Here is a 144,179-nt window from a genome sequence, read left to right as displayed (position 1 = left end):
CTTTTATCACAGGAAGTGGCATGTTAACCATATTAACTGTAAACTATTAACAATAGTATTACTACTAATACAGTAACGTTAATCCAAATTAGGATAATATTATCTCAAAAATTGGAAGAAAGAGTTATACTGGCATCTGAATCCAATTGTATATTCGGTAGAATATGACATGCCCCTGTTCTTCCTTATCTTTTTTCTGACCCTAAATATGGGCCTGTGGTCTATGTCTCTGCGGAGAAAATTTCCACTCCGATTTAAAGAGAAAGTAGACTAATTATATCTTTTTTTCCACTTTAGACAGAAATAATCATGATAACATTCTTGCAGAAAGCTCATACATTTCATTTTAGGCCTTTATTGAGAGTTTTCTTTTGTGCGTGTCATTCAGAATTTTGAGACGTTATGATTATATTCTCTTGTAACTGATAATTGAAATACTTAATTGTATCTGTCAAAAGCAATGAGGTAATGGAGAAAGGAACTTGTGTTATTTTTAATGGAAATAATGTGTTTGTTTTACTTCATCAAATTACATGCAGGATAATATTACAGGATGATTAATTAACCAGGACACAAAATAATAGCTTAATAACTCTGAATTCCATGGGTTTTTCTACAGCCAAGAAAAAATGAAAATGATTTTATTTTTTAAAGGCTCATACAAGTTGTGAAATCAGTTAAATATATTATATTTCAGGTAGAGTTTATCTGATATGTTTAGTTAATTTTCACCTACATTGGAAATTTGCAATGCAGGATGTCTAAAACAGACTCCCAGTAGCAAATGCTCTGGTTAAACTCCAATGTTATGTTGGTCAGGTGAACACGCAGAACTAGATGAAGGAAAATTGATTTCCTAGCCAAGAGGCAAATTGATCAGAGTAGACAAGTAGGATAATACAACCTACTGCCTCCCAAAGAAGTAGAAATTCATTTTTGCACTCCTAATTGCAAAAGGAAGATTTTAAACTTGGCCAAACTAGGAAAAGTCATGCAGAACATTTAATCAATTAGTAAAGTAGCTGAGTTTTCATTCATGGCCATAACTGTGTTTCTTTGGAGAAGATTAACCCATATAAAGGTGTTGTTGATTTCAATAAACAATTTATCTTTAAAAGATTGCATACATACAGATATAATAGTTTTAACCAATGAATAAAGATAAGAATTGTCACAGCGTGACTTCACATGACTGCTCTTTTAAAAGTGTTTTTAAAAGTTTTATAAAATCTTTCATTAGAAATAGTAATTAATTATATATGCCAGAATTCCCCAGAACCCCAGGAAATATATCAAGACTTTCTTTTTTTGTCTAAGTATGCTCCAAGGCAAATTTACATTCAATAAGTACTGAATGTATCACCGATTTATTTGCTACTTACTGTAGAAAACAAAACGCTTGAGGATTCTCATTCTTTCTAAGTATACTTATTGAGCATCTTTTATGTTTTGATACTCTGCTGGTTGTTGGGGACACAGTGGTTGAACAAGATGGTTATAATTGCTGTGCTTATTGAACTCAGGCTAATGGTGATAGCAGATATTGCAAAATTAAAGATAACACCACAAAGTGTTACTAAAGAGAACAGTAGTGTGCTGTTGTTCAAGGAACATATGCATTCCTCGCTTTCTAGTATGTTTCCAGAAAGAAATGACATTTAGATTAAGACCTGAGGAACAAGTAGAAGTATTTAAAGCAGTGCATGTGGTGGCATTGTGATGTTCTCCCCAGATCCCCTTTCATGAATGAAGGACTTACATCTTTAGCTGGCAAAAATGAAGTTGGCTGACAGCATCAAGCTGTCAGGCCTCTCCAGAAATTAAAAAAATCTTGGGACAAAGAGAGTTGCTTTATCCACATTTTTCAATTTGGATGCCTTTACTTTTGTTGTTTGCCTGGTTGCTCTGGCTAGGACTTTCAGTACTATGTTGAATAGGAGTGGTGAGAGTGGGCATTCTTGTCTTTTTCTAGTTCTTACCGGGAATGCTGTCAACTTTTCCCTATTAAGTATGACGATAGCTGTGGGTTTGCCATATATGACTTTTATTATTTTGAGATATGTTACTTCAATGCCTAGTTTGTTGAAGGTTTTTATCATTAAGGAATGTTGGATTTTATCAAAAGCTTTTTCTGCATCTCTTCTGGTGATCATACGGATTTTGTTTCTAACTCTGCTTGTGTGGTGAATCACATTTATTGATTTGTGAATGTTGGACCATTATTGCATCCCTTGAATAAAACCTGCTTTATGTGATAAATTATCTTTTTGATGTACTGTTGAAATAGATTTGCTGATATTTTGTTGAGGATTTTTGTATCTATGTTCATCAGAGATTGTGACCTGTAGTTTTCTTTTTTTGTTGGTGTCCTTGCCTGTTACCAGAGTTACACTTATTTTATATAATTAATTAGGGAGGAATTCCTCCTCCTTGATTTGTGGAATAATTTCAGTAAGATTGGTACCAGTTCTTCTTTGTATGTATAGTAAAACTCAGCTGTGAATGGAAGATATTTTATTACTGATTCAATTTCATTACTTATTGGTATGTTTAGGAATTTTTTTCTTCCTGGTTCAATGTCAGGAGATTGTATGTTTCCAGAAATTTATCCCCCTTTTCTAGGTATAAAGTGTTAATAAAGTCTACAGTAGTATGCTGTAGTAATATCCCAGACCTTCACATTCACTTACAACTCACTCACTGATTCACCCAGAGCAACTTCTAGTCTTACAGGCTCCATTCATTACAAGCACTTTATACAGGTATAACATTTTTATCTTTCATGCCATATTTTACTGTGCCTTGCCTATGTTTAAATGTGTTTACATACACAAATACTTATCTTTGTGCTACAATTGTTTACACTATTCAGTTCAGTAACATAATATACAGTTTTGTAGGCTGGGAGCAATAGGTCATATCATATAGCCTAGCTGTGTAACAGGCCATACCATTTAGTTTTGTGTAAGTACACTCTATGATGTTTATACAATGATGAGGTTGCCTAATAATGCATTTCTCTGAATGTATCCCCATTGTTAAGTGATGCATGGCTATATGAATTTCAAACAAAATGAAGTATTAGATGATCTGGGACTATAAAAGACAATAATTAAAGTACAAAGAGAAATCCTGTTTATTGCCTAAGGAGTACACCTCTAACTGTCTGGGGCTATAAGACAGATACATTAAAAGTAGAGAAATAAGTCCTTGTTTTAGATATAATGAAGTACATTCATTCAACCCTGTTCTCTAACTAAATGCAACAAAAAGTACCAAATTGATGAAATAGCTATTGAAATACTCTGAAAAGTAATTGTAGCAAGCAGGTTCACTTAGAAAACCAGAACTCAAAGTAATGCTGATTCAGTGATGAGTTTCCTATATTTGCTTTTTTTTTCTATTATGCCCAGGCCTGGAATCAAATATAACGCAAACCCCGGAACTGAGCACCATTTGTGAACAGAAAAGAGTCAAGAGATTTCTTATTTATCTTACTTGAGAAGTGTACAAGAGTCTCACTAAAGGTCAGAGCTAGTAAGGAAAAATATCAGTTTTATTTTACTTTTTTCTCCAATCTTTTCTACCCAGGCAGGCAATCTCAAGGCAGCAAAAGACGTGGCAATGATAAAATTAGGGGCACAGAATAGGCCCTAAATTCCACAGGAAGGGAAACTCTATCTCTGACCAGGGGAAATGTAATACAAAAGAGCCTCTTCATGGTTTTTTCCTGTCTCTGTCATCTCCTTCCTTGGCAACAGAGATAGATAAAACCATTAGAAGAACATAACCAAGCTCCAGTTTTTAGTGAGACATCCACAGAAGAGGGACATTGGGATCTGGCACGTATTAAGGAGAAGAGCACAAGGAAAAATCGCAACAAAACTATAACATGAGACCGAGTGTGAACTCAAGCACTCACTAACAAACTGCTCATGTGTCAATCTGATAATAAATATCATATCAAAAGCTTTGCAAATTGAACTAGGAGATAGACCACCAGCCAGGCTGTAGACTGTCCACCAGTTGTCACATAAAATGAAAGAACACTGCAAACACATTAAAAACAAACTGAAATTAGAATGATCAGTACACAGAAGACAGGTTAGAAATTTCAGTCTTTTTTTTTTTTCACTGTAAGCTCTGCCTCCCGAGTTCACACCATTCTCCTGCCTCAGTCCCCCGCATAGCTGGGACTACAAGCGCCCGCTACCAGGCCTGGCTAATTTTTTGTATTTTTTGCTAGAGATGGGGTTTCACCATGTTAGCCAGGATGGTCTCGATCTCCCGACCTCGTGATCCGCCTGCCTGGGCCTCCCCAAATACTGGGATTACAGGCTTGAGCCACTGTGCCTGGCCCCCAGTCTGCTCTTAAAATGAGATGATTGTCTGCTGAAACAGAAAAGACAACAACAACAAACATTTTCTTTAGGAATAAAACGAAATATAACATAGTATTCAAAATACTGAGGATAAAATTCAAAATCATTTGACATACAAAGAAATACAAAAACTTCAAAAACTTTCAAGGGAAAAGATAACTAAAAGAAGCCAGTACTGAGATGAAACTGATCTCACCAAAGGCTTTAAAGTAACTACTCTAACTGTATTATAAGAAGTTAGATAACTCACTCTTGAAATGAATGTAAAGGCAGCACATATCAATATGCAAATAGAAATAAAACAAAATAACTGAAATACAAATTCACTTGAGGGCCGGGCGTGGTGGCTCACGCCTGTAATCCCAGCACTTTGGGAGGCCAAGGCAGGTGGATCATGAGGTCAGGAGATCGAGACCATCCTGGCTAACATGGCCAAACCCTGTCTCTACTAAAAATACAAAAAATTAGCCTGGTGAGGTGGTGGGTGCCTGTAGTCTCAGCTACTCAGGAGCATTTGAGGCCAGCAGTTAGAGACCAGCCTGGCCAACACGGTGAAACCCCATCTCTACTAAAAATACAAAAATTAGCAGGGCGTGGTGTCTGGCACCTGTAATCCCAGCTACTTGGGAGACTAAGGCAGGAGAATTGCTTGAACCCTGGAAGCAGAAGTTACAGTTAGCCAAGATTGAGCCATTGCACTCCAGCCTGGGTGACAAGAACTGAACTCTGTCTCAAAAAAAAAGTAGCCCTAAATAATCAATAAAAAATAAGGGTATATATAAACTGAAAAGATTAGCAAAGACTTGTACACTGAAAACTAGAAAATATCACGGAAATAAATTAAGGCACAAATAAATGAAAACACATTCTGTTATCATAGATTGGAAGATTTAATTTTCTTATGATGAAAATGCCACACAAAGGAATCTACAGATTCAATGTAACCCTTATCAAAATCCTAATAATGTTCTTGCAAAAATAGAAAACCCATCCTAAAATTCAGGTAGAATCATAAGGGACCCCAAATAACCAAAGCATTCTTGAAAAAGAAGAATGAAATTGAAGGATTCACTTTTCCTGATTTTAAAATACTATTCCAAGTTTATTATTACACAAACATATATCAAAACATCACACTATACCACCATAAATATGTAAAACTATTTCATGTCAGTTAAAAACAAAATAAAACTTTAAAAAATTAATTACAAAATTACATTAATCAAAACAGAGTGGTATTGGCATAAAGAAAGTCATATAGATCAATGGAATAGAATAAAGAGCCAGCCTAGAAATAAACCCTAAAATGTCAAATGATTTTCGATAAAGGTGCCAACACCATAAGATAAAGAAAATGCAGTCTTCTTATAGATGATTTTGGAAAAACTAGATATCCACATGCAAAGGAGTAAAGTTAAATTCTTACTTTATATCATAACAAAAATTAACTCAAAATAGATCAAAGACATAAATATAAGACATAAAACTGTAAAACTCTCAGAAGGAAACTTTCATGACAATGAATTTGGTAATGATTTCTTGGATATGACACCAAAAGCGCAGACAACATAAAAAAAAAAAAGAGTAATTTGGATGTCTCAAAATTTTAAAATTTGTAATTCAAAGCACACTAACAAGAGAGTAAAAATCTCCAAATACCTTAGAAAATAAATAACACAACTGTATATAATCCACTCATCAAACAAAAGTTGCCAAAATAAATATCTGTCGCCCAGGTTGGAGTGCAGTGGTACGATCTTGGCTCACTGCAACCTCTGCCGCCTGGATTCAAGCAATTCTCCTGCCTCTGCCTCCCGAGTAGCTGGGATTACAGGCGCCTGCCACCCACCCGGCTAATTTTTTGCATTTTTAGTAGAGACAGGGTTTCACCATCTTGGCCAGGCTGCTCTTGAACTCCTGACCTCGTGATCCACCCACCTCGGCCTCCCAAAGTGCTGGGATTACAGGCGTGAGCCACCGCGCCTGGCCCCATGAATCCTAATTTATTATTTAAATAAATGTAAATAGATTAAAAACTCTAAAAGTTGGAGATTGGCGAAATTGATTTTTTCCTTCCTTTTTTTTTAAAAACTTTCATCTTAAGTTCAGGGGTACATGTGCAGGTTTGTTACATAGGTCAATGTGTGTCACAGAGGTTTGTTGTGCAGATTAATTCATCACCCAGGTATAAAGGCCAGTACCCTCTCCCTCCTCCCAGACTCCACCCTCCATTAGGCCCCATTGTGTGTGGTTCCCCTCTATGTGTCCATATGTTCTCATCATTGGGCTCCTAGTTATAAGTGAGAACATGCAGTATTTCATTTTCTGTTCCAGTGTTAGTTTGCTAAGGATAATGGCCTGTATCTCCATCCATGTCCCTGCAAAGGACATGATCTCATTTTTTTCTATGGCTGCATAGTATTCCATGATGAATATGTACCATATTTTCTTTATCCAGTCTATCATTAATAGGCATTTAGATTGATTCCATGTCTTTGCTATTGTAAATAGTGCTGCAGTGAACATATGCATACATGTGTCCTTATAATAGAATGATTTATATTCCTTTGGGTATATACCCAGTAATGGGCATGATGAGTTGAGTGGTATTTCTGTCTTTAGGTCTTTGGGGAATTGCCACACTGGCTTCCACAATGACTGAACTAATATACAGTCCCAACAACAGTGTATAAGCATTCCTTTTCTCCACAACCTTGTCAGCATCTGTTATTTTTTGACTTTTTAATGATAGCCATTCTGACTGGTGGGAGACAGTATCTCATTGTGGTTCTACCATAACGACACATGCATGTATACATTCGTTGCAGCACTATTCACAATAGCAACGATGTCAAATCAACCTAAATGCCCATCAATGGTAGCCTGGACAAAGAAAATGTGGTAATATACACCATGGAATACCATGCAGCCATAAAAAGAATGTGATCGTGTCTTTGCAGGATCACGAATGGAACTGGATGCCATTATTCCTAGCAAACTAATGCAGGAACACAAAACCATATACTATATGTTCTCATAAGTGGGAGCTGAAAGTTGAGAACACATGAACACATAGAGGGGAAGAACACACACTGGGGCCTATTGGTAAGTGGAAGGTGCCAAGTGGGAGGAGAGAGAGCATGAGAAAAAATAACTGATGGGTACTAGGCTTAATACCTGGGTGGCAAAATAATCTGTACAGCAAACCCCCATGACACAAGTTCACCTATAACAAACCTGCACCTGTATCCCTGAAGTTAAAAGTTAAATTATTTTTAAAAAGTAAATTTATGACAATCAAGTAGACTCTACTCCTGGGATGCAAGGTTGGTTCAATATAAACAAATAAATACATATGATTCACTACATAAACAGAGTTAAAAACAAAAACCATGTGATCCTCTCAATAGATGGAGAAAAAGCTTTTAATAAAATACAGCATAGCTTCATGGTAAAAACCTTCAACAAACTAGGAATTGAAGGAACATATCTCAAAATAATAAGAGCATCTATGACAAACCTACAGCCAACATCATATGGAATGGGCAAAAGCTGGAAGCACGCCCCTTGAGAACAGGAAGAAAAGGATACCCACTTTGACTAGTCCTATTCAATATAGTGCTGGATGTACTAGCCAGAGCAGCCAGGTAAAAGAAAAAAAATAAAAGGCATCCAAATAAGAAGAGAAAAGGTCAAACTATCTCTCTTCACAGATGATATGATATTCTACCTAGAAAACCCCATAGCCTCTGCCCAAAGGCTCCTAGAACTGATTTAAAAAAAAAAAAAAAAACCTTCAGTAAAGTTTCAGAATGCAAAATAAATGTATAAAAATCAGTAGCATATCTATACACCAACATTTTCCAAGCCAGGGGTCAAATAAAGAGTGTAATCCCATTCATAATAACCACACACAAAAAAATGAAATACCTAGGAGTACAGCTAACCAAAAAGATGACAAATATCTACAAGGAAAGCTACAAAACACTGCTGAAAGAAGTCAGCGACGACACAAAGAAATGGGCAAACATTCCATGTTCGTATTTAGGAAGAATCGATATCATTAAAATAGTCATCTGCCCTAAGCAGTCTACAAATGTAAGACTATTCTTATCAAACAACCAATGTCATTTTTCACAGAATTAGAAAACTATTGTATAATCTTTGAAGTTCCTGATCTTTTGATGGGGAGTTTTATTTTCGTATTCTTTGATGCCTTTGTGGGTTTAATTGTGGAATAGGTTAGGTTTAGTAGATTGGCTTTGTTTCTGGATTCTTTCAGGGGACCAAGGCTGAGCTCGGCGCTCCTGGGCTGCACGCTCTAACCCTAGGGGCTTAAAGCAGCTCCACGACTTTGTTCTCCCGCCACTCAAAGTCAAGCACCTACTGTGCTGGAGGGGCTGAGGTGTTTCCAGTTTCTGGTAATGACACTGTGACGGGGACTGCCTGAAAAAGTGCTCTGGCAGGGCAGCCGAGTGTCCACGGGAGGGTGCACTGTGGCAGGGTGGCCATGGACAAGTGCATACAAGCAAGATGGCAGGGGGTAGGGGGTGGCCACAGGTGGCAGGGGTTGTGGGCAGGGAAGCTGCAGGTAAGTGCACATCTGCAGGGCAGCAGAGAAGCCACGGGCAAGTATGCAGAGGTTGGGCACCGTGAGCACATGCATGCCAATGGGGCAGCATTGGGTCCCAATGGCCGTATGCACCTACGAAATGCTGGGGAGAGGCTGCAGATGGGTGCATATTGTGGTGGTGGTTACAGGAATTTGTAACTGTTTTAAAACTCAGAAATCCACCACAAACAGTAAGTAAATAAACACATGCATGCATGCATACATACATACATTTAAAAAGTCCATTTTACTTCTATTAAATTAAAAATAAACAGCTTTTTGATTTGCATAAGTGATATACAAGTCTAAGGCATGAGAGCAATCTCTGGCATTGAACTGGTCAGATAACATTGTGCTGGTATTATAAAATAGGATGGGACCCTTGAAAAAGAGAATTTAAATAGGTAAAGAGGTGGCAAGAAGGGCATTTTAGGAGCCTAAAGAAAATAAAGACAGCTGCAAAGGATGGATGTGCAACACAGGCTCTGGAAATAGTGACTCTTTTCATAAGACTGACGCAGAGGATTTGTTTTAGACAGAAAACCTGGATAGTCTGAGGGGACTAGGACTGTGTTCAGCATGTATAATTGACTTGCTACTCTTTGTATGCAGCTGGAAAACACTGAATAATTGTAATAAAATAAGTGATGTGTTTATAACAACATATTAGGGATATTAGCTTTAATGCACTCTATAAGGTGGATTGAAAGTAAGAGAGACTAATGGGGAGGTGATTATGTTAACTCAAACATGAGAAGAAAAGCGTCCTAGCTAAAACGACAGCAGTGTGATTGAAATATATAAAAAAGTAGAGTCGCAAATTATTTCAATATTGGATATAATTTCTAAAACATAATTTCTCATGACCTATTTTCAACTGTTCTTTCCTAATATTTCAAGGCAAATAAAATGTTTCCAGCATGTTTTCTGAGGACCACATTGATTATTGATGAAACCAGTTGAAAATATTTTCCTAAACCTGAAAAACTCCTTTGAATGCATTAAAGGAATTTAGATTTAAAATAAGAATCTAATGACTTGCAATATTTCTGATGTGATTAATTTGCCAGAAATGGTTTCATGACATTACTAAAACATTCGAGATGGCCTGTACTATCAAAGGTGAAAGTTTCAAGTATAATAGGAAATCATATATTTCATTGCTTGTTAATTTTAATGTAAGCTCATAGAATGCATTTATACGTACCCAGTGCCTTTATAAAGTTCATTTCTATGTAAATACAGGAATATCATAAGTTATCATGAAGCACAGACAGGCAAATCATGCCAAAACCATTCTTATGGCAGCTATCAAATGAAGAAAACCAATAAAGCTAAGTGCTACCCTCTCAAATCTTTACTTCTCTCATCTTGTCCAGCATTAGTGTGTGGGATGTATTAAATCTAACCTGGAGATATCCACCCACCTTATTTGTCCACCCATCAAAGTTTAGCAGTTTGTGTTGAATGGACACAATTAACCCTCTTTGCGGAACAATCTGGCCTATTCGAACAAAAATATATCCTTCCTCCTAGCCCATGGTGAAGAAAATTAAAGTAATCAATACTAATCCCTAGTCAGCATTTCAAATAAAATAACAGGCAGCATTTATATTCAACCAAAGTGTATTTAAAATATACCTGTGCATACAAGAGAGGCTTGAGGTAGTATTACCATGTATCATATGGTATTGCAAACATGATAAAGAGAGTTGTGGCAGAGGAGCAGGAAAATAACATAGAAAATGGAATAAATGTATTATCCATCCATCTCTGCTTAAAGCATTTCACACTCTAGAACCTTTAAATCTTACTGAAAATTTTCAACGTACATTAAAGAGTAAAATGCACTGGGGATGTCCATTGAAAACTAATAGAAAGATTCTTCTACACAATCAATATATAGTTATTTCCTTTGTCTCCCACTTTTTTTGATTTTCAATTTGCAGTCACTATATTATCTTTATTTTGATGAGTATAGTAAATATCTAAAGTCTGAGCATAGAAGCAATGCTGCACTGGCTTAAGCAGCAAAAGATGACCTAATAGGATATTCCATCTTAAATTTTGTGTCACAGTTGAGCATGAATTGCATTCTGAAAACTGGGCTACATAATTTGGTTGATTTATTACATTTACTGATGTGTCAGCCTAAAATCAATAATAGAGGACTTGAAGAAGTACAGTCTTTTTCTGAGACGGAGTCTCGCTCTGTCGCCCAGGATGGAATGCAGTGGTGCGATCTCGGCTCACTGCAAGCTCCACCTCCCGGGTTCATGCCATTCTCCTGCCTCAGCCTCCCAAGCAGCTGGGACTACAGGAGCCCGCCACCACGCCCGGCTAATTTCTTTGTATTTTTAGTAGAGACGGGGTTTCACCGTGTTGGCCAGGATGGTCTCGATCTCCTGACCTCGTGATCCGCCTGCCTCGGCCTCCCAAAGTGCTGGGATTACAGTCATGAGCCAACGCAAGAAGCCCAGTCTATGTCAGTGACACCACCTGCTTTAAACTCAGTGGAGACCAACATCATAGGAAACTTTCAGATCCTATCTATGATGCACTCTATTATAAGTGTGACTTGAGACACTGAGCAAAATAAGAAATGTGTAAAAACATGCTCTTCAGAAAAACAAAGAGAACAATAGCATTTTAAATCAATATCCAACATGAAAATGTAAATCTTGTGGTTTTGACATAGCCACTGTAGCTTTCAATTCTTTTAAAAAATGCAGAGGCATTTTTTAAATAATTTGTATGTTACATTTTATATTGTTATTTTTCTTTTGGGGTAATCATTTTGCAGGACATCTTGTCTAGTTTCTATTTGTTTACTAAGAACTGGAAGCTTGTATCTAATGAACCCTGCCACTTTACTATAATAGGTAGACAGCATTTTATAAAGAATTTGAAGAATGATTTGGAAAATAAGCCCAGCGTTACTATAAAAGGTATGATTCTTGGGGGTTTGGTGTTCAGTATGGCTCACTGTGAAATAGTCTTTTTAACTGTTTCATTTTTTCACATAGAAAATGTATGTTTTTGTGAACACCTGCAAAGCCTCAAAACATTGCTGGAGGAACTTCTATTTTTTAAAATTAGATTATAATCATCAATGACCACAGACACACTATTAACATCACTCTAATCTGCTAAAAGTGCCAAAAGTATAGCCCGGTATACAAGATAGCAGAACATTTTTTTAGGTCAAAAGGGTAAATTCGGTGGTTATGGAAGAGGGAAAAAAGAAATATACTTTGTTGTTACCAGCAGCTGAGCTGACAGCTTCCTGCAACACCTTTTTAGAGACAACATTTTTTCTAAGTTTACGTTTCTTTGTGGGCATTCACACACACAGCACTGACACACCAAGCCCCGGAAATGGACAGTAATCTGTAATAACAAAGCTGTATGGATTCAAGGGGAAGCTGCAACAACCTGTTTGGGCTCATATGCAAACAACAGTGTCTTCTCCTGATCTGTTATGGACAATTACCCCAAGAAGAACTCTCACCTCGGTATCGGTTTGGGTTTTGTGACTTTGTATGTGGGATCTAAAAGTCCAACTTCTGGAGACAGAGCATAGAAAAGTGGTTGCCAGGGGCTGGGAGTAGAGGAAATGGGAATAGGTTGGTTAAAGGGGACAAACTTTCAATTATAAGATAAACATGTTCTGGGAATCTAACTTACAGCATGGGTGGTGATGGATGTGTTGATTTCAGTGTGATAATAGTAACGGTGTATACATATATGAGATCATCATACCATACACCTTGAATGGGTACAATCTTCATTTGTGCATTAAATATTTAAACATTTTTAAAAAATGTTCAGGTGCTGGCTCAGCTTATCCAGGTATTTAAGTTCTACCAAGATGCAAGATGTCTCGTTACATCTTTTTTCTTTTTTTTTGAGATGGTGTCTCGTTGTGTCACCCAGGCTGGAGTGTAGTGGTGCAATCTCGGCTCACTGTAAGCTCCGCCTCCTGGGTTCACACCGTTCTCCTGCCTCTGCCTTCCGAGTAGCTGTGCACACCACCACACCCGGCTAATTTTTTGTATTTTTAACAGAGACAGGGTTTCACTGTGTTAGCCAGGATAGTCTCGATTTCCTGACCTCATGATCCACCCGTCTCGGCCTCCCAAAGTGCTGCAATTAGAGGCGTGAGTCACCTCCCTTGGCCCTCATCACATGTTTTAAGCCATTAAAGGCTTACGCCTTCACAATAACATTTTGTGGTCTTTGTGGTTTCTGAGTTTCTGTGGGTAAAATGCGAATCACATAGTCTGTGAGGAACTAGAATTTGAAGCTAGATACATCTGGATGGAATAGATTTGCCACTTTCTATATCTATGCACGCTTGGACAAGTTGCATAATTCCTCAAAGTCTCTGTTGACACGTTATTTATATCACAGATTTACTATAAGATTATATCACAGATTTACTATAATGTCCTATAACATGTGTAAAGGACATTATACAATGTTTGACACACAGCAATTCTCTAGATATGTTAGGTTGCTTTCTTTTTGATGTATGTTCTAGTACACAAAAGCAAAATAAGCCAAATTTTAAGTAAATGAAATACCTAATTTCTGAAATATATAAGCAATATAATTTGTGTATCAGTGAATCAAGTTATGAGTTTCGCATCAATCCCAGGTTACATTAATCATAACATTATTCATTATTATTGTTATTAATCATAAGCAATCATTACATTACTTGTTAATTATAACAAGAGTAACATTTTTGTTATGATTAGGATGGCTTTGGCAAGTAAATGCTTTCCTTAGCTTGATTTCTCTTTCTTTCTTTCTTTCTTTTCTTTCTTTCTTTCTCTTTCTTTCTTTTTCTTTCTTTCTTTTTTCTTTTTTTTTCTTTTTCTTTCTTCCTTCCTTCCTTCTTTCTCTTTCTTTCTTTCTTTTTCTTTCTCTTCTTCCTTCCTTTTTTCCCCACCCACCCTCCCTCCCTCCCTTCCTCCCTTCCTTCCTTCCTTCCTTCTCCAGTGTCTTAAAATTGAGGTGGGTTTTACATCCACTGAAAGGAAATTTTTCATGCTACTTCCCAATCACTCCACCCATGACATGACTTTTCTTCTTACATATAATTCCATGGGTTACTTTGGCCTGATCTAGAACTTTATTTAAATGTAATCATATAGTATGTATTATTTTGTGCCTATATTTTCACTCAGCACAAAATGAGATTCACCCATATTGATTTACATATCACTAGTTTATTTATTTTTATTGGAGAGTGGTACACAATTGTACAAATATATCAGAGTGTCTTTATCCATTCTCTTCCATTTGTTGTTGTTGTTGTTGTTGACATTTTTGAGACAGAGTCTCACTCTGTCACCCAGGCTGGACTGCAGTGGCGCCATCTTGGCTCACTGCAACCTCCGCCTCCCGGGTTCAAGCGATTCTCCTACTTTAGCCTTCCGAGTAGCTGGGATTACAGGCGCCTGCCACCAAGCCCAGCTAATTTTTGTGTTTTTACTAGAGACGGGGTTTCACCATTTTGGCCGGGCTGGTCTTGAATTCCTGACCTTGTGATCCACCCGCCTTGGCTTCCCAAAGTGCTAGGATTACAAAAGTGAGCCACTGCTTCTGGCCATTCCCTTCCATTTTTGCACTTATTTTTTGTTTGTGTTTTAGTTTAGAAATTACTATAGATCACTGTTGAGCAGATAAAAAGTTTCAGGTAAAGTTAAGATAATTAGTAATTCAGAATATCCCCCAAGATAAATGATACGTATTATTTCTCAAACTTTTTAAAATTTATAGAGTAATGGTCAGAAAACTACAGGCTATGAGTCAAATCTGGCACTTCACATGTTTTTGTAAGTAAAATTTCATAGAAACACAACCATGCCTATTCATCTATAAATAATTTAAGCCTTCTTTCACATTACCATGGCAGAGCTGAGTAGTTATGAAAAAAAAGCATGACTCTAAAAAATGTCTATTTGATTCTTTACAGAAAAAGTTTTCCAACCCCTGTCCTAGAATAATTATCAGACTGATTAATGCTATATGACCTCTACAAGCGCATCAAAATATCTTCAGTGAGTTTGTTACAGCCAGTTAGACAGGCATGAGTGGGATGGGAGAGGGCTCTCCTCCCACCCCCCACCCACTAGGAATACAGGAGATCATCAGGTGATGGTTCAGCAGCTATCACATTGCTTCTCTAAAAACGATAATTTGGCAGCCAGTGCCAGGGAGAGATAATAGAGGTCACACTAAAGTGTTATTTGAAAGCAGGCTCCAGAAAGAGGCAACTTCCCAAACAGATAAAAAACACTTGAGATTGGTAATCGGCTTCCAATAAAATCTCAGGTATTGGGCTAGTGGGACCGGGTATGTGCATTAAGAGACAAAATGGCAGAGTGTGACCTTCCGCAGGTATTCCACTGGTAAAGGGAAGAAAGCCTCAGATGCGCATGTGAACAACTTCCTAAACACACTTCCCAAGCCTAAGGAGAGTGCTGTGCATGACGGCAGCCCACCCAAAGGGATGAAACATGGGAAAGGGGTGCAAGACGCCAGGTGTGGGCCAGCATACAAAGTACTAGAATTTGTCCTTCAAGTTGCCTGCTTGGGTCTCCTCTAAGTGTACTTTCCTTTGCTTTCTGTTCTAAAGCTTTTTAATAAACTTCCACTCCTGCTCTGAAACTTGCTTTGGTCTCTTTTTTTGCCCTATGCCCCTTGGTCGAATTCTTTGTTCTGAGGAGGCAAGAATTGAGGTTGATGCAGACCTGTAGGGATTTGCTGCTGGTAACTCGGATACCTTCTACCCTAACAAGTTAAGATACAACAGTAGGCAATGGGGATGATATTGCTCTATTTTTTATTTAAAAATAAGCACATCACTTTAGAGCTTTGGAAGTTATTGGGCAGTACAATGCATCCCAAAATGCTTAAAATTGAAAAAAAATTTATCTAGAATGTATCAAAAGGATACATTTGTTTTGAAGTCATGGCACATTTTCTTTTACCAAACCTTGAGAACATCCAATGCATAGTATTTTTCTGCATTGTCAGTCAAGAAGAATCAAATATAAATATGCCAAGCTTTTGTTAAAATTATTTTTTTATTTTTTCATAATTTTGAACTATTACTTTTACATTTGCATGTGTTATTTAAGTGTTTCTCTTCCAGTGAACCAAATCAAATGCATTTGAAACAAGGAATGGCAGAAGTGAATATGTCAATATATGCATAACATAGAAATGTTAAAATACATCAGAATATGACCACCCAACGGGTGCCCACTGCCTAGACAGAGCCGATTAATCAAGACAGGGGAATTGCAATGGAGAAAGAGTAATTCACACACAGCCGGCTGTGTGGGAGACCAGAATTTTATTATTACTCAAATCAGTCTCCTCGAAAACTTGGGGATCAGAGTTTTTAAGGATAATCTGGTGGGTAGGGGCTTGGGAAGTGGGGAGTGCTGATTAGTCAGGTTGGAGATGAATTCGTAGGGGGACGGAGTTCTTCTTTCTGACTTCTCCTCCTGCGTAGGATTGCAGAACTGGTTGAGCCAGATTACCAGTCTTGGTGGTGTCAACTGTTGCATTGGAACTCAGGGTCTGCGAAATATCTCAAGCACTGACCTTAGGTTTTACAACAGTGATGTTATTCCCAGGAGCAATTTGGGAGGGTTCAGACTCTTGCAGCCAGAGACTTCATGGCTAATTTGTTAGTCCTACAAAGGCCAAAGGGTCCCCAGGAAAGATGGGGGTTTTTACAGGAAATAGCTATTATCAATTTTGTTTCAGAATTTACACTATAAACTAAATTCCTGCCCAAGGCTAGTTTGGCCTACACCCAGGAATAAACAACCAAACTTAGAAGTTAGAAGATGAGGTCGGTTAGGTTTGATCTTTTTCACTGTCATAATTTCTTCAGTTATCATATTTGCAAAGACGGTTTCAATCACATCACACAAAACTCAGAAAATTATGAATTTCATGCACACAGATAGCCTTAATTCATCTCAATATACTTGCCAAGAAGATTGAAGTCCACAAAAATTTGAATGAGTATAAATTTGCACTGGCTTTGTGTATATTCACCAATATTATCTCCTTTCCTTCTAGTTATTGTTGGTATTTTATATGATTAAATTAACAAAATAAAAGACTAAATGTAAACAACAGAATATTATGAAGACCAAAGAAAAGATTAAATGGGACAATGTTAATGCTTATAATTGTTCTCCTTAAAGTTTGATTTCTTACTGCTCTGTAATGGTTACCTAGGCATCATTTAGTAATTGTGCACAAATATCCATGGCCATCTAAAATGCAATCATAATCACATTTGTGGATATTTAATAGTCAATTTATAGTCATAATTGAAAGCACAAAGAACAAGTTTTTGCTTAATTACTATGTGACAGACTGTATTTTGTACTTTCGTGTATATTTGATACTGTAGTGCTTTTGACCAGTATGCTGCATTAAAATACAAATAAAAATTTATTTCAGATGTTACTTATTATATAGTGTCTGCAACTGCTAAGTGTCATTTGGCCAAAAAGCAAATATAGAGTGACTGGATGAAACCTCCCTGAGGAAAAACATTAAAAGATTGCTATTCTCAAAGATTCAAATATGAGACACCTACATCCTACAAAGTGATATAAAATGTTTTGGTATTGAGTGGTATGAGGGTAATGTATGCAGCTACAATAAAGAAAATAATTAGATATATTTATCCTTTTGCACTGTATCTGATAGTACCATCAAGCAATATCACTTTTTTTACAGCACAACCTGAGGCTACTACTTTTTAAGGATCTACAAAATAATCTCTCTCTCTCTCTTTCTGTCATTATACTGTAGTATTTTGGGGGATAACAGAGTTGCTTAAAGACATCTTAACTTCTAACCTTTTGGGATATTTCTTTTTCTGAACAGACCATATCCCATAACATAATAGCTAGAAACAATCTAGTCTAAAATATTTACTACAGCAGTATCAAAGAAGTAATCGAATTCTAATACAGAAAGAGACAAAAGAAAAAATTATTTACTTTAAAAGTGTAATTTTGTTTTCAATAAAGACGGGGGAACCTCAGATTTACCTCAATGTTTCCTTTGGTGCAAATACCATATTGAAGACTAATATTATTTCAGCCGTGGCATAAAAATGTATTAACCACAAGTTTAAAACCACAGAGGACTTCAAGTTAGACTTCATAACTTCACACTGAAATTTAATTTCATTTTGTAGTTTACATTTTTATGAATTTGGAGGGAAATTAAGCTAAAATATATAATAATTAAACATCAATTATATGTTCGACTTTAAGTATGCATGGGAATTGAGAAGAAGGGAGAGGATGAATCTTACTTAGCTTTTTATTTATAATATCTAGCACAGTTCCTTGTATATAGTAGTAATCAATATAGTTTTGCTGAAAGATAAATGAAAGAATGATCATTGTATTAGTTATCTATCATTGTGTAACTAATGATCCAAAAACTTAATGTCTGAAATGTTTATTATCTCATGCTTTCTGTGGATGACGAATACTAGAATGGCTTATCTGAGAGTCCTCTGGTTTAGGGTCTCTCACAAGCTTGAAATCAAGTTGTTGGTATAGGATGAGGGTCTCCTCTGAAGGCTCAGCTGGAAAAGGATCCACTTGCAAATTTACTTGGTTGTCAGAAAAATTCAGTTTCTTAGGGCCTAGATTCCTAACTGGCTTTAGCTGGAACCACCATCACTTCTTTGCCACGTGAGTCTCTATGACTTGGCAGCTTGATTTATAAAAGTGTGAGATTTGGGAAGGCAATAAAGAGAGTTTGCTAGCAAGATAGAAAGTCACAGTCCTTTGTAACTTAACTACAGAAGTGACATCCCTTCACCATAGCCATATTGTATTGTGAAAAGCATGCCAGTAGCTCCAGTACACATTAAGGGAAAGGATTTAAACAGGCTGTGAGTACTGTAAGGTCCTCTGAACGGGCCTACACCATGGTTGAGCCATTGTGACCCCTGTGACCCACACATACAGGCCTCCTGGAGTCACAAAGCCTGGAGCAACAGGAGAACCACTAAAGAAGAAGAGATAGCTAGTTCCTGCCTTAACTGATTAACCAACCCTGCAACAGTCCACCATTGTGATATGCTCCTACCCTACCCTAACTAACCAATCAACCTTATGATATCTTGCGTTGTGACATCCCCCCACCTCATGACTATGCACCTTGTGACATTCTTCTTCTGTCTGAAAAAACTGCTCCTGACTGTAACTTTCCACTACCTACCCCAAACCTATAAAACCAGTTCCACTCCCACCACCCTTTGCTGACTCCTTTCTCAGACTCAGCCCACTTGCACCCAAGTGAATAAACAGCCTTGTTGCTCACACTAAGCCTGCTCAGGTGGTCTCTTATACAGATGTGCCTAACAAATGACAGTAGTTAGAAATCATTGGGGACCATATCTATTTAATATATATTAAACACAGAAGAAAATTCTTACCATGCAGAAATCCTTCCAATTCAAAATAATGAGTCAAAAAATTTAAAATAGAAATTAACAAATATTTACTATAAAGTACAAATTATGTGATAAGTGAGGACTAATCTCTGATTTTTTTGTTGTTGTTGAGACAGAGTTTTGCTCCTGTTACCCAAGCTGGAGTGTGATGGCACAATCTCCACTCACGACAACCTCCACCTCCTGGGTTCAAGTGATTCTCCTGCCTCAGCCTCCTGAGTAGCTGCAATTACAGGCATGGGCCACCATGCTCAGACAATATTTTGTATTTTTAGTAGAAATGGGGTTTCACCATGTTAGCCAGGCTGGTCTCAAACTCCTGACCTCAAATGATCCGCCCGCCTCGGCCTCCCAAAGTGCTGGGATTACAGGTGTGAGCCATAGTGCCTGGTCCTGATTTCATTTTTATCTTGCCCACATTCCTACCTAAGGGGGCCGGGGAGTCATGTCCCATAAACCATAAATTCTCATCAGATGGGTTTTATTTAACCCTGTATATCATGACTTATTTTCCAATCTGACTCTGGCATAACAAGGAAGAAAAAATATTTTGCCACATAACATGTTTCTCTGCCATATCTTGAAATGGCCCTGCAAATCTATCCCTTGTGGGAAAAATCCACATTCTATAGAGAACACTCTTTTCCTTTTGTTTTCCTTTTTTCCTTTCCAGATCCAGGAGATAATCAACTGAGAGCCAGGCACTCTTTTAGGTCCAATAAGAAACATTTTACAAGCTGCTCTCTCTGAAGCCTGCTCTCTGAGAGCTTCCTCTCCGCAATAAAACTTGGTCTCCACAATCTTTTATCTTAATTGAACATTTCCTTTCTATTGATCTCAGGTCTTCAGATAAACAACCAATTGTCAACCAGAAAATGTTTAAATTTACCTATAGCCTGGAAGCCCCCCTGCTTTGAGTTGTCCCACGTTTCCGAACCAAACCAATGTATTTCTTAAATGTATTTGATTCGGCTGGGCACAGTGGCTCATGCCTACAATCTCAGCAATTTGGGAGGCCAAGGCAGGTGGATCACCTGAGGTCAGGAGTTCAAGACCAGCCTGGCCAACATGAGGAAACCCAGTCTCTACCAAAAATACAAAAAAATTAGCCAGGCGTGGTGGCAGGCGCCTGTAATCCCAGCTACTCAGGAGGCTGAGGCAGGAGAATCACTTGAACCCGGGAGGCAGAGGTTGCAGTAAGCTGAGATGGTGCCATTGCACTCTAGCCTGGGGGACAAGAGAGATACTTCATTTCCAAAAAAAAAAAAAAATGTATTTGATTGATGTATCATGCCTCCCTAAAATATATAAAACCAAGCTGTACCCCGACCACCTGGGGCACACGTTCTCAGGACTCCTGAGGACTGTGTCATGGGCCATGGTCACTCATATTTGGCTCAGAATAAATCTCTTAAAATATTTTACAGAGTTTGACTCTTTTCATCAACATAAGTGATCTATAAAATAAATGTATTAAAATTCAGAGACAATTTATAAAGAAATTTAAATTTTGATTTTAATTAAGCTTAAACAATATTGAAATACATGATATTTAACTTAATTAGGCAAAAATTAATTGCATACTGGCAAAAAAGGTCGCTCAGATTCTATTCTTTCAGTTCAGAACCAGCACCCATCCTTCTCTAAGAAATTCTAATAGAAACCAGACTTGCTATTAGAAATAGTTAATTCTAATTTCTGCTACAGAACTCTGAAAAGTAGCTTAGCTGTAACAAGCTCATAATGATTATTCACCCCACCTAATTAATGTAAAATGCAAGAGGTTGACACATACCCTCTTTATTCCCTACAAATTAAAAACAAATCTCTAATCTCATTTATTGATGGTTTACATCCTGTTGACAAAGTTAGCAGTTGCTGTGCCTACTAACCTGCATTCTTTTTGTAGCAAAAGCAAAGTTTCTACTTTATAATGTGTCTCTTTGTTATGGGAGAATTTGGATGCGTTCCACAGGAAGCCCTAATTGTTACAGGTAAATCTACACTTAGAAACTTTAGAGTGTTTCATAAGATAGAAAATTTCCATTTATTTCTAATAACATATAGTTTTTATGTTTTTTGTTTTTTGTTTTGAGACAGAGTTTCACTCTGTCACCCAGGCTGGAGTGCAGTGGCGCAAGCTCGACTCACTGCAAGCTCTGCCTCCCGGGTTCACACCATTCTCCTGCCTCAGCCTCCTGAGTAGCTGGGACTACAGGGGCTCGCCACCACGTCTGGCTAATTTCTTTGTATTTTTAGTAGAGACGGGGTTTCACCGTGTTAGCCAGGATGGTCTCCATCTCCTGACCTCGTGACCCGCCCGCCTCGGCCTCCCAAAATGCTGGAATTACAGGCGTGAGCCCCCGCGCCCGACCCTATTCACAATTTTTAAGAATGCTAAATTTTACTTCTGAATTGGCTTTTGTGATGAATAAACATTTGGTAGGTTGAGACTGCGTAGATATAAACATGCTAATTAATTAAAATATTTCTCAGAGTTTATAAAACCATATGATTGTTTCAGAGGGCCCCTGAGGTTTTTACAACAGTTGTTCTCATACCTGACTGACTACCACAAATAATGGGGGAGCATTTAAAAATTACCTGTGCTGGCCAGGCGTAGTGGCTCATGCCTGTAATCCCAGCACTTTGGGAGGCCGAGGCGGACGGATCATGAGGTCAAGAGATCGACATCATCCTGACCAAGATGGTGAAACCGCGTCTCTACTAAAAATGCAAAAATTAACTGGGCGTGGTGAGGCGCGCCTGTAGTCCCAGCTAGTCAGTAGGCTGAGGCGGGAGAATGGCTTGAACCCAGCAAGCGGAGGTTGCAGTGAGCCGAGATCCCCCACTGCACTCCAGTCTAATTTCTAATACTCGAAATTTTAAAAAACATAAGGAAATGATACAAGTTTTTTTGGTGCCACTTTGCCAGCTGGAGACCTCCTTGGCTGGTGATGCCCCTGCCCAGGGCCTCACTGGGCTCCAGGCTCACCACAGGAGGTACCCTGCCTGCTCAGCCTAACGGCCTGTGCTTTGCTTGCACTCCTGCCTGAATCCTGTGCTTGCGATGGGATCTGCCCAGCCTGTGGCTGGGCCAGAGTTGCTGCTACCTTCTTCTGTCTTGGGCGCCAGTGTCTGGACAAGGGGAACATGGTGGTGCCCGACAAACTTGGAAACACCAGCAACCTTGAAGGCCCAAAGTGGATGTTATTCCTGCTGTCCGCAGCTTGGCGGACGAGGGAGTGTTAACAGCTCTTTAAGCCCCATTGCCCCACTCCGGCCCACAGCTCCTGAGGTGGCCTGGCCCACTGCTGCTTCCCATTGTGTGGGGCGGTGGCCCTGCACCAGTGGAGGGTGAAGGGCTACAGTGTTACAGCGTTTTTTTGTACCCGCATTTGGCAGGTCCTAAGTTCCTGTCCTGTATCCAAGAAGAATGGGGTTAGGGTGACAACCAGGGGTTGAGCGGAGCAGAGAGTTTCATTGTGCGACAGAACAGTTTTCAGCGGAGAGGGGAACTGAGGGGGCAGCCCCCTACCTGAAGCTAGGTAGCTCCCCCATCAAGTGTGGCTGAGTCCAGGGCTTTTATAGACCCAGAATTGGGGTGGTGTGGTCCATAAGTAACACTGCAAAAGGCAACCTTCAATTGTTTAAACTGAATTTAAACCCTTATTCAGAAAGAACCAATGAGGAAAGAGGAGGCAAATAGGAATAGAAATTTTCACTCTGGGTCACAGGCTTCACCTGGTACCAGCAACCCAGTTTTCAGGCATCAAGCTGTTTTTGGTTTGAAGGTGGGGTTTCACTGGGGACCCGATTCTGTCTGCCTAAGATTCGTCTTTCACCTGCCTCTATCATAAAGATGTGTTCTGGGTTTTCCTAAGATAACGGTGGTTAGCTAAATCTTAGTCTCTCTGCAAATCCTGTGAAAAGTCATATAGATCAATAAAGATAACAAATATAACCACAAATAACCCACACGTTCATCCGAACAAGAAGGAGGAGAATACTACGTGTTTTATATTACCTGGAAGTACATAAACAAACAACAAATTCCAGCAGAGCTCATTTTAGAGCTCTTGAAATAAGCCTGATGAAGCAGGAGGAGGTTAAAGGGAAGGTAGACAGTTTTAGGTCTGAAGAGACTGAAAAAAAGAGAAGAGAGCAGGGAGCCTTAGAGAATAATAATTTAAAAAAATTGAAACAAGTTGAAAACAAAGCAGCATTGAGACATTTTCCCTCACCTATGAGAAAGACAAAAATTCAAAGTTTGATCACTCTCCTTTCTGTGATGCTATGAAACATTAAGTAGTATCCTATATTGCTAGTGGCAGAGCAAAGTTGTGCATTTTATGGAAGGAAATCTGGCAATATTTACCAAAACTGTCAATTGATCCAGCAATCATACTTCTGAAAACATACCCCATAAATACACCTGCATGTGCACAAATTGACAAGGTTTTAGCTAGATCAGTGATTCTCCACGGAGTGAGAAGGAGTCATCTTGCCTTCCTTCATGAGATATTTGGCAATGATTGGTGACATTTTGGTTGTCATAATCTGGGGAGAGGGTGTTACTGGCATGTACTGGGTAGCTGCCAAGGATGCTTCTGTATATCCTGCAATACACAGTGCGGGTCACCACAGCAAAGAATTACATGGTCCCATATATTGACAATTCTGAATTTGAGAAAATTTGATACAGATCAATCATTTTATTTATATGATAAACTATGTTAGTTTCTGTAATTCATATCTTCTGTTTTCCTTTTCAACTTTCGGAACATTTTTGCAGCTCTAGTCAGCATTTATGGTTTAGGTTTGTTTTTCTTTAATATCTATGTGATGGCAATGAATTTAGATGCTTACAAATATCTAGCGAGTTAAATATTTGAATTTTTACAAGATTTCAAGGAGAAAAACATGCCCAAGTGCCAAAGCAAAAGCAACTGCAATCATACTTTGGCTGTCCTTTACTTAGCTTTTCGTAAATCTGCCCTGAAAATCTAATTTAGAGCTTTGAAAGCAGCAAAATGTAATTACATTTTTATTAGATACACAAACTGTAATTATAGTTTTCTTCTGTGAATATTCTAAAATGTGCTTGTAGAGCGTTCTTTAACACAAATGCTGCCTAAAGTGACAACTGCTTGAGGCAAGGAGGTTATGAACCACCACTGTAACATTGTGAGAGCTGCAAGACTTATGCATGTGATCACTGTTCATGAAGCTCAAAATTTTTTCAAGTGTTTATTAAAAACAGCCAATCAACACATAAAACTTCAGAAAAGGGCCAGGCGCGGTGGCACTTTTGGAGGCCGAGGCTGGCAGATCATCTGAGGTCAGGAGTTCGAGACCAGCCTGGCCAACATGGTGAAACCCCATCTCTACAAAAGTACAAACGTTACCTGGGTATGACGGTGGGTGACTGTAATCCCAGCTACTCGGGAGGCTGAGGCGGAAGGATCACTCGAACCTGGGAGGAGGAGCTTGCGGTGAACCGAGATCGCACCACTGCAACCGTGCACTCCAGCATGGGCGAGAGAACAAGACTCGATCTAAAAAAAAAAAAAAAAAAAAAATCATGAAAGGACAAGCTTATGCAACAACTGTAGTGTGGTAACTATCACATAAAGTCTACATTTACTTCTCAATAACGTACATACATGTCATGTTTGAAAAAAAATTTAAGATTCTTTCTATTTCTCCCAAAATGGATTGTACAAATGCTTATTTTTAGGAGACAATTTTCCCCTTCCAGCTCCATATAAAAGTGATTTGAAATAGAGAAAACCTCTTTTTTTCTTTTCTTTTTTTTTTTTTTTGAGACAGGATCTCTGTCGCCTAGACTGGAGTGCAGTGGTGCAGTCTTGGCTCACTGCAATCTCTGCCTTCCAGGCTCAAGCAATTCTCCTGCCTCAGCCTCCTGAGTAGCTGGGATTACAGGCATGTGCCACCATGTCCGGCTAATTTTTGTATTTTTAGTGGGGACGGGGTTTCACCATGTTGGCCAGGCTGGTCTCGAACTCCTGAGCTCAAATGATCCACCCGCCTTGGCCTCCCAAAGTGCTAGGATTACAAGCATGAGCCACCTCTCCCGGCTGAGAAAAAGGTCCATTTTAAAAAGTCAAACATTCCCTCCTTTTCTTCCTTCTCCTCTTTCTCAATTTTTCCATTCCCCTGTAGCCTAACATCCTCATCATATACACTAATCTATACTCAGAGATGCAAATACCATATGTAGTTGAGATATGCATGTATTTCTACTTAATTATCAAAGCCTTTATGGGAATGGCAGTGTTCAAATAAAGCTTAAAAAATGAGAAACTAATTTTAGTTTTAGAATCTTTGAACCTTCTGTAGGGATCTTCTAGTATGGCTATAATACTTTTGATTATAAGAATATCCATTGGTAAAACATAAAGATGTAATTAGCAGTTGGGTAGAAGATATTGGGACAAATAGGAATTATGTGAATATATTTTATGTACTGTATGTATCCCCCTTGTGTGGCACTCAAATATATTGAATATGAGAACCTAAGTGAGAGGGACATAATCTGCTTTGAGAAAAATCATGATAAACTTATTTGTTTGTTTGTTTGGTTGGTTTTTTTTGTTTTTTGTGTTTTTTGAGACTGACCCTAGCTCTGTCACCCAGGCTGGTGTGCAGTGACACAATCTTGGCTCACTGCAACCTTCGCCTCCTGGGTTCAAGCGATTATACTGCCTCAGCCTCCCGAGTAACTGGGATTACAAGTGCCTGCCACAACCCCAAGCTAATTTTTGTATTTTTAGTAGATACGGGGTTTCACTGTGTTGGCCAGGCTGGTCTCGAACTCCTGACCTTGTGATCTGCCCACCTTAGCCTCCCAAAGTGCTGGGATTACAAACATGAGCCACCGCGCCCAGTCTCTACATTGTGTTTTAAAGCTGACCTGTGAGAGTCTTGATATTTTATTTGGAAAATTATATTCCCAAGTAAGAAATATGCTTTTTGTTATGTTCCTGATTTGGAGATAATCTAGACTAGTCTTTTTAAGTAAATGGATTCATAAGAGCTAAGTCAGACAATTATCTACTTGTTTGGTAAATCTTTTACAATAAATATAGCTGAAAGCTTTAGGAGCATGAACGCAGGTTTCTAAGATAAGTATTTAAATAAATATAGTCTCTAATAATATACATTTTAATTTCAAAGCTATAAGTCAACAGCTCTTAGTAATACTGTAACAAACCTTTTATTATTGAAGAAAAATTCTGTTCTTTTTTAGCAAATCCTTAGAAAAACACTCGACTTTATGAAATCAATATATATTTGGCCGAGTGCGGTGGCTCACGCCTGTAATCCCAGCACTTTGGGAGGCCGAGGCGGGTGGATCACGAGGTCAGGAGATTGAGACCATCCTGGTTAACATGGTGAAACCCCATCTCTACTAAAAAACACAAAAAAATTAGCTGGGCGTGGTGGCAGGTGCCTGTAGTAACAGCTACTCGGGAGGCTGAGGCAGGAGAATGGCATGAACCTGGGAGGCGGAGCTCGCAGTGAGCCAAGATTGCGCCACTACACTCCAGCCTGGGTGACAGAGGAAGACTCCCCCTGAAAAAAATAATAATCATAATAAATAAATATATATTTAATTTTAGTTGTATTTGAACAGGTATGTAAATATTTATTAATCTGTTTTGTTTTTTCTTCTTACAGTATATAATAGTTAGCACTGATTTGCCTTCTCAAAAACACCTCCCATTTTCAATTGTCTCTCTTTCTCTGATGATTTCCATGAACCCCTGAGACCTGTGGATTCCACCTCAGTTGAACTTTCTAGCTGTGGTGAAACTGATAAATATGGAATACACATTTTTGTTGCCATGACCAACATCTAAAAATAAGAACATAACATTTTTCTTATCATTTATATTTGAATGTTCATTTCTTTATTCATTCAGCAAATATTGAGGGCTTTCATTGAAATGAAAGGTCCAGTTCTTGTCCGCACAGAGTTTTTAATCGGGAGGAACCAATTGACAATAAACTGCCAATACCACAATAGTTTTAAAAGTTTCACTGTGCTAACTTCCACCTTGGAGAACTATAGGAGGCCATGAGAGCATAGGTCCTGGGAATCTGACTGCTAAGGATTCCAGAGGAAGAGACCAACACACGCAACTGAAGGGTGAGCAAAGTTTAGCTGAATGTAGAGAAGGAGAAAGCTTTTTCTGCTCACCAGAGCAGCCTGTGGAAATGGTTCATGGTAAAAACTAAGTGGGCCCATTTGAGGAAGAATTTATGTGGGTGGAGTGGAGGGAGTGGGAAGAGCTTGTCAATAAACAAAATGGGCAAAATAGGCAAGGGTGAGGCCATTCAAGATATGGTGAGGATTTGGGACTTATAATAATCAGAGACAACTCAATGTTTTATGAATGAAAGTCATGTTCTTTTTTAATGGTAAATTTATTGAAAGGGGATTAGAAAAGAAGTTAATGAAACTTCTGCAGTAGTTCAGGCCAAGTGATGGCTTGCCTAAGGGTGAGGGAAAGATGTAGATTAAGATCAAGAAATGTCTTGCTAGTGTAAATTGAAAGCTGTATGAAGTCATGAATGGCAACTAGAATCACTGAGCTTATCACTTCAGTGTTGAATACATACCCTTAACAAATATACATAATGTTTTAATCAATTTTCAGAAATCGCAGAGGGGTTTTTTGGTCTAAAATGAGAAAGATTGAAAGAATCACAGTGAAAAAATGTCACAAAACAATAATGATAAAGATCATTTGGATGTGGCAGTGAAGTGATGATATTGAACAAAAAGAGTATGTCATTCACTGAAAGTTTATCCTTGCATACTTACTATTCAACTTAATCTCAGGATCACAGGGCCTACAAGTCATGCAATGAAAGCTATGTTGACCAAGAATTCCTGTTACTTTGGTAAATTTCCTCAGGACAATGATAGAGTTGTAATTAACATATCAGAATATCAGTAATTTTTGAAAACAGAATGTTTAATAAAATATGGTAAATAATTAAAAACCATTAAATTATAAAAAATTATTTACAAAATTACTATACATTTTTACATGTAATAAATACATTTCATAGCAAACTCAAGAAAAGTGTCTCAATGATAAAGAAATGAATTTCAAAGTGTAATGAAAATTGTTTTCCATGTTCTTTCTCTAAATTACTGCAGTTTTCTCTGCTTTAATAAAACGTATATCCATTTGATTGACAGGAGAACATAATAAATACAAGAAATTAATGGAGTCACTGAAGACAAATTTTAACTATAATAAAGTTGGCAAGGTATTCAAGAAAAATAGAGGATGATACATAAACTACCAGAAGCTATTATCTTGAAACATCTAATTTTAAAAATGCCATCTGTGCACTCATTATTTTTATAAATGGCATGTTTTTGAAGGGGTATTTCATTTACATGTTTTTACTTCACTTTCATAAGATTATTTAATAGATCAACATTTTGATTAGCTTAAAATAACTTTATTTTACTCTTATATAACGGCAAGAACAGTAAGCAACAAAGTGAAAATAGAGGGAGGAAAACAAGTATACATCTAGCACTCTTCTTATCTGCTTTCTTTTAAACAAAATACCAGAGATTTTTTTTAAAAGTTACTTCCTGAAACATAAATATTTTATCTGAGCTTTCAGCAATTAGCATTCAGTTTCAGACAAATCTGAAATTTAGGTACTATATTTTTGCAACCATTTTTTTTTCTTTTTTGTAATTCTGAGAAAACCCACTGAAGGACATTGAGAGAATTATAAACATCAATTGTCAGTGACTGAACATGAAAAATGGGCCCTGTAGTATATTACTATCACATAATATCCAACTGGAGCTTCAAATTATCATAATAGTAATATCTAACACTTACAGAACACTCACTGAGAAACGGGGACTTCCTAAGGATTACACATTCATTTACACATTTAATCCTCAATAATATCCTATAAAATGAATACTATTATCATGTCAACATCACAGTTGAAAAAACTGAGTTTACAGTGAGGTAAAGTAATTTTAAGGTCCTACAGAGACTGAATGAAAGAACCCAAGCTGACTGGGCACGGTGGCTCACTCCTGTAATCCCAGCACTTTGGGAGGCCGAGGTGGGTGGATCACCTGAGGTCAGGAGTTTGAGACCAACATGGAGAAACCCTGTCTCAACTGAAAATACAAAATTAGCTAGGTGTGCTGGTGCATGCTTGTAATCCCAGCTACTCGGGAGGCTAAGGTAGGAGAATCGCTTGAACCAAGGAGGCGGAGGTTGTGGTGAGCCCAGATCGCGCCATTGCACTCCAGCCCGGGCAACAAGAGCGAAACTTCGTCTTAAAAAAAAGAAAGAACCCAAGTTTTCTGACTTCAAACTTTATATTCCAGGATATCAGGCCTGTCATATGGTATAAGGAGATACAATTAGCATCATGGTCTGAAAGTATGCAGTACATTACCTGTGAATAGGAATGTGGTGGCCCCTAGGGTCAGAGGTAAGATGAAGAGGAGCCAGTGGTGGAGACAGAGAAGGAACAGCCGGTGAGATAGTAAATTAATAAGGCTAGTCATGAAAATCAAGAGCGGAAAGTGCTTCAACTTGGTCAAGTGGTAAATGTTGCTGATGGGTTGAGTAAGCTTAGAATACAAATCTTGCTACTGTATCATGCCTACTGGACAAACTTGGCAGTCATGTCAAGGAAAGTCTTACTAGAGTGAGAACAGAAGCCTTGATGGAGTGAGTTGACTAGAGAAACCAAAGTGAGAAGAACAGAGCAAAGGGTCAAGGATAGAAGGCCGATGTGGAGTCACAGAAGGACCAATGACAGTTTCCCCAGTAACTATTTGTGGTGACAGATCAAAGCCAACATGAGAGTTTATATAAAACATGCAAACAAAATACGGCAAGATGACTGGCCTAGGGTGAAACGAGATCAGTATGACACATAAATCAACAAATCAGGCACAAAAAAGACAACAGGTTAATCAAAGAACAATGGCCTCTAGCTACAAAGCACTTGAAAAAGAAGAGCAATGAATCTGATGTGATCTTAAAAAATAAACTACTCCTATGGAGAAAGTCCCATAGAGAAAGTCACTGAACTAATTTCCAGAGAGGCACAAGGCATAGCTGGACCAGGAGTTACTTAGGAAGAAGAAATGCAAGTATAGAGAAAATTCTGACTAGAGAGAATGATTTGTAATGTTGTACAAGCAACAAGGCAAAACGGAATCTCAATATACAAAGAAAATAATATTTTAATAGGGAGATATTAACAGGTTTAAATAGTACAAAGGCATAAATAAAACATTTTGGAGAGATGTCCTTTGAACAGCTTAAACAGAGTCTGTGTTTTGTTAATTCCAGCATCTCTGGGACTGAGCATATCTGGCAGCAAAAGTGTACACTAGATTACTGTTGAATGATAAAGATATTAAAGTGATCAATCCTTGTTAACTCAGGGGTGTATAAGATGAGTGAGTGTGAAGAGAGAGCACAGGAGTCTTGATATTTGTATTTAACAAGGACTGATAGTTTTTTTGGACTGAGGGAAAGAAGATAATGGCAATAAATGGAGGCCGATGGGAAGAGAATGGTGGAGATTCTTATCTCCTCCTTATCAGGTTTATGTAGAGGAGTCTGTTTATTCACAAGAAGGAAAAAGTATGAAAGGAAAATAAAAAACCAGTTTCGATCTGCCTCCTCACTCTCCTCACTCATGATTTGCCAGAGGAAGAAAACCAACATAACTGACAGTGAATTTGGGTGAAGAGCTAGAAGAGGAGCAGACGAGCAGACTCTTTTCTTTCTTTCTCAAAGTCTTGAATCCAGGATTCACACTTTCGCTTCCTCCTGCACATGTAAGTTGTCTGTCCCTGCAGGAAATTTACAACTTGCCAGTTTGGGTGAATGCATTCAATATTTGTGAAAAATTTGCATTCAATAAGCTCATTTTGTCCAGAGGTCTAGGCCACTGTCCAATTCATCTTTAGAAATAATTAACATGACATTTTTATTTCCATCTGCCTTATTTCTATGTCTACTTCTCAGTTGATTTTAAATTCAGATGAAGTATGATTAATTATCACTCCTTAATCCCTGTCAGAGTCCAAGCCACAGAGTGCAAGGCTTCAATTTCCACCACAAGGGATTTAGGAGACAACGGGAAGTACAAAATGGCATGAACAACACAAGTCATTTGGGCACTCTTTAATGTGCTGAGTGAACTATAATTGAATTACATACAAAGGGAAAGCAGCTGGTTGCCTTTGCATATAGTAAAGAATAAAATTGTACTTGGGGTTGTGATTAGACTTGACCCTTCATAAAAACATAGGTGAGAAGCAGGGAGACTTAGCATAGAGTGCAGGCGAGTCAGTAACACCCTTGGAGTAAGGGCAAGGAAAGGAACCAAGTTATCATCAAATGCCTTTAAGACCAGAAAAGGGAGAGGACAGCTGAATCAATCAAATATTCAGGTACCATACAGACAGAAAAATGTTGAAGTCGAGAGAGAGTTGATAAAATCAACTTCTGCATGGCAGCGAAAACTTGAGAAGAACACAAAATAACATTTACGAATTGAAGTGTCTTTAGCCAAAAAATAGATGAGCTTGTTGAATTTGGTAGCACTAAGCAGAGAAACAAAGTATTTTGGTGGGAATGATGGGTGATAAGCCTGCAAGCCTTCCACTTAGTTATTTTCAACATTAGATATTATTCATGATAAAAGTTAATGAAACAGTAAAATTAAAGTCATTTCAAGAAGTATATTTTCAAGAAATACTTGAGAGATTGTTTTTCTAATATGCCTTTCAAATTTCTCAAAATAATATTGGCAGCTTTCATGTAGATCTTGGTCATCCAGGGGAAAGTGATTTTTTTTCAGGTAGTACCTTTAATCAAGTCCTAGTATAACATTTCTAATTCCTTTAGTTTAAAACCTGACAAGAGAGTCAAGTAGTAAAGTAGTGAGAACATATTAAAACGTTTCCCATATACAATATTTAATTATACCTTCCTTTGTACATAGAATCATTTTCGTTCAAGATGGACTTCAAATAGAAATAAATTTTGAACACAATCTTGGTTAAGTTTTTACATTAAAACTTAACCATTAAACTTTGATGACATGTAGCAAGATTACACAAAACAATCTTTTCACATCTGAATGAGACTGGACATTTCCAGTGTACCATCAATATCATTTGTTTGCTCTTTAACATTTTGTTTCATTATGAAATACTTAAGAAATTTACTTTAGTCCTGCAATTTGGCAGCTAAGTGTTACACATTTGAATTCTGAGGTTAGTCCACTCTATTATCTTTGTCACTGATTTGCCTATTAATCAGTTTTTGCTGTAAGTGGAAGAATGGGTTACAGGGTTAAATTTAATAAACATTTTATTTAAAAATTTTTTTCTATTAGTTTTACTAAAGCAAATTATGTACCTAGGTTATAATAACAGTTCCAAGAGAAATGGAATTGGTTTCCATCTGTTCAATTTTATGTTGAACAAATAATTTAATAATTTAAACAGTAATTGAGGGAGTTGGCAATAAAATAGTCTACTCTTTCCATGTGAATATATTTCAATTTTATTTATAAACTTAAGCCTTGTAATTAATTTTACCTTGTTTGCAATTAAAAATTAAAATTTACTTAGACAAAGGAAATAGCAACTATTAAAATAGCATAATTAAAAATTAATTGTATTTCCTAGTAATAATAATAATTCTTATCTTGCAAAATTATTACTAACTAGCTGATGAATAAAAGGAATGTAATTTGTGTGAGATCGCAAACATTTTTGTGTAATTCCTAAAAACCTATGGGATGTAGTTGAATGCATATGACCAATAGTTATTTCGTAATTCTCCACATTTAAAAAAATAATAATTACTTTTATCTCATCTAGTGAAGGTGAAAGGGAAATTATTCTGGCAATTATTTTTATTCATTTACTTAAGAAATATTTAATAGTTCCTGAATCTCTACCACATGTACTGTTAAGACTATTCTTTGCAAGCAACAGCACTCCACTTTGAACAACATTGGAAGAGAGTGTGCATTTTATGAAGTGAATGAAAGGGTTGAGTAATTGTGACTGTGCCAGACCTATAACTTGATGAGTAGTCAGATAAAGCCAGCCTGTAAGGGGAAAAAAATGAAGAAAACATGCAGAAAAGTGATTAAGAGATCCCCTAGCTTTACATTTTACAACTTCAGTCTCTGTATTCTGACTACAAAAGCTGTGAGGGAAAGGACTCATAGACCAACCCTGATCAGGTACCCACTTGGAAAAATTAGCAGTGAGCAAGGAGACAGATAATTGAAGGAATATTATAAGAACGTGTGGCTGATGGTAGTAGTGTCCAGAAGAATAGAATGGGGGTGGAGGGTACAAAGTAGTCTAGACAGTCTATCCCACTGATATCTGCTATATTGGAAAAGCAAGTGATAAATGTGTAGAAGTAGCCAGTTGTCCCAATTCATTAAATTATAGGTTGGAGACCTAGGATATAAGTTAAACCACACATAATCAACAATAGTTGACCATGTTTGACTTGTAAACTGGCTACTTAAAATGTGTTACAACCTAATACTTCATTCAGTAAGTAATGGAAAAAAGAAAAAGTGACAAGTTTCAAACCGAGTAGAATATCCAAAAAGGCAAAAGTGAAGTGGAAGCAACTTGGGCTAACTGATTGGCCACTCTATGACAGACATTATACCTTAAACAGGAGTCCTTTTACAACTACTTTGGTTTTAACGTTTTGCATTTTATTTGGATCTTACAATATTTAAAAGACAAAGCAACTGGACAGGTGTTAGGTCTGGTTACAATATGAAAAACTCAGCTGCCACACTCTCACACCTATGCTGTTTCTACGTTTATTCTACCTGATAGCCCACCCAAAGGCATCTGTATTTGCCATGATTACCTGCATATTCTTGGAAGGATGGGTTGAGAAGCTTAGCAGTTACAAAGACATTGCAGTGTCCCATGCAAGAGATGAAGGATAGTTAAAGGTTAAAAACATGATCCTTGCTAAAAGATGAGCCTGGCCCAATAACCAATCTTTTCCACTTTCAAGCTATTTTATCTGAGCAAGGTCATCTTTACCAATAACCTTCCTTATGTGCAAAATCTGAATACACCACTTGTCACGAAGGCTTTCTGAGATGATTAAATGAGATAATGGTCTAATTATTACAAAACATAAATCTCTTACAACAATTCCTGGAACGTAGTACGCATTCAGTAAATTGGCATAGATATCAGTAGGTTCTAATCTGGGGGAAAGAGCATGGTAGAGCTTCAGTTGCAGCAGTGTGGGTCATGTGACTGAGTTCTGATCAATAGGATGCAAGTAGAAATTATGTGTGCAACTTCAGGTCGTGGCTTTAAAAGGAACTAGCTTGCTCTCCACTGCAGGTATGACTGTAGAATTGAACATTCATAGGAAGGCAACTTAGGGGATGGTGTGGCAGCGAAAAGTAAAGAACCTGGGTCCTCGGATAATATAAAGGGACAAAGGCACTACACTTCTTGAACTACCTACAAGTACAGGTTTTCACGTGAAAGAAAAATGAGCCAGTCTTGTTTGTCGTTGTTACTTGGTCATTGTTAAAACAGCTGAAGTGCGTTCCTTACTAATATGTACAAGTAATGTAGATGGCTTTCTCTTTAAAAATTACTTCCACCACTCAAATATGAGTGGAAGCATGGAACTTCATATGCCTAATTGATTAAGATGTAGTACCATCTCAGTGGTAATGGATTGTGCTGGGAGAGGAAGAACTATCCATATTACTTCAATAATTTCTTGAATTGTTAAAAATGTGCATTTTTGGCCGGGCGCGGTGGCTCAAGCCTGTAATCCCAGCACTTTGGGAGGCCGAGGCGGGTGGATCACGAGGTCAGGAGATCGAGACCATCCTGGCTAACCCGGTGAAACCCCGTCTCTACTAAAAAACACTAAAAACTAGCCGGGCGAGGTGGCGGGCGCCTGTAGTCCCAGCTACTCGGGAGGCGGTGGCAGGAGAATGGTGTAAACCCGGGAGGCGGAGCTTGCAGTGAGCCGAGATCCGGCCACTGCACTCCAGCCCAGGTGACAAAACAAGACTCCATCTCAAAAAAAAAAAAAAAAAAAGATTTTACTGTACTCTGTTGTAACTCCCTCAGTTATATCTCATTTATATTCTTTTATCACTGAAATAATTAGATCAGAGACAAAGTTAATAAAATTGGGATTAAAGTTAAATAGAAACATAGATATGGATGAAGCAAACTGGGGAAGATATTTTGTTTCTGCAAAAAATTGAATGCATAAGTTTGTCATCAACTTGCTCTTTAAATAATAGGTAAACATAAATTGTTTTCCCCTTACATTGAATGAAATACGGCCATAGCAATTTCCCGTTCAACGTGTATTAGCTTCATTCCACGTTAGTTCATCTGGAAGTCAGTTGAGAAACAAAGTCTGCATGATTGGGGTTTCATTTTGCCAGACCATCATATTAACTTTTTGAGAAATTGTAAGGCTCTAAATGTCAGAGGAATTATGAGGGCCCAAGTGCACTGTCTGAAATTCAAATCAAGATGGTTTTGTCTTTCTGTACTCATGGGATATTTCAGTCCTTAGCAAATTCATCTTCTGACAAATTTGGTCCAAAAATTTGAATCCTAAAGCTGAAGCTGTTTAAGTCAAATCTTTTTCATTATTATTAGCATCTCTCTGTAGCTAAAAAACAAATATTGCTTGCTGAAAACTGTACAGATCTCAGAAAAATCATTTCACATAAAAGAGGGAGAGAAATTACCTTGCCGTTATGTTAGCATTTTAACTTTTATTAACATTGTAGTTGGTAGTGTGCAAAACACAGGAATTGTGATATTAAACCTGACTTTCTATTAGGCATCAAATACATCTAAAAATAATGACTGACACAAACATCAATAATTCTTTTACTACTAGGGTCAAAACATGTATTTACCAAAATGCTTGCCTAACAAGATAAAATGCCTCAAATCAGTACTTCGATATATATTCAAAAGCACAAAACAGATGTGAGCAATCCATGGATTGTTCAAAATGTGCTTCCTTTTTGCTGGTGACATATTTATTTCTAGTAAAACACTGATGTGGTGTTATGATACACACACACACACACACAGACACACTAAGCCATGCACACAGGGTTAAGAATAATTCTGGACAGAAATATAGTTATAATTAAGCATTAATCAGACTGCACTTATACCCATTTCTTTGTAATCGCCAGCCACATAGCACTTTCGCATGCCTATTGTTCCTACAAACAGGATATCTGACATTAGAATGATAAGGCTTTTAAGAATTGCTTAAGATGTTTTACAGATTTCAAATTCCAGCAAAACAGCTGATGCCAACCGCTTTGAAGACACCCACAGAGGAACAAAATCAGCATGAGAATACAGTTTCTTCATCTCCCTGTTCCAAGACTTCGCCCTGCATACTTCAACCAATCAATGATCTGCACACTTCAGCCCACTCCAAAATCCTTAAAACTCTAGCCCCAAATTCATTGAGGAGACAGTTTTGAAGTTTCCTCCTGTCTCATCAATCAGTGGCCCTATTTTTAAACATCTTTCTTTGCCGTCACCCAGTGTCTCAGTGTATTGACTTGCCCTATGCATCAGGGAATGGACCTATTACAGATAGATAGATAGATAGATAGATAGATGATAGATAGATAGATAGATAGAGATCTTTGTCTGTGGTTCTTGGCTTGTAAGTTCCATAGTCCTTGTTACAGTCTTTTGCTATACTGTTGGGTTTGTTAGGCCTGAAGGGGAATGCCTTGGGAAACAATTTTCTTGACCTTCTCCTGCCCTCCTTTCACCTGCCCCAAGGCATGACTCTCATCTCCCCCTTGCCTCTCTGACTGTGGCTCCTAAGACCCTCATTCCATAGAGTGCTTCACCCCATTTCCTTCCTGGAGGAAGGAAAGCTGATGAAACTTCCAAAAAAAACTGGATTCAGAAAGCTTCTGGATAGCTGAACATGTGAAGGTTCCTTGGGGGGGTGGCATGCCTGGGGAGGACATGGAAGCTCGGCGCACCTTTCCCACATACCTTACCCTACACATCTCTTCTTTTCTATCCTTTGTAATGTTCTTCATGATAAACTGATAAGTGTGTTTCCCTAAGTTGTGTGAGCCCCTGTAGCAAATTAATTGAACCCAAAGAGGAGGTTATGGGAACCCCAACTTGAAGCTAATGGGTTAGAAGTTCCAGAGGCATGAACTTGCTACTGGTGTCTGAAGTGAGGAGAGCAGTTTTGGGGACTGAGCCCCCAACCTGTGGAATCTGACACTATCTTCAGGTAGATAGCGTCAGTACTGAATTGGAGGACACCCAGTTGATGTCCATTGCAATTGATTTCTTGCTTGCTGGTGGGGAAAAAATCTCCATGTATTTGGGGGTGACAGAAGTCTTTTGTGTTGATGATTGCTGCCATTTTGATATGAGAGCAGAGAAAAAAATATGATTTAAGTATTTTTTCAAACAACTGGCTATTTGAAAAATAAAATAAAATATTTTAAATTATTTTGGATTCAAAATTAGCTGCCAAATTTACGAGTAAAACCCTGTAATTTATATACAATGTATTCTTTATGCTTGATTACAAAAAATATTTGGACATTTTATCTAATACATTTCAAATTTTCTATTTATTTAAATAAAAAGCATTTTATCTAAGGTTCTGTTTCTAAAATTAAGGCTGCAACACATGGTCTCAATCATTGCTTAAACTAAAAAAGCAACCACAAAAAGACAGTAAGGAAGAAATTAAAGTCAGCTGGTAGTGGAAATTGTTGTTATAATAGGTTTTTCTCTTTTCACTGTTGACAGAATCACAATTTATGTCTCATAAATCCATAAATAACTTTAATTACTGTCATTCGGGAGTGTGCAACGATTAAAGACAACAAATGTAAGAGCTGAGCACTTGATGAGAACTACTCAAATAATATGTTGAATAAAAAAAGGTCAATCAGCACTTTGCAACTCAAGAAAACTAAGTTTTTAACATTTTAAAAAAGTATTCATGACTGTGGTTCTCTTACCCCTTAACATCTTTATTACAATTATTTGAACCCCTTTTTAGACATACTGCACAATCTGTCAGTCATGAGACAGGACACCAAAAAAATTTACTAGTCCATGTGACATCTACTTTATTTCTACCTAATTACTGGAGAGAAATACTTCCAGTTACTTTGACGGTTAGTGTATATGATCTTACTATATCTGAAAATAAACCGTCATGAAATATGAAATTTCCTTGGTATACAATATCCTGTCATTCACTCTGGTGTTTATAAATAACTAAATGATCAAACAAATATTTTAAAATAAATGTATGAGTATATACAAATATATAAACACACACACACACACATACACACATTCTGTCAAAAGAGTGATTGCTAACACTAGCAAATAATACACAAAACGACACTACTACAGAGAATACAACGGAAAGATATGGACTACATTTAAAAAGACTAAATCGGTACAAAGGAAATCTGCTCCACAAATATAATTGTATGGCATTCAACTGGTGACTGTGGGCATGTGAATTTGCTCACTGTGGCCATAAAAACTCTGTAAGAATTTCGCAAAAATCAATGTGACATTGTAACAAATATTTTCTATATTTTTGTGTTTTACATCATTTTTTCTGTTGAAATAATTCTTAAACTATTTACTCAAATGCACCTTAACAATGTGTATATAAACATATTTAGTAAAATATTTTAAAATTATAGTTTTTGAATTGTTTTTCCAATTACAAAATAGACTACTTTTTTATTTGAGAAATAACTATAATTAAAATTAATTATCTCAAAGTATGTTTAAATATGAGATTGGATAGTTCTGTAGCATATGCATAGTTTTCTATATAGGATAAATGAGAAATTCCTAGTGATCTTATGGGAAAAAATATAATTTATCTGTACAGAGAGTAATTATACAAAGACATGATATCAATATCTTTCCTGGGCCTAGCTTTAGGGTATTCTGGGGCCATGTTAACTAAGAGAAATAATAGGAATATTATATCTCTCAAATATGTTAAATGTTATAATTTTTTTTGTTTTTTAAGACAAGGTCTCACTTTGTTGCCCAGACTGGAGTGCAGTGGTTCCATCACGTGGCTCACTGCAGTCTTGACCTTCCAGGCTCAAGCGATCCTCCCACCTCAGCCTCCCTAGTAGTTGGGACCAGAGATGTGCACCACCACGCTTGGCTAATTTTTTATTTTTCATTTTTGTAGAAACAGGGTCTCCCTATGTAGTCTAAGTTGGTCCCTAACCCCGGCCTCAAGGTCTCTACCTCAGCCTCCCAAAGTTCTGGGATTACAGGCATGAGTTGTAGTGTCTGGCCATGTTATACTTTTATTAAGTCAGATGCATAGAAAATATAAATTGAATTTAAGGAAAAAGAGGAATGATAATACAGATAGCAGCTTTTGGAATTTTGTATGCTGTTTTTGTGAAATGAATATTAATATATTCACCTAAACTGAAAAAATGATTATCATCCTCAGATGTAGGTATATTTGCAATATGTAGTGCATTTATAGTATAATACAATATTAAAAATAAATAAATTTATTTATTTATTTTTTTGAGACAGAGTCTTGCTCTGTGGCCAGGCTGGAGTGCAGTGGCTGGATCTTGGCTCACTGCAACCTCTGCCTCCCAGGTTCAAGCGATTCTCCTGCCTTAGCCTCCCGAGTAGCTAGGACTACAGGCACGCACCACCACGCCCAGCTAATTTTTGTATTTTTAGTACAGATGGGGTTTCACCACGTTGGCCAGGCTGGTCTCGATCTCTTGACCTTGTGATCCACCCGCCTCAGCCTCCCAAAGTGCTGAGATTACAGATGTGAGCCTCTGTGCCCAGTCAATAAATTTATTTTTTAATTCCAAAATTTACAGATGGATATTAAACACTCTAGGCTTAGAATAAATATGTGAAATATACAATACAGACAGAGAGATGTAAATTAAGATATTTACGATGACTGGGAAAGCATACAAGCTATTCTGATTATAATTACCTTCATTGTCTTAAAGCATTACATTGCATCATGTCACTCATCTTGTTCTATAAGCCCTTAAGAAATTTGCATCCTGGCAATGCAAGGATCATTCAATCACAATGGATTCACATTTGATCGTATTTTCACTGTCACAGGTAGCGAAGTCCTTTTCTAATTATCTGACTCAGTGGGTAAGAGCAGATAAGAATGTACAAAAGGAAAAGATGGTTCACAGAATAACAACAACAAAAAGTAGTATTTGGGGTTTGACTACAGCCTGTGTGACAGATACAGAAAATGAAAATATATAAAGTAAAATATCAATAGGTGATCCAATGGAAAAGGCAAAGCATATAATCTCCTGTGAACTACTAAGCAAATAATGGAGACTGACCAAACAGAAATTTATATATATCAGAGTATATAATAAATATACAGTATATATAGAATATGTACACTATATATACACACACAGAGCACTTATATAATACATATCTATACAATTACATAAATTTGGTTCTTAACGGCATTTGTACATAAAAATTAGTAATACATACTTGTGCTCTTTGGTAAAATGATACAATACCTAGAACATGATCTATTTCACAATATTAACATTATTGTTTGTTTTTGTTAGTGTAATCCAACATACACTAGATAGAAAACTCATATTTAATGATCAAGCAATATCCAAGCCAAGAAAATAAAAGGAACACGTCTATATCACTTATATCTTTCTGGACCTTATGCAGAAATCTGGTAAAACAGATATGCAAAAAATTTATGTTTTTATCTTTTCATGTACTTTATTTTAGACTGAAAATTTCTGCTTTTTTATTTTCAATTTCAGAAAAAGAACACTGTAGACAATTCAAGCAACGTTACTGTTGGAATTACAACAGAGCAATAGCTTTATTACATAGCTCTGATCAGATGATTGTGTATTATAAATTTTAAACTCTTCATCTCTATTGAAAATACACAATAAATTAGCTTTAAAAAAAAACACACTCTGACATTGTTACGGGCAGTGAATCCATATGGGTCTACAGCAACCTCAATTCTTGCCGCTCCAGAAGAAAGAATTCGACTGAAGGGCGTAAGGCAGACGGAGAGACTCAGGCAAGTTTTAGAGCAAAAGTGAAAGTTTATTTAAAAGCTTTAAAGCAGGAATGATAGGAAGTAAAGTACACTTGGAAAGGGGCCAGCAGGCAACTTGTGAGATCACAGCGTGGTTTTACCTTTGACTTAGGGGTTTTCTATATGGGCATGCTTCCTGGGTCTACATCTCTTCTCCCCTGATTCTTCCCTTGGGGTGGGCTGTCTGCTGCTCAGTGGCCTGTCAGTGCTTGAGAGGGGCCACATGTGCACTGTGTTTACTGGAATTTTATGCATGCTCACTTGAGGCGTTCTTCCTTTACCAACCAAATGTCCCTAGAAGGTCATATACCAGTTAAGCTCCACCATTTTGCCTCTTAATGTGCATGCTTGAGCCCACTCGCCCAGCTCCTGAGATTGTATCAGAAAGCTGCTACTCACCAGCTTCAGCTTTTTTCCACCTGTTGGTAGACTGCCTTTCTCTGGCACTGGCTATGACCAATTATTATTTAAGAGTGGCAGTTTAACAACCTCCTGACCATCACCTGATGGTCGCCTGACATTCCTAGTGGGTGTAGGTGCTGAGGGATGGACCCCTGTTATGCCCTGTTCATGTTTGACTAGCTACCTACTGTAACAACATATAGTAGCTATCAAATATTTTCACATGTTATATATTTGTAACTGAACAGTAAGAGTTCTGCTCAGTTAAATTTTTAACAGTAAGTTTAAGAAGTGACAGCAAATATGCCACTGGAGTTATGCATTTTTACTCCAATTGTTAAAGTTAATACTATATAAATAATGGTTTCGGCTTCCAATCTGGGTTTTAGAGAGTTGAAAAGAGTGTTGCTTCCACTTTTACAACAGCAAAAGAAAGGTAGGTTAAACAGATTGATAAGTTCTAGATATCTGCTATACAACATTGTACCTGTAGCCCATACTAATTTGTTAAGAGCGTAGATCTTGTGTTAAGTATTCTTGCTAAAATAAAACAAAATAAAATTCTAGACCAATTTCAAAATTAGCCTTTTTCTTGACCCACCAGAGAGCTGAGGTTGCTGGTTTCAAATCCAAGGACAGCTCATGACTTTAAGGAGAGATGAGCGATAAACAAGCATTCACCTAGAGTGGACACAATCAGATAGTGATAATAACAGCTTAGCTAAAATGGATGACAAATTAATGAAGGCCAAGTATGACCTAGTGAGACAATGTGAAATCTCTGACGGCATCAGACATTGTGGGAGTTCATACACTCTTGCATATTCTTTTTCTGCAAACTTCACTAGAGGCTCACAGAAAAAATTAGAAAAAAAAAAAACCTAAGAAATATTCATTGTTGCACAGGCCTGTAGGAGGAAAGCAACAGCTATAGGAGATGGGCAAGAAACTTGTTAAAATTCTTCCCCTCTAGCCCCAATACAGGACAAAAGCCTACATCTTTGTGGGGAGAAGGACAATGAATACTGTTGGTGTTACGGAATTGATGAACAATAATTCCATTTAAGATAGTGGAATGAAGAAGGGGCATGATTACTCGTTGAGCCTGTGTAAAACCTGGAAAGAGGCAAGATAACTAAGAAGGCATCTAACTGATGCTCTTCATTACAACGCTACCATATCTAATGCCAGGGAAAATTGGCTAACCAAGAAAAGAAGCAATAAGCATGAAGATATGTGAGTAGAAATTATCCAAACTGAGACCCCCCCCAAAAAAAAGATTTAAAAATTTAAACCAGAACGTCCAAGATCTTTTGGACAATATCAAATGTTCTAATTTAAACATAATTTGAAATACTGAAAGACAGGATAAAGAGGATGGAGCAGGAGAAATATTTAAGGAAATGATGGCTGGAAATTTTTTACCAAAATTAATGAAGGACACATATCTGAAGAGAAAAAAAAATACAAAAACCAAGCAAACAAAAATTATCAATATCATATTCACACTGCTTATAGGAAAAGTCAAAAAAATCTTTAAGGTAGCTAAAGAAAAAAGAAACATTACACGCACAGAAAGAAGATAAAATCATTGCACACTTTTGTCAGTAACCATGCAAGCAAAAAGACAATGGAATACTATGTGCTGATGAAAACACACACACACACAAACACACACAAACATACATACACACACACTGACTCATAATTCTATATCCACCAAATTTATCTCTTCAGAATGGAAAAGAGATAAAGTCTTTCTCAGCAAACAAGCATGGAAAGAATTAATTGCCAGCAGACCTATAAAAGTGTAGCTTAGGAGGACTTTTAGGGTCATGGAACTGTTGTCTACGGAAATGTGGTGATGGACATAAAGCTATATAAATTTGCCAAAATGCAAAGGAATGTAGATCAGAAAATGTAAATTTTACTAAAAGTACATTTAAAAAAAATCAACTAGCATGTGCAGTGAAACATGGAATGCAGACTGGACAAATTAAATGCCTTACAAATTCATCACATAATTACACTGAAGGGCACAGGAAGAAAAGTACTTCTGAAAAACTGTATTGTCTGGGTACTGTAAGAATAAAGATGAACAACCGTATACAGACAATATCTTCTAGTTGTTAAATTTATTTTCTGCCAGTGTATGGTTTAGCATTTACTAAACTATTTGTATACTAAGGTTGATCATTGTAGATAATGAGATCTAGGTTTTTCCTTGTCAGAGAAAGAAGTTAAAAGTTAGGATGGGTAAATCTGTAATTAACCATGTGTTGCTGGATTGGAACTGGATATGACAATATAAGTTTACTTTAAAATTTTATGTGGAGAAAAATGGATGCAGAAATAAATTCAGATCTGCGTGCACATGCATTTCTTAGATTTATTTCTTAGATCCCAGATTTCTTTCTTAGATACATATCTTAGATCTATTCATTCAGAAGAGTGAGATGCAGTGATACCCCCATAGCAATGAGCTACTCCTAGCACTCAGATCTGAATTTCAAATTCTCTAATCATGCTCTAATAGGAAGAACCAGTGCACCTTGAAGAGCTGACTGATTCCAGAGTTGGGGCAACAACAACAACAACAAAATGAAAGATGAGTCCGGAGTATCTGGTGAGGTATGAAGTTAAGAAAGTTCATAAAGAGAGAGTTGGGAATTGAGGCACATTAAATACTGAAAGGGCACAGAAGCCAGCCTGAAAGTTCCCAATAGCCATAGACTAAAGCAACAAAATAAATGACTATTAAATCGGATTATAACTCAAAGGTCAAAGTAGTTATCCATGATATCGATACACAGATGGATAGATAGTTTAGTCAGACAGATATAGACAGATAAATAGATAGGTAGGTAGATAGATAGATAGATAGATAGATAGATAGATAGATATAATTAGTGAAAAGGCAACTAGTCTTTCTCAGAAGAATTTCAATTTTACAACGAGAGAAATAGAAAATTACAGTTGGAATAACATAATAATAATTGTTGCAGGTATTATCCAGTGATAGACTCTAAAGTAGGTGGGTCAGAGTTTAGCACAGATAGGATATTTGCATAGTCTCAAATTTCAGTCAATTCTCATTATTCATAGTAATAATATCATAGTCCTGTAATATCACCAGCAACACTGAATTAGCAAATACTAAACCATTGTTCTCAAAGAGAAAAACAGGGTCAAATTCCTGTAAGATCCTGGTCACATTGTGCCAATGAATCAATACAGAACCTTGTTTGATGTATTTCTGTTTAAAGATGTTTTACCTAATATATATTGTTGATTTGTTAGCATTGAGCTCAAAAACAACATATAACTCACAACTAAATGAAGTTTATCTAACATATGGTTTTCTCCATAAAGCACATCACAATCTTCTTGAATTTAGGAGCACTAGATAGCGCATTACCAACTTGTGGGTGATTTTAAACAGTGAAATCGCCAACGAAAACACAATATTTAAAACATAGCATTAGACAGACTGAAAATAACGACACTTGTTTATAGTATGAGACTTAAGACAAGAAGACAGATCATCAGCTTGTTTGATCTCAGTTGGGAATGTGAATGATAGGTTACAAATATTTGGCTGTTCTGTGTATGTCCATAAATGACTGCAAAATTGACATAATTATTGATATTAGGCTTACAAATAAATTTTAGTGAGTAGGCAAATTCTCTAATGTGAAATCTGTAAATGACGAGAATCAATTACATATTTTCCCCAAAACTATTTAGAAAATACAAAGGAAAAGCCAGGCGCAGTGGCTCATGCCTGTAATCCCAGCATTTTGGGAGGCCGAGGCTGGTGTATCACGAGGTCAGGAGATCGAGACCATCCTGGCTAACACGGGGAAACCCCGTCTCTACTAAAAAATACAAAAAAAAAAAAAAAAAATTAGCCGGGCGTGGTGGCGGGCGCCTGTAGTCCCAGCTACTCGGGAGGCTGAGGCAGGAGAATGGCATGAACCCAGGAGGCGGAGCTTGCAGTGAGCCGAGATCGCGCCACCGCACTCCACCCTGGGCGACAGAGCGAGACTCTCTCTGTCTCAAAAAAAGGAAAAGAAAATACAAAGGAAAAATAGTAACTTTCTAGTGGAGTGTCCTGGCAGACACCACGTTAGGCAAGTGATCAAGGTTAACATCACCAGTTATGAATATGGACATTGTGCACCTCTGATATGAAGCACTTAGAAGGGCCCATCATCTCTATAGTATCCTACCTCAATAACTGCATAACCCCAATATAATTATTAGAACACATCAGACAAACCAAAATTGAAGGACATTCTAGAAAATAACTGACTGGTACTCTCCAAAAGTATCATGATCATGAAAAACAAGGAAAAAATGGAGAACCGTCACATATTGGAGTAGGTTACAGAATCATAACAAATAAATGCATTGTGGATCCTGCACTAGATCATGGATCAGAATTGTTTAAAAAAATTAATGGAAGACTGGTGAAATTCAAATAAGTTCTGTAAATTAGTTGATAATATTATACCAAGATACATTTATTGGTTTTGAACATTATACCATCGTTACCTAAGATGTTAACAGAGAAAGCTAGGTGAACACTATTATTTTCAAAACTCTTCTATTATTATAAAATTATCAAAAAAATCTGTTTTTAAAAAGGCCCATGAATAAGACTTTATGGGACAAACTTTGCTCTAGATCAACCATGCCCCTCTCATCTCCTAGAAATTACTGATCTTTTTACTGTTTCCATAGTTTTCCCTTTATCAGAATGTCGTATAGCTGGAATTATACAGTATGGAATCTTTTCACACTGACTCTTCTGACTTAGTAATATGCATTTAAGCTCCCTCTACATCTTTTATGTCTTTTCATGACTTAATAGCTCATTCCTTTTTAGCAGGGAATAATGTTTCATTGTCTAGATATAACATACTTTATCCATTCACCTACTGAAGGACATCTTGATTGCTTCCAAGTTCTGGCCATTATGAATAAAGCTGCTATAAACATTTGTGTCCAAGTTTTCTGTGGATATAAGTTTTAAACTTTCTTGCATAACTGCCAAGGAACTTAACTGCTGGATAGTATGGTAAGAAAGTATGGTAAGATTATATTTAGTTTTGTAAGGAACACCCAAACTGTCTTTCAAAACAGCTGTATAATTTTGCATTCTTACTAGCAGTGATTGGGGGTTCCTGTTGCTCCACATTATCACCAGCATTTGGTGTTGTCAGTGTTTCAGATTTTGCCCATTCTAATATGTGTGTAGTTGTATCCCATTGTTGTTTAAACATTTAACTGATAACCTGATGTACAGCATATTTTCTTGTGCTTATTTGTCTTTTTTTTCTTTTTTTTTTTTTTTTTTTTTTGGAGACAGAGTCTTGCTGTGTCACCCAGGCTGGAGTGCGGTGGTACAGTCTCGACTCACTGCAGCCTCTGACTCCCAGGTTCAAGCAATTCTCCTGCCTCAACCTTCCGAGTAGCTGGGATTACAGGCACCCACCACTACACTCGGCTGATTTTTGTATATTTATTAGAGATGGGGTTTCACCATATTGGCCAGGCTGGTCTCAAACTCCTGACCTCAAGTGATCTGCCTTCTTGTTTTAGGTCTCATACTATAAACCAGTGTCGTTATTTTCAGTCTGTCTAATGCTATGTGGGATAGAAGCAGCCTATAGTTAATTTTATTTCAACGTTGCTGATTTCTAGCTTTCACCAACAAGAAGGCAATAGGAAATGGAGTGGTTTTGTGCAAAAATCTTTGGACCGGTTGAGAGACCAGGTTTCAGTCCTAGCACTCCCACCAACAGGGCTGCTCACTTCACTACTTAAGTTCTTCGCACCTCAATTTTATTATTTGTGCAAAGAAGATATTTGACTAGAGGGCCTCTCAGGTCCTTTAAAATTCTGATGTTCTCTGACTCTAAAATAAACCTACCTTGACGACTTCTAGGAGGTGGCACTTCCGGGAATTCAAGAATAGGATATATCTAGTATATTGTTGATTTTTTCCACTTTGTATTCTCATAGTTTTAATTAGAAACTAAACATTTTGAAGTTCACAAAAACTAGAAACAGTTTTAATGTTAGTATAAAAGAGGTTAGTCTTTATTCACCTAATGGTATTTTGATAATTCGCGTATTTTAACAGTGTCACAGAGAAACTGAGTATGCAATAGTAATCACTTCCTGCAAATATTGATTTTATAAATATTTTAAAGCAAATCCTGGGAATTTATCAAAATGAGAAAATGTAATACAACTATAATGGGATTAAATTAAGATTAAAGCACCTTATTCATACATGTAAAAGTTTATATTATTATTTGTACACATATCAAAACTGTCATCAATTAGAGATATTACAGAACCCATGGGTTATATTCTAAATTGGATTGGTAAAGGATGAAACACAAAAAGGACCATTCAGTACAGGACTTCAGAAACTGATGAGGAACTTACTTCTGAGAGATATCAGTTAAAAGAAAGTATTTGCCCAAATGTTCTGAACTCACCATATACCATCAAGAGAACATCACTCTTATAAAATGCTTTTTGTCATTGCTGAAGATAGAATTTTTTTCAGTGAAATATGATACTGCAGGAATGGTAGAAAGCATTATAGATACCAAAGGATCAAAAAAATGTGTGGAAGAAATACATACATGTAATACAGATTTATAATTTTCATTTAACTAAACATAAGAGCAAATATTTATTTTTGTACCATCATTGGAGTTTGATTAAATTTCAGTAAACAAAGAGGGTAACAGTAATCTACATTCTGGCAATAAGATAATATCTCCTAGTCGTGGCAGTGTTTTATCAGAGTGTCCATCACTTCATGAATTCTAGCAACTGTCATCAGTTGGCTAATACTAGCTTAAAAAATCCTACACTTTGCCCAGACAGACTTGTTTAAGGTTGTACTCTGGATGTTAATTTTATATTATCCTAGTAGTCACCAATTTTCCGGTCAAAAAATAAATCTCTTTGCTTGTCTCCAACTATGATTTATTGTTAATGATGCTTATAATTGCATTTGTTAATCGCTTTAAGGTTCAAATCAACAGTGGTACATACTGAATCCATATAACACATAGATTTTCCTCCTGAGTATATAAATTGGTTTTAGTCAAAACAAAATAATATCCTTTCAATATTCTTATTTAAAGTTTGCCTTTTCATCTCTGTATTTAATTCATCAATATTGTCAATTCATCATTTGCTCTTATCATCTGAATAATAATTTTAGCTTACTCCTGGAAGGAATACGATATACGTGAAACATAAAAATTAATTTAATGTTGTAAATATTTGTGAAATACAAATTTAGCAGCATTACTAAAAAGCAGAATCCTTTAGTAATTATCGATTTATCAAAATCACTTTAAAAAATTACAATATGATAAATTGCAATTGTACTACCACCATTTTACCTCAAGAAATATCAATCAACTCTATTTAAAAAATTGTCTACCCTTATTTCTCTGTGAAATTTCAAAAGGGACAGCCGAGGTTTTGTATATAGATGAGAAACCACAAATTTCATAGGTCTATCAAATTTTACAGAATGGCAAATTACATAAAATCCCATTAGTTTAGTTTTTTTTAAAAAAAAAACCTTTGATGTCTGGTGTATTATTTCCACCCTGTAACAGGTACGAGTCTCCATTTGAAGCCTCAAAATTGCTATCAGTGATCGCTTTTCATTTCCTTGACTGATTCAAGATGGGTATCAAAGATTATTCGTAAAAGAAAGGGGAAATGTTTCACTCTTGTAAAAGCCAGAATTCATAATTATTGATTGCATTTTCTCATGTAATAATGTATTAGAATTTCTCAAACTTTACTGTGTATAAAAATCACCTATCGAACTTCTTAGAAAGAGAGATAATAGAGCCTGCCTCCTAAAATTCTGATTCATTCACTCTGGCTGGGAACCAGAAAACTTCCTTTTTAAACCAGGAGCTTTAATTAAAAGCTAAGGGATTCAGAATCAGATTATTATGGGGTCATACGTTGAAAAACAACATATTTGTGGCAGGTATTTAAAAGTTGCAGAAGATACGAGTTTTAACTTTCTGTTATGACTGGGTTTTCAAAAAACAATGACACTTTTCTATATACTATATAGTACTCAATGACATCTTGCCAAAAATGAGACATGTTCCTAAACCATCAATGAGTTCAAAAAAGGGGAGATAAATTTTCACCATCTGCAGTACATCTTACTTAAGAGTCTTATTGTTTTCCAAAATAGTCACTATAAAAAGGGTTTGTAGGAGTAGGTTTGCTTTCTGTTGTTCTTCTGCCTTCTGCCATGTGAGGAAGCAGCAAGAATGCCTTTACCAGTACTGATAGCTTGATCTTAGACTTCCAAGCCTCCAGAAATGTGAGAAATAAATGTCCGTTTTTTATAAATCATCCAGTCTATGATATCCTGTTATAGCAGCACAAAAGAGACTAAGACAGAATCCTTAGCAACAGAAATTAAGCTAGCAACAAAATTACATTTTGACTGTTCAACACGTAATCTATCTACAGTAATATTGTATGCAAGGCTTTCTACTTACAAGTATGGAAATCGGATTTCAGGGAATTGAAGAAATACTATTTGGTAGGAAAGTTGTCTGTATGCCTCTTTCAAACTGTGGAAATGGAAATGAAGAAATTAAAAGAAAGAGATGAAATGAACCGATTAAAGTGAAAATCATCAGATGGAATTTAAAATGTTACATACTGTTTACAATAGACACATCTAAAGCATATGGCTACAGAAGAGTCCAAAGTAAATAAATGTATAAGTAAAAAAGCATTATTTGCAAATATAAAGCAAAAGAGAGTTTGTATAGTTAAATTCATACAAAACAAATTAGACTTTAAGGAAATATGATTACTGAAAGTAAAAGAAAACATTCTGTAATTATGAAAGTTTGAATTCACTGGAAGAATTTGTGTGTGTGTTTTTTGTTAAAAAAGCTATTAAAAATTTGATAGAAATTTTATTGAATTACATATTGCACTGGGTAGCATAGGCATTTTAACAATATTAATTTTTATAATCCATGAGCATGGAATATATTTTCACTTATTTGTATTTTCTTCAATTTCTTTCATCAGTGTCTTATAGTTTTTAGTGTACAGATATTTCACTACTTTGATTAAATGTGTTCCTAAATATTGCATTCTTTTTGGTGCTATTCTAAATGAAATTGTTTTCTTCAGTCCATTTTTTGAATAGTTCATTGTTAGTGTACAGAAACACAATTGATTTTTACATATTGATACTGTATCCTGCAACCTTACTCAAATAATTTACTAGTTCTAACAGCTTTATGGTGAACTATTTAGAGTTTTGTTTTTTTTTTTTTTGAGACAGAGTTTCACTCTTGTTGCCCAGGCTGGAGTACAATGGTGTGATCTCAGTTCGCTGCAACCTCTGCCTTCTGGGTTCAAGCAATTTTCCTGCCTCAGCCTCCCGAGTAGCTGGGATTACAGGCGTGTGCCACCACTCCCAGCTAATTTTTGTATTTTCAGTAGAGACAGGGTTTCTCCTTGTTGATAAGGCTGGTCTGGAACTCCCAACCTCAGGTGATCTGCCGCCTCGGCCTCCCAAAGTACTAGGATTAGAGTCGTGAGTCGCCGCACCTGGCCAGGGTTTTCTTTCTATAAAAACATGTCACCTGTGACTAGAAAGAGGTTTCATTCTTTGTTTCCAATGTGTATGCCTTTTATTTCTTTCTCTTATCTAATCACTTTGGCTAGAACTTCCAGTATAAAGTTTAATAAATGTGTCAAAGTAGGCATATTCTTTTTCTTGATCTTAGCAAAAAAGTATTCTGACTTTCACTATTAAATATTACATTAGCTGTAGATTTATTGTTTATCATGTTGAGAAAGTTTCTTTCTATTCCAAGATCGTGGATTGTGTGATGATGAGTATTATTGTTGTTGGGTTTTTGGTTATTTGCTTGTTGACCTTCATTCCACTAATGTGGCACATTACATTGATTGATTTTTAATAGTTAAACCAATTTACATTGTTGAGATAAATTTCTGTTTGTCATGGTGTTTAATCCTTTTAATGAGTTGGTGAACTCAGTTGGCTAGTATTTTTCCCAGAACTTTTGCATCTATATTCATTGGAAGTGTTGGTCTGTGGTTTTATTTCTTTGGTCTTTAAATGTTAGGGAAAATTCTCTGTGAACATATCCTATCCTGGGCTTTTATTCGTTAGAAGATTTTTATGTACTGATTTCATCTCTATGCTTGTCATAGGACTAAGATTTTACTTTTCCTCTTGAGTCAGTTTTGGTGATTTGTGTATTTCTAGAAGTTTGCCTATTTCTTCTAAATTATCTAATTTGTTGACATACAAGTATTCATAATGTTCTCATAGATTTTTTTTCTATAAGTCAGTAGTAGTATCTCCACTTTCATTTCTGATTTTAGTAAATCAAATCTTATCCTTTTTGTTCTCAATTTAACTTATGGTTTGTTGATTTTATCTTCAAAGAATCAACATCTACTTTTGTTTATTCTACTGATTACTTATTTTATATTTTGTTTATCCCTATTCTAACCATTATTATTTCTTTCTTTCCATGAGATTTCTATTTAGCCTATTCTTCTTTTTCTACTTCCTTAAGGCTTAAAGTTAAGTTATTATAGGACTTTATATATAGCCATAATTTTTTCTCTGAGCACTGTCTCACTAAATTCCATAGATTTTGGTGTGGTATGTTTCTATTTTCATTCACTAAAAGTATTTTTTTTCTCTTTTGTGATTTCTTTGCCAACCCATATGTTGGTTAAGAATGCACTGTTTTGTGGTGCAGCAGCCCACCTGAGAGCCACATGGGGCAGAGGAGCCCCCACCCCCCAGTCAAGGGAAGGAGTGAGTGAGCCTGCTACTCAGCCAGGGAAACCATGTTTTTTCCACAGAATTGTGCAACCCACAGATCAGAAGATCCCACTCCTGGCCGGGCGCGGTGGCTCAAGCCTGTAATCCCAGCACTTTGGGAGGCCGAGGCGGGTGGATCACGAGGTCAGGAGATCAAGACCATCCTGGCTAACATGATGAAACCCCGTCTCTACTAAAAATACAAAAAACTAGCCGGGCGAGGTGGCGGGCGCCTGTAGTCCCAGCTACTCGGAGGCTGAGGCAGGAGAATGGCGTGAACCCGGGAGGTGGAGCTTGCAGTGAGCTGAGATCGCGCCACCGCAATCCAGCCTGGGCGACACAGCGAGACTCCGTCTCAAAAAAAAAAAAAAAAAAAGAAGATCCCACTCCTGAACCCATGCCACCAGGGCCTAGGGTCCCAACCCAGGAGCCATGCAGATTCTCAACAGCCTCTCAGCTAGAATCTGCTTAAACCTGCCAAGTGTCCAGGGGGAGGGGTGACCAGCACCACAGCTGCAGCTACCTGCTGTCTAAGCCACATGAACTCCTTCAGGGAGGGGCAGCAGCCAGCACTGGGTCTCATAATTGCCTAACATGCTAATTTCTCTGGGTTGGGGAAGGGCGGCATCCATCTCTATAGCTCTAGGTCATGCTTTTCCCTCGCTAGAGCCAGGGAGGCTGGACGGCTTCATTCCAAGATGTGTCCCCCACATCCCAACACACCGGCTATGGCAGACTGCAGCCCGAGCACCTCTTCAGACCTGACCCTGACTCATCCTTTCTTATTGGGTAGGGCCTCCCTGCAGGAACTCCAACTGCAGTCAGAGGCTCAGGGACAGAAACCTGATCTCCTTCGGCCAGAGCCCCTAGTGGGAGGGGTGGCCACAGTCTCTGTGGACCAGCACACTTAGCCTTTCCTCCTGGTAGTTCTGAGGAATCCAGGCAGCCTAAATGAGTGGCTTTCCCCCTAGCAAAGCACACTCCCTCCACCAAGAGACAAAGTTCTTCATTAAACGGGTCCTGTTCCCTGTCACCCAACTGGATGAGGCCCTCCAAAGGGGTTGTCAGATACCCTATACAGGAGTGATCCTATTGTCATCAGGTTGGTGCCCCTAGAGGTCAGAGATCCCAGAAAATGACACAGGCACCCATCTTTGCTGTTCTCCAGCCTCCTTGAGTAACATCTCCAGATTCAGGAGCAAACCAGATGAATAGGGCCTGAAGTGAATCCCCAGCAAACCACAGCAGCCCTACAGAAGAAGGACCTGATCATTGAAAGAAAAACAAACAAACAGAAAGCAACGACAACAGCATCATCAACAACAAAAAGTCCCCACAAAAACCCCATCCAAGGGTCAACGACCTCAAAGATCGAAACTAGACAAACTCATGAAGATGAGAAAGAATCAATGAAAAAACGCTGAAAACACGAAAGGCCAGAGAGCCTCTTCTCCACATGATTGCAATGCCTCTCCAGCAATGGTGCAGAACTGGACAGAGGATGAGATGGATGAATTGACAGAAGTAGGCTTCAGAAAATGGGTAATAAAAAACTCCACTGAGCTATAGGAGCATGTTCTAACCCAATGCAAGGAAGCTAAGAATCTTGATAAAAGGTTAGAGGAGCTGCTAACTGGAACAACCAGTTTAGAGAGGAACATAAATGACCTGATGGAGCTGAAAAACACATCACGAAAACTTCATGAAGTATACACAAGTATCAATAGCTGAATTGACCAAGTAGAAGAAAGGATATCAGAATTTGAAGATGCACCTTGCTGAAATAAGGCATGCAGACAAGATTAGAGAAAAAAAGAATGAAAAGAACAAACGCAGCCTCCAAAAAATATGGGACTACATAAAAAGACTGAACCTACAATTGATTGGAGTACCTGAAGGAGATGAGGAGAATGGAAACAAGCTGGAAAACACACCTCAGAAAATTATCCAGAACTTCCCCAACCTAGCTAGACAGACCAACATTCAAATTCAGGAAATTCCAGAGAACACCACTAAGATACTCCACAAGAAGATCAACCCCAAGACACAAAATCATCAGATTCTCCAAGGTCGAAATTAAGGAAAAAATGCTAAGGGCAGCCAGAGAGAAAGGCCAGGTCACCTACAAAGGGAAACCCATCAGACTAACAGCTGACCTTTCAGCAGAAACCCTACAAGCCAGAAGAGATTGGGGGCCAATATTGAACATTCTTAAAGAAAAGAATTTTCAACCCAGAATTCATATCCAGCCAACCTAAGCTTCATAAGTGAAGGAGAAATAAAAATTCTTTCCAGATAAGCAAATGCTGAGGCATTTTGTCACCACCAGTGCTGCCTTGGCAAAAACTCCTGAAGGAAGCACTACATGTGGAAAGGAAAAACTGGTACCAGCTACTGCAAAAACACACCAAAATATAAAGACCAATGACACTGTGAAGAAACTGCATCAACTAGTGTGCAAAATAACTAGCTAGCATCATGATGACAGGATCGAATTCACAATAACATAACAATAGTAACCTTAAATGTGAATGTGCTAAATGCCCCAACTAAAAGACACAGACTGGCAAATTGGAGAAAGAGTCAAGACTCATTGGTGTGCTGTCTTCAGGAGACCCATCTCACATGCAAAGATGCACATGGGCTCAAAATAAAGGGATGGAGGAAAATTTACCAAGCAAATGTAAAGCAAAAAAAAAAAAAAAAAAAAATTCCTAGTCTCTGACAAAACAGACTTTAAACCAACAGATACCAAAAAAGACAAAGAAGGACATTACATAATGGTGAAGGGATCAATTCAACAAGAAGAGCTAACTATCCTTAACATATATGCACCCAATACAGGAGTACCCAGATTCATAAAATAGGTTCTTAGAGACCTGTAAAGAGACTTAGACTCCCACACAATAATAGTTCTGGCAAAGTCAATGTTGAATGTGTATGTTGATAGAAATAATCCAGTAAAAATTTTAAATTAGTATAGAGAAGATGCGAACCAAATTAGGCTGCTCAATGTAAGGGAATAAACAGACAATTTGACTCTGATTTTTCTCTATATTCTTAGTTAAGCACAAAAGAAGAGTATCAGCTAAGAGTAAGAAAGGAAGGGAGTGCTGGATATCACTAGTAGTGATCAGGTTTCAAATTACTGTAGGAAACTTTACTACAGCAAATATTACTAAAGGAAAATCATCTCTCCTCAAAAGGTCATCACTCAGAATTTGCCTATGCAGAAACACACTAAAATATAAAGACCAATGACACTATGAAGAAATTGTATCAACTAGTGTGCAAAATAACCAATAATAGTAAATAAAATCTATTTACTTTTCTCTCAATCTACCCATCTACACATACATCTACCAATCTACCTCTTGTAATGTCCTCATATCCCATAACTTCCTAGGTAGATATTAGTGCTCTCTGTTATGATAAATACCCATATTACTGAAGATAAGCAAATTGCATTAAATAACAAAAAATAGAAACTATATTACTCCTTAAGCTTTGTTTCACAACCTAGACCTTTATAAGCTATTTTAGCAGGTTCTATTTTTTTTGTTGTTGTTTCCTTCACACAGAAAAAATACTCTACTGGTATAACAAAGTCTAAATTACAGACTGTAGAGATTCTTCCAAAGGGCAGGCATTCAGGCATCATTGAATAACAAGAGCTATAGCTTTACGTTTTAAAATAAAATCAACTGTTTTGCTGATTAGGTAGAAAATCCAACTGCTTCATGTTGTAAATAATAATTACAAATCTATATTACTGGAATCTGAGCCCAGTTGGGGAGAATATTGGCCATTACATGTAATAAGAAGTAAAATTTTGTAAGATATATAAAACCCAGCTGGGCACTCTGGCTCATGCCTGTAATCTCAGCACTTTGGGAGGCCGAAGCAGGTGGATCACCTGAGGTTGGGGGTTTGAGACCAGCCTGACCAACATGGTGAAACACCATTTCTACTAAAAATACAAAAATTAGCCAGGTGTGGTGGCGTGCACCTGTAACCCCAGCTACTCAGGAGGCTGAGGTAGGATAATTGCTTGATCCTGAAAGACAGAGGTTGCAGTGAGCTGAGATCATGCCGTTGCACTCCAGCCTGGGCGACAAGAGTGAAACTCCATCTCAAAAAAAAAAAAAAAAAAAAGTAAAACACATGCTTAGATGTTATCAGTATTTAATAAACATTCATGGCAATTATCTGTGGACCTTAATGTGCTTTATGTCAGGCAACAGCACGCATCATTAAATGTCACTAAATACCGTGCTCTTAAAGATAATTTCCAATTCAAAAATAGCAATATTTTATTTCAAAAAGTTCTTATTTTTCCAGATAACATTTTTCTTATCAATTGTCAAACTACATAATATATGGTAACCAAAATCAACCTTAAGAGACATGATGACAATTGGCCTTCATAGGAAAAAAAATTAAATTTCCTCTTTGCTAAATACTCACTAACACCCTGAACTTCAGTCTCTGATTATCAGTAATTAAATAAGCACAAATGATGAATATTTTATCTTTTAGAAATAGTGTAGAGTTTCCAAAAACACTGCGAATTTTTATCCATTTGATTACTTGCTCAGCTTATTACATCCCTTCCCAGAGCCAATATATTTGAGATAGTTCCAATTATTTCAGAATGTGTTTTTCTTGTATAACATTTGATTTCTGAAAAAAATTTTTCCTAACAGAAATTAGTTCATTGCAATAATAAAATGCATATAAAATTTACACATGTATTTAAATTAAAGGAATGTAATTAAGTTAATCATATTTAGGGAAATTATTAAGTATTATATGATATATGTCAAGATCCAATATATTAATAAGTGAAATTACTGAAATAAATTCCAACTAATAAACTAAGTAGTTAGAATCACTGCTTTATGCTTTGAGTATGTTATCTACTACTTGTAGTAAAGTTGCAAAACAAACAAAAAACCCAAATATATTTAAAAATGTAAAACTTCCAGTTGAACACTTATAGTCACAAAATGGAATTAATTTTAAGATATTTTTAATATAAATTTTATTTTTACATTTTTTTACAATTGCAAAAATTGTGCATTTATTTGTGTGTGTTGGAATAATTATTGTCTCACTCTATGCCCCAATGTCATAAAGTGTGTTTTTTTTCTTCTCCATTGTCTTCCAAACTTGGAATAAAGCCTAAAAGAAATGTTGGCTAAATGAATGAATATGAATGAACATGCATCTTGGAATAATCTTTTACTTTGTAAATATAAATATTTGTCTTTGTGTAGGCAAAATGTTTACAAAATAAGTAATACTTTATGGTGAAAAATAATATTAATCTCTAGTTTCTAATGACTAAATGGGTAAATGAGTGTTCATTCATTCAACAAATATTTTTTATTCAATGTTTACTATATGCATTCCAGTGTTAGCATCAAAGATACAGCATTAGCAGATATTTATTCCAACACCACTCTCTTTGAATATAAATTTTTGTAGTGGAAAAAAGGTAATAAGCAAATAATTAGAATACATTTTATGTCAGATTGTGATCATTGATATGGACAAAAATAAAGTAATGGATAAAAATTATATGAAATTTGTCTGGGATTGGATTTTTTTTTTTTTTTTTTTTTTGAGACAGAGTTTCACTCTTGTTGCCCAGGCTGGAGTTCAATGGCATGATCTCAGCTCACCATAACCTCCACCTCCTGGGTTCAAGTGATTCTACTGCCTCAGCCTCCTGAGCAGCTGGGATTACAGGCATGCACCACCACACCCAGCTAATTTTGTATTTTTTAGTAGAGACGGGGTTTCTCCATGTTGGTCAGGCTGGTCTCAAACTCCCGACCACAGGTGATCCACCTGCTTCGGCCTCCTAATGTGCTGGGATTACAGGCGTGAGCCACTGTGCCCAGCCAGGGATTGAGATTTCTAAGGTGAAGGAATAACTTACTAAGAACATAACCTTTGAGGAAATACCTAAATAAAGTAAAAGAATGAGCCCTATGTCTATCTAGGTGAAGAGAGCTCTTGGAAGATGAAACAAAAATAAAACATTACAGCAACCCTGAGGTTGATTATTCAAGGTAAATTATGGCAGTTGGACAGGGGAGAGATCAAGGAATAAGAAGAACAAGATTAGTAAGAGATAAAATTGTCAAAGAAAAGAGTCAAACTCTGTAAAATATTCAAAGAGATTTATTATGAGTCAAATATGAGTGACCATGGCCTGTAGCACAGCCCTCAGGAGGTCCTGAGAACATGTGCCCAGCTGGTGGGAACACAGCTTGGTTTTATACATTTTAGGGAGGCATGAGACATCAATCAAATACATTTAAGAAATACATTGGTTTTGTCCAGAAAGGCGGGACTACTCAAAGCAGGGGCTTCCAAGTCATAGGTAAATTTAAACATTTTCTGGTTGACAATTGGTTGAGTTTATCTAAAAACCTGGGATCACAGAAAGGAAATGTTCAGGTTAAGGTAAAAGATTGTGAAGACCAAGGTTCTTTTGAAGCCTTATGGTGGCTGCCCTTGGAGACAATAGATGACAAATGCTTCCTGTTCAAATCTTTGAAAGGTGCTAGACTCGTAGTTAATCTCTTTAGGATTAGGAGGGCCTAGAAGAAAAAAATTCTAGCCATGTTAATAGATATTGTTTACAGATGCAAACATGCCCTCACAAAGGACTTTGCAGGGCCATTTCAAGATATGGCAAAGAAACACATTTTTGGGTAAAATATTTTTATTTTCTTCCTTGTCTCATAATGTTATGCCAGAGTCAGACTGGAAAGTAAGTCATGATATATAGGATTAAATAAAATCCATCTGATGAGAATTTGTGATTTGTAGGGCATGACTCCCCAGACCCCTTAGATAGGAATTTGGGAAAGAGAAAAAAAACAGAGTTTAGTACTGAAAATCAAATGAAGTACCAGGTTTATGGTAAAGAATTTTGAGTTAATTTTTGAATGCACTTTGAATGAGATGGGAAGTAGTGGGAGAGCACGGAGCAGGGAAGAGACCTGATTTGACTTCAGGTTTTAAAATTTTTTCTCTTTGTTTGTAGAATAGAGTTTGGAGAACAGAGAAAGCAGGAAGAGCAGATAGGAGGATATTGGGATGATATAGCTGTGTCATAAGGTGAAAGTTGGGACTAGTGTGGTAGAATATGTTGTGGTAAGAAGACAGTGATTCTAGGCCAGGTGTGGTGGCTCAAGCCTGTAATCCCAGCACTTTAGGAGGCTGAGGCGGGCGGATCATGAGGTCAAGAGACATAGACCATCCTGGCCAACATGGGGAAACCCCATCTCTACTAAGAATACAAAAATTAGCTGGGCACAGTGGCACACACCTGTAGTCCCAGCTACTTGTGAGGCTGAGGCAGGAGAATTGCTTGAACCCGGGAGGCAGAGGTTGCAGTGAGCCAAGATCATGCCACTGCACTCCATCCTGGAGACAGAGAGAATGTCTCAAAAAAAAAAAAAAAAAAAAAAGAGAGAGAGAGAGAGACAGACAGTGATTCTGGATATATGTTGCAAATAGAGTCAACAGGATTAGTTAAATGATTGTTTGAGGGAAAAGACAAGGATGAAGTTGCTGCTAATGAGAAAGACTATAGAAAGAGGCGGTTTAAAGAGGGAGAGCAGGAAGTTAGTTTAGAACATGTTAAATTTTAAGATTTCTATTAGCTATCCAAATAGAGATAATGTGTAGGCCACTGAATATTCAATCACAAACTTCAGAAATTTGTACAGGCTGAAGAAAGAAATCTGAAAGTCACTAGCATATAAATGATTATTTGAAGCCATGAGGCTTGATGAGATCACCTAAGATATGCTTGTAGATAAAGAAGATAAGATATTGAAAGACTGAGTCCTGGAATACTTTGACATTTAGAGGATGTGAGAAGAGGAAGAATAAGCAAAATATGTTAATGCTGTGAGAAGAAAGGTAAAAAGAAAATGAGGGCTGTATTATGTCTTAGAAGGCAAGTGAAAAACTGTTTCAGGGGTAGCAGATGATCTTTTTTGATGGCCTACAATCAAAATCTGGGAATTGTTTAGGAGATAAGAAAGTTGTGGAAGAGAAAAGAGCTACCATATGAAATGTGTGGGCAGAGGAAGCATTGCCCTCATAGGTGAGAGTCACTTTTCAGCTAGAGAAAGAAGGTACAGGGAACATATAGAAAAGTTGATATAGGGATATAGGTGATTTTCCCAATGACAGATTGCAATTCACAGAAGAGGGTGTTGTAGGGTTTTAGAATTTGGAAATGGGTGAGAATTCTGCTCAGAAATGTAGATGTACACTACCCTGGGGGGAAAAGAGTACAGAGAATGAGGGATGACCTATAAGACTCGTTTCGTTGTGGTGACAGATATTGTCATGGGAAGTCAGGGACCCTGAACAGAGGGACTGGCTGAAGCCATGACAGAAGAACATAAACTGTGAAGATTTCATGGATATTTGTTAGTTCTCCAAATTAATAGTTTTATAATTTCTTACACCTGTCTTTACTGCAATCTCTGAACATAAATTGTGAAGATTTCATGGACATTTATCACTTCCCCAATCAATACTCTTATAATTTCCTATGCCTCTCTTTATTTTAATCTCTTAACTCCGTTATCTTCATAAGCTGAGGATGTATGTTGCCTCAGGACCCTGTGATGATTATGTTATCTGTACAAATTGTTTATAAAACATGTGTATCTGAACAATATGAAATCTGGGCATCCTAAAAGAACAGGATAACAGCAATTTTCAGGGAACAAGGAAGATAACCATAAGGCCTGACTGCCTGTGGGGCCAGGCAGAAGAGAGTCATATTTCTCTTCTTGCAAAAGTGAATAAGAGAAATATCGCTGAATTCTTTTTGTCAGCAAGAAACCTGCCCTGGGAAAAGAATGCACTCCCAGTGGGAGGCCTCTAAAATGGCCGGTCTGGGAGTGTCTGTTTTATGCAGTTGTAGATAAGGGATTAAATACACCCTGGTCTCCTGCAGCGCCCCCAGGCTTGCTAGGATTAGGAAATTCCAGCCTGGCGAATTATAGTCAGACCAGTTCTCTGCTCTTGAACCCTGTTTCCTGTTAAGATGTTTGTCAATGACAATGCGTGCAGAGTGGGACATGGAACCTCATTAGTAATTCTAATTTCTCCCTGGCCTTGTGATCTTGCTCTGCCCCCATTTGCCTTGTGATATTTTATTGCCTTTGAAGCATGTGATCTCTGTAACGCACACCCTATTTGTACACTCCCTTCCCTTCGAAAATTGCTAATGAAAACTTGCTGGTTTTGCGGCTCGGGGGCATCACGGAACCTGCCAACACATGATGTCACCCCCAGAGACCCAGCTGTAAAATTTCTTTCTTACTCTTTCTCTTTATTTCTCAGACCGGCTGACACTTAGGGAAAATAGAAAAGAACCTACATTGAAATATTGGGGGCTGGTTCCCCCAATAAGATATAACAGGGATAAATCCATAATGAAATGTTTCTTGATGGAAGAAAGATAGATATAGTATGATCTCATCACCTTCCATTATTTTGTAGGGTGAGCCTTTGAGGATGAGAAAAAATGGGGAGCTTTGCAAACATACACTACATATAAAGGGCCACTAATGGTTTGAAAATAATCCACCAATTTAATACTCCTTAACTATCTAAATGTAGGGGGGTGTGTGTGTGTATGTGTGTGTGGGTAGGTATAGATGCAGATCTAGATCTTCTTATATATGAGCTTAATAGTCTCAAAACTCAGCCCTCACAAATAACAAACTAACGTCAGATGTGGAAAGCTTATTAATATACCCAAGAATTCAGTGTTTGGATATAAAAAGAATGTCTCACCATTTGCCTTTTCTTTTTTTTTTTTTTTTTTTTTTGAGACAGAGTCTAGCTCTGTTGCCCAGGCTGGAGTGCAGTGGCATGATCTCTGCTCACTGCAAGCTCTGCCTCCCGGGTTCATGCCATTCTCCTGCCTCAGCTTCCCCAGTAGCTGGGACTATAGGCACCTGCCACCATGCTTGGCTGATTTTTTTGTATTTTTAGTAGAGACAGGGTTTCACCGTGTTAGCCAGGATGGTCTTGATCTCCTGACCTTGTGATCCACCCATCTTGGCCTTGCCTTTTTCTTTTTATCAATTTTTTTCCTGATCGAACTTATGGTAAATATCACAATACCATTTATGAGTGATAACAAGAGAAATAGAACTCAATAATTACTCTGTCTGTTCCTATCAAGATGGCAGGAGCGCTAGTACCTGCCCAGTTGCTACAGAAAAGGATATTCATTTTAGCTAACACAACTCAGGAAAAATAAATGGCAACGAAAGGTAAGGAGTGACTGTACCTAGCCAAAATAAGAAAATCCAAAAATGAAGGTTTTTCAAAAATAAAATGCATTCATCATTTCCCTTGTATGAGATAACCAGAAAATTGTAAATCTAATCCATTCTAAAAGATTAAATGATGATTGGCTCACAGAGCTGGTAATGATAGAGATTTTTATTTGTGTACTTATTTCCTCCTCACAGAGATCATGGCAACTTGTATTCATTTGATATTACTTTTAGACCTACAAAGATAGTGATACCAGCTAAAAGAAGAAAAAGACAACCATTTCATGTTATGTGTAATTGGATATTCGACATTTTAGACAGAGTTCTGATTATATTTGACAGATGTATTTTTATTTTCATTTTATATTCTCTTTTTAACAAGCAGAGTTTATTTTTCTTGATTTTTTTGTCTAAAATAAATGTTTGCAATAATATATTTTATTTAATTTCATTTTTCTGAAAGTAGTATTTATGCTAGAATTAAAATTTGAAAGACATTAATTGTATACATTCAAAAACAAAGGTAATGAAGCACAATACTCACATATAATAATATAGGACTTTTAGATTTTTAAGAATGTACCAGACACAAAAGGAATGGGTTAGTACAACCCTTAGTTTACCAGAGTCTACTAAGTCTTTTTTTAATGCTGTCTACAAAATTACATTAAGCTTCTAAAAAAATCACCCATTTTAGCTAAAACAATCACAACCTTTATATTCTCTCCAAACTTTCTTGTACATTGTCCACTTCTTGAGACTGAAGTGAGAAAGTATTTTGCCATACCCATGGATTTCAATGGGGGAAAACACAGGCAAAAGAAACATTATTTTCCAGTGATCTCCACTATGCTTTCACTGATTTCCTTTTGGTCATAAGCCTGTGGATAATTGCCCAATTTTTAGCACACTTTATTTTGTTTCCTCCAAGACAGGTACTTGAAATATAATCTCAACATATTAAAGATACTGATAGACAAGTAATACTTGAAAAAGCATGTTTCATTTTGCAAAACCAAATCCCACTCTCTTATTCTTATCTCCTTTTGTTCTGAAGTTGATAAAAATGTGTATAATTTGCTTTTCATTCTACTATCTGAGCATTTTTATTTTAAATGTTTATTGTGTATGCTACTTCTACCACTTAATAAAGTGTTCCATTTTTTAAGAAACAGAAAAGTATTCTAAACTTAGCATAAAGATTAGAAAAAAGGAAACTTATAGAGAACTGTAATTATTAACTGACATCATCAACCAAACCAAAGGACAACAGTATTTTAGAATTCTAATTGAATGATCCACAAGTATAACCACCTTCTGAATGCAAAAATATATTCTAGACATACTTAACAGATTGTCCTCCAACAACTCTTTGAAAACATCATCTAATGAGGAGTTAATATTTCCTAACACATCTTTTTCCTTATGGAGTAAACTTGGACAATTCTTTTTGTGTTTTAGTTCCACATCTCACTGCCTGGAACTTTCAGTCTCTGGTTGAAGTTCTAGTCTTACAGCAATGTATACTATTAATCTTCCCTTTCCACACTTAAAAAGACACTTTTGAAAGTTCACTATCATTTGTTCTCTCAAGCAATGAACACAGTTCTGTGAATTTTCCAATATTGTGCTAGTTCACTAGATCTCCAAGGATTTAAGATGCTATCTTGTGTTTTCTAGGTCCTTCTGTAGTAGACCAATAATGAATAAGGTAAGCTAGTTGCTTTTACATTGTACCAATGATGAATGATCACCTGGATCTCCAAATACGTTCCCTGAATTTTTATTTCCTTGGACTACCTGTTCATTGAAACACAGCCATTGCTACCTAGATTACAACATATTGATCATTGTAATATCTCAGTCTGTTGAGAGGTTGTAACAAAATATCTTATGCTGGGTGATTTATAAATAATAGAAATGTATTTGTCACAGTTCTGGAAACTGGGAAGTACGAGATCAAAGTGCCAGCAAATTCAGTGTCTGATGAGAGTCTGTTTCTCATAGGTGCCACCTTCTCTGTGTGTTCACATCACAGGCAGAGTAAAAGGGAAAAACCCACTCTCTCAAACCCTTTTATTGAGGCACTAATCCCATCCATTAGGACGTAACCTTCATCACCTAATCATTTTCCAAAAACCCCATCTCTTAATACCATCAACGTGGGGTTAAGTTCCAACTTTGGGGGAGACACCAACATTCAGACTATAGCGTTCTTCCCCTGGCTTCCGAAAATTCATGTCTTTCTCATATAGAAAATTTTATTCCAATAGCCCCAATAGTCTTAACACAATCTCACATCAATATTAAAGTCTAAGTCTAAAGTGTCATATAAATATCATCTAAATCAGATATAGGTGAGACTCAAGTAATAATTCATCCTGAGGCAAATTTTCCTTCCCCTGTAAGGCTATGAAATCAAATAGGTTATGTGCTTCCAAAATACAATGCTTAGACAGGCATAAAGTAGACATTCCCATTCCAAAAGAGAGAAATAGAAAAACAGAAAAGTAACAGGTCCCAACCAAGTTCAAAACCCAATACAGCAAAAAATATTAAATCTTAATAATTTAGTGGCGTGATCTTGGCTCACTGCAACCTTCGCCTCCTGGGTTCAAGCAATTTTCCTGCCTCAGCCTCCCAAGTAACTGGGACTACAGGCACGTGCCACCATGCCTGGCTAATTTTTGTAGTTTTAGTTGAGATGGAGTTTCGCCATGTTGGCCAGGCTGGTCTCGAACTCCCGACCTTGTGATCCACCTGCCTCAGCCTCCCAAAGTGCTGGGATTACAGACATGAGCCACAACGCCCAGCCTCTTATTTTAATATTAAAATATTAAATGAAACCAACTTAATTTCATTTATATTTTCTATTGTTTTTCTAGTCCCTATTTATTTCTCTGAACTTCATTATAATTTCCTTCCTTCTACTATGTTTGGCTGAATTTTTTTTTCTAGTTCCTTGAGATGTTATGTTATGTTATTTATTTATTTATTTTTGTTCTCTTTTCTAATGTAGAGGTTTATTACTATATATTTCTCTTTTAGAACTGCCTTTGCTGTGTTCCATAAATTTTTGTATGTTTGTGTCAGAGTATGCTCACCCATGTATATCTCAAGATATTTTTTATTTCCCTCTTAATTTATTCTTTGACCCATGGGGTGTGCAAGAACAGGTGTTCAGGAGTATGTTGTTTAATTTCCACACATTTGTGGATTTTCTAAAATTCGTCTTATTAATGATTTCTAATTTCATATACATTTGTGGATTTTCTAAAATTCCTCTTGTTAATGATTTCTAATTTCATACCATTTTGGTAACAAAAAATAATTTATATAATCTTAATCTTAAAGTTGTTAAGACTTGTTTTGTGCCCTAAGATATGATCTATCCTGGAGAATTATTTGTGCACTTGAACGAGTGTGTATTCTGTAGCTTTGGGATAAAATGTAAGGTACATTTGATCTATGGTATTGTTCAAGTCTGTTGTTTCCTTACTGATTTTCTGTATGGATGTCCTATCCATTATTAAATGTGGGTATTGAACTCTGCCACTCTTATTGTGTTACTATTTCTTCCTTTGGTTCTGCTAATGCTTGCTTCATATATTTAGGTGCTACAATGTTGGGTACATATATATTTGCAATTATTATAACCTCTTGATGAAATGATCTCTTAATCACTGTATGATGACTTTCTTTGTCACTCGTGACAGCTCTTGACCTAAAGTTTATTTTGTTTGATGTGCATACAGCCATTAGTGATCTCTTTTCACTACCATTTCCATAGGCATGTAATACATTTTTCTATTCCTGCGCTTTCACTCTGTGTGCTTTTAAAACTAAAGGGAATCTCTTGGAGGCAGTATATAGTTAGACCTCACAATTTTAGATATTCAGCAATTTTGTGTCATTTTATTGAATAATTTAATGCATTTACATTTAAAGTAATTATCGATATAGGTAGGGACTTACTATTGTCATTTAGTTCATTGTTTTCTGCCTCGTTTGTTGTTTATGTTCCTTTCTTCTCTTGCTGTCTTCCTTTGTGACTTGATTCTTTGTAGTGTTATGCTTTGATTCCTTTCTCTTTATTTTTTATGTTCTACGAGAGTTTTGTTTGCTTTGTGATTACCACAAGGGTTCCAGAAAATGCACTGTAGCCATAACAGTTTATTCTGAGCCGATAACAACTTAATTTCAACTGCATACAAAGAAGTCTACATTTTAACTTTTTCCCTCCACATTTTATATTATTGATGTTGCAATTTACATTTTTTGTATATTGAGTAGCCACACAAATATTAATAAATTATCATAGCTATAATTACTTTAATATTTTTGTTTATTTATACTAGAGTTAAATGTTTTTTAAGCATCACCCTTAGAGTATTAGAGTACTGTGAATTTGACTATATTCTTACCTTTACAGTGAGCTTTAAAACTTTTAAATATTTTCATGCTTTCTTTTGTTTCAACCTGCCTAACTTTAAGATTTCTTACAGAACAGATTCAGTGGTAGTGAACTCTATTAGCTTTTTTTGGTCTAAAAATGTTTCATTTCTCTTTCATTTCTGAAGGATGCTTTGTGCAGTATGGTATTGTTGGTTGGTATTTGTGTGTATGTATATTTTAACACTTTTAATATATCATCCCACAGTTTCCTGGCCTGCAGATTTTCTGCTGAGAAATATGCTGATAATCCCTCATGGTTCTCTTGCATGTGACAAGAAACATTTCTCTTGCTGTTACCAAAATTCTTTTGTGTGTGACTGTTGAGGATTTGATTATAATGTGTCTCAGTGAAGACCTCTTTATGTGTAAGCCATTTGATGCTTTTTGGGCTTCATGGATTGAGAGGTCCATGTCTCTCTCCAGTTTTGGGGAACATTTCTGTTGTTATTTCTTTAAATAAGCTTTCTGCGCTTTTTCATTTCTCTGTTTCTTCTTCAACTCTCATAATGCATATATTCGTTTCTTGAGAGTGTCCCATGCGCTCTCTAGGTTTTCTTTACCATTTTTAATTCTTTTTTTTTCTATTTATTCCTCTGATAGTGTAATTTCAAGTGACCTGTCTTCAAACTCACTTATTCTTTCTTTTGCTTAATTACATATGCTGTTGAAACTCTCTATAAAATTTTTCAGAAGGGCTGGGAGCAGTGGCTCACACCTGTAATCCCGGCACTTTGGGAGGTGGAGGTAGGCAGATCACGAGGTCATGAGATCGAGACCATCCTGGCCAACATGGTGAGACCCCCCGTCTCTACTAAAAATACAAAAATTAGCTGGGCATGGTGGCATGTGTCTGTAATCCCAGCTATTTGGGAGGCCGAGGCAAGTGAATCGCTTGAACCAGGGAGTCAGAGGTTGCAGTGAGCCAAGATCGCGCCACTGCACCCCAGCCTGGTAACAGAGCAAGACTCTGTCTCAAAAAAAGAAAAAAAAAAAGAAAAAAAAATTTTTTTCAGAAAATAGCTGACTAGACACAACCAGGAAATGTCTCTTGCACTGAGAGGAACCAGCTTCAAGTAAACCATTACACTCCAGACAGATCTTTAGAGAGAAAACACTTAATGTAGACAGGTAGTACAGACACCATAGATGAAAAAAGAAAAGTCTGCTCAGAGATGCTGGGTGCCAGGATTGGCTCCTGGCCCAAAACCAAATCTAAGGGAAGGGATGAGTGAAAGAACTCCAGGGCACCATATTCCTGCCGCAGATCTCTGGGGTCCTAGCCACAGGAGCTCCCGCAACCCCCATAGACCTTTGAACTGGCAGTGGTAGCCACCTAGAGATCAGGCAGAGGAACAGCTCGAACCTGCGTGGAGCTTAGAAGGGTTTTCTTGCCGTGCAGCCGCAGCAAAATTCAAACATAAGCCCCCGTCTCCCAAGCATCTCCATCCTGCGCTCAGCAGCTTCAGTCCCTGCTGGTTGCCAGACCAGAAGAGAGCAAGACTGCTATTGCCATAAGAGTGGGGGCATCTGACTCACATGTCCCCTGACCTGCTGCCCCCTCTCGAGACTGCCCGCCTGGCAGCTCTTGCAGGAGAGTACCCACAGCACACCCCCACTGCCCTGCCGGGATGATTTGCTGGTGGCCTAGGAACAGTTTGGCCCTCCTAGCCCGGCCAGTGCTCAACTCCAAGGTGCTAGAGGACAAATCCATGGTCCCAGTCCCAACTCCCTGGGATTCAAGCATACCACCCAAGGGTATCGAGCTGAGATTGGGTCCTGAACTCGAGCATGGGTGGAGTCCCCACACTGATAACACATAGGAGTGTATGCTGTGGATTTCTATGGTAGCATAGGAGTTGAGTATTTCTCCCTTCCCAAGACTGTTTTGGGAAGGATGTGGCCTGATAGGCAACTGCGATTTCTTCCCCAGAGAGCTCCACAGCCACAATATTAGGACATGTTCAGAGATCTGGATGCAGAAGGCTTGGGATAATCCTAACCAGTATAGCCTTCTCCTGGGGCATATGCCAGAGGGTGACCTGCTGGGTCAGGGGAGCATGACCTGGGTGGACCCCACAGTTGTCTGCCAGGCTGAAAATATGGGCCTTGAGTGCCTTCCTGATTACATACCCACTGCTCTACCCAAATGCTCTACTGCACTACTCTGTCCCTCACCCAGGGCACTACCTGACACCAGCAGATATACCCAACAACTCTCTCCCTGACTCTTGCAAGCATAGGGGATGAGTGAGCCCTCAGGAACTTGCAGGTCTCCTGGTGACCTGACCCTCAGCTGGGATGGCCCCTAAGGGAGGTGGGAGTGCAGCCCACCAAACCCTTCCCTGGGGCAAAGGAAACATGGGCACAGCACCAGTACATAGAAAAGATGTTACAAAGGCCTGGGAACAGACTTGGAGAGGGAATTATCTCTTGCCCGTCACATCCTCTCCTCAGAGCGCTGCTTGCATAAGCACTGAAAACCTAAAAGGTTGAGTGACTAGGAGGATATCTGCTGGCTCTTACTCTTAAGCAACAGCTACTGGACTGCAGTCTGAATTACATTACCAAACAAACATTCCTCCACTATGCAATGCCTCTGAAGCCCACAGATACCTATCTGAATCCTACAGGTACCTATCTACAGCTTAGGAAACCATATACAACCTTGGTCCTCTGAAAGCACCCAGAAAATAAGCCAATTGATTATACACAACATTCACCATAGTCAATCCCTAAAGAGAAAGAAGAATATGGAATCAAGCCGCATCGAAAAGACCACAAATTTACGAAGAAAAACAAAGCTATTTCCCTCCTAAGAGAAGGAATCAGTGCAGGAACTCCAGTAATTCAAAAAGTCTCAGTGTTTTGTTACCTCCAAATGATCCCACTAGTTCCCTAGCAATGGCACGGTGGCTCACGCCTGTAATCCCAGCACTTTGGGAGGCCGAGGCAGGCGGACCACTTGAGGTCAGGTGTTCAAGACCAGCCTGGCCAACATGGTGAAACCCCTTCTCTACTAAAAATACAAAAATTAGCCAGGCGTGGTGGCAAATGCCTGTAATCCCAGCTACTCAGGAGGCTTAGGTGAGAGAATTGCTTGAACCCAGGAGGCAGAGGTTGCAGTGAGCTGAGATCGTGCCACTGCACTCCAGCCTGGGCAACAGAGTGAGACTCTGTCTCAGAAAAGAAAAAAGAAAAGGGAAAAGAAAAAGAAAAAGAGAAAGAAAAGGAAAGGAAAGGAAAGGAAAAGAAAAGAGTAAGTGACTAATTTCCAGGCAATGTTAAAAATTTAAAGTCATATATTCATTAGATGTGTAGACTAGTTTGGTGGCTTGGCTTGTGTAACTAATATAACTGGATTCCAAACCTGCTTATTTGTGCCTTGTTAATGTCAGAAATGACTTCACCCCAGAGCTTTACTCCTACCAACGTGAATATTTCCATTTTCATGTATATGTTGATAGATAATATTTAAATATTCAGCCATCAAATATTTTTTGAGAATTAATTTTTTGCAGATTACTGTCACACTGTCATATGTACATTTAAAAAATTAGTTCATATTTGAAATATGTTTATATATACACCATTCATATATATATAAAATCATTGTATTTGATTTTGAGTGCTATCTTAAATGTGAAATATCACTGTTACATATTTTTTAAAGTTTCATAAATGAATGAATGAAGCAGTAATTACACCTATAAAGTAGCAATTTTGATTACTTTTCTACTAATACAGCTACAGTTTGGAGATTATTTATTCTTTTCTCCTAACCCAATGTTAAATGCAATATTAGTGATTTGATTCAGATGTTTAAATAGAGGTAGATTCTGATTCAGATTTAATTATATTTCCTAAAGTGTAAAAAGTAAATAACACCAGGGATATAGGAGTGCATACCAAAACGTATAATATATTAGTTTTAGAGTTATCAACTTCCAGAGTTGATAATTGTAAACCAAATAACTATGATGATTTCAGGTTGACTTTGGTTTAACATGTATTCTGCTTGTCATAAATTACATATTAATAACTAGTCACTATCACATATCACCTGAAATCCAACAGTTCGGACTGAAGTGAACCATATGTCATAACTAACTGTGAAGGTGAATGTTGAGCTCACGTCCTAATATGGAAACTGAAGAGCATAGCAAAGATTTGTTATTAAGCAAAAAGCAATCAACCTCACTTGCTGAACCTAGTCAATGCAGCTAAAATTCTCTTTAGAAAATAATTATGAGTCTGTTGTAATGCACAGACATGTGTGTGACCAAGGTATCCAAATTCTGTTGCAAATGGCACAGAAAGACATAATGATTTTTAGTTTGGACCTTCTTTATTCAATTGCAGTGAAATCCACTCATTTTAAATTGCAGAATTCAGTAGTAATTAGTACATTTACAATGTTGTGCAATCACCATCTCTGTGTACTTCCAAAACACTGTCATTTTCACAAAAATGAAATCTTGTGTCTTATAAGCAGTCACTCCCTAATCCCCTCTCCAGTCTCTGACAACCAGCAATCTGCCTTCTGTCTTTATGGATTTACCTATTTTGGGTATTTCATATAAAGGATTTATACAATATGTGAACTTTTATGCCTGTCTTCTTTCACTTAAAATACAGTTTTTAAGGTTTATCCACATTGTGTAATAGTATGTATTAATACTTCTTTCCCTTTTATGCCACAATTTTCTTACCTATTTATGCAGAAAAATTCACATCATCTGTTGAATGACAGCATAGTTTTATCATAAAATAATTTTAAGACATTTACAAATATTTAAATGAGAAGGTATTATTTAGTACCATATGTTAATGAGTAGCCTTGGAATATATGTCAAACATTTTTACTCTTCTTGTCAGTCATGTTTCCCTGCGCTCTTCAACAATTTAGGCTACATTATAAGGCTTGTTCATTAAGGAATATGTGTGTGAAAAGATATGTAGATGGTGCCTACATAAAACACAAAGGAGAGAAGGAGGCGGCTACAACAGAGACAAAGATCTGATCACAGAGTAAAGGGAAGAAGGATCTTTTTCATATATGAGAGGGAGATAGAGAAAGAAAAGGTATTAGAGTCAGTGTCTTTCCTTGCCCTGATCCCTATTTTGAATTGAAGAGAGGGAAGGAGAATGAGTAGATTGGCAAACCAAAATCATTACTGGGAAAATCAGACCTCAGAAGCAATTTTGTGCCACATTAAGTTTGGGAATCTGGATGGGGAGCATCTCAAAGTGAGCATCTTGTGAACACATGGCACCCACATTGCAATGAAACTAGAAGTGTGAAAAGTAAAATTCAGGCAGAAAGAATTAGAACTAGTACCAGCAGATCCTCTGTGACAACTGTTGAAACTTACCCATGAGTTTCTTATTGCCATATTGTGGTTACATAAAATAATTTATGGTGTAGGCTGGAGGTTTCCCTAGAACAAGGTTGGTCAAAGAGCCCATCTAATTGAGGGCTACAGGGCCTGGAAATGCCTGCTGTGTGGTTCCATTGGGGTTGTAATCAACATCATGGAAATCTTCAAGTTGAGATAAGGCTGGCCAGCAAGAGGATGTAGTCTAGCCCTCAGCAATTATCTATGACAAGAGAACCACCCAAGCCTTTTACCAGCCTTAGAGTTAAATAGAGAAAGCTACCGTGAACCAAGAACAAAGTACTAGGACTCAGCTATTGATCTAGAGATACTTCTGGTTTTCACGGGGAAAACATTCCAGTTGTCCACTGTTCTGTCCCACTGATACTATTATACGAAAGAAAACTGGGAGACACTCTGAGAGTCTAAAGATTTACCTATGAGAGAGTTAGTTTACTTAAAAGAGATTGCTTTGAACTGAAAAATACTGAAATAATTTTTATTTTCAAGCTTACTATTTTTTTCCTGCTATATGGCAGAAAGCAGCTTAAACCAGTTGTGGGAAATTAAGAAGCCACAAATTAGTTCACAATTTATTTCTGTTGTTAAAATATTGATCAACTGTATTTTTATAATACTTTATTATCCATGTTTTATTATTTAATCAATTGGTTAAAAATTTTCTCCAAGAACATATAAAATATTTAATATAGTAAATCATTTTTATTTATGAACAGAGAGAATAAATTATTTATATGTATGTGGCTAAGAATGCATTTATAGAACAACATATATAAATGAAATATTTATTATCAAGAGGATAAGGAGGAGTTGGTACACAGACCCACTGGTCAAATTCGGTCAATTGCCTATTTTTGTAATTAAAGTCTTATTGGAATGTAGACATCATCATCTGTTTATGCATTGTCTATGGCTGCTGTGCACTACAACAGCAGAGTTGAGTAATTGCAACAGGGACTATATGGGCCTCAAAGACAAATATATTTACTACTTGGCCCTTTATAGATAAAGTTTGTTGAGTCCTGGCATGAAGAATCATTCCTTGCAGATATTTAACACATTTTTACTTTATTGTGACACTAACAAAGTGTCTCTAAAACCTCTGTTTGTAAAGGGACTTAAATTACAAACAAGTTAAAATATTTTTATAACCATGCTAAGTATCTGCATTATAATGTAAAGGCAAAAGTAGTTACAAATGGTTGTTTACTTTTTGGCTACTTTGTAAAATAAATCTCGGATGGCAGAAATCAGGTAACTTGAAACCACTGAAAATGAGCCAATTTAAAAAACAAGGCCACGTTTTCTTATTTCCCCAAGTGTCCTGGAATTCTGTAGCTTTTCTCTGCTTCTATGCTAAAACTCATGCTGCTGTTATTGAACACTGTAAGCAGTAGAACACTAATATCCAACAGATGCCCTAGCCATCACTTAAATTATCCACTTGGGTACAGAGAGGGAAATTAAAAAGTAACCCAGTGAACATGTGCATTTTGAAAAACAAGTAACATTTTTAGCCCATCTTAATTGCAAAATTTCTTTTAAAGGAGAGGCAGTAAACTCTTTAAAGATCCAATTTCAATGTTTCTGAAAGCTAAAACAAGTTGGAGGTAAAGAGAATAAATCTGGCTTGCACATTGAGCTAAGCTTCAGGGTGTCAGCCTGCTGGAAATCAATAGAGCATTCCATAGACAGTCTGCAAGATCACAGACTCATGCTGGGTTATAAAAACACTCTGATTTTACATTTTCTTTCTTCATTTCTGCTAGTCTGACCTTTGGTTGCAGAGTCAAACAATGAAGTGAGAATAAAACACACAATGGAAATTCTTTGAAAATTAAAAATGGAACAACTTTTTGTTGAAAGAAAAAATGTCTCAGAATGTAATCTTTGAGACTAGAGTCCTCAATTCCAAAATGCACTGATTACTATTGTTCATTTTACTCTGTTTTGCAGTAATGCAGTCTTATTTAGGGCTTCTAACAGAATAATATGAGTTCATGATATTTGAAATTGTGATGTCTTAAACAAATTAATTTCGAGATTCAAAATCTGCACAAAACAACTCTGGCCTAAAGATTTTATGCCATGCAGAGCTCTTTACATGGATCCAAAATAGAAGGAAATGAAGTGGATAATAGTCCATAACCATTTCCCTCAGTTCAGAAGAGAGGCACAATCAGAAATAGTTAAAGCATATCCTATAAGCACTGCCATTAGCTGATTTTAGATTAGTCAGCTACTCAGTTGTGTGTGTCAGTTCAGACACATTTAATCAGTGAAATCAAGGAAAGACATAAAATCTATGTAGGTTATTTTCTTAATAGTTATAAGTCATGCAAACCCACAGCAAATATCACACTGAATGGGCAAAAGCTAGAAGTATTCCCCTTGAAAACAGGCACAAGACAAGGATGCCCTCTCTCACCACTCCTGTTCAACATAGTGTTGGGAGGTCTGGTCAGGGCATTCAGGCAAGAGAGAGAAATAAGGGGTACTCGTGTAGGAAGAGAGAAGTCAAATTACCTTTGTTTGCAGATGACATGATGCTATATTTAAAAAACCCCATCTTCTCACCCCAAATGTTTCTTAAGCTGAAAAGTAACCTCAGCAAAGTCTCAGGATACAAAATCAGTGTGCAAAAATCACTAGCATTCCTATACATCGACAACAGGCAAGCTAAGAGCCAAATCATGAATGAATTCCCATTTACAATTACTAAGAAAACAATAAAATACCTAGGAATACAGCTAACAAGGGAAGTGAAGAACCTCTTCAAGCAGAACTACAAACCACTGCTCAAAGAAATCAGAGATGACACAATCAAATGGAAAAATATTCCATGCTCATGGATAGAAAGAATCAATATTGTGAAAATGGTCATACTGTCCAAAGTAATTTACAGATTCAATGCAATTGCCATTGAACTATCATTGACATTCTTCACAGAATTAGAAAAAAATATTTAAAAATGCATACAGAACCAAAAAAGAGCCCAAATAGCCAAGACTATCCTAAGCAAAAAGAGCAAAGCTGGAGGCATCATGCTACCTGACTTCGAACTATACTTAAAGGCCACAGTAACCAAAACAGCATGGTACTGGTACAGGAATAGACATATAGACCAATGAAACAGAATAGAGAACTCAGAAATAAGACCACACACCTATAATCATCTGATTTTTGGCAAATCTGACAAAAGCAAGAAATGGGGAAAAGATTTTCTATTTAATAAATAGTATTGAGAGAAGTGGCTGACCATATGCAGAAAATTGAAACTGGACCCCTTCTTTACACCTTATACGAAAATTAACTCAAGATGGATTAAAGACTTAAATGAAAAACCAAAAACTATAAAAACCCTAGAAGAAAATCTAGGCAATACCATTCAAGACATAGGCATGGGCAAAGATTTCATGGTGAAAATGCTAAAAGCAATTGATGCAAAAGCAAAAATTGACAAATGGGATCTAATTAAATTTAGGAGCTTCTGCACAGCAAAAGAAACTATCATCAGAATGAGTAGAAAACCTATAGGATGGGACAGAATTTTTGCAATCTACCCATCTGACAAAGGTCCAATATCCAGCATCTATAAGGAACCTAAACATATTTACAAAACAAACAAACAAACAAACAACACTATTAAAAAAGTGGCAAAGGATGTGAACAGATACTCCTCAAAAGAAGACATACATGTGGCCAACAAACCTATAAAAAAAAGTTCAACAACACTGATCATTAGAGAAATGCAAATCAAAATCATAATGAGATACCATCTCATGCCAGTAAGAACGGTTATTATTAAAAAGTCATAAAACAACAGATGCTGGCAAGGATGGAGAGAAAAAGGAACACTTTTACACTGTTGGTAGGAGTGTAAATTAGTTCGACCATTGTGGAAGGCAGTGTGATGATTCTTCAAAGACCTAGAGGCAGAAATACCACTCGATTCCAGCAATCCCGTTACTAGGTATATACTCAAAAGAATATAAATCATTCTATCATAAAGATACATACACGCATATGTTCATTGCAGCACTATTCATGATAGCAAAGGCATGGAATCAACCTAAATGCCCATCAATGATAGAATGAATAAAAAATTGTGGTACATATACACCATGGAATATGCATCCATAAAAAGGAACGAGAGACATGGATGGAGTTGGAAGCCATTATTCTCAACAAACTAACACAGTAACAGAAAACCAAATACTTCATATTCTCACTTACAAGTGGGAGCTGAAATTGATGAGAACATGGGGAAACAAAACACACTGGGACCTGTTGGGGGTGCGGTGGGGGGAAGGAGAGCATCAGGAAGAATAGATAATGGATGGTGGACTTAATACCTAGGTGATGGGAACCACCATTTACCTATGTAACAAACCTGCACATCCTGCACAGGTACTCCTGAACTTAAAATAAAAGTGGAAGGAAGAAAATAAGTTAGGCCAAACCCTTAGATCTTAAAAGAAACCTGAAATTTCATTTTTTAAAAAAAATGTAGATGCCTGCATATACATGATATATACTATATTTTTAAGACTTCATTTAATTAATGCTTTGTAATGAGCTGGGTTTTTGTTGTTGTTGTTTGCAAAGGATGACACCTGGATAAACTGAATAAAAGAGGAAGATCCAAATGATTCGGGGATGAAAAGGGCAGAAAAAAATTACAAAGGTTAGAGTAATAGAGTTAAAAGTTTGAAGGAGTCTGGAACCAGTGGCTGAAATAATGAATTATTGATTCAAGTCCAGCCACAGATAAATTCTTGAAGATTTGTTACGACTTGTAAGAAAATGCTCAGAATAAAATCAAGCATCAGTGCTTAACCAGTCCACAAAAGACATGAGTTGCTTATTTATTTTGATTTCTTTTGTGTTTGGCAAAGAATTTCACTTTCAATTTGTAGGCTAGGATTTTCCAAAGCTTTAGGATTCAGAACTAATCATCACATTGTAACTTGCCAGACTATGTTTGAATAGATGTTTACAGCACAAATGCAAGCAACTACATTTTCCCCAAGAATTAAGATAAAGGAACTCTAATCCTGCTATGAAGCAATTACTTGACAAAATAACTTTTTTTTTCTTTTCAAAAAAACCCCTCTCTTTATTTGCCTTTCTGTATGAATATTACTTTCCTTCTTTAATGTTTTGGACAATCAATACTTTTTTGAAAATGTTTGGCTTAGGTCATGTATAAGTCAGTTATATGTTAGTCTCAAAACAATTTTTCTAACAGTAGGTTACACATTTTTTTAAAAAAGACAACACTTCATTCACCCACAGGCCCCGCACTGAATCCAGGATATCTGTATTTTATTTCATTTCACTAACAGTAACAGTAAAATGTTATCTAAAATTGTTATTGGCAGTTAAAGTTACAATCACTTGGCAAACTGTAGGTAGCTGTGAAAGTAGACATGAAGATAAGCTGAAGCCAGACAACCTGGGTTCAATTCTCAGCTCACCCTCTTACTAGCTGCTTTGCCTTGATTTCTGTTTCTCAGTTTCCTGATCTGCAAAATGGAATTGATAATAATACTTCCACTTATAGGATTGTTGTGAGAATGCATTGAGAATTATTGGACTGTTTTGTAGCATATTTGGAGATGCTGTAAAGAAATTGTTTTAAAATATATTATTTAGGCATAATGTACAGATAAAATTAAGTTTAAAGATCACACAATACTTGCAAAGTTAAGCTTTCCACATTTTTGTATTTAAGTTCATGAAAAGTTGAATAATATAACCCAAGTCAGAAAAATAAATGCCAGCAATTTGGCATTTGCATTAAAATATCTATCTTTTAAATTGTGATGCTAGTTCTGTTTGATTCAAGTGATCTAAGGATTCAAATATTTACTGATTTTGAAATTTAATTAATTCAAGTTGCTCCAAAAAATGCACCATCATACTTTAATAGAGTGGAAGTTGTTTGAAGCTTGATAAGCAGCCTTCCTGAGAGCAAAATTGTAAGACTGAGCAGACACCTTTATGATGAAGTGAGGTGGTATGATCAGTTGTGCAAATAGGCAAAACAAAAGAGAAACAAAAATCAATATTTTTGTTTGAGTTGGAGTCTTTGTGCACTGAGAATAGGCAGGGTTGATGTTTGTGTGATTAATAACTTGCCTGGCACAGATTCTCCATTCTCAGCATGCATGCTCTGTGAATATTGGTAAGGGAGACCATGGTTAACAGTGTTTATGATGTTTACAGCATAGTTTTCCCTCAGACACTGAGTGCATGGAGTTACTGGATATACAAAAGGAAGCCAGAATTAATTTTTAAAGCTGTGTTAGGACCTCCAATGTCAGAAACATGCGTTTATTTTAAAGCCTGTGGCATACTGTCTATCTCATGGTACATATAAAATCATCAGGAACTTAAATTGTACGCTTGGTGAAATCAAAGAAAATAAATTGAACATAAACATAGAAAAAGCATACTTTTTTACTGTGCAATGAAATTTCCCTTATCTTCCTCTCAAATACACACTCAGGGTGCAACTGTGATTTGCTAGCATAACTTGAGTTCATCCAGTATTAGATTGAGTTTCCACATTAGAAAATGTGATAAAATCCAGCAACTCCAATGCAACATAATGAGAACTACAATATCTCCTGTAATCCAAATGCCACAATGGTCACAATATAATATTTAATATCAACATTTACAGAATGAGTGATACATATCTAAAAAGTAAATCAATTTTTTAGTCATGGATTTTGCCAAATAATATTTGAAAAATTACAACTGCTATTTAGCAACACCAGTCACTCTTCATAAAATATAGCACCTGGTTCTCAATAAATTCTCACAATTATCATAAAATACAAATAAAAATTAACTTTATATTTTTAGTAGGGTCAACTCCTTAAAATACATGCATGTTTTATCTATAGCCTATATTTTTATTTCAGGCTGGCTCTCCCTCTGTTATTGCCATGTTTCAGGATTTTCAGTTAGTATAAACTTACTGTGACAATTGAGTACAGTTGAATCCACACTTGACACTAGATGATGTAGTATATTAATATGCTCTTAAGAAATATAATATGAAGTATTTAGTTTCAAAAAGGCGTGATGCTTAAACTTACTTTGGTATTGAATAATAAAAACTTTATAGAGGCAGGGCACAGTGGCTCACACCTATAATCCCAGCACTTTGGGAGGCTGAGGTGGGCAGATCACTTGGGCCCAGGAGTTAAAGACCACCCTGGCCAACATGGTGAAACCCCATCTCTACTAAAAATACAAAACGTAGCCAGGTGTGGTGGTGCATGCCTGTAGTCCCAGCTACTCGGGAGGCTGAGGCATGAGAATTGTTTGAACTGGGAGGTGGAGGTTGCAGGGAGCTGAGATCATGCCACTCCACTCCAGCCTGCACAACAGAGCAAGACTCTGTCTCAAAAAAATAAAAATAAAAAAATTAAAGAGAAGAATAAGACAAAGACAAATGTGACAAATCTTTAGTCATTTATGACACTAGGAGAAAAATACGAATTTATTCTTTGTATTATTCCTTCAACTTTTGCATCTCTCTAACCATTTTCATAATAAAAAGTTAAAAGGAATATATTTTTTATTATATTTTCCTTGATAAGAAGTCTATGCTTACTTATTAAACTATTAATGGGAAATCTGTATTTTAAAATGTTTATTTATGCAAACATGAATACTATATAATGAAAACCAATAGTATCAGGCCTCTGAGCCTAAGCTAAGCCATCGCATCCCCTGTGACCTGCACGTATAGGCCTAGATGGCCTGAAGTAACTGAAGAATCACAAAACAAGTGAAAATGGCCTGTTCTTGCCTTAACTGATGACATTCCACCACAAAAGAAGTGAAAATGGCCGGTCCTTGCCTTACATGATGACATTACCTTGTGAAATCCCTTTTCCTGGCTCATCCTGGCTCAAAAAAGCTCCCCCACTGAGCACCTTGCGACCCCCACTCCTGCCCGCCAGAGAACAACCCCCCTTTGACTGTAATTTTCCTTTACCTACCCAAATCCTATAAAACGGCCCCACCCTTATCTCCCTTCCCTGACTCTCTTTTCAGACTCAGCCCGCCTGCACCCAGGTGATTAAAAAGCTTTATTGCTCACACAAAACCTGTTTAGTGGTCTCTTTACACAGATGCGCATGACAAATATTATAGTATATTTGTGTGCAGATAGATAGATAGATAGATATAGACACTGTATTGGTCCATTTGTGTAACTATAAGGAATACCTGAGACAGAGTAACTTTATAAAGAAAAGAGGCTTAATTAGTTCACAGTTCTCCAGGCTTTATGGGAAGCATGGTATTTGCATCTCCTCCTGGTGAGGGCCTTAGGAAGCTTACAATTATGAAAGAAGGCAAAGAGGGAGCCAGTGTATTACATGACAAGAGGCATCTGCTGTATATTGTATTTGTTTTCCCTTGGATCACAGATTAGACTCTTCTCTAATAGTAATGATAAGAGATATGGCAACACTGCTCTCCAATGAAGAATTTCAGTTGTATTTAAACTATACCTTAAACACCATGCTGCATAAAATTTAGGAAAATATTGTGTTGAGATAACAGCACACATGTACACTTTAATATAATTTTTCTAATATGAAAATAAGCAGATCATTTTAGTAATATAATATTTAGTGATTTTTAATTTCCCTTGTTTTGGTAGTTGAGCATCTCCCACTGAGAGACCAGACCATCAAGAAGACTGGCACACTGAGAGCAGATCCTTGGAAGAAAGGCACTGGGAATGGATGGAGGGAGAATGTAGACCCTGGTCTGAAGGGGGTGGAAGTTGGAAATACAGCACAGGGCTGCCAAGCATTAGGACTCATTACTGGCCCTCAGCAGCTTTTGGGGAAAGGGTGAGTTAAATAGGTGAAGAGTGGACCACTCTTACCACAGACCTCGGGAATCCTAGCACAGGGGATTCCATGACCACTAAAGACATTTCAGCCAACAGGGAGAGCTTCTTAGAGAGGTGGCAGGGACATAACTCTAGCATGTGCAGAGCCCAGAGGGTTTAGCACAGGAATGGCAGCAGTGGATCACCACCAGGATGTACATCCCCCAAGGTTCACCACACTCCTCTAGGTGGCTTTGGCCTTTGTTGACTGTCAGACCTGAACAAAGCAGGTCAATCTTGCCTGTGGGATAGGACCAGTCTGATCTGAGCACCACCTGTCTGCCAGTATTTTCCAGGGTCCCTGCCTGGCCATGCTCACTTACTGTGCAGACTCAAATGACCAACTGGGGTTCTTCCTGGCAGTTGCGGCCATAGCTCCTTCACTGGAAGACCCTGTCTAACCATTAGAGAGCTTCAGCAGATGGGTCCCCAGTGAATTGCACCCACCTGCAGCCTCTTTCTACCACTTTGCCAGCACACATCCAGGCATGGAACTCACCACCTCTACCCTGCCCCTCTTGGTGCACATGGTCCCCGTTGCCCCATCACTGCTGGCATGTGCTTATGAATTCAGACCTCCTTGCTGGCACTCAGATGAAGTACTTTTGCTGGCACCTCCCCTATCAGAATGTTGTCACTAGTGGACAGGGAACACCTTGTTCCCTCCAGCGTAGCAGGTGCTTAACTAAAGTGACCAGAGAGCAAAGCTGTGGGCCTGGTTACAGCCACTCAGGGTTAAAACACGCAGCTCAGGAGTGCTGAACTGAATCTTTGTCAACTGAAGTAATCCAGAAATGAAACCAGCTGACTGAACCCAGCTTACACCACAGTCAAATTCTGAAGGCACTGAAGACTATAAAAGCAAAATCTTATCCAAAGTACAACAACATCAAAGATTAAAAGAATACCAGCCCACACATATAAGACAAAACCAGCTCAAGAACTCTGGCAACTCAGAAAGCCACAGCATCTTCTGACCTCACGACTACTCTAGGTTTTCAGCAATGGCTCTTATCCAAGCTAAAATGGCTGCAATGACAGACATAGAATTCAGAATATGAACAGTAATAAGGATCATTCAGATTCAGGAGAAAGTCAAAACCCATTCCAAGAAATCTAAGAAATTCAATAAAAAGATAAAATAGCCGAAAGACAAAATAGCCATTTTTAAAAAAGAACCAAACTAATCAGCTAAAGTTGAAAAATTCACTACAAGAATTTCATAAAACAATCGGAAGTACAGGCAGCAGAATAGATCAAGTTGAGGAAAGAATCTCAGGGTTTGAAAACTGGTGTGTTGGATCAACTTAGTCAGACAAAAGTAAGAAATAAGAAATAATTTCTTTTTTTTCCCTTAAGGATTTCACTGTAATGCTTATAGTTATAGCCTAATTTGGTTCATGGTGCTTTCAGGGTTGAAGGCTGTAAGAGTTTCTTGGTTATAGAGAGTCTTTGTATGATGGCTTTTCCAAATGCTGGTTGTAGAAGCAATGTGTTTGATGTGTGAGCAAGTTCACTGTCTCCTATGGAGTTGAAATGGTAGAGGTCTCTTGAAGCTTATCTCATTCCCTCATGGCAAGCACTTTTTCATTTATTTATTTTTCCTGAGTATTTTATTTACTTGATTGATGGTTCAGGTTTCAGTTCAGTAGAGATGTGTACCTGGGTAAGAACCAATTGTGGCCAAAGCAAGTGGATAAACACAATACCCAGTGGTGGGCAGAGTTCCCAGCCTTGACAGAGGTGTCTGGAGGAGCTCTTAGTGAGTCACACTGAGGGCTTATCAAGGGGAAGTGTTGGAGTCACCTCAGCTCCCCTGCCAGGTCAGCAGGAAAGCTATTCACCTCTCACACACATTGCCATCCCAGTGGTCTGGCTATTCAGATCAGACGGGCACCTCTTTTCATCTGTAGGAAAGTTGATGTTCCAAGCAGAGGGAAATTGTGACTGTGTCTCTTGTGCAAGCCTGAACCTGGAGGGTGCTCCTACTGAGGGCATGCCGTTACCCAGAAGTTCTCCAGAAGGGCTGTTAATAGCGGTACCCATGCCGAGCTCCTATGGAAGAAGCACTGGGTAGTGTTAAGGCCTTCCTGTGTGGCCTGGCCTTTCAAGTTCCAGGGTATGGGTGCATAGCCCAGAGGCATTCTCTCCCCGCTCACACTCTGGGAAGTCTCAGCCCTTCGCTTGACGGAGTATAGGCTGCCGCCTGCTGCTTCCTTCACAGGGCCTGTGGATTCCTTCAGTATTCCTATTCAGTTCCCGCATTATGCCTTGAAAAAACGTTCACGGTGTGAATCTCTACACACTCTTTTGTCCTTTCCAGTAGGAGAGGTAGGCTAGCAATGCCTCTAATACACCGTCTTGGAAAAAATAAATACATTTTTCATGCCAGATATATTTCTGTATTATTTCATACCACCAGATAAACACAAAAAGCTTAAAAGTTTCCTGAGAAGAAAGAAACAAAATCTCTTCAAAGGAAATGATACTTCAGAATTCTCATCAGTAAATACTAGATGTTGGGAGAAGATAGACCAATGCTTTCAAAGTCCTGAGGAAAATAAATTTGAATGAGAATTCTATAACCCACCAGTTAGGTATGAGGGCATAATAAAAGTTCTGGAAACATGCAAGAATTTAAAAAGCTGATCACACATGAATATTTTAAAGAATTTTTCTGAGAATATAATTAAGTTAAATGACAGCCAAAGTGAAGGAAGACATCAGGGGGACTCTCTAAAAATGAGGAAACTAACAGAGAAGAAATAAAAGGATACCTAATTGTAACCAAGAAAAGCAAAGATGAAAGTGATTCTACAAAATCAAACATTGCTATTGGTTTGAGTAATGTGCCAACCAAAACTTGATTATCAGATGTAGCAATATGAAAGTAAATGCCGGCCTTTATAAAAGCAGCTTCTTTGGAATCTTATGAATGAAAGTCTAAAAGGAGTTTAAGATAAATTGGAAGCAAAGACATCGGAGACAAGGCATTCATTCTTTAAAGAAGTTTTACGTTAAAGACAATAGAGAAATTGAACTGTAGTTGGAGAAGAAAGTTCTCCTTAGCACTTTTTACTTTCCAAACTATGATTTATTACTTATAGTGTTTATTCTGTGCACACTGACTAAAACTTGTAAAGTATAGAACTTTTTTGTGTCATTCACTAATGTATCCACAATTCTTAGTGTAGGACCTGATACATAGTCAGTGGTAACTAAATGTTTATATAATGGATGAACAAAAACACTGCAACTATCAAAATTAAGGAGGAAGAAAGGGTGCATGTGGTGTCTCTGAACTAAATAATCACATTTCATAGTTAGAAGTCAGAAAATAATATCTATAGTAGGTAAATCAATAAATACCAATAACTAAGTTATTACATATTGAAAATGTGGAAGTTTTCAAAGTAATGATCTGTGCGGGATGGGAAATGGAGGTGTAAGGCAGGGATTATTGTTTTCCTTTACAGTATAATTTGTAATGTTGACAATTTTACGACGTTTATTTTAATTAGAGGCACACGTATAATATCCCATATATTGGCTCCTGAGATGGGTACTAGGGAAACATAGATAAAGAGTCAATGTTTGACTTCCTTCGATTTCATTCATTGTAGCAAAAGAGAAAATAAAATAATGTGGTACATTTGTTAAGAGTTACACTTCCTTCTGAAAGAGCAGTTCTCAAAAAGCAGCTCTAAGAGTAATTAGAGAACTGCAGATATCACTGGAAAAAGTGTGGAGGTTTCAAAGGTGATTCCAGAAAGAAAACCATTTGGTTTTGAAGTGAGATCAGATCACCCTGTTATAGACGTAGAGCAGGCAGTAAATATGACTCCTTAAAATGGCCACCATAAAGCACCTATGAACCTACCACATTCCTTCCTTTATTCTCCCAGCTCAGGGAGGCCTGAAATCAAAGAGAACACTTCTAATTTAAAAGTTTTTCTTTTTTACTCATTGAAACGTAAGTGCCTAGAGAGAGAAGTAAATGAACAGGGTGAGGGGTAAGCAACTGAGTTTTTATTGGAGGAAGAAGGAAAGACTGATGTGTTCTAAAATTGGCCTGTGCAGGCCCATGACAAACTTTTCACTGGTCTGCTGTGAAATCAGAGAGAAAACAAGAGACTGTGTATTATATTTTTAATTTAACCAAATGTAATTCAAAGCATGAGTCCTCATTCTAAAATTATGCCATTATGTTCTGTGGTTAAAATTACATTTTATTTATAAAATGAAGTTGATATTAGGTGGTAGGTGGGCTCACTTTGTTTTGTGTATTTACACATTCATGTGTGTACAAGTGTCTATTCATAATAAAAAAGAAAATAGGTTGGCAATTCTAAATCAAGCGCCCAATTTGGCTGGCATGAATTCAGATGGTGGCAGCTGAGATGAAAAGTAGTAGATGAATTTCAGATATGGAAATTTGAGTGGATGTGTATGGTCAGGGCAAAGGTCGTATTTACAATATTTAATGATTGGTCCACGAGCACTGCCAATCACAATAGACACTATCAATAAACAATAGTGGTGGTATGAATGTAGGCTATCAGAATACAAGACCTGGCTAGTGACTGTTGTGGATAATTGCACCTCTCAGGGAGATTGGGAATAGTGGGAGAGAAGCAATTTGCAGGAAATAGGTAAACACTTATAGGAAAATCACTATTTTAAAAGCAGGTTAAAGAGACAATTTATAGACATAACCAATTTTCCTTTATTCATTCTGCTATGAAAATTCTAATCAAGAAATGTATTGTAAGGCTAAATAAACTGTATTCCATAATATTCTTATTTTTAAAATGAGAATCTTTTTTTGAAAATTTCTTCTTGCTTAATATTCACTTCAATTAATTAAACTGAGAGACAGATTTTTTTCTAAAAGAGAATCTATTTTTATACTAAAAGTGTATCTGTTATTGTTATGAAATTGAAGAAAGCTGTATGAAACTCTAATAACCACTGAGAGTTTAACAATGACTTTACAGGTCATTGGAAAAGTCACTTCTAATTGAAAATCACAGGATTAAAAAAATACACAACAGAACTCAAAGGAAAGTTAAAGTAACTTTCCAAAATATTTTCATTTAAAAAATAAATGTTTCAATATTATATCAGTCACAGTTCTGTGAGTTTATTTTGCTTTTTAAATATTTGATATTCTGAAAAATTCTTGTCTATATTCAGATAAGTTTACTATCCCTAAAGTAATCACTTAGGTACCCTATAAATATTAGATAAACAAAAATACGAATCAAATGTACTTTAACATTACGTTATTTCCTTCTTCTAATGAAAAACCTGTCACGTGTGTCCGTGTGAAGAGACCACCAAACAGGCTTTGTGTGAGCAACAAGGCTGTTTATTTCACCTGGGTGCAGGCGGGCTGAGTCCGAAAAGAAAGTCAGCGAAGGGAGATAGGGGTGGGGCCGTTTTATAGGATTTGGATAGGTAGTGGAAAATTATAGTCAAAGGGGGGTTGTTCTCCGGGCGGGCAGTGGCAGGGGACACAAGGTGCTCAGTGGGGGAGCTTTTGAACCAGGAGAAGGAATTTCACAAGGTAATGTCATCAGTTAAAGCAGGAATAGGCCATTTTCACTTCTTTTGTGATTCTTCAGTTACTTCAGGCCATCTGGATGTATACATGCAGGTCACAGGGGATATGATGGCTTAGTTTAGGCTCAGAGGCTTGACAAAACCAAAACCAGAACACATAAAACTTGCAGTCAGAAAGCATGGAAAACAGTGATTGCACAGTCTATATGGACTGCTATTTCCTTATTTGGATCCAACATCTACCTTTCAGGGATATGATATTAAACTGTACAGATCTTTACAAAATCTTAATTTTTATTATCTCTCAAAATAATTGAAAGATTTTTTACTCGCTTTACTGACATTAATGGTAAAGTCTCAAAGAACCGTTGCTCCCCACTCTAATTGCTATCCATAGACTTGTACAGCTCTCAAGAAAAGTAGTTACAGATTCAAACTGGAGCAACTTCGAAAAATTGCTTTGATGTGGCTGGGCGCAGTGACTCACGCCTGTAATCCCAGCACTTTTGGAGGCCAAGGCGAGCGGATCACGACCTCAGGAGTTCAAGACCAGCCTGGCCCATATGGTGAAACCCTGTCTCTACTAAAAATATAAAAATTAGCCAGGCGTGGTGGCACTCGCCTGTAGTCGCAGCTACTCTGGAGGCTGAGGCAGGAGAATCGCTTGAACCTGGGATGGGAGACGGAGGTAGCAGTGAGTTAAGATTGTGCCACTGCACTCCAGCCATCCAGCCAGGGCGACAGAGCGAGACTCCATCTAAAAAAAAAAAGGAAAATTGCTTTGATGTTTTGCATGAGAGTATTGGTAGAGAGAGTAGACTGGTAAGCTGCGACTCCTCAGAAAACAAACAGAAACACACATTAAGGGACTGTCTTGTCTTTTCTAATTGCTCATAAAGATTGTTCTAAGAGTGTGCCATTCAATACTTAGCCATATGCCTCTTAGCACTTTACATATGACTACATTGAGATGGGCTGTAAATCTAAATACACAATGAATTTTAAAACCTTAATATAAAATAGAAATGCAAAACATCTCATTAATATTTAGTTATATAGATCATACATTGAAACAATATTTTGGTTATATTGGGTTAAATACAATATGTCTTTGAAATTAATTTTGCTTGTTAATTTTTATATGTAACTACCAGAAAATTAAAAATTGCATTTGTGGCTCATATTATATTTATATTGGGCAATGCTGCGTTAGAGGACAAAAAGGAAAAAAAGAATGGGGTCCTATACTTTTCTTCAACCTGTGTGCTATACAACAAACTTCAGGCCCAGCTGAGTGTTTACACTAACACTCTTAAAGTGTTCACATACATATATGAAGCATAAATAAATACATATGTATGAATTATGTTAATGCCTGGAGACATTTTTTATAAAAGTGGCTTCCTCAGACTTATATGTATTTTAATTCTGATGATAATCACAAGAATTCACCATCTATCTTCTAATATCCCTTTGTTTAGGGTTGGGAAAAAAAATAAGAGAGTTTCTTTCAATTTACGTGTCAAAGAAAGTTTTGGCTACTAATAATTCAAGGTCGTCATAAAAAACATAGGACAAAGAAAGAATTCTGGAATATGGAAATCCAAAAGAAAATGCGTGTTTCATGTATGAAGTTAATGTTGGTTATTCTCCTTCAGTCATCCATGGTCATTTTATCCATTAAGATCTTGAGACTGTATTCTCTCCATTGCCACCCTAATACCCTAGTCCAAACCACTATCAGTGCTCATCGTGATGACTTTAAAAGTCTCTAACAGGTCTCCATCTTTGCATTCATGGCCCCTACAATTTCTTCTCTATACAACAGTTATAAGCATGTTTTGAAAACATAAATCAGGCCGGCGCAGTGGCTCACGCCTGTAATCCCAACACTTTAGGAGGCCGAGGTGAGCAGATCACGAGGTCACAAGAACGAGACCATGTTGGCCAACATGGTGAAATCCCTTCTCTACAAAAAATACAAAAATTAGCTGGGCATGGCGGCACGTGCCTGTAATCCCAGGTACTCGGGAGGCTGAAGCAGGAGAATTGCTTGAATCCGGGAGGTGGAGGTCGCAGCGAGCAGAGCTCGTGCCACTGCACTTCAGCCTGGTGACAGAGCTAGACTCTGTCTCAAAAAACAAACAAAAAAAAGCCCACAAATCAGATCATTCATTTTTTTCTTTACACTCTCTATTGGCTAAATGCTCATGGACTAAAATCTCTTCACTTGCACTTTGGTGCCCTATGAGATCTGGCCCTGTCAACACTTCTGATCACAAGTCACCCCCTCCTCTCCCACCAACAACCTTTCCTGTTCCAGTTCCAGCCTCCTCAGCCTCTTCTCTGCTCCAGGACTGCCTGAGCTCCTTCCTTCCAGATTCCTTTCCACTTGGCTCATTTGGGCACGCGCTAGTCTGTCTAGCTGGGTGCACTGCCACAGTCTTAAAGTCACCCTCAGTGTCACCCTGGAGTATTTTTGTTCGTAGAACTATCACTCTCTAAAATTTATCTTGGTTATCTATAGACAGAATAAAATTGGTGGAGTGCAATCTGAAAAGTCTCTCTCTCCCACTACTACTGTCCAAACCCTTGAAGAAGCTGCCTTTCTCCAACACCTTTTGTTATCTCAGGATGGTTCTCAGTGCCAGAAGAGTCTCCTCTAGAGGTATTACAGAAATTCAAAATCAACACTTTCTTCTGACACGCAATTGAAGTTTCTCCTGATCCTCCCTTTCTGGCACCCCATTCTCACTCTCAAGACCATTAAAAACTAGTGGAAATTCTCTTCTCTCTGTTTTCTCTTTCTCCAGCTGGGAATTTTGCAGACTGCTCCTGGGGAAGGAGGTAAATATGGCCTGTTCTTTTCAATCCCCTGCTTCAACTTCCTCTCTTGTGACCATGGTGCTGATGTGGCTCCTTCAGGTTGCAAGACGAGATGGGATGACAGGAAAAAGACAAATACTTATGTACTTAATTGGTGCTACTTATTCTACTCCAGGTGACATAATGGGTCCCTTTTGTCTTCTATCTTGAGTTACCCCATGTAGACTCTCCTGGAGTCATCTCACCCTAGCAGAACATATCTTAGGCTGGGTCCTTCCAAATAAGCTCAAACCTAGCCTTCTTTCATTAAGTCAAATTCACTTTGGCCCACTGCATCTTGTCACGTGCTGATGGAAGTGGCATATTGCTCTCAGTCTAACCATCTTGCCTCCCTCTGCGGGCCATTCTGTTGGCAGCAACTCACCGAGAGCCAGGGGCATTAAACTGTCAGCTTCTTCTCCTTAAAGAAGAAACCCCCACTGTCTTGGTGTTCTGGCCATTACATATATGTGCTGGAAGTGGATGATGGGCTAAAGACTTCTCCCCGCCCTTGATTGTGCCAGAAACATCACCTCTCCGTTTGGTAAATTTTAATGAAGAGATGATGTTTCTGGCACATCAAGGAGGGGAGAAATCTTTGATGATGTTTCTGGCGCATAGCATGAAGATGTCACCTGGCAGCAGCTTGTCCAACTAGATATATCATTTCTCAGACCCTCTTTCACCTGGGCATAGCTGTGTCACTAGTTCTCTCCAACTGTATGTGAGTGAAAGTGATGTGTCACCTCCATGAAAAGGCCATTAAAAACTAGTGGAAATTCTCTTCTGTTTTCTCTTTCTCCAGCTATACACAGGAATCTCTTGAGTCTCTAAAGGATGAAGGAGTCACAAGATAGAAGGAGCCTGGCTCCCTGAATCACAACATGGAGGATGCCACCCACCAACCAGGAACACATCCACTAGATGGTTACGATTGTTAAAAAAGAAACTGTTACTGTGTTAAGCCATTGCAAATTTAGGGTTTATTTGCTGTATCACCTAGATATACCCTAAAATATGTATTTAGCAAGTTCTAATAGTACCCAAATGCCTTTCATAACATAGCGATGAGATGATCTATGGTTCTCAGGTTTGTGACTTTATTTGAAAATCCAAGATAAAAGACAAACTTTCCATGAAATACCTCATTTCAATCATTTGTTTTCTCTGTAACTCTGCTATAATGTTAGCTTCGTGAAAACAGGGCCTTATTTGTATTGTTAATCACTGCTCCCTCAGCATTTGGAAAAGTGCCAGGAATATCAGAGACATGCAATAAATATTTGTTAAAAAATAAAATGTGCATTTTATAAGAGGCGTTAGTGTTTGTATATAAATCTAACTATTGATATAACTGATATTCTGGATAACACCAACTTTTAACTAAATAATAATTTTTAAAATGTGGAAATCTGACTCAGGAGGAGTTTCAAAATCTCCAGTAAAAGCAGGCTTCTTTCTTGCTAAAGTTATTCAGTGAAGACAGCAGCTTCAGATGGGAGAAAGACAGTGGGTTAACTTTGTTACTTGGTTTGTAATTTGCATGTGTCCCTAGGGAATAACTTCATCACTTCCTGCTCTCACTGGGTCAGAGTAAATAAAGATTATGTTTTTACCCATAAAGAGCTTGATTGAGTCAATGAGTCAATAACAATTTGATATAATCTAGTGGGAAATACATTTCACTACATCCTCTCTCAGAAGAAAATCATGAGTTCATTATAAAAGAATCATTTCTGAGGTCCAAAACAAACAATAATATGACTTCAAGTAAGATATATAACTGTGAAAATTGCTGATTTTAATTTTGTTCCATTTCAAAATATTAACAAGTCAATAAACAAACGGTACCAAAGGGAATTTTGAAAAGTACATTCCACTTTAGAGTAAGTGATAACCATAATCTGTCTCAATAATTTTCCTCATTGAAAAGTCAGTGGCAGTAGTCCATAACTGAGGAACCAGGTAAGCAGCTGTAATTAGAAATGCCATTGTCATTCCTCTGCTACTGCCACCTGCACAATACCGTATCTACAGAGAAGTCATACCTTATATCTAACCCCCATCTGCAATCTTCCACCATTTGATCTGAAATATATAGAATGCAAAAGGTGCAATCTAGGTGAGTTGCTCACACTGGGTTGGAAGAGATGTGGATTGAGCATGCATTAATAGGCACCTGGGAATTGTGAAAAAGCCAGAAATCACTGGAAAAGCCTATGGACTTATTCAGTATTCAGACATATTCCATAACCTAGAGGCGAAAAAGAAAATTGTGAAAAGTTGTGAGAAATAGAAATATATCAAATTACAGGGGCAGATCCCTAGGAAGAACTCTTCTGTTTAACTGCTTAAGATTGTGTGTGTGTGTGTGTGTGTGTGTGTGTGTGTGTGTGTTGATCCACATACACTTATCTGTGTGTGCATTATTGAAATGCTCATTTTGACTCTTAATTACCATTTAGGTAAGTTATTTTGAATATTATTTGTTGTAAGCACAGAGAACAGTGTCCAGATACAGCGCACATGATGTAAAGAACCAGCATGCGGTAATTCTTGATACAATGAGTGGGCATTTGCTTTTTTTTGCATGACAGGTGTTTGGACTTGTATGAATGAATGTAATTTCACATTCACTCAATTCCTCCTCAGCTGCATTTATAGAAGAAGGCAGAGGAAAGAACAGTTTGTCATTTAAAAAGTATCTAAAATTTGTTCATCTTTTGCTTTGGCGTGTTTTCTGAGTTTGTATTAGAATAATGGTGTTTCAGGTATTTGCAATGCTGATTGCAACTAAATATTATACTCCTGAATTGGAAGTCTATATTAAAAAGAATTGGGAAATTTCAGATTTTCCCACTCTACCCTTTCCTTTCCATTCCCTGAACATTTTTTTTTTTTCACTCAGGGATATAAAGAGATTTCAAAATGGTTATAACTTACCCTTTCAACCTTCCCAAAGTGGGAGTGTGAGCATTTTTTTTTCCCCCAACACAGAGTCTTGCTCTGTTGCCCAGGTTGGAGTGCAGTGGCATGATCTCAGCTCACTGCAACCTCCACCTCCTGGGTTTAAGCGATTCTCCTGCCTCAGCCTCCCAAGTGGCTGGGATTACAGGCGTGCGCCACTAATTTTTGTATTTTTAGTAGAGATGGGGTTTCACTAAGTTGGCCAGGCTGGTCTTGAACTCCTGACCTTGTGATCCACCGCCTTGGCCTCCCAAAGTGCTGGGATTACAGGCATGAGCCACCATGCCCGGCCCAGGAGTGTGAGTTTTAACAAACATTCCTTCATTGTGTAAATTGGAACATGCCCATAAAGCCACACATAAATACACACACACACACACACACAAATATGTACATATACACAGAGTGACATAGTTTGGCTCTCTGTCCCCACTCAAATCTCATGTGGAATTGTAATTCCCAGTGTTGGGGGAGGGACCTGGTGGGAGGTGATTGGATCATGGGGACAGATTTCTCTTTTGCTTTTCTCATGATAGTGAACGAGTTCTCATGAGATCTGGTTGTTTAAAAGTATGTAGCACTTCCCGCTTCTCTCTTTCTCCTGCTGCCATATGAAGATGTGCTTGCCCCCGCTCCTCCCTTCTGCCATAATTGCAAGTTTCCTGAGGCCTCCCCAGCCATGTCTCTGTACAGCTTGTGAAACTGTAAATCAATTAAACCTCTTTTCTCCATAAATTACCCAGTTTCAGGTATGTCTTTACAGCTGTGTGAGAACAGAATAATACACAGAGAAACGACAACACTATCACAAATTTCAAATTGCAGCCAAAGTTTTCTAACCCAATGCACACTGGGCAGGGTTGCTACAGCCTGAATGAAACAAAAAAACTTCATAATCTGTAATTCAATATAATCAAAAATATATTATAAGTTTTGTTTTGTATTAATTCTAACGCTATAAGATAAATCGCAGTTTGGAAGGATACTTGTCTAGCCATTTATTATAATCAACAAAGAAGAAATTAAAAGTTTCCTTAGCAAGGAGTAGTGAAAATGAGAAGATATACACTTTTTTCAAGACATAAACCTCGTTCTGAAGACAAGGCACACCTCAGCTCTTTCAGTGACTTTTCCATCGGCATTTGGGAAGCTTTGGGGATGCTCTCCTGGGTCTCAGGAAATTCAATGGAGAGAGCTCCTGATTTTCTCTATTAGAAGAAAAGACTGAATAACTACACCATGAGAAATGCAGTGTGGCATTTGAGCTTCAGGAATATGTAGGATCAGAGAACCAAAGTCCAACAGGACAATGTTTCACACATTTATGCAATTATATCTGTTCCCTATTTCTGTTTTTTAGTGCCCTTCCCTGTTTAATTATTTTCAACTTTATTATTTCTAAAATCAGCTCAGTTTCCTCCATAGGGTAGAAAGTATGGTGGTCAACAGCTCTAACATCTTACACTCATCAGCAAAGAGAAACAAATTTTCTTTCTTAGTGTTTTAGTGTTCAGAACTGAAAGTATCAGAAAAGCATGCTTCTTGGCTTAACTTTGGTCTCATATCCACCACCGAAACTATTAATAAAGGAGAGAGGGATGAGGACTTGTAAAGCAAAAAAAAAAAAAAAAAAAAAACCAAAAAAAAAAAAAACAGCGATAGCAGAATGAGAAAGGCAAGTTGTGCTAACAAAACTAAAGTTATCTGCTATACAAAAATAATTTGATATATTTCAGAAATTAAGATCTGAGTATAATGCTGTGAAGTAGAACTGCAGGTAAGCTACCAGCAAAGCCCTGTCAAGAGTTGTCAGCATCAGCCGGGTGCGGTGGCTCACGACTGTAATCCCAGCACTTTGGGAGGCCAAGGTGGGTGAATCATGAGGGCAGGGGTTCAAGACCAGCCTGGCCAACATAGTGAAAACCTGTCTCTACTAAAAATACAAAAAAACTAGCTGAGCGTAGTGGCAGGTACTTGTAATCCCAGCTACTCGGGAGGCTGAGACAGGAGAATCTCTTGAACCTGGAAGGCAGGAGAATCTCTTGAACCCGGAAGGCAGGAGAATCTCTTGAACCCGGGAGGCAGAGGTTGCAGTGGGCCGAGATCGCACCACTGCACTCCATCCTGGGTGACAGAGTGAGACCTTATCTCAAAAAAAAAAAAAAAAAAGAGTTGACAGCATCAAAGATTTGGGTACTTTCCAATTTTCTGTTCTACTCTCCTCAGCATGTCGGCTACTCTCTTGTGGACTTAAGATGGGTGCAGCAGCTCCAAGGCATCAAGGTCTTACACAGCATCCACAGAACAGAAAAGGCAGTGACGTTTCAGTGTTATTCCACATTCCCATTCCTGAATCAATTAATAGCATGAGGAATAAAATTGCCATTTGAGGTTAGAATAATCTGGATTCATCCCTGCCTCCACGGAGCACACAGACATATAAAACATGATGTAACTCTAGGTTCTGTTAGCAAAAATGATTGGCTGAGATTGGCTGTGGGGTGGAAAGATGGGGGAATGGAGGGGTAGAGTCATGGTAATTTGAAGATTGGTGACCAGAGTACATTTGTCATGTATCCAACATGGCCTCAAACAGTTTTGTCAACTTGAAAACCAAATAATTTTGCAGTAACTTTAGTGAGTGGCTCTACAATGGAAAGCAACAGAAAAACAATGAAAGTTGTGAAGATGTGGATTGTATGGACAATCTGCAGGCAATGGCACCATAGGCTGAGGGGAATTATCATCAGCAAACATATCTTACTTGTTCCTTCTAATAATATTTCTTGCAGAAATATTATACTATTTTTACACTTCTTAACTGAGTGGCATTAGCTGTGAATTATTTAAAGAAATCCTGTTTCCCTACCAGAATCGCCAGTCTTTGGGTTGACTCTGTGAATTTCTGAGCATTCCTTCAATAAATCCTTCTCAGTCTAATTTAACCACAGTTTGTTTTTATTTCTCTTAACCAATAATCCTGACTGGGGTGTTTGTCCTCTCCCCTGAAAAATGAAAATCTGCTTCAGTAATTCAGAGTTGTAATTATACTCAAATATCAGTTCTAATGAAAAGTAGTAATAGGAACTAAATTCTGCTTTAACAAGGCTAAGAACTAGAAGATGTTTCTTCTTCTTTATGTACATACTAAAAAAAATTTCAGAAAAATGTTTTCATGTCTTCAAAAAATAGATTATCATTATAATTCTATGTTGAAAAAAATTCATTTATATTTGTAAGAGGTAAGGTAAAATTCCTGTTCTTAAAACACACATTCTGTTATATCGTTAAGGTACCCCTGATCATTGAGAACATGTAGATATTAACAAAATATTACAGAAATAAAAATGAAAGGGGACATACCAGTTGCATTAATGTAACAAATATTATTCTCATGCTTAATGTCTTAAGAGAGTGCTTTAGTTGAATATTTGACAATTAAAATGATATATTTATTTGATTATCAATTAAAATGTTGAGTATAAACAATAAATAATTAAATGTAATTAAAGCAATATTCATAGCCATTAAAATTGTCTTCATTTTTCATTTAAACCAAGACCATCCAATTTGCCTTTGTTAAATAATCCTGGACACAGATGTAATAACAAAAATAATGTTATTTTTAGTTTCTGTCACTTAAAACCCAAAATCTATACCAACTTCTCCAAATATTTATTTCCAAGTGAAAGTCCTGCTGTAGAAACAAGAAAGAATCAATATTGATAGTCTTTAGTGCTCAGTTCAGCTCTTATCATACCAGGGAGGGCAAGGATTTAAAGTTAAGCTCACTCTAGTGGAGTAAACATGATTTGAAACGTGCTCATCAATGCAGTCAATACAATATAGTATATAACTGAATGAAGTTTTCAATAAGTATTTGTGATACACATTATTAGATTTTAAAATACAATTGCTATGACTGAATAATTTATCTCAATATGCTAATTTAATTTTCTTTTTCTGGATAGCAATGTAAGTGTACAACGAAATTTCTATCTGATTGAACTTGCTTGGTCCCTTCTCTTTCACCGTATACAAAAATCAACTCAAGATAAATTAAAGACTTAAATGTAAAACCTAAATACAAAATAGGAGAAAATCTGGGTAATACCATTCTGGACATAGACCCTAGCAAAAGTTTCATTATAAAGACTGTAAAAGCAATTACAAAACAAAACAAAAATTAACAAGTGGTATCTAATTAACCTAAAGAGCTTCTACACACTAAAATACACTATCTACAGAGCAAACAGGCAACTGACACAATTGGAGAAAATATTTACAAAGTATGCCTCTGACCAAGGTCTAATACTCCGAATATATGAGGAACTTAAACAAGTTAACAAAAAAAAAAAAATGAACTCTATTGAAAAATGAGCAAAGGACATGAAGAGACATTTCTCAAAAGAAGACATACATGTTACCAACAAGCATATGCAAAAATGCTCAACATCAGTAATCATTACACAAATGCAAATCAAAACCACAATGAGACACCATCGCTCACCAGTCAGAATGGCCATTATTAAAATGTCAAAAAATAACAGATGCTGTTGGGCCTGCAGAGCAAAGGGAACCCTTGCACACTGCTAGTGGGAATGTAAATTAATTCAGTCACTGTAGAAAGCAGTTTGGAGATTTTCTGATATGTATGTTTTAAAAAATAGGTGTTTCTGCCCACCAGGTGTATCCAGAGCCACATACTCCCACCCTGAAATCAAACCTCTGATGTGTTTTACAAAGTTGACTTTGTACTGGCATCAAATCCAGATTCTTTCCAGTTGTCATCTGTTCAACTTCTCACTTGGATAATATTTTGCTTTTTATTATTGAACTACTTCATGGTTTAAGATGTCCTACACTTTTAGCAAATACTATGCTTATTTATATCAGTATTGTCAAATTTAAAAGACTTTTTAAAAATGCTATGCTTGATTAATTTCCTTAAATAACTCACTAACCTCTCTGGGTCTCAGTTTTCTCACAATAAATGAGGGGACCAGACTAGTGAAAAATCTCAGTGCCTTCGTCTTCTGAAAGTATTCTTCACCAGTGTATTAATTTGTCTGTTATTACACTACATTGCATCACTGTGGCTGTGTATCATATTGTATAGCATTGTGTCTTACACAGTGCGTTGCACTGCCTTTTACCATATCACGTTACACTGTACCAAATACTGTTTCATTATATAGTGATATGTTAACTATAAAGAAGCACTTTTAGAACTGGTGGATGCGAGAGCAATCAGCAATTGTGAAGGAAAAATAGAGGAGATCCAGGTGAATTGTTAATCCAAATATCTGCAGAGGGGTTTTGAAGGCAAAATTATCTTTTATATTTTACATTGCCTCTTGTGCCATTTGTTTTATAAATAATTACTAAATTACTTAAAATCATTAATGGACAAAGAATAACATTATCAAATTAATATCAATAGATTATTGATGCAACCTCTGCTCACGTTTGTATTGGCTGCTCATTCAGTTCTGTGAAAGTGCTTTAAATGTTATTATGTTTAAAGTTTCTCGTCCAAAAATAAACACAAATTCTTAGAATGAAAACTATTTCCCTTTTTAGGTAGCTCATTTAAAATTTTAACTGCGTCTTTCTATTGTTTTTATCCACATCAAAACCACAGGAGAAATAATTCTGGAGAAACTAAGAATACTGCTACTTCATAACTCTGGGTTTGTGCCAAAAGCAATAGAATAATTAGGGGTCAGAAGACCGGTGTTCAAATCCCAACCTGATCACTGTTATCTTTTGATCTCTGGCAAAGTAACTAAACAGTCTTCCCACCTGTGGAATAGGGGCAATAACACCTACCATTTGTGATAGCTAAGATTAATATATGAGATGGTGTTTGTGAAACAGCTATTTCCTATAGCATTAAAAATGTATGTTAAAAATGAATGTATTCATTATGATTAGATTAATGAATTATTTTTTTTAATTCAGAATGAGCAAGCATTTAAAAATGATTACTATGTAACTTTATTACTTAATTATAAGCCTTAAAATACACTAACGTTGCTCCGTTATAAATAACATCAACTATAGCAATTTTAAAAATTCTTCACAAGTATAAAAAAGATAAAAATTATCTATAATCTCATGACCAAAAGAAACCCAATTAATGTTTTCTTTTATAAAGAACCAAACAATAAATCAACATAGATATGGATGTATAGCTGTAGACATTACAAGACATATTTATATAACTGGAATATTATATGCATGAATATATGTATATATGCATGTGATTTTTATATATGTATACATAAATATAATATTAATCAGAATTAATTCACAATTAATCAGAACATCTACAGTGAACAACCAATTCACATAATTTTTGTACACCTTTCTGGTTATTTTCTTCCAACAAATTCCTTAGAATAGAATCACTTTTCAAAGGGTTTGAGCAATTTTAAGATCTTAAAGAAGTTTCTGAAATCATGCTAGAAAACTTTATATCAATTCACATTTGTATTACAATGTATGAGACTGTCTTTCACTTGATCCTCATTAAAACTGGGCATTGTCATTGTTTGTTAATTTGCTTATTTGACAGATAAAAATCCTTATTTATGTATTTGATATTTTCATTTATTTGATGAATGGAAAGCTAGAAGGTTTTTATGCTTTGTTTTTGTTAGTTTGGTTTGGTTTTGGTATGGTTTTAATAATTTTATAGTCCACATATGTTTCCTCTATGACTTGTCCTTTTGAGGCATTTGCTTATTTTTTTTGAGGGAATAATTTTATCTCTCACTAATTAATTAAATTTATAAAGATTGCACATTTTCTCTACCTATTTCTTTATTATTTTATAATTTGAAATGCAACGTTTAAAATGCGGGTTATAAAGCTTTTTTGCTTTATCCTTTATTTCATTAAATTTTTGCCATAAATAGCCTTATTTATCATAAGATCAGATTAAAAAATACATATGTCTATGTTGTTTTAGTTCTTCTAAGGTTTCCTTTTACACATTTATTCATTTAATCTCTGATATAGTTTGGATGTGTGTCCCTTCAAAATCTTACATTAAAATGTGACCTCTAATATTGGAGGTGGGTTTAGTGGATGGTGTTTGGGTAACGGGGATGGATCCCTCATAAACGGCTTGGTACCCTCCTCATTGTAACAAGTTCCCATGATATCTGGTTGTTAAAAAGAGTCTAGGACCACCCCATTCTCTCTTTTTCTCCCTAGCTTGCTATGTGACACACCTGTTCCCCCTTTACCTTCTGCCATGAGTAAAAGCTTCCTGAGGCCTCACCAGAAGCCGAGCATATGGTAGTGCCATACTTGTACAGCCTGCAGAACTGTGATCCAAATAACTCTCTTTTTCTTATAAATTACCAAGCCTCAGGTATTCCTTTATAACAACACAAAATAGATTAATGCCAAAAATTGGTACCAGGAGTGGAGTGTTGCTATAAATATACCTGAGAATGTGGAAGTGACTTTGGAGCTGGGTAATGGGCAGAGATGGGAAGAGTTTGGAGGGATCAAAAGAAGAAAGAAAAATGAAGAAAAGTTTGGAACTTGCTAGAGACCTCTTAAGTGGTTGTTACCAAATTGCTGTTAGAAATGTGGACAGTGAAGATTAGGTTAATGAGGTCTCAGGTGGAAATGAGGAACTTGTTGAGAAATAGAGCAAAGGTTACCCTTGTTATGCTCTATCAAATAACTTAGCCATATTGTGCCCATGTCATAGGGCTTTGTGGCAGGTTGAACTTAAGAGTGATGACCTAGGCTGGGTGTGGTGGCTCATGCCTGTAATCCCAACACTTTAGAAGGCCGAGGTGGGCGGATCACCTGAGGTCGGGAGTTTGAGACCAGCCTGACCAACAAGGAGAAACTCCATCTCTACTAAAAATACAAAATTAGTCGAGCGTAGTGGCACATGCCTGTAATCTCAGCTACTCGGGAGGCTGAGGCAGGAGAATCACTTGAACCAGCCTTTGATTAGATATTGTAGCAAAGAAATGACTTAAAGTTGGAACTTGTAATTATAAGGAAAGAAAAGTGTAAAAATTTGCAGCTCAGCCTTGTGATAGAGAAGGAAAAAGCATTTTCAGGTGTATTAGTCCATTTTCATACTGCTATGAAGAAACACCCAAGACTGGGTAATTTATAAAGAAAAAGAGGATTAATGGATTCACAATTTCACGTGGCTGGGGAGGCCTCACAATCATGGTGGAAGGCGAAGGAGGAGCAAAGGTATGTCTTACATGGCACCAGCCAAGAGAGCATGAGCGTGTGCATGGGAACTGCCCTTTATAAAACCATCAGATCTTGTGAGACTTATTTACTATCATGAGAACAACATGGGAAAAACCTGCCCAGATGATTCGATTACCTCCTACCAGGTTCCTCCCATGACACATGGGGATTATGGGAGCCACAATTCAAGATGAGATAAATCCAGGAGGGCTACAGAGCAAACACTGGATAGAGACATTGTCGTGACTAAAAGACAGTCAGGTACTAATAACCAACACAGTGGTAAATAGGCCTGGAAGGAATTTCAGAAATCTCTAAGGTAGCCCTCACATCATAGGTCCAGATGCCTAGGAGAAAAGAATTGTTTCAGGTGCCAGGTTCATGGTGCCACTGCCCTACCCCACTTTCAGGGGCTACTCTCCACTTCCTAACTGTTCCAGCTCCAGCTGAAGTTCAAAATGCCCCAAGTACAGCTCAGACTGGCACCTTGGAAAGCACTAGCCGCCATAAGCCCTGGTGGCTTCCATGTGGTGTTAAGTCTGCAGGTATGCAGAATGGAAAAGTGAAGGAGGCTTGGCATCTTCTACTTAGATTACAGAGGATTTATGGGAAATCCTGAGTGACCAGGCAGAAGCCTGAGACAGGAGTGGAGGCCCTGTAGGGCAGTGCCAAGGGGAAATACATGGTTGGAGTCCTCACACAAAGTCCCCACTAGGGCATTGCCTTGTGTTGCTGTGTGAACAAGGCTACCATCCTCCAGACTCTAAAATAGTAGAGCCACCAGCAGTGTGCACTCTCAGCCTGCAAAAGGTACCAGAGCCCAATCATCACACTGGTGTTTCCCAGAATGTGGGACACGGAGTCAAGGATTACTTTGGAGCTTTAAGGTTTATTTTCTGCCCTGCTAAGTTTAGGACTCACATGGGGCTTATTGTTCCTTTCTTTTGCCAGATTTCTCCTTTTTGAAATGGGAATATTTACTCAATGCCTGTGCCACCATTGTATCTTGGTAGTAAATAACTATTTTATGAACTTACAATCTCATAGGTGAAAGGAACTTGCCTTGAGTCTCAGAGGAGGCTTTGGACATATAAGCTACCCAAACAGCAATAATTTTCCATGTACTTACATATTTTTATACTTTTTAAAGCTTTGCAATTTTCTTTAAAAATGTTCCTTCAGTTTGTGGGTGAAGTATTGCTTGGTATTATTCTATATATTTTTGTTATTATGAATGGAGCATTTTCATGTATCTCCTGCTGTTTTCTGCTACTACACTAAAATAAGTAATTAAAACATTTCTCTCTATTTAGCTTCTCTCACTATCTTGTCTTTTAAATTAAGTTGACTCTTGTTATAGTCAGTCCTATCTTAGAAGCTTTAGTAACAGCAAATAACTACCTAAATTATTTCTTCATATGCTTTCTGTTCTTAAGAAGCTTTTCATTAAATAAATTTTATTGTAAATGTTATTAAAAGATGTTTTTAAATTATCACACTGTAACAAATTATGTCATATGGCTATTTCAGGCCTATTACATTCAGAGTGCCCCAATAGCTCCCTTTAAAACAACATAGAAGTTTACCGGCCGGGCACGGTGGCTCACACCTGTAATCCCAGCACTTTGGGAGGCTGAGGCAGGCAGATCATGAGGTCAGGAGATCGAGACCATCCTGGCTAACACGGTGAAACCCCGTCTCTACTAAAAATACAAAAAATTAGCTGGGCATGTTGGTGGGAGCCTGTAGTCCCAGCTACTGGGGTGGCTGAGGTAGGAGAACGGCGTGAACCTGGGAGGCAGAGCTTGCAGTGAGCTGAGATTGCGCCACTGCACTCCAGCCTGGGCAACAGAGCGAGACTCCATCTCAAAAAATAATAATAAAAAATGAAACAACATAGAAGTTTACCAACTGGTATATGTTTATTTGTATTAATGGAATATATTCTATGACTTAAATTGAAGTTTTGAAAATTAAGACTATATAGATTTATTTTCTCTGAAAATATTACATGTGATACAGGCACAAACTTTTCTTCCAATGCATCCTTTAAAAACCTCCTCATAATGACAAAGTACTCAAAAGTATAACCAGTCAGAAAAGTTTGCAACTATCAGATTGTTAAAGTACTTTGTATAAAATTAGCCAGATTTAAATGAAAAATATGAATTATGTTTTTAAAAAATCAAAAGTTAAACATGCCCTTAACCTTACTAAATTTGTTATTGATCATTGAGATTTCAGTTCCTGGACCCCTCTGTACTCTCTTTACATGCCTGCCATGGGTTCTGCAACGTTTTATTTTTCTTTTCTTTCATAATTCACCTTAGACCCAGTGGTTAACCACTTTAATGCTGTTTTCTCTTTAGCAACCTTGATTCTTTTGGTTTAATATTCTTTTACTAGATATATTCTGCTAATATCAGTATATTAATGAATCCACACATTGTTTTTTTCCTGCTCTGGGTTGCTATATGGTGCTGAGAAACTCCTTAATTATACCTATTAGCTCTGACATACATTTGGACATCTCAGTCTCTGCTGGGATGTAAGAACTGTTTGACAGTCTTTTAACTTGCATCTAATTAGTTTTCCTTTGCATTTTCTTGATTGCAAATTCAGACCTTTATCGCTATTCTCAGCACCCTCACCTTAATCACAGAAAATGAAGGCTATCAATCACGCTTTCACACATCTTCCTTTTCTTCCATATCTAAAAATAATTTAAATTGCTACTCAAATTTCTTATATGTAGTCAGAGTTTGAGATGAATACTCTACTATTCACAGTAGTCCTTATCTATTAATGGTTGAATCTTTCCCTTTATATCTACTTCTTGTTATTATAAATAAGCTCCTTTATTTCCTAGCTTATCAATTGTTAATTCCTTTCAAAATACTTTATAATAACTTTGAAACATGAAGTTACATTTTTTTAAATATGCAGAAAGTCGTAACTTTTCCCATTGAAAGATTACATCTATGTTCCAGACCCTTGATCACAGGCTCTGTGGCTACTTGATTAATATAATTTGACAGAAAGGAACTTGTATCCATTTTCATGTTCAGTCTTAAGAAGCTTATAGTTTCCACTTCTTGTCACATAGGATGTTCTTTCTTGAACCATGCTACAAGAAAGGCCAGGCACATCGAGACATCCATGTAAAGATGAACTGAGATACCCCAGCCCAGTTTTGGTTCAATTACCAACCAGCACCAACTTGCCGTTCATGTAACTGAGCCATCTTGGAAGTAGGCTCCCCTACCTTTACTTATACTTCCTCAGTGGACAGTACATGGGGCAGAAATAAGCTTTCACATCAAGAACTTTTTAAATTGTTGTTTTCAGTCCCTAAAGATTGAGATAGATTGTAATGTAGCAATAGTTAATCATAATACATGCTTAAATGTCTCCCATATTTGAGAAGATAAGCTTGATCACAAAAAAATATTTGTCTTCCTTTTCTTGATATTCAAGTTCTAGAAGAGTTGTTAATAATATATTATACTTTTTGCTCCCTGAACCCATTGTCTTTTCTGACAGTACTACCACATTGAAATTAGAGACTTGGTCATATTCACTGGTCATATAGAGTATATACCAAACTCTTTATAAATCGTGAGAGAACCTATATTATATCATTTCACTCCAACTCTCTAGCACTCATTTTTCACACCATATATATACTGTTTTCCCTTACACATACATGCCTACTGCATTAGTCTGTTCTCACACTGCTAATAAAGATATAGCCGAGACAGGGTCATTTATAAAGGAAAGAGGTTTAATTGACTCACAGTTTAGCATGGCTGGGGTGGCCTCAGGAAACTTAGAATCATGGCAGAAGGAGAAGCAAATACCTCCTTCTTCACATGGCAGCAGGAGAGAGAAGAATGAGAACTGAGCGAAGGAGGAAGACCCTTCTAAAATCATCAGATCTCATGAGAACTTACTCAACTATCATAAGAATAGCATGAGGGAAAACGTCCCCCATAATTCAATTACCTCCCACTGGGCCCCTCCCACATGTGGGGATTATGTGAACTACTATTCAAGACGAGATTTGGGTGGGGACAAAGCCAAACCATATCACCCATCATATAGTTTAATTTATAAATTAGGCACAATAAGAGATTAATAACTGGTAATAAAATGGAATAATTATAACAATATACAATAATAAAAAAGTTACATGAATGTGGTCTCTGTCTTTGTCTCCCAAAATATCTTATTGTACTTTACTCAGCTATTTTTCTACCTCTCTTGCTCACAGGTAACTGAAACTACAGAAAGTGAAACTTCAGACAAAAGGGGTCTACTGTAGTTATACTTCTTTTCGCTCAGACTGTTAGAAATCTCAAGACAAACTTGAAGATCATAACACTGTGGACTTCTGTATTTGGTGCATGTTTCAGGTCCCTATGGCTGCAAAACAAAGCACCCCAAAATTCAGTGGCATAATCATTATCTTCCAGTATTCTGTGACTTAACTGGACTCATCTGTTGTCTTTTAGGATCTCTCATGCAGATACAGTTAGAAGGAGGCTGGACTAGACTCATCTGAAAATTAAATTGGACTAAATTTTGAAGACAATGTATTAGTCCATTTTCTGTTGTTATAACTGAATGCCGTAGACTTGGTAATTTGTAGAGAAAAAAAGGTTTATTTAGCACATGGTTCTGGAACCTGGTAAGTCACAGAGTGTGGTTCATTTGGTGAGGCTCTTCCTGTTCTGGCATGACTTGGTGGAGAGCATTAGATGTGACAAGGCAAGAACATGTGTGTTAGCTCAGATCTTTCTCTTCTTATGACACCATCATTTTTACCAAAAAGGCCCCACTCTAATAACCTTATCTAATTCTTATTACCTCCCAAAGGTTACACCTCCAATAAACATATGAATTTGAGGATTAAATTGTCAACCCTTGTGCTTTGAGGAACATTCAAAGAATGGCATATGGCTTCTTCATCGACATGCCTGGCAACATAGCTGGAATGACTAACCCCACTTTGGGCAGGCCAGACCCAATCTAGCTCTCTTTCTCCTCTACCCACACCTGCAGTCCCTGTGCATGGCTTCCTCACAACATAATGGTCATTGGGTAATGGAACTTTTTAATGACTGCTTGATTCATCTAGGGCCAGTATTCTAAGGCAGCCGGAGGAAGACACAAGGTGTTTCTGACATAGCCACACAACTTAGGCAGCTTCACTTTCACTGCATTTTATTGCTCAAAAGCAAGTCTTTAGTTCAACCCTGATTCAAGGAGAGGAACAACAAGAAAACATGAATACCAAGAAGTGTGATTTTTTGTGGAGCATTTTTATAGACTAGCTACTACAGTATACTTGGATTTTTTTTCTTAGAGTAGCTTTTCTACTTTATTATTTTATAATATGTTTTTTAATTAAAGGTGATTTTTACTGTTTTATGGAGAAGTCAAGTAATATTAAATGATAAACTAGTGGTACAGATGTAATAATAACACTATATACACAGGATGTTATGAGAATTGCTTAATAATGTGTGAATAGTTTGTAAATAAGATCATACTAGTGTAAAGGTAAGTTTAAAAATAGTGTGTCATGGGATTTCCTGATTTTGTTGAAATTGTAAGAATTTTTGCTTCAGACCAATCGTCTTAATGTCAGTCAAGTTATTCACAGAGTATTCAATGAGATAATACAAAGAGCCCTTAGTAAATTGGGCAGAGGCAAAAAGAATTATGTCTTAGTAAAATTTCTGGAAATTTTCTACATAGTTCTATAAAAATCTGAGGGAACTTCTAACAACATGTGGGACAATGGAATTAAGAGATAAAATTAAAAATATAATCTTTATTTCTCATTGTAAGCTCCATCAAGTTCAAGACACTTTTGTAAGTAGTATTACCAACCATTTAGTCCATTCCTAAAGAACTGAGAGTCATTGTATTTTAACCACATCAAAGCAGTCTTTTTTTACATTATTAACAGAACAGAAATGAGTGCCCTTTAAAGATTTTTTAAAATTAGGAAACAAAAAGAAGTCAGAGGGAGCCAAAGCAGGACTTGTTGATTTCCCATTAAAACTCTCACCAAAGTGCCCTTTTTTCTTTTTCTTTTTCCTTTACTTTTCTTTTTTTTCTTTTCTTTTCTCCTTTCCTTTCATTTCCTTTCCTTTTTCCTTTCCTTTCCTTTTCTTTCTTTTCTTTTCTCCTTTCCTTTCCTTTCCTTTCTCCTTCCTTCCTTCCTTCCTTCGTCTTTTTTTTTTTGACAGTCTTACTCTATCAACCAGGCTAGTGTGCAGTGACGTGATCTCAGCTCACTGCAGCCTCTGCCTCCTGGGTTCAAGGGATTCTTGTGCATCAGCCTGTAGCTGGGACTACAGGCGTGCAAAACCATGCCCGGCTAATTTTTGTATTTTTAATAGAGATGGGTTTTGTCATGTTGGCCAGGCTGGTCTTGAACTCCTGGTCTCAAGTGATCCACCTGCATCAGCCTCCCAAAGTGTTGGGATTACAGGTGTGAGCCACCACGCCTGGACCCTCCTTTTTTTTTTTTTTTTTTTTTTTAATGAGATGAATGCACATGAGCATTGTCATGGTGGAAAAGGACTCTTGTGAAGCTACCTCAGATATTTATTTGCTAAAACTTTGACTTTCTCAAATCACTCTAATAATAAGCAGATGTTATTGTTCTTTGACTTACCAGAAAGTAAAAAGGCAAAATGCTTTAAACTTCCCCCCAAACTGTTGCATTTTCTTTGCTCTTGACCAGTCCATCTTTTGCTTTGACTGGACCACTTAAATCTGCTGGCAGCCATTGCTTTAGTTGTGCTTTGTCTTCTGGGTCATACTGGTAAAGCTACATTTCATGTCCTGCTATAATTATTCAAATAACTATTTTGAAATTTTGAACACACTTATTTAAAATTCCATTGAAAGCTCTGCGGTTTTCTGCAGCTGATCTGGCTGCAACAGTTTTGGCACCCGTCAAGTAGAAAGTTTGCTCAACTTTAATTTTTCAATCAGAATTGCATAAGATGAACCAATTGAGATATCTATGGTGTTGGCTATTGCTTGTGCTCTTAATTCTTGGTCCTCTTCAATTAAGGCTCAAGTAAGGTTAATTTTTTTTTTCACAAATTTATGTGAATAGTCTGCTGTTGCAGGCTTCGTCTTCAACATCATCTTGTACTTTCTTGAAACAAGTTACCCCTTTGTAAACTGCTGATTACTTAAGGACATTGTTTCCATAAACTTTTTATAAAGGATCAATGATTTCCATCCAAATCATTGGGTGGAAGAAGCTTGAGTATTCTTCCACCCATGCTTCACTACAAATTTGATTGTTCTTGCTTCAATTATGTCCTAATTCATGCTGCTCTGACAAGGGCTCCTTTTAGACTGATGACCTATCCTTCTTAGTGCCTCAAACTAACTTCTCTTCAGACATATCACAACAAGTTAGTATGACTTTATTTTGGTGCAAAAATTTTGAAATTTATGCTTTTTTTTTCATAATACACATTTTCTCTGAACTTTTTGAAGATCCCTCATATAATCAGTTGAAACTATATATTAACATTTTATGTCTCTATTTCTCGATTTCTTAGAAATATCTCCTAATTAATACAACAAAACATAAATTAGGGTTTCATTGGTACATTCATAGTTTGATGAAGACTGTGAGTGGACTGATTAATTTCTAGGGTTTCTTGTATGATTATGACTCATTCGATTTTTAACCCATAGTGTAGTAAGGGCTTTACCTTGGTGTCATTTTTATCTTTCTTCTTTTTAATTACTCAAGTTATTTCTGTTGGCAGATACCCTTCACTCTACCAAAGGGCCTTTTATTCTACTTGATTTTGGACTATCCAACTCTGCTGTATTTGGCAAAACTGCAGGCCAACCCTCACAGAAATTGTGCCCTCTTTGGCCTCTACACACCTAAATATGCCATTTAATCTGCTCATAATGTTATTGCCACTTTGCAGTGCCAAATCATCTGCCTCAATGATTAGAAACTTTCTCAAGGTCAGCTGGGTGTGGTGGCTCACACCTGTAATCCTAGCATTTTGGGAGGCCGAGGTGAGTGGATTGCCTGAGCTCAGGAGTTCAAGACCAGCCTGGGCAAAATACTGAAACCCTATCTTTGCTAAAATACAAAAAAGTTACCTGGGCATGGTGGCATGCACCTGTAATCCCAGTTACTTGGGAGGCTGAGGCAGGAGAATTGCTTGAACCCGGGAGGTGGAGGTTGCAGTGAGCTGAGATTGCACCATTGCACTCCAGCCTGGGTGACAGAGTGAGACTCCATCTTGAAAAAACAAAAAACAAAAAACTTTCTCAAGGTCAATGATTCTAATTATACAATAAGACCTCTTTCTCTAGCCTTTTTACAAGTCTAAACACAAGACCACTTAATAGGAACATTCTTAATTTATCTACAAATGTTTTCTACATTTTTAAATTTTCTTTGGTTCATTTTTCTTCCTTACAAAATCAAACAACTGACTTTAGGAATTTTGCCTTTTATTTCCCTTAAATCTCCTCACTGCATCCATCTAAGTGTCGAGCATTCAGTAGATAGCCAACAAATGTATTGATGAAAGTCAGCAGAAGACCCCGGTAGACTATAACTTTCTTTGCTCCACTTATTGCAGTTAACAAAAAGAGATATTGTGAAGGTAATTTACCATTAGAAGTGTTTTGAAATCCTTGAACAGAGAATATTCCTCAAAAATTGCATAAAATACTGCTGCAATTACAATGATTTCTGGATATCACTCTACTACAAATCTGTCACCCAGGAACAAAAGTGCTGTGCAAGGCCAACATGTCACCTATTCCACCATACATGAAATAGTGGAGTTGGCTGCAATATCTGGAAACTAGAGAAGTTAATGTAAAGAAAATTTCAGCTAAGGTAAAACTCTTTGAAAAAAATGGAAGGATGCTCCACAAAGAACAGCACTGTTCCAGCCTGGAATGACTGTTTTCTTTCTTTCAAATACATCTTGTGAAATTAGAATGATTCTCCCTGATGGACTGTGTACTGTAAATCAATTTTTAATAAGTGGACACTTTATGAAAGACATTTTGAATTCATAGCTAGGAAAACATTCTACTGATCTAATGACAAGAATGCAATTAGAAGATAAGATTTCAATATAAAATGATCATAACTAAAAATTGAATAAACGATGTAATTGAAACATTACAATAAAAAGCCCCCACGTCTTGAAAGATTTAAGGAAAATACACTGGATAATTAGCATTATGGTTTAATAATCAATATAAAGCTTGGTAATTCTTGGGAAAACTACTGACTTCCATTATTTAAAACAATACTTAATATTTTATAATGAGAAATGCTTACATAATGCTTCTGAATCACTCTTATTATCAAATTTCTGTTTTTTTTCTCTCTGGAATCTTTAATCACTTTTACTCTTCCCCAGACAAACCTCTATTCATTTTTCAAATCTCAGCCTAATTGTCTCTTTTTCAAATTGATCTATTCTGAACCCTTCAATATTAACTATTTTCCCAATGATATTCTCTCCAATTGCATATTTTTATATTAATTTAAAAGGTATATATATACACTATTCCTTGTATTTGTAGATTTATTTTGGATGTTTGTTTAATGACTGTCACCTTCACTAAACCATAACATCCTTGAAAGTAGGGTATTGGTCTCTTCTTTGACATTCTACACCTGGCATCTAACACAATGTCTTATTCTCAATACATGCTTGTTAAACGATCAAAAGAATTAAAAAGTCATAATACTGCATCAAGCCACCAGTGCACTAATTCATTCTGAGAGTTTAAAATGTATAATATAAACTCTATTTCTAATTTACAAAGGATTAAAGGGTGACTAAGATACTCTCAATTGATTGGTACCAGTTAGATAGGCAGCCTGTTTTACTTTCTCTTATTTTTTATTTTTTCAATAATTTTTATTTTTATAGATTTAGGGGGAAGTTTTGTTACTTTTTTAAATAATTTCAACTTTTATTTAGATTAATGGGGTATATGTGCAAGTTTGTTAAATGGGTATATTGCATGATGCTGAGGTTTAGAGAACAAGTTATCCAGTCACACAGGTAATGAGCCTAGTATCAAATAACCAGTTTTTCAACTCTTGCTTCTTTCACTCCTTCCCCTCTCTGGTAGTCCACAGAGTCAATTGTTGCCATCTTTACGTCCACGATTACTCAGTGTTTAGCTCCCCCTTATAAGTGAGAACATTGTGGTGTTTGGTTTTCTCTTCCTGTGTAAATTTGCTTAAGACAAAGGCCTCTCACTGCATCCATGTTTCTGCAAAGGACATTATTTTGTTCTTTTTAAGGCTACATAATATTCCATGGTGTATATTTACCACATATTCTTTATCCAATCCACCAGTGCTGGGCACCTAGGTTGATTCCATGTCCGCTATTGTGAATAGTGATGTAATGAGCATATAAGTGCAACTGTCTTTTTAGTAGCATAACTTATTTTCTTTCAAATATATACCCAGTGATGGGATTGCTGGATCAAATAATGGTTTTGTTTTAAGGTCTTTGAGAACTCTCCAAACTGCTTTCCATGGTGGCTGAACTAATTTACATTCCCACAAATGGTGTATAAGCATTTCCTTTTCTTCATAGCCTTGCCAGCACCTGACATTTTCTGACTTTTTAGTAATAGATATTCTGACTGGTGTGAGATGGTATCTCATTGTGGATTTTATATGCACTTCTCTGATGATTAGTAATGTGGAACCTTTTTTTATGTGTTTTTTGGCTGTTTGTATGTATGTGAATATACTGTTTCATGAATTCTGGGCTTTTAGTATAATCATCAACCAAATAGTGTACATTGTAACCAATGTACCAAAATACCCAAAAGAAAGGAAATCAGTATATTGAAGAGATATCTGCCCTCCTGTGTTTGTTGAAGCACTGTTTACAATAGCTGAGATTTTGAAGCAAACTAAGCATCCATCAACAGATAAATGGATTTAAAAAAAGTGGTACATATACACAATGGAGCACTAGTCAGCCATCAAAGACAATGAGATCCAGTCATTTGCAACAACATGGATGGAACTAGAGATCATTATGCTAAGTGAGACAAGCCAGGCACAGAAAGACAAACATTACATGTTCTTACTTATGTGTGGGATTTAAAATTGAAAACAATTGAACTCATGGACACAGAAAGTAGAAGAATAGTTACCAGAGGCTGGGAAGGGTAGTGAGGGGTAGGGATGGTTAATGGGTACAAAAACTAGTTAGAAAGAATGAATAAGATCTATGTTTGATAGCACAACAGGGTGACTACAGTCAATAATAACAATTTTACCCTTTAAGATAACTTAAAGAGTGTAATTTGATTGTATATAACTCAAAGGAGTTAAATGGTGGATGGGGTGGATACCCCCATCCTCTTTGATGTGCTTATTTCATATTACATGCCAGTCTTAATACGTCTCATGTTCTCATAAATATATACATCTACTCTATACCCACAAAAATTCTTTTAAAAAAAGATCAGCATGGTCCCTGTTGAACAAGGATGACAGGCAAATTCATGAAGTGTTTCACATTTTTAGCTGCTCTTGCCATGGTGGAAAAAAAATGATAAGTATGTGGGAATATGAATATGTTATCTTGTTTTATAATAGTACCAATTTTTCTATATCTGTGTATCACAAAACATCCTGTTGTGTATGTTAAATATACATAGCAAGATTTATTAAAAAAAAAAAAAACCAAAACATATAAATACTGGGAAAAAACTATTATTCAGATTTTTAAAAAGCTGTGACATGGACTTAAGGAGTCATAAAATGTCAGTGAAAGCATTAAGAGGTTTCTGAAACCTAATAACTTAATTCTTTGCATAGAATTAGGAATGAAGAACCCTCTTGGGAAGCATACTTGATAGTACTCCTCTTCAGTCTTTCTTACTTTTGACTATTTATTAGGGTATACGTGTTGTTACAGTGACTGAATTAGGTGAGATTTTTAGGTTTTGAGGGAGCATTTAGAAGAAAAGAGTATTGACTTCTGACTTCGGAGTTATGTTTCCTGAGTTTGATTTGATGCTTAGCTATTTACCAGCTGTGTGACACGGGCCAAACTTCCTAATCTCTCTGTGTCTTCGTTTTCCCATATTTAAAATGAGATGAAATTTTCAAGATGTGTCAGCCCCTCTCATTACAGGCCCAGAAGCCTAGGAGGAAAAAATTGTTTGATGGGAAGGGCAAAGGGACCCCCTGCTGTGTGCCGCCTAGGGACTTGGTGCTCTGCATCATGACCACTCCAGCTGTGGCTGAAAGAGGCCAATATATAGCTCAGGCCATGGCTTCAGACGGTGCAAGCCCCAAGCCTTGGCAGCTTCCATGTGGTGTCAAGCCTGTGGGTGCACAGAATTCAAAAATTGAGGTTTCGGAACCTATACCTAGATTTCGGAGAATGTATGGAAACACCTGGCTGTTCAGGCAGAAGATTTCTGCAGGAGCAGAGCAATCATGCAGATCCTCTGCTAGGGCAGTGCAGAAGAGAAATGTGGTATTGGATCCCCCACACAGAGCCCCACTGGGGCACTGCCTAGTGGAGCTGTGAGAAGAGGGCCACCGTCTTCCAGACCCCAGAATGGTAGATCCACTGAGAGCTCTCACTGTGCATCTGGAAAAGCCACAGACACTCAACACCAACCCATGAAAGCAGCTGGGAGGGAGGCTACACCCTCCAAAGCCACAGGGGTGGAGCTGCCCAAGGCTGTAGGAGCCCAGCTCTTGCATCAGTGTGCCCTGGATGTGAGACATGAAGTTAAAGGAGATCATTTTGGAACTTTAAAGTTTAATGATTGTCCTATTGGATTTTGGACTTGAATGGGGCCTGTAGCCCCTTAGTTTTGGCCAATTTCTTCCATTTGGAATGTGTGTATTTGCCCAATGCCTGTATCTCCATTGTATCTGGATAGAAACTAACATACCGTTGATTTTGTAGGCTCATAGGCGTTGTCTCAAATAAGATCTTAGACTTCTGTGATAGCGCTGAAATGAGTTAAGATTTCAGGAGACTATTGGAAGGGCATGATTGTGTACTGAATTGTGAGAACATGAGATTTGGGAGTGGCGAGGGGTAGAATAATATGGTTTGGCTGTGTTTCCACCCAAATCTCATCTTGAATTGTAGTTTCCATAATTCCCACAAGTCATGGGAGGTGCTAGGTAGAGATAAGTGAATCATGGAGGCAGTTTCCCCCACCCTGTTCTTGTAATAGTGAGTTATTTCTCATGAGATCTGATGGTTTTATAAGGTGTTTTCCCCTTCACTGGGCACTCCTGAGGCCTCCTCAGCCATGCTGAACTGTGAGTTAGTTAAATCTCTTTCCTTTATAAATTACCTAGTGTCAGGTATGTCTTTATTAGTAGTGTGAGAACAGACTAATACATACATTATACCAGAAAGATATAGAGTCTTTGAACAGACCGATAACAAGCAGTGATATTGAAATGGTAATAAAGAAATTGCCAAGAAAGAAAAGTCCAGGACGAGATGGATTCACCGCTGAATTCTATCATACATTAAGAAGAATTGGTACCAATTCTATTGACACTATCCAAAAGATAGAGAAAGAACGAATCCTTACTAAATAATTCTATGAAGCAGTTTAGCCCTAATACAAAAACTAGAGAAGAACATAATAAAAAAAGAAAACTACAGACCAATATCCCTGTTGAACATAGATGTAAAAATCCTCAACAAAATACTAGCGAACCAAATCCAACAGGATATCAAAAAGATAATCCAACATGAGCAAGTGGGTTTTTACCAGGGATACATGGGTGGTTTAACATATGTAAGTCAATAAATGTGATACACCACATAAATGGAATTAAAAACAAAAATCACATCATCACCTCAATAGATGCATAAAAAGCATTTGACAAAATCCTACATCCCTTTATGATTAAAACCCTCGGAAAAATTGGCATGGAAGGGACATACCCTAAGGTAATAAAAGCCATCTACGACAAACTCACAGCCAACATTATACTGAATGGGGAAAAGTTGAAAGCACTTTTCCTGAGAATTGAAACAAGACAAGGATGCCCACTTTCACCACTTCTACTCAACATAGTTCTGGAAGTTCTAGCCAGAGCAATCAGACAAGAGAAAGAAATAAAGGGCATCCAAATTGGTAAAGAGGAAGTCACTGTCTCTGTTTGCTGATAATATGATTGTATACCTAGAAAACTCTAAAGACTCATCCAAAGAGTTCCTAGAACTAGTAAATGAATTCAGCAATGTTTCAGGTTACAAAATTGATGTACACAACTCAGTATTTCTGCTATACACCAACAGTGACCAAACTGAGAATCAAATTAAGAACTCAACTTATTTCACAAAGGAATATGCCTAACCAAGGATGTAAAAGACATCTACAAGGAAAGCTACAAAACACTGCTGAAGGAAATCATAGATGACACAAACAAATGGAAACACATCCCATGCTCATGGATGGGTAGAATCGATATTGTAAAAATGACCATACTGTCAAAAGCAATCTACAAATTCAATGCAATTCTCATTAAATTACCACCAGCATTCTTCACAGAACTAGAAAAAAATCAATCCTAAAATTCACATGGCATCAATAAAGAGCCTGCATAGCCAAAGCAAGACTAAGCAAAAAGAAAAAATCTGGAGGCATCACACTACCCAACTTCAAACCATATTATAAGGCCATAGTCACCAAAACAGTACAGTCTACTGGTATTAAAATATTTACACAGACCAATGAAACAGAATAGAGTGCCCAGAAATAAAGCCAAATACTTACACCCAACTGATCTTCAATAAAGGAAACAAAAACACAAAGTGGGGAAAGGACACCTTATTCAACAAATGGTTCTGGGATAATTGGTAAGCCATATGTAGATGAATGAAACTGGATCTTCATCTCTCACCTTATACAAAAATGAACTCAAGATGGATTGAAGACTTAAATTTAAGACCTGAAACAAAAAAGATTCTAGAGGATAAAATCAGAAAAAGGCTTCTAGACGTTGGCTTAGGCAAAGACTTCATTACCAAAAACTCAAAAGCAAATGTAACTAAAACAAAGACAAATAGATGGGACTTAATTAAGCTTAAAAGCTTCTGCATAGCAAAAGAAATAATTAGCAGAGTTAACGAATAACAAACAGAGTGGGAGAAAATCTTCACAATCTATACATCTGAGAAAGGACTAACATCCAGAATCTACAAAAAACTCAAACAAACAGGCAAGAAAAAAAAATCTCATCAAAAAGTGGGCTAAGGACATGAATAGACAGTTCTCAAAGGAAGATACACAAATGGCCAAGAAGCGTATGGAAAAATGTTCAACATCACTAATTATCAGGGAAGTGTAAATCAAAACCATAATGTGATACCAACTCACTCCTGCAAGAATATTCATAATCAAAAAATCAAAAAATAATAGATGTTGGTGTGGATGTGGTCAAAAGAGTACACTTTTACACTGTTGGTGGGAATGTAAACTAGTACAATCACCATGGAAAACAGTGTGGAAACTCCTTGATGAACTAAAAGTAGATCTACTGTTTGATCCAGCAATCCCACTACTAGGTATCTATCCAGAGAAAAAGAAGTCATTATACAAAAAAGATACTTGCACACACATGTTTATAGCAGCACAATTTGCAACTGCAAAACCAGTCCAAATGCCCACCAATCAACAAGTAAAGAAAATGTGGGGTGTGTGTGTGTGTGTGTGTGTGTGTGTGTGTGTGTATATATATATATATATGGAATACTACTCAGCCACAAAAAGGAACAAGATAATGGCACTTGTGACAACCTGGATGGAATTGGAGGCTACTATCCTAAGTGAAGTAACTCAGGAATGGAAAACCAAACATTGCATCTTCTCACTCATATGTGGGAGCTAAGCTATGAGGACACAAAGGCAAAAGAAAGATACATTCAACTTTAGGGACTCAGGGGAAAAGGTGGAGGGGTGGCAAGGGATAAAAGACTGCACATTGGGTACAATGTATTCTGCTCAGGTGATGGGGGTACCAAAATCTCAGAAATCACCACTCTTATTCATGTAACCAAACACTACCTGTTTCCCAAAAGCCTATTGAAATAAAAAATTAAAAAAAATTTTTTTTTTAAAAAAAACAATGCCAATCTTTTCATCTTTGGAGGAAGTTTGCAAATGTACTTCTCTTTCATTAAAATGTTTATACTAACATGTAATAAATTTGTAATTGTTTTTAATAAATGAATAAACATTGTTTAAAAAGAATTAAATGAGTTACTATTTGTAAAACATTTAGAACAATGCTTGGCATATAGTTAGTGCTGCCTAAGTATATATCAAATAAAAATTACATATCAGAAAAAAATGTATAAACATTTTCTTCTCATAATATAACTTAGGATGGGCCAGAGTTTAATTTTATGATGCTGAATGGCATTGTGAGACCAATAAAGCATCCTAAGATTTAGTGTGCCTAATGTTCTTTGTCTTTTATTGTGTATCATAGAACATTAAAGGATGATGGCTGTAGAAAAACCAAGAAGGAGATTGAGGAAATGATTTGGTCTGATTAAAAATGTATACTCTTAGATAATATTTTTAGAGAGAAAATAACTTTTATTATTACGCTTTCAAGTCATCACAAAGCATAAAATAATGGAACCAAAATTAATGGAGTTTAGCTGAGATGTTTTAAGCTAGCAAGATCTGACACGTTAAATTGAGGTTACACATGAAATTAAAACACACAGAACTCATTTGGGAAACAATTCATTCTATTTTACGCTTCCAAAGTCCTCTTTAGCACATCAAAGAAGACTTTGCCAGTTATTAGCTGTATGATTTTGGGAGAATCACTCAGATTACCTAAAGCTTTTTTCTTGTCAGTAAAATGGAGTGGACAAGTGTTCCAGAGCTTATCTCCCAAACCACCTGTCATCCCACATTCTTCAGAGGGCAATTATACGAATTTTTTAAACAATAGAGATATATAGATAAAACTCAGTGTATATCTTGATTTGAGTCTCCCTGATAGCAGATCATGAGACAATTATTTGGGAAGAGGAGATTTATTGACAGGTTATCTATGGAAATATAAAGAAGGGAGAAGGGAGTATAATAGTGAAAAAGAGGAAAACCAATAAGGAGCTGATCTTTCCTGTAGATAGATAGGCTCAGTCTCCCTGTAAACCCTATGAGTGACAATGTAGAATGAACTAAAGAATTGGCTTCCCCCACGGGATAGGTGGCCGGCACTTTTTAATACAGACCGCCATCCCCCACCAGTTAAAGTTTTTCTTTGATGACATTAAAACACCTGATTGAACCTGCAAGAAGGCAGAAAGAAGGCTTAAGGCAGAAAAGCAAAGAGGCCAATTTGCTTTTGCCTTGGCATCCTAAGAGTGTGCAGGTTACTGTCCAATATTGCTATAGGTGAGATCAGAAGTAAACTGAGAAGGTGCGGCACAGACAATACAGCATCAGCTATATGTGAGTAGAATTAAGTTTGTAGTATTGCATAGGAAGTAATAATTCATTCTGGTCTATCACTGACTTTTCATTTGCTGGGTTGTGCTGCAGTGAAATGCTTACTCATTCTATTCTTTATAGCAAGCCTCACCATTTCTCATCAACTCTCCATGGTCCTTAAATTACCCTTATTTTCCCTAGACAGATTTCTCTACCTATACATGTAGAGAACGGAATTTAGCACGTCCATGTCTGTTAGATTTGCTCTGGGCATCGTTACTAAATCCGGCATATATAATATAATATATATATCATATATTATATATATAATATAGTAATCATATATTATATATATAATATAGTAATCATATATTATATTGTGTATTTATATATAATATATAAATCATATATTATATATTATATAATATTTATATATTATATATTTATATTTATATATTATATATTTATATAATATATATTTATATTTTTATATTTATATTATATATAATACATATTATATATAATATTTTATTACATATTATATATAATATTTTATTACATATTATATATAATATATATAATATAATATATAAAATATTATAAATATATAATATATAAATATAAATACATATTATATATTATATATAATATATATTACATATAAATATATATGATATATAATTATATATTATTATGTAATATATATTATAATATATATTATATATTGGATATATATATAATCCAAGGTTGGATAAATATAAATATATATTGTATATAAATTACACCTATTGCTGTAATATGAATGCCCCTGCCAAAACTCATGAGGTAGGACCTTTAAGAAGTATTTAGGTCATAAGGTCCCCATTTTCATTAATGGATTAATGAAGTTATTGAGGAAATGGGTTAGTTGCTGTGAGAGTGGGTTGTTATAAAGCAAGTACAGCCCCTCAAGTTTTCTCCTTTTTTGCATGCCCTGGCTCGCCCTCTCACCTTCCACCATTGGATAACACAGCAAGGAGGTTCTCACCAGATGTCAGTGCCATGCTCTTGGACTCCTCAGCCTTCAGAAATGTGAGAAATAAATCTACTTCCTTTATAAACTACCCAGTCTCAAATATTCTGTCATAGCGACAGAAAATGAACCAAGATACCTAGCTTTCCTCTGTTTGCAGGATATTTAGCATATTCAGCTTTAGAAGGACATTTAAATTTCCACCTTTTCTTTCCACTTTGATCCATATTAGACTGTGAACTAATAAAAAGCAATATCAATTAATTTAAAATGCAAATAATTACAATTATGGTACCTTCAGAATAAATAAAAAGTCTATTTTAAATTCCAATGAGACATAATCCTCTACTGTTCTGTTTTCATTTGGTGAAATGAAAATATCTAAGGCACTCTAAATAACTGTGTGTGTGTTTATGTGTATATATATAGATATGTGTATATCTATGTAGATATACATATATGTTTGTATATACATATATAGATATACATACATACACACACACACATATATATATAACCCTTAGATACTCTTTGATTTTTTTATCCTTTAGTTTCTCTTGAAGTAGCACATTTAAAATAAATGAAATCTCAGAGTTTCTCTTATACATTGGCTGACAACCCCAGCTAACACCTTCATTACCTTAAATAAATAAGTACCTGCAGATCTTTAGCAAGAAGAAATATTTTCTTTCCTTTAATATTTTCATAGGGCAATACTCTATTTTAAAAAGCATAATAGTTATTCTAAAGTTATGAAACACAAGTAAATTGTGGATATAATTAAAAATTCAAAAATTACGAAATAAAATGCAGTTTAAATTATTAATGGATCTTTAAGTTAAAATAGGAATACTACTCTATGTATTTATTGAAGACAAGAGATGCCTGGATGATGCTTAAAGTATATGTCTTTTTGGGCTAATGTCAATATTCATATTATACATTATTGCGGGCATGTGAAACATTTTGGGACCAAAATTCTAAATTTCTACCTGGATATCAAATATTAATTTATTTGGAGCAACAAATGTTACATTTTATTGGTTTATTTATTTTTATTTTTATTTATTTATTTATTTTTGAGATGGAGTCTTGTTCTGTCACTCAGGCTGGAGTGCTGTGGCACGATCTTGGCTCACTGCAACCTCCGCCTCCCAGGTTCACACGATTCTCCTGCCTCAGCCTCCTGAGTAGCTGGGATTACAGGTGCACACCACCACACCCGGCTAATTTTTTGTGTATTTTTAGTAGAGATAGGGTTTCACTATGTTGGCCAGACTGGTCTCAAACTCCTGACCTCATTATCCACCCGCCTCGGCCTCCCAAAGTGCTGGGATTACAGGCATGAGCCACCGTACCTGGCCCAATTGTCACATTTTAAAAGTGTCTTTAGGACATATAATTGAGATGACAGTGTTAACTGCATCCAACCACTATTTTTTTCTTTGAATAATTATCAAATTTTAACAAAGATTTATTATCAAAATACAGCTAAAGGTAAACCTTTATCTTTTTTATACCTACATCACTTCTAAGAGTTATGCAAAATGTGTAAACATTATAAAGTTTACATTTATTACTATGAACTCGAATCATTTTATTAATATTAAGCATATAAGTATGAGTGAAAAGGTAAATCAAAAACCATTAAAATATTATCGTGCCTGATGTGGCAGGTAGAATAATATTTCCCTGAAGAGGTACATGACCTAATCTCCAACACCTGTGAATACATTACCTTAAATGACAAAGGACTTTTCAGATGTAATTAAGTTAAGGATCTTGAGCTGAAGAGGCTGTTCTTGAATATTTAGTTAAATCCAAAGTAATCACAAAGGTCTTAATAAAAGAAAGAAGAGTCAGAGTTAGAGAAGGAGATGTGATGATTAAAATAGAGGTTGGAGTGATGGTTGCGATGCCAAGGAGTGCAGGTGATCTCTAGCAGCTGTGAGAGGCAAATAACTGATTCTCTCCTAAAGCCTCCAGAAAAAAAGATAGCCCTGATGACAAATTGTTCTCAATCCTGTAAGACCCATTTTGACTTCTGACCTCCAAAATGGTAGGATAATACATTTCTGTTGGTTTTGAGGTATAAAATTTGTTGTAATTTGTTAGAGCTGCAGTAGGAAAATAATACAGGTATGTATAATTTAAACTTCCCATATTACAATAGCATGCTTTTATAATTCTAAAGATGTCTTGCATAGCTTAAATCAGACACCTATCTAACTACAAAATGTATAATCGTTATAATTCAAGTCAGCAATCACATGACTGCAAGAAACAGAGACTCACTCAAGATAGTTAAAATAAGTAGGGAATTTATTTTACTTTGTTGTAAAAGGAGAACCTTATAGGGCCCAATATTTAGACGTAGAGCTTAACCTGCAGAAACTAGAAAATCAGGCAAATAGTGTCTTATTCTTTTATTCCCTGACTTTTGTTCTTGCTCTCTTCCCAGCCTTCATCAATCTTAATATAAAAATGGATCCTAAGCTGGAATAATATTTTTAAAAAATCAATGTTGTAAAGTGTACCAAGACTGTGTTACTACTGGCTTGCCAAGAATAAGACAGCAGTACCACAAACGTTTTGGTACAGAATCTAAACATTAAAACAGTGCATAAACTTTAATTACTTTCTCATAATACAAGCCATTCTAATTAGATGATTCTGTCAAAATGTCTTCTTCAGTGGAAGATGGACATAAAACTATTTTCCAAGACAGAGTTAAAGGAATCATTTGGTCTTGGTAGCTTACAGAAAGCCAAACCTCTGTTTCTGTCTCTAAAACAGGAACATCCCTGCTCTGCAGATATGGAGTAATCATAAAATAACTCAATAATTATTCTTCTAGTACACCGGTATAATGACTATAATTTTTTCCTTCCTTCCTCAAATCACCTCAAAAACATTGTGTTTTCTCCCTATCTCATGCAGTGGTCCTAAGATCAGGGCTGCAACTACAAGTGGTGGAAGAAGGGATGGTTTCTAAGCAAGAAACTAACTATTTTTAAAACTTATGTCAGAATTTCTAGGGACCTGATGGGAGTGGATTGTACCTTTACCCCATCCATCAAAATGAGGGCTAACGGTGAATACAACTATATTGTCTGGTGGCAGAAACAGCCTACCAGTTCTGTGCTTATCTAACCTTATCCTAAATGAGTGTGAGTGGACCGAGAGGAAGGCACTTGCTGAACTAGTATTGCTATCAGCAATCTGGCCCAACACAGTGGCTGAGCCTGATGTCCCTTGCAAAGGTGGGAAAGTGTGAATAAAAATAAACGACAAACGGATGAAAAGAGAATAGCTGAGGGTAAAGAAATGAATAAATGCGTAACAAATTGAGGAAAATCTAACATTACATTAACAACTTGACAGAGTCTCAGCACGAGAGATGACATTATCTCTTAGCTCAATTATTCCAGATGCCTGAACGGATGAAGGTATAGATTTGCCAAAATGACTCTTGCTTTTGGAACCTGACAAAATTGAAAGAAATTCTACAAACCTGAGTGGTCTCACTCTGGGAGAGAGTCATACAACATGATGGACTGAACTAATTATTGATGACTGTGTATATTTATTTATTGATGTAAAGGATCCATGGTAGAAAACCAGGAGCAGGCCTGTGCTGTTATTACACATGTTTTATATATACATATATATATATATAGAGAGAGAGAGAGAGGCACATATAATGTGTGTATATGTGTGTATGTATATATGTATGTATATATATGCATACAATAACAGAAGATATATGTATATACACACTATATTATATAATATATAAATATACATGTGTATATTATATATATATTATACACACACACATATATAATAATATATACCATAACCTATGTATAGGTTTCCATCCAGGGTTTCTGGCTTATGACACCCATAGCCCTTGTTACAGTTTTGTGTTATAATGATGGGTGCATTACGCTACAGGGGCAGGCCTCAGGAAACAGAATCTCTGACATTTTCCTGTCCTCCTTTCACTTGCCCGAAGCAAGATTCTAACCTTTCCCTGCCTTTCTGATCGTTGGTCTTAAGACCTCACCAGAGTGGATTCTGTCGTATACTCTGGAGAAAGGAATTCTGGCAGCATGAAGCTTCCATAAAAACCCAAGGAAACTGGGTTTGGAGAGGTTCTGGAGAGCTGAGCATGTGGAGGTTCCTGGAGGGTGGCACGCCAAGGGAGGACATGGAAGTTCCACACCCCTTTTTCCATACCTCTCTCTCTGTTTATCTTCATCTGTATCCTTTTTAATATCCTTTAGAATAAACTGGTAGGCTGGGCACGGTGGCTCACACCTGTAATCCCAGCACTTTGGGAGACCAAGGCGGGCGGATCACAAGGTTAGGAGATCAAAACCATCCTGGCTAACACGGTGAAACCCCATCTCTACTAAAAATACAAAAAATTAGCCGGGCATGGTGGCGGGCACCTGTAGTCCCAGCTACTTTGAAGGCTGAGGCAGGAGAATTGTTTGAACTTGGGAGGCGGAGGTTGCAGTGAGCTGAGATCACACCACTGCACTCTAGCCTGGGCAACAGAGCGAGACTCTGTCTCAAAAATAAATAAATAAACAAACAAACAAACTGGTAAACTTTTTAAAAAAGAAGAAAAATAATTATCCTCTTCAATGCATAGGATCTTTAATAACAATAACACCCAGAATTTATTATATATTATAAAAATCAGTGGCTATCATGGGCCAGAGACCCACACTGAAGTCATTTATAAAATATCTTTTAAAATTCCCAAGTAAGAGGCAGAATCAGAATTTGGATCATTCTATCCCCTATTAATATACACACTACTCCATTTTTGTCACTGTAGTGATAAGAACACTGTAAATTCTTGTTGGTTATAAAAAATAGGCTGGATGTGGTGGCTCATGCCTATAATCCCAGCACTTTGAGAGGCTGAGATGGGCAGATTGCTTGAGTTCAGGAGTTCAAGAACAGCCTGGGCAACATGGTAAAACCCCATCTCTACAAAAAATGCAAAACTTACCCGGGCATGGTGGCTCGCACCTCTAGTCCCAGCTACTTGGGAGGTTGAGGCAGGAGGATCACTTGAGCTGGGGAGGCAGAGTTTGCAGTGAGCCAAGATCTCACCACTGCACTCCAGCTTGGGTAACAGAGGGAGGCCTTGTCTCAAAAATAAATAAATAAATAAAATAAAAATAACATACACAGCTCTAAAAATCCACAAATTGCCATCTAATACTACTATAAACATGTAAAGCAAATGAAAAGAAAAAATAAAACCAAGTGCAATATTTTTGAGCTTTTCTATAGGAAATTTACATTATTCAAAAGTCATTTACCTGAATCAGAGACTTAACCACACCATCTTTCATCACTTTCAGTCTAGATCCATCCTTCTCCCAGCAGTGGTAATGAACGGCCACCAGCTGAAAAAGCACAGGCTGTATCAAAAAAATTGACAATTTTTCTTAGGAGCATTAATTATGCAGTGGTTGTTGTAACAAAGATAAGATTATTTTCAAACTTGGCAGCAAGTGCATCCAGGGATAAATCCAGGTTTTGTAGTGCTTGAAGCTTGTTTGATTTGCACAGTCGTTTTAACAGAGGAGAATATAAAATTAAAACTAAAAAACAAAGGTATGAAAGGGAATATTTATTCAGAATGGGAAAAGAGATCAAAACAAATTATGAATTTTGAAAGCTAATGAATATCACAAGCACCACGAAATTCAGAAAAAGAATAACTTAATTAACTGACACATTTCTGAAATGCATTTAGCCCCTATATTTCTTGTCTGTATAATTTTTTATTCCCTCTTCATGTGACAATGATTTTTGTATCATTTTCTATAGGAAGTATGATTTTCTATAGATAATGCTATCATTTCATATGCATAGCTGATTGAATTTTTAAATATACGTATATTTCAGCTTTATAACTTACTCATATAATGCACTTTTTTTTTTTTTTTTTTTTTTTTTTTGAGACGGAGTCTCGCTCTGTCGCCCAGGCTGGAGTGCAGTGGCCGGATCTCACCTCACTGCAAGCTCCGCCTCCCGGGTTTACACCATTCTCCTGCCTCAGCCTCCCGAGTAGCTGGGACTACAGGCGCCCACCACCTCGCCCGACTAGTTTTTTGTATTTTTTAGTAGAGACGGGGTTTCACCGTGTTAGCCAGGATGGTCTCGATCTCCTGACCTTGTGATCCGCCCGTCTCGGCCTCCCAAAGTGCTGGGATTACAGGCTTGAGCCACCGCGCCCGGCTAATGCACATTCTTAAAAAGACTGTCAAGTTTGTGATGCCTCCTTTAAAGTCATTTCATAGGTGACTTGTAAAATGTCAGGGCACTTACAATTTTCTTATGCAGTTTCTAATCTTAAATAATACTTGGCATGATAACACAGTTTTTTGATGCCTTTGTTGAAGTGCCATATTATGAGTTTTGTGCTCTTTCATTAATAACACTATTTCCTGTCAAAACAGCTAGAACTTTAAAAAATTACAGTGTATTTATATGATTCATTCATCTTTATTAATTGTCTTATACAATGATACAAAGGATTATTTAATATTTCTATTCAAAATGTATCTCTTCATTAATTACTGTTTTAGTTATTTACAAAACAATACAACTTGTTTTTTTTTAGCTTTGTAGAGATATGTTCTATGTTGCCAAGGCTGGTCTCAAACTCCTAGCCTCAAGTGATCCTTCTACCTAGGTCTTCCCAAGTGCTAGTATTCCAGGTGTGAGCCACCATGCCTAGCCATAACTTGCTTTTTGATGTTATAATAATTTCTTTTGCTTTTTATCATGAATTTTTATTACATGCTATAGTTAATTATTTTAGTTTTAACTGTTCTTTTTAAAATTCCACATATAAGTGACATTATGTAGTATTTTTCTTTCTGCTTCTGGCTTATTTCACTTAGAATAATGTCGTCCAAGTTCATCCATGTTATAGTAAATGACAAGAGAAGATAAAGAGAATAAAAGGATGGTTACCAGGAGTGGGAGGTGGGGAATGGATACAAATGGATACCAGCAGTCGTGGAGGTTTATGTCAAAGGATACAAAGTCATAGATATGTAGGATGAATAAGCCTGAAGATCTAATGTACAACATGAAAACTATAGTTAATAAAATAATCTAAAGTTTTCTGAGTTCTTCAATAAATATGTTTAATAAAGATAACAATAGTAATACAAAGAAAGGATAATGTTTGTAATACAAAGAAAGGATAAATATTTCACGTAATGGATACCCCATTTACTCTGATGTGATTATTATGCACTATATGCCTATATCAAAATATCTCATGTACTCCATAAATATGTACACCTACTATAAACCACAACAATTAAATATATAATAATTTTTAAATTGTATTATTACTGCCCCTGGCCCTCCCAAATCTCATGTCCTTCTCAGATTTCAAAACACAGTCATCTCCTCACAACAGTTCTGCAGTCTTAGCTTGCTCCAGCATCAACTCAACCAAATGTCCCAAGTCTCAAGTTCCAAGTCCAAAGTCTCATCTGGAGATGAGACCTTTGATCTGTGAACCTGTGAAATCAGACAAGTTATTCATGTTGGAGGTAAAATGGTGGTACAGGCGTTGGGTAAACATTTCAATTTCAAAAGAGAGAAGTTGGTCAAAATAAAGGGGTAAGAGGCGCCACAAAAATATGAAACCCAGCAGGGCAGACATTAAACCTTAAGAGCTCCAAAATAATCTCCTTTGACTCCAGGTTCACATACTGGACACAGTGGTGTGAGGAGTGAGACCCCAGGGCTTTGGGCAGCTCTGCCCCTGTGTTTTTACAGGGTGCATCCCTTGTGACTGCTTTCACAGGTTGAAATTCAATGCCTGTGGCCTTTTCAGGCTCAAGGTGCAAGCTGCTGGTGGTCTACCATTCTGGCATCTGGAGGGCAGTGGCCCCCTTCTCAGAGCTCCACTAGCCAGTGCCCCAGTGGGGACTCTCTGTAGGGGCTCCAACCCCATATTTCCTCTCAGCATTGCCCTAGTGGAGTTTCTCAGTGGCAGCTCTGCCCTTTCAGCAAGCTTCTGCCTGGTCACACAAGCTTTCCCATATATACTCTGAAATCTAGGTGGAACCTGCCATGCCTTCTTCACTCTTGCACTCTGGTGCCTGCAAGCTTAACACCATATGGAAGCCACCAATGCTTATGGCATGCACCCTCTGGCATGGCCTGAGCTGTACCTGGGTTGCTTTGAGCTAAGGCTGGAGCTGGAGCTGCTGGGATACAGAAAGCATTGTCCTCAGGCTGAGCAGAGTAATGGGGCCTTGGGCCTGTTCTCTGAAATCATTCTTTCTTCCTAGGATCCTGGCCCTGTGATGAGAGGGCGGGCCTGGAAGATCTCTGAAATGCCTTTGAGGCCTTTTTTCCATTGTCTTGGATATTAGTACCTGGTTCCCTTTTAGTCATGCTAGTTTGTTTAGCAAGTGGTTGCTCCACAGCCTGCTTGTATTCCTTTCCTGAAAATGCTTTTTCTCTGCCACATAGCCATGCAGCAAAATTTCCAAACTTTTACACTCTGCTTCCCTTTTAAATATGTGTCTTTATTTTTCTGCTCCCCAATCTGATCTAGGCTTTTAGAAGCAGCCACACGACTTCTTGAATGCTAACCTGCTGAGAAATTTCTTCTGCTAGACACCCTAGGATATGTTTTAAGTTCAAACTTCCACAGATCCTTAGGGCACGGCCACAATGCAGGATGGAACTACAAGGTGAAATAAATGAGTCCACTATCACGTTGGAGGCTTCAACACCTTTCTATCAGAAGTATACATAAACAACAGGCAGAAAATTAGAAAGGATATAGTCATCAATCAACTGGATATAATAGACAACTATTAACTACTTTATTCAACAACAGCAGAATCCATATTCTTCTTATATATAACACTCATCAAGGTAGACTACATTCTGGGTCACAAAAGACACCTTAAGTATTTACAAGAATAGAAATCATACAATATCTCTTCTCAGACTACAGGGAATTAAACTAAAAACAAATAATGGAAAGATAGCTGGTATATCTCAAAATATTTGGAGATGAAACAATAAACTTCCTAATAATACATAGGTCAAAAATGAAACTCTAAAAAAAATTAAAAATACTTTGAACTAAATGAAAATTAAAATGCAACCCATCAAAACTTGTGGGATGGAGTTAAGGCAGTGCTTACAGTGAAATATACAGCATTGAATGCATATATCAGAAAAAAATATCTAAAATCAATAATTCAAGCTTCCCTCTTTGGGAACTAGAAAAAGAAGAGCAAATTAATTATAAAGTAAGCACAACAAAAGAAATAACAAAAATAGAGCAGAAATCAACAAAATTAAAATGAGGAAATTAATAGAGAAAATCAATAAAACCAAAAGAATATCAACAAAAATTGATCTTGGAAAAGAACAATAAAATCTATAAGCCTTTATCTGGTCTAATTTAGAGAAAAGAGGAGAAGACACAAATTACTAATATAAGAAAATGAAAAGGAGCTATTACTACAGATTTCATAGACATTAAAAGGATAATAAAAAACAATTTTATGCCCACAAATTTGATAACCCAGATTATATGAACCAATTCTTTGAAAGACACAATCTGCCAACTCACACAAGGAGAAATAGACAATCGGAGTAGAAATATATTTATTAAAGAAGTTGAAACGGGAATTTAAAAACTTGCAAAACAAAAAGCACCAGGCCCAGACGGGTTCACTGCTTAATTCTACCAAACATTTAATGACAAAATTATACCAGTTCTCTACAATCTCTTTCAGAAGACAGAAGCAGAGGGAATGCATATTAATTCTTTCTATAAAGCCAGCATTGCCCTAACACCAAAACCAGACTAAAACATTACACTAAAAGAAAACTGGCCGGGAGCGGTGGCTCAAGCCTGTAATCCCAGCACTTTGGGAGGCCGAGACGGGTGGATCATGAGGTCAGGAGATCAAGACCATCCTGGCTAACACGGTGAAACCCCGTCTCTACTAAAAAATACAAAAAACTAGCCGGGCGAGGTGGCGGGCGCCTGTAGTCCCAGCTACTTGGGAGGCTGAGGCAGGAGGATGGCGTAAACCCAGGAGGCAGAGCTTGCAGTGAGGTGAGATCCGGCCACTGCACTCCAGCCTGGGTGACAGAGCGAGACTCCGTCTCAAAAAAAAAGAAAAAAAAAGAAGAAAACTATCCATTACTATCTCTCGGATAACTAACAACCTAATGAAAAAAATGGGCAAAATACCTGAAATGACACCTAACAAAAAGATATATACAGGTGGAAAAGAAGCATATAATAAGTTGTTAAACATCATATGCCATTAGAGAATTGCAAATCAAAACAATTATGAGATACTACTATGCACCTATTAGAACGGCCCAAACCCAAAGCACTAACAGTACCAAATATTGGTGAGGATATCATGCAACAGGAACTCTCAGTTATTACTGGTAAGAATGCAATATAGTATAGTCACTATGGAAAATAGATCAGCAATTTTTAACAAAATTAAACATAGTCTTAATATATGATCCAGCAATGACACACCTGGTTATTACCCAAATGAGTTGAAAACTTATGTCCAAAAAGAAAAACTGCAAACAAATGTTTATAAAATCTTTATTCACAATTCCCAAAACTTGGAAGCAACCAATATGCCCTTCAGTGGGTGAATTAACAAATAAACTGTGGTCCATTTAGACAATGGAATATTATTCAGCACTAAAAAGAAATAATCTATCAAGCCATACAATGACACGAAGAGACCTTAAATGCATATTACTACATGAAAGAAGCTCCAATATGAAAAGGTTGCATATTTTATTTTTCCAACTATATGACATTCTGTAAACATTTAAAGTATGGAAACAGGAAAGGTTTCAATGAATTTCAGGGATTTAGGTGAGGGATGAATGGATATTTGGATTACAGGGGATTTTTAGAGCATAGAAACAATTCTGTATGATACTACAATGGTAAACATATGTCATTATATATTTGTCAAACTCACAGAATATACAATACTAAGAGTGTGCCCTAATATAAACTATGAACTTAGGGTGATAATGATGTGTCATTGTAAGTTTTTTTTACTGTAAAATATGTACCGCTCTGGTGAAGGATTTTGATAGTGGTGGAGACTGTGCATAGGGGGAAAGGGGTTATATATGAAATCTCTGTACCTTCTGCTCAAGTTTGCTGTGAACCTAAAACTGCTCTAAAAATAAAACCTATTTTAAAAAATGATCATCATTTAAGGTCCTAAAAGTTTGTAAACTAGTGTATGGAGGGCACCTAAGGAACGGAAAAGTCTAAGAATCCTATAGTTTTACTAGGTTACAATGAAGTATCTTTTAACAAGAGGTACAGGTCACCTAGTTAGACAGTTCCTTTTGAAGTAATTATTCTCATTAAAAGCAGACCTGAGACTGTATCTGGGGGAATGTTGGGCCAGTGTAAGGGTAGTATCTTGACCATTTCATTCGTATAAACTTGATCTTAGATGGAGGCTTTCTGGGCTTAGTAATTGTTCCTTGATTATAAAGAGCCTCAATCTACTGTTAAGTGAATTTCTCCTCCAGCATATACACCAGGATCAAGTTATTATGTGGTCATTGGCCCTCTCCTCTTCAAATTGGTTGCAGAGAGTTCATTGTACATTTCAATTAAATACTGAGTGAGAAGTGGGAACACGGCAGCACTCTAAACTGATGAAGGTAATATATGGCTTAGTCAGAGATTTGTCATTTGACAGGACCTCAAATGCCAGAAAGTTTTGTCAGATGGTGATGTATTACTCTAAATACATTCTCTCACATTTTCCTCAGGGGAAAACAAAACAAAACAAAAAAACTGCAGAGACAAAGGAGATGAAAGGAAATGAGGACAAGAAATAGAGGTTCACAAAAAAGAAGAAAACACAATTTTCAAACTGAATAAAAGCAAATGGAACTGGATTGACCAAGGGCTATTTTAAAGACAGAGATATATTCGTCTTTGACCACATAATTATGCCCCTTAAGTTATAGTTTCTGACAGAGATAGTACTTGATCTTTCTGAAGGCATAAATTGACTGTCTAAAATACAAGGGACCATGGCCGGGCGCGGTGGCTCAAGCCTGTAATCCTAGCACTTTGGGAGGCCGAGATGGGCGGATCACGAGGTCAGGAGATCGAGACCATCCTGGCTAACCCAGTGAAATCCCGTCTCTACTAAAAAATACAAAAAACTAGCTGGGCGAGGTGGCGGGCGCCTGTAGTCCCAGCTACTCAGGAGGCTGAGGCAGGAGAATGGCATAAACCCGGGAGGCGGAGCTTGCAGTGAGCTGAGATCCGGCCACTGCACTCCAGCCTGGGTGACAGAGCGGGACTCCATCTCAAAAATAAATAAATAAATAAATAAAAATACAAGGGACCACATTTCTCATGTGACTAGTAAGTTGGTTCTTAACAGGTCAGAAAACGGTGTTCCAACATTATAGACATGTTAGCATCATCAGGATAAGTATATAACCTCTTAAGCTAACAGAAATGGAGAGAGGGAAGGAATATTTATTCAACACCTACTATTAATGCACTGGCTCATCCATGTTCTTTCACATGTATTGAATCCTTTTTTTATTTTTTTTAAGATGGAGTCTCGCTCTGTCGCCAGGCTGGAGTGCAGTGGCGAGCTCCAACCTCCACCTCCCGGGTTCCAGTGATTCTCCTGCCTCAGCCCCCAGAGTAGCTGGGGCTACAGGTACATGCCATCACGCCTGGCTAATTTTTGTATTTTTAGTAGAGACAGGGTTTCACCATGGTGGCCAGGCTGGACTCAGACTCCTGATCTTGTGAATCGCCTGCCTCAGCCTCCCAAAGTGCAGGGATTACAGGTGTGAGCCACTGCGCCCAGCCAAATCCTTTCATTCTTAAATAATTCTGGTGAAGATTAAATAAATTAAAATCCATTTGTTGTATTTTTAAAAACAGTATACTCAGGCCGAGCATGGTGGCTCACACCTGTAATCCCAGCACTTTGGGAGGCCGAGGCAGGAGGATCACCTGAGGTCAGGAGTTTGAGACCACCCTGGCCAACATGGTGAAACGCCATCCCTGCTAAAAATACAAAAATTAGCCAGGTGTGGTGGCGCACGCCTGTAATCCCAGCTATTGGGGAGGCTGAGGCAGGAGAATCACTTGAATGTGGCAGGCAGAGGTTGCAGTGAGCCCAGATTGCACCACTGCACTCCAGCCTAGGCAAGAGAGGGAGACTTTGACTCAAAAAAAAAAAAAAAAAAAGTATACTCATGTTAAATTTTAATACTATAAATGTATTTAAGCTTTATTGATTGAAACATTAAGAATAATTTTGTCCTTATAGCTATCTCTACCTTAGGCATTTTCTCATTGCTTCGGCTATAGAATGTGAGTTGAAAATATTCAATATCCATAATTAATGTAACACTTTAATATAAATACATTTATCTGTTGTCTGTGCTTCCTTGGAATGGATTTTACAGGTTAATTTTTATATGTAAAATCTCATTTTTATTTGACTTTATTATATTTTCATAATTAAATTATTAAGGGAAATAAAAACTCTTAAGACTCAACAGTATCCCCATAAGTAAGTACATAAACTATCATTTGAGATATATTTTTTCAAAAGTACTAATAGTAATGCTATATTAACACTTTTGAGGAAATCTTTATTTTTCACTATTACTTAATATTTAAAATAGTACAAAATTTTCAGGAGAGAGAAAGAGGAGAGAGATTACAACAAACACATAGCATTTCCTTTGAATTTGTAAACCCTGCGTTGCCAACGTTATGTCAAAAACCCTTAGTTTGAAACTCACACGGCTTACTGAATGTTTTTCTTTCCCCACTCATTATTGTTTAAAACAATCAGAAAATATTGTGAACCTATTGTGTGTAAAGAACCAAGTAAAATAATCCTATTTATACAAAGAGACGGTGACCTAATGGAAAAAGTACAGGGATTTTTCTGAGACTTTCAAATGAAGAACGGTAAATAGAGACCTCTGTTTTCTAGTCTGACGTGTAAAGCGCTTAGAAGTCATGACTTCCATACCCACAGCAAAAAAAAAAAAAAAAGGTAAACAAACTGAAAATCAACAACTCTTCTTAGACATATTAATGAATTCAGGTTACTGGGCAAACTGCCACACTGGAATTGGAGAGAGTGATGAATACAGAGGATCAGTTTACTGGGAACAGAAGCCAATGTTGGAGCCTTGTAGGAAAACTTGAAGGGCAATTGCCTCATTGATAGAGAATGAGCTTGAACTAACTTGAAAAATTAAAACTTCCGAGGGTCCAGCCTTATGAGGGTTCTTACACATTTATGAGTTTTGTCTCCAGAAGCACCATCGGGTTCTCAGAGTGAGGATCAAAGAAAAATTCCCTCTTGCTTCAGGCAACAGGAGGAGGAAGTACTCATTTTGTTCTATAACCAGAATGCTCTGTTATCCTTAACAGCAACCTAACATAAAGGGAAACTATTTTGTCAGAAGCTATCTAAACTAGGGCAACAGAAGTTCCCAACTCTAATTCCCTTTAGCCTTCCTGTATCATACAAAGGTTGGGAGTAGGGGAGAAGGAAGCACTTATAAAGGTTATAGCCCAGGGACGGAGGCTCACTAAAAGACTGAGACCTAATCATAAGATTATAGAATTAATTCTCACTCTCTTCCACGATTTGCTACTCCATTAATAGGTTTCCTAAATAATAACAGTACATGGCAGTTGAAAGAACTGCAGGCCTCAAGTTTTATTTAATAAGGAGTTTCTAGGGAGACCCAACGGCAACAGGGAGGTAAAAACAAGGACACTAGAAGGCATTTTAGCCTCTGAGACCACAGTTATGGCAAACAGTAAATATAATTAAAATCCGAACAAGATAAACATAAAACCTCAAATTAAAGTTCTATTGTCTCATTTCCTTTCATAGGATACATCGTGTCTGGCTTTCAATAACAACAACAAAAAATAAAAAGCATGCTAAAAGGCAAGAATCATAGTCTGAAGAGACAAGCCAAACATCCTAACATGCCTCAGAAATGGTATCAATATTGGAATGATCAGACCAGGAATTTTAAGTAAGTATGATTAATATGCTAAGGGCTCTAATAGGAAAAAACTAGGTAACATTAGAAAGCATAAGGGTAACATAAGTAGAGAAATATATATATATATATATGTATATAAAAATAATTACTTCAAGTATAAATTGTCCAAATACAACAAATAAAAAACAGATGTTTTCATAGAGGCTTAAAAAAAAACTTAACTTTGTTTTATGCAAGGAAAATGTAGTTTAAATATAAATACACAGATAAATGAAAACGAAAAACACAATGCTTGACTTTCAACGGTGTTGAAAAGATTGGCAATAATATAGCATAGTGCTTGACAAATAGTAAGCATGTGGTTATTATCACATTTACTATTAATTTTTATTCCTCAACAAAATGTATTGTCTCAGAAATGCCTAGAAGTGCAGCACAAGTTATCGAATTGTCTTTCATGTATGATTAGAAGTGTCTGGTTTTAGTAGTATCTTGGCTTTAACAGAAACTGTCAAATGAGTTTACTACTTCTCTTTCAGCTTCCTCAATTGAAAACTTTTTCTTTCTCTCTTTCTCTCTCTCACTTTTACCATTGCATGTACCTCAGGGTCGTGAAATGATGAAGGTACATATTTAGTATTGAGGCTTCCAAATAATTTTTGCTGCTTTTTTCCTTCAAAAACTCCAGCTCCAAGGATATGGGTAATCGGGCAATCTCATATATTTTAGAGCAGGAGTGCTACAATCTTTTTGGAAAGTAATCTGTTAATATTGATTTAAAAGTAATAATAATAAAGAAAAACTGAAGACATAGGTACTTTTTGTGCCCGGAAATAATACATTTGGCAATATATTTTTATTATAAATAAAAGCATCATTATATAATAGTGCTTTTTTGCAATTAGTTGGAAGAAACAAAACCAAAAAGGAACTGGCAGGGACAAGGGCTGAATGAATGAAGTATATATAGTACATTAATGCTGTGGAATATTATGCAGCTATTATAAAAAGTATCCTATGTACCCATATAGGCATCTACTTATGTAATTACTTTTCCAGCTTTGTTAAAGAATTATTGACAAATAAAAATTATACGTATTTTAGGTGTACAATGTGGTTTTGACATATGTGCACATTGCAAAATGATTACCACAATCAAGGTAATTAATGTATCCATCACCTCTCATAGTTACCTTTTGTGTATAGGTATGACATTTACTTATTTTTAAATATGTTTCTTTGTGTAAACCACCCGTAGATACGTCGAAAAAGTTATCTGAACTGAAAAAAGCAATATGGAGATGTATTTATGTTTGCCTAGATGTTCACAAATATAAATAAAGAAGACTGGATGTCAGAATGTTCACATTAGTTTTTGTTGTGTTAATCGGTAAAATACAGGGAAAAGATAGTTACTATTGTATTTATGCATCTTTACATTGTTTAATTGATCATACTGAGAACACGTTGCTTTTTAATAAAATATTTTTAAAATGTTAAAGAATATATCTCATTCCCCTTTCACAAGCTTACTTCTTCTGGTTAAAGTCAACTACTTGAAGTCTAGTCACTCTTCCTCATTAACTGGAAGCTCTTATTTCTGCCTCGCAGTTTTCCTTCCAGTACATTTTTTTTTTCTGTGATTAACAACAAGGACATACGCAGAAATACATTATAGACATGCGATTTGAGATCACATTGACATTAGGTTGCTCTCTTCTGGTCACTAGTAAAAGACAAATTAAATATAACAACTTATGAAAGTACACTGACATGTTGAGAAAAAAATATTATACCAGCACAAACATATATAACAAAGAAAATCATCACGAAGTCTAGATAACTTGCAGTGGAGGTAAGGGGAATGAGAATCTGTCACTATGTCTGGAGATACAACAGGGCCAGGAAGATGACTACTGTTCAACACACTTTTTGCAAGAACTCAATAACATCTCTCAAATTGTCCTAATATTTTGCTTCAACTCTAAACTTCTTATTTCAATAGAAAAAGCAATACACAGTGGAGCAATTTTTAAGAAAATGTGTTGCTGGCCAGGCATGGTAGCTCATGCCTGTAATCCCAGCACTTTGGGAGGCTGAGGCAGGCAGATTATGAGTCAAGAAATGGAGACCATCCTGGCTAACATGGTGAAACCCTGTCTCTACTAAAAATACAAAAATTAGCTAGGTGTGGTGGTGTGCACCTGTAGTCCCAGTTACTCGGGAGGCTGAGGCAGGAGAATTGCTTGAACCCGGGAGGCAGAGGTTGCAGTGAGCCAAGATCGTGTCACTGCATTCCAGCCTGGTGACAGAGAGAGACTCCAACTCAAAAGAAAAGAAAAAGAAAAAGAAAACGTATTACTGAGGCAAAGGATGTACAGATTATATGTGATGGAATGGTTAATGGTGTTTGAATGTAGGGATTTGGGGAGGGCTGTCTGAGAAATTGAAAATGTCTGCAATGATACTAGATGCATTGTTTAAACTCAAATCTATCGTTCAATTTGTGCAGTTTAGTATTTTTTATTAGTCTGTGTTTATTCATTCACATGACACAGTAATTTGATCTTTTAAAACCCTTCTAAATATGTTTACTTTATTTTTCTTCTTTATTCCTGTAATAACAAAGGAAAATAAAGGCAATGATGAAGTTTAAACTATCACTATAATCAATCTACAAAAGTTACCTAGCCCTTGGCCTGACCTGCATCAGTTCAGACTTAGCTGGAAAACTTAGCTGTACAACTTAAAACATTTTTTCCCTATCTAGTCTCAGCTTCAGAGATTCAACTGACAACTGGATATTAACATGTAAATATATTATTGCCATATCAAACTCAGAAAGGAAAGGCCAAAACTTCTCTAGGGTATGTGACTTTGTTTCTGAAGTCTAGATAACTTGAAGTGGAGGTAAGGGGAATGAGAATCTGCTCCCATTGTATCATCCTTCTTTAATGCCTTCTTATGTCCCTACTACCCACCCATAAAAGACAAACTCATTCACTCATTCTTGAGGAAAGTTGTGATAGCTTTTCCCATTCTCCAACATCTCAGTTTTCTTTGACATTCTAATAAAAATATATGATGTTTAACAACATTCATAAAAAGTTTTATAATATAAAAAGGAAAATAGTAACAGTTGTTTTGGCCTGTGGGTTAGATTTTTTAATAACTCCCATATTGAAGTAAGAAAAGCATACTAAAATGTTAAAATTGTAATGATACTCACTAGTATTTAATTGCCTATTAGCCAGAAATTTTTATAGAGTAACTGATAAAAAATATGTAAAGCTTTTCACTTTTCTTATGGAACTCTAGGCAGCTTTTAGTTTGAAGTATTACAAACTGTTAGATTTTACTAAAAGAGATCTAGAAAGTACATTACATTAAATTAACCATGAGGTAATAAAATGCAATTTTTACACATATATGGAACACAGATTTGCATATGCATTATTCACAGGTATGTGGATTGCTCTATAAAGTGTATGTTTCATTTAGAAGTGAATAATGAACTTCTGGTTTCAGCTTGGACATATTAGAAAAAACTAGGTAGTCATCACTTCCATCCTTAAAACAAGAAAAAAGCTTGACAAACTGAAAATCGAAGGTATTTTTAGAGACGCAGGTCACAGGGCAAATTGCTACTCTGGAATCTGGAAAAAAAGACAAACACAGAGAAGCACAACTTAGATAAACTAACTTGGAGAAGAAGCCTCTGGAGTCATAAACTAGTCAAAACTTAAATGGAAATTTCGACAATTGCTAGAGGCTAAATGTGGATTAGCTTGAAAGTAAGAAACTACAGTTTTAGGGGTGCTGCAGCACTTTCATGGGCTTTACTTCCAATAACCTCACCACTTTCTGCAGATTAAGGCACAGTAAAAATCCTCTGATACTTTCGGACAGGGAGAGGGAAAGTAATAACATTGAAATACTCCCAGGGCATTCTCCATAATAAAAGCCTACTAGCCAAAGAAAGCTACTTCATTAGAGCCTTATAACTGGGTAAAGGCATCTATTAGCCAACTCCAGCACCCAAAAGCTTTTCTGTCTCCTCTAAGGAGAGAAAATAAAAGGATAAGAACCACTTTTGAAACTTAGCCCTTATTACCCACTACATCATATCCAACTTTAGGGAAAAGAATTATAACGCACGCTAAAAGGAAGAAAAACACAATCTGAAAAGACAAATCAAGCATCAGAACCAGACGCAGATATGCTGTAGATTTTGGAATGATCATATTGTGAGTTTAAAATAAGTCTAATTCACATTATAGGCTCTGATGTTGAAATAGACAATGTGAAAAAACAGATGGGTAATATAAGCAAATACAGTAAAATTATATGAAACAATCACAAGAAAATGCTAGAAAACTGAAACAGTGTGACAGAAATAAAGAATGTCTTTGATGGGCTCATTAGTATACTAGACATATCTGAGGACAGAAACTGTGAAATTAAAGACATATCAATGGAAACTTCCCAAACTGAAATGTCAAGAGTAAAAAATTGTGAAATTAAAGACATATCAATAGAAACTTCCCAAACTGAAATGTCAAGAGTAAAAGAAATGTGAAAAAGGAACGGAATATGCAAGAATTGAGGGACAGTCGCAAAAGATACAAAATATGTATAATGAGAATCCTAGAGAAGAAACAAGAGGGAAAGGAATAGAAGAACCACTTGAACTAATAATGGTTGAGAATTTTCCAAATTAACAGCAGATACCAAATCAAATTCAGAAATCTCACAGAACACCCAGAAGAACACCAAGAAGAACAGAAAAAAAAAAAAAAAAAAAAAAAAAAAAAAAAATTTTCACTAGGCTATGATATCAAAAATTGAGATAAAATCTTGAAAGAAGTCATAGGAAAAAAACCTACCTTTCTTATAGAAGAACAAGGATAATATTTACATTGGAATTCTTCTCATCAGAAACCATAAAAGCAAGAGGAGAATGGAACAAAATATTTAAAATGTTGAAGGGAAAAAAAAGAACACTAAGGTAGAATTCTACATCCAGCAAAATGTGTTTTTCAAAAGAAAGGGGAAATGAAGACTTGTTAGACAAAGAAATACTGAGGGAATTTATCACCGGTAGACTTGAACTACAAGGTCCTGTGAAACACAAGGAATTTGAGGGTGATGAAACTATTCCACAAATAATGTAATAGTAGGTACACGATATTATGCATTTGCAAAACCTATGTAACTTTTTACACAGGTAGTGAAACTTAACGTTTTTAAGTTTTTTTAAAAAACTGTGTAGGAGTTTGGGAGATCTTAGAAAAACATGCAAACTGTGTAAAGATAATCAAACTATATTACAAGTGTGTGAAACAACCACACGGAAGGGAGTTGAAGAGATAGTGCAGATTTAAGTTAACTTGGAAATTAATACAGTATGTAATAATAAAGGCAAGGGGATTTTACATAAGTATTACACTCTAGTCAATAAAGTTGTTTCCCATGGGAGTACAGATAGACAATTCTGATACTGTCATGCATGTATATTAAAATTGGACAATTAAGTAAATGAGTGGCAGATGGTAGGAGCCAGGTATCTCAGTGTTGGAATGGAATATAACAGATCACAAAGGGAAGGAGGCTAGAATGATTCATTTTGTGATGAATTAGCATTGGGAACATTAGTAAGAATCCATGTTTAACTTAATTTAGATACATATGTTTACATGTAGAAATATTTATAGATATGTATACATACACAGATTAATATACACGCATATATTTCTTTGCTCTGTCTTCTAATAGGACCTCAAAGAAACAGCATTTCAGTATTAATGAGCATGCCTCACTCCAGATCTTGGTTTCTAATACCATTCTATGATACAAAGAACCATGGCTTCTTGAAGAAATTGCTGACCTAGAACTGGGACAGAAGTATACAAGATTAACCTGGAACATACTCTAGTGCCGGAAAAGGAGGAAAAAGTGTTCACACACACACAAAAAAACTACCACCAACAAAAAAACAAAATCCACAAACATTGATGGGGGTACATCGAAATGGCACAGGAGCCAGCTGAAAGAGCTTTCAATGCCAAAGCTGGAAATTTTGAGCAACAAAATAAGTGAAGTACTATTGGATTATAGTCCAAAATATAAAAGAAATATCCATGAATCCTTACTGATATAAATACACCTTGAATAAATGTATAAATAAGAAAATGTAAACAAATCTCCTTGGTAGAACAAGTCCAAATAATTTGAGTATCAACCACACCTTAAAAGAGGTGGACCTACTCCTTAGGCACGGACTGTGTATGGTGACTTCCTCCCAAGGAGTGTAGTATAGATGCGGGAGGGGGGAACACCTTTATGGTGAAGAAGCCAGAGCAACACCACTTCAGACAAGTAATCAAGGTCAACATCAACAATCATAAATCATGTTGACAGTATGTACACTTGATACTATGTGAAAAAAATGGTTTTTACATCTCTGGTCTTCCTTCCAAAAAATTGCAACCCCAGTGTAATAATGACAATCACATCAAACAAATTCCTAAAAAGGGACATTCTACAAAATACTTGAATATTACTCCTCGAAACTATCAAAGTTGTCAAAAATAATCTGAAAAATTTTCAGACAAAAGGAGACAGGAGACAGGAAATGTAAATAACACATCTACCCAGAATGAGGTCTTGGAACAGAAAATGGAAAGTAGGTACAAACCAAGGAAATCAAAATAAACTATGTATTTTAGTTAATAACAGTATAGCAATATTTGTTCAGTATTTGTAACAAATACACCATACTAATGTCAAATGTTAATACAGACGGAAACTAAGGCTGGGAAAAAAGAACTCTCTGTAATACCTGTGCAATGTTTCTTTCAATCTAAAACTGTACGAAAAATAAAGTTCATGTAATCTTAGTACTTTGAGAGGCTGAGGCAGGTGGATCACCTGAGGTCGGTAGTTCAAGGCCAGCTTGGCCAACATGGTGAAATCTCGTTTCTACTAAAAATGCAAAAATCAGTGGGGCATGGTGGCACATGACTGTAATCCCAGCTACTCGGGTGGCTCAGTCAGGAGACTTGCTTGAACCTGGGAGGTGGAAGTTGCAGTGAGCCGAGATTACACCACTGCACTCCAGCCTGGGTGACAGAGTGAGACTCTATCTCAAAAAAATAAAATAAAATAAAATAGTTAATTAATATAAAATTTTTTTAAAGACAACTAAAAAAACTACTGTACATCTTCCCCCAAGGACTATAAACACATACACGCACGCGCACACACACACACACACACACATATACACACATCTATGGCTTGATATTTACTCACCATTACCCAACTTTATGTTTTTAAGATTACTTCATGTGGACGTGTTACATAATATTTAAAATTTAAGTTGGCAACAACTCCTACACTACATTACTACTCAAAAAATATTTATGATATTTTTCTACTTATACCAAATAACTCTGAATTATATACTTTTAAGTTAATTATCATGAAAATTCATACAGCTAATGAAATTCACCATAATAAACTTATAAATCTTCCTCACCAAACATTTAGCACAGATCTGATACTGACTTTTGAAGAAACTCTTCTCTAGTTGACTTCTGGGATTCATTAGATCATCTTCTTTTAACAACAAATAAAACTACATCTACAACATATATGTACCCAATGACAGACAAACTGAAGACTAATTTTCTAAGATAAGCAATTAGTCCTGAAAATTAACGTTACTCCCACTTGAAATTAAATATGAAGCCAGTTCTAAATCTAGTAGTTTTCACATTAGATCTAATTATAGTATAAAATAATTCACATAAAGTTGAAAATATTTTTAAAATATTCAGTCAAATGATAATTCTTCCAATAGCTTATTTGAAATAATTAACAGAGAACTAATAAATTTATAATTATTTTCAGTAGACTTATTAACTGTCGACAATCATTCTTATTCATAGCATTCCTAAATTGTGTGCTCAATTCAGCTTTTCATTTAAAAAGTAATATTAATATTGTTATGTTATAGTACCCTCGTATCTACCCACGAATTTTAGTTTCCTATAAAACATTCAATATGTGAAGCATTAAAAATTGTGTATTTTAATGTACAATGAGCACACCTAGCTATCATATCTTAGTAATTTTTGATATTAATATCAAAAATTAGCACCCTCTATCTAAAATTTTTGTGGTACTAAGATTGATTTATAAAGGACAGGTACTAATTTTTAAATTGAAGCTAATATACCCATGTAAATAATGTTAACATTGTCCCTGAACTCTCAATATCAGCTTGCCATAAACAGAGCCCTGAACACAGAACCTTATGTCCCTAGCCAGGTACCAATGACCAAATGACTTATATTAGGGATTACAAATGTGTAATCAAATTAAAGGGGTCTCCATATTTTATTCATTCTTAAGACTTTTAGAAGTGAAATAAAATGTCAAGATTTTCTCAGTTGTCACTTGACAGTAGTAGATGTACACTCCTAGGAAATATATTTTTAGGAGTGTAGTATTCCTGGGATGAGACTTAGTAAAAGTACCACAAGATTTTTTAAAAGTGAGTACTTAGCAAAATGTGTGGATCAAAGCAAATACCCAATATGGCATTTTATTCTCATAATAAATGTTTTAAGGAATATCACAAACATGAGACACTCTTGGCTCTGCTATGCACAGATAAGTC

The 144,179-nt window shown here is 36.8% G+C and overlaps 1 long non-coding RNA gene across 1 annotated transcript; it reads right to left on the bottom strand.

Moving 5' to 3' along the window:
* Positions 1–25,041: 25,041 nt before the first annotated feature.
* LOC103880697 lies at positions 25,042–126,056 on the bottom strand. Its single transcript, XR_641869.3, has 3 exons — positions 125,722–126,056; positions 50,763–50,837; positions 25,042–25,077 (listed from the first exon to the last, which is right to left on the bottom strand). It is a non-coding gene; the product is annotated as an uncharacterized LOC103880697 (long non-coding RNA).
* Between the last annotated feature and the right edge of the window lie 18,123 nt (positions 126,057–144,179).

This window comes from Papio anubis, chromosome X, assembly GCF_008728515.1.
Source record: "Papio anubis isolate 15944 chromosome X, Panubis1.0, whole genome shotgun sequence".
In the NCBI taxonomy this organism is placed as follows: domain Eukaryota; kingdom Metazoa; phylum Chordata; class Mammalia; order Primates; family Cercopithecidae; genus Papio; species Papio anubis.
This window is presented reverse-complemented; position numbering and strand designations above follow the sequence as displayed.